Source organism: Cibotium barometz, chromosome 32 (genome assembly GCF_041138505.1).
Source record: "Cibotium barometz isolate CiBa-2024 chromosome 32, ASM4113850v1, whole genome shotgun sequence".
NCBI classification, from domain to species: domain Eukaryota; kingdom Viridiplantae; phylum Streptophyta; class Polypodiopsida; order Cyatheales; family Cibotiaceae; genus Cibotium; species Cibotium barometz.
The window spans coordinates 49546258-49672515 of NC_141077.1; the positions used below are offsets into that span (position 1 = coordinate 49546258).

At 44.7% G+C, this 126258-nt stretch overlaps 1 protein-coding gene across 4 annotated transcripts; it reads left to right on the forward strand.

Moving 5' to 3' along the window:
• The first annotated feature begins 7378 nt into the window (after positions 1-7378).
• Positions 7379-106112, forward strand: LOC147620300 (phosphatidate phosphatase PAH1-like). Of its 4 annotated transcripts, none has more exons than XM_086772495.1 (12): positions 7379-7801; positions 7905-9782; positions 9872-9945; positions 39045-39129; positions 58193-58279; positions 58372-58444; positions 104198-104241; positions 104353-104481; positions 104588-104686; positions 104896-104966; positions 105047-105079; positions 105576-106112. In XM_086772495.1, the coding sequence occupies exons 2-12, from the start codon at positions 8094-8096 to the stop codon at positions 105844-105846; spliced, it is 2655 nt and encodes an 884-aa protein (XP_086628621.1). In that variant the 5' UTR covers positions 7379-7801; positions 7905-8093; the 3' UTR covers positions 105847-106112. The 4 variants fall into 4 exon arrangements, with proteins under 4 accessions (XP_086628621.1, XP_086628620.1, XP_086628622.1 ...); XM_086772494.1 differs by having other exon boundaries at positions 105745-106112; XM_086772496.1 differs by lacking the exon at positions 105576-106112 and adding an exon at positions 105226-105430.
• The last annotated feature ends 20146 nt before the right edge of the window (positions 106113-126258 follow it).

Consider the following 126258-nt stretch of genomic DNA (forward strand, 5'->3'; position numbering starts at 1 on the left):
AAAAATCACAAAGTCCAGTGGCAAAACCATCTTTGATTGTTTGCCACCCCTCTAACGCTTCAACGCCAAGAGTGGAAACATTCAGGGTGGTCTCTAAAGCTCCGCTTACTATGCCAAAGAGTACATACAAATTGGTCCCAAAAGCTTTGTTAAACAGCTTCCCATGCTCAATCTCGTTCAGCCACCAAGAAGCCTCGTAGAAGGAAAGCGGCTACCCACCCGAGAAAGGGCAATGTAACATCATGATGGATTCCTAAAAAATTATTAGTAGCCCAAGGGTACTATGAGGGGAATGACCAGATTTGGGTCCCTAAGCATAAGCTGAATCCCTCTACATCACCTGTAAAACCTTGCAAACCAAATGTTGCCACCCCAACGACAATTCAAGACTGTGGTAAGGGAAAGGTAACAGACTGCCGCACCACTTCTTCCAAAGTTAGTCTGGATTCCCAAACGATATCGATCAATACCACCTAGCTCAGGAAGGGGGGAGCCACATGAAGCTTCTAGCTCCTCATGCCAGGTACACATTGATATAGAAGTGTCTGCATGCTATACACCTACTCTTGTCGACACCCAACAAGCCCAATGAGTCTATGTCTCCCTTTGTAAAAGTATCGTCGGAAACCATTTCCTCCATTCGTCAATGGGAGCATACACTACCATCTCTGCAATTTGATGTGGCCATAAGGATCATAAAAAGCTATTTGCCCACATCACCACCTATGACCCGCTAGACAAATTGGTTCCAAGAGGCTGCAACATCATTGCAGAAAATATGATCTATCCAAGGAAAGGGGGAGCATGTACTCACGCTCGACATTCTATTGCTTCCTCCTTAATTAAAGACTCGTTTAAGGAATCCAAACTAAAAAAAACTTGAAAATACTAACCTACCTACCAGTCACTACACTACTACTGAGGATACGGTAAGAGGATGTTGTAGAGTCCTGGCTCTAGCCCTAAGGCTAAGCCTCTATCCGCATCATCCAAATAAATAAAGTCAACCTCAGTAGTGCCATGAGTTTCATCCGTCCATTCATCATTGTCAGATATTTCCTTTTCATTTTCCCATCCACATAAACTCATCAAGAATGTAACCATGCGAGGATAGTCATCTTGTGGAAAAGGAAAGCATTGGGCTAATGGGGATATGTCCTCTACGGAGTAGGGGTCAGTCATGGTCAATAGGCGAATTAGCCATTCTAATTCCTCCACATTTTCCTCTCTGGCTAGTAAGGTCGGTCATCACACACATTTCGGATATCTTGGGCTCCTTGGCAATAGGTTTTACCATCATTAACTCGTACCCAGATACTTACGAACTAACGGATTTTGTCTCCGAAGACACCTGTTGTCTTCTAACTGGATTGCATTGGCAGTGTGACTGCTTCCCACGTTGTAAGACCTCTAATGACTAGGCCATTGTATATGTCCTCGTGGCGCAATCCTCGGATGAATCTATCGAGCAGTTGGTTATTATTGAAGCGCTCATCGCGAGTGCAACGAGAATTTAGATGCTTCAATCGACTTATAAAGTCTCTCACTGACTCCCCTTCCTCGCGTTCAGCTTTTTGGAGTTGAGATGCTACTCCCCAAAGCACACCCTCACGTATGTATTCTTTCAAGAACAATCTCTTGAGAGTGGGGTAGTGAGTGCGCTCTTCAATCCTTAAGGTTCGATACCAATCTCCGGCCTTCCCACTCAAGGTTAAGCCTAAGGCTTTACACTTATGCAGCTCATTGTGCTCTTCCAAGGAATCACACACGTGTTCGAAGACTTCAATGTGCTTCCTAACATTCTCATTACCACTGAAGTTCTGAGTGAGCTTAGCCACTTGTACTGCCTTGCTTCTAGGTTCTCTCTCAAGCATGCCCCGCATGTTTTCCACAATAGATCGTCTGATCGTCTGAGCAAACGCTGCGAGATCACCTAGGTGAGCAGGCATAGCTGGTGGAGGCACTTCTGGGATAGCCTGGCTGATAGGAGTTGGCGTTGGTCTGGGTATGTTGGCAAATGACGTAGGATATGATATATGACTAGGCCTAGCTCCTCTTGGATAAGGGTTGTGATAAGGCGGTCGTGGAGCATACGCCATTGGCATACTAAGTGGCGTAGGAGCTACATGAGCATGAGTAGCGATAGGTACATATGGTCGATAGGCACTGGCACGCACTGTTGTATGTACTGTTCCACTAGGTAGCGACGTCGTACTAACTACAGCGGTAACAGGTGCACTTTCCATTATGCTCATCATTGGGGTAGGCATTGTGGATTCCTTAATGGAAAGCTGAGCCAAGGTTGGAAAGCTAAAGTTACTGCTTGTGGGCTCAACCTGCATTGAGACTCCAGGCGAAACAACATATGAAGGGTCTATGGGACTCACCGAGGGAGTCTCCAATTGTGATAGGGTTGGTTGTTTGGCCTTGCCTGTATCCAAAAATCTCATAGGGCCAGTGGAACCTAAGTTCACTCCCCTATTTTGCCTCTCAATTTGGATAATTCTATGAATAACCTCACATATCATTTGTTGTTGCTCCTCTAGATTAGTAGCGCTAGATGTAGATCGTAGGACTTCTAACCAACCTACGTGGTATGTGTAGCCCGTGTATAGGTCAGTTAGAGTCTCTGTGTGTAGATCATATTCCCAATTTTCATTGAGAAATATCCTATCCAGACTTGGTGTGCCAAACGGTTCTCTTGAAGTGGACGCAATGTCACTTCTTATGGATTGGCTTCTAGGGACCTCTACTTTAGGAGGCGCGTCGGAAGGTGGTAGCTCAGTAAGGCCCTCATTAAACGAAGTGGGTAGAATATCCACATGGACACTCTTTGGGAGGGTAGGGTCTACATGAGATGTGAATGGCGAATCCACTACCCCTCCTTCTTCATTTACTTCGCTTGTCGCATGTTCAGAGCGTGTAGCTCTACTAAAGGTCTCTATTAGACGACTAAACATGCTAGATCCGGGTTGTGGGACCCAAACTGGCATGTTTTGGCTTGTCTCCTCAGGGTTCTTGGTGGTAGGGTGCCCTTCCATGCCTTCTGAGTCAGAGGACGAGTCACTATGCGCTATTCGTGGATCTTGGGTTGCACTTCCTTGGGTTCCAGTTGAAGGCCAAGATGCCAACGTGGAGGGATGGTGTAAGCCTGCGTAAACTGAAACGCTTTCTAGTGGCTTAGGCTCTAGTATTCGACTAGAGCGTAGATGCATGTGACGTGGGTACCCTACGGGCGTTGGTAACTACCCTTGAAGTCCACACAAGTGGTTTCTTAGGTGTTTCACACCCCGTTTTTACTTGTTTTTGTATGGTCAAACCTGAACTAGGACGTGTGATAGCTCAAAACGAGCGTATCGTTTAAAGGGTCCTAACGTGCTTTACAGCACCGTGTTCGCCTATCCAGAGCTCCTGTGGTCCTCAAAACAGTCTGTTTTCTTGTGGGAGAAAGGGGTGCAGGCCTATTTGCTTGTGGAGGAAAGGGTGAAGGCTTTATCCCACATGCTCACTTTACTCCTTGGGGGGTGAGCTACATATAGGGCTCAACTTTCCATAAGCTCTCACTTGAAAGAAAGCTATGGAGGCTCTCTCTCCTATATGTATATATATATATATATACATCAAAGACTGAGACTGAGGCGGCGGCCGGGGTCAATTGGGGGTTTTTCTTTTCAAAATTTTTTTCTCCAAATCAAAAATCTTTCCTCTCCACACGTTTGGTTTTTTTTTTAAGATAATTTTTTTTCTAAAATTAATTTATTCTTTTTTTTTTGGGGATAAGTTTTCTAGGGTTTCTTTCTAGGGTTCAGCCTTGGCCGTGTGCAGTTCGCACACAGCGCAGGCCTGGGGATTCAAAAATCCCCCCCTCACACGCAGAAAACCAGAGAGCAGAATGCTCACGGAGCGGAAAAATAACAAAAGAAATAGAATTGCAGAAGACAAATTGCAGAAACAGATTGCGAAACACGGAAACACCTCAACAACAAACACACAGTCGCCTTTCCTACAGTGTAAATTTCACTTCACGCAGCAGCCCGAGCTGCAAACTGGAGCTTGGTGCAGGGCATCTCCCCGGCAGCGACGCCAAAAATGTGCGCTTTTGCCGCACAGGTCGTAGCTGGGGACTTGTCGAGCACCGTATGCGAGCCACGAATGGCTGCAAGCATACAACCAGGAAAGCAAGCTCAAACAGAATGCAAAAGGTGTGTCACTCACCGCTAGAACCACCGCCGTGAAGGATTCTCGCGTCGCAGTGAAGAAGGAGCCGCCGTCGGCGCTCTACCGCCTCTCCGCCGTCGTGCCGCTACACAGTGCTTGATCTCTCTCTCTCTCTCTCTCTCTCTCTCTCTCTCTCACACGCAGGAGAAGGAAACCAAGGAGATAAGGCAAGAGCACTCTTGTATTCAACACATGAGAATGAGGGTTTTAGGGTTACATTTGACTCTTATAGGTGACTTGGCCGTTCACACATGGGCGTCCATACATGGCCGGTCAACCCTAACCCTTACCCTGCTGATATTCAAGGTGCGCCTCTCATCGGCGATCACCCAATCCCTTTATCCTTAACATATGGTGCCGACAAGCCCGGTCCATGACTTAGAATATTTAAATTAGTGACGTAAAACATAGTACGTCTCAATGTCCGTCATAGGTTAACAATGCTCAAGCAAATGGCCATGATTGCTCTTTGAGTCGATTGTACCTCACATCCGACCCTGCAGCTCTATAAGGGCTACTTGGGTGATCCTCGAGACCATGTTCCAGTCCCGTAATAATGAAGCACGAGTCATATACTTGATTCAGAAGCTGGACGACTTGACCATGAACGAAGGTGATTCCATTGCAGATCATCTTACCAAGGTTACATACCTAAAAGAACAATTGCTGAATATAGATGAGGTAGTTGATAACAGAAAATTGGTCACCACCACCATTCTTAACTCCTTACCAAGTCCTATCAGAGTTTCCATACTTCTTTGAATTTCTCTATGAGAGGAGGAGGCAATCCTATATTCTTCAAGGAGTTGGTTAGATTACTTCTCCAAGAGGAGGAGACAAGAAAGAACGGATCCATGGGTGATGCAAGCAAAGGAGACTGAGCATATGCAAAAAAAGAAAACCAAGCCTACTTCTCCGGGGGACAAAGGGAAAATGGACTCGTCTCACAAGGTGACACCAAGAAGAAGAAAGAAAAGTGTGAATTGCCACAAGCTAGGGCACTACATCGAAGAGTGTCAGAAGAGGCTTGTAAAGCTGAAAGTTGATGAAGACTTTGCAAACTTTGCTTCCTCTAGCATATGTGGTGGCATCACATCTAGCATATGCTTTAGAATATGTAATGAGGTCTCTCTTATAAAATGGACTTGCTTCTATAATGAATTTATGTTTTCCACTACATCTTATACTCCCACAATCCCTTTAATCTTTTGCTGATTCTCTTGTTGATTATCTATCATCTCTCTCTCTTCTCCCCACTATTGTGTGGCTGCACTCTAGGCACTAGCTAATAAGAGATAGAGAGAGACAGGGTTAGAAAGAGAGTTTAAGAGCGTGAGAGTTAGAGAAAGGTAAAGAGAGTTAGAGAGAGAAAGAGAGTGTGTCAGAGAGTTGGAGAGAGAGTTAGAGTAAGAGAGAGAAGGAGGGTTAGAGAAAGATAGGGAGAGTGAGTTAGAGAGAATGTGAGTGTTAGAGAGAGAGAGAGTGAGAAGGTTAGAGAGTTAGAGAGAGAGAGAGTTAGAGGGTTAGAGAGAGAGTTAGAGAAAGGTAAAGAGTGTGAGTTAGAGAGAAACAATGACTGTTAGAGAGAGAGCGAGCTAGAGAGAGAGAGAGAGTTAGACAAAGGTAAAGAAAGTGTGTGTGTGTGTGTGTGTGTGAGAGAGAGAGAGAGAGAGAGAGAGAGAGAGAGAGAGAGAGAGAGAGAGAGAGAGAGTTAAATAGAGTTAGAGGGAGAGAGAGGGGTAGGGAGAGTGAGTTAGAGAGAATGTGAGCGTTAGAGAGAGAGAGAGAGAGAGAGAGAGAGAGAGAGAGAGAGAGAGAGAGAGAGAGAGAGCGAGAAGGTTAGAGAGTTAGAGAGAGAGAGAAAGGTAAAGAGTGTGAGTTAGAGAGAAACAATGACTATTAGAGAGAGAGAGCAAGTTAGAGAGAGAGAGTTAGACAAAGGTAAAGAAAGTGTATGTGTGTGTGTGTGTGTGTGTGTGTGAGAGAGAGAGAGAGAGAGAGAGAGAGGGCTAGTTTGAGAGAAAGTGACAGTTAGAAAGAAGAAAGAAAGAAAGAAAGTATTAACGTCTCTCTTAGGCCAAAGAGAACCGGCCTCCTATGAGACAAAACCATGTACAATGCATGTGGTATCTTTGAGTATTAGATATGGTGCTCAGTGCACAATAAGAAAACTGAAAGAAAACTGCTATTGTGAGGTCGGGATGTATGTACTAGAGAGAGAGAGAGAGAGAGAGAGAGAGAGAGAGAGTTAGAGAGAGAGAGGGGTGTAGAGAAAGAGTTAGAGAGAGTGTGATTGAGAGAGAGAGGGAGAGAGGTGTAGAGAAAGAGTTAGAGAGAGTGTGATTGAGAGAGAGAGAGAGAGAGAGAGAGAGAGAGTATGAGTGAGTGTGAGGTAGAGAGAGAGAGTTAGAGAGAGAAAATTTAAAAAAAGGATATTTTGTTTTATTAATGAGTCTTTTTTAAGGGGGGAAGAAGAAGAAAAAGGGGGGAGAGAGAGTAGAATTAGTATAAAGAAAATGTTTTTTTTTGTTTTAGAGGGAAAAAAATAAAAAAGAGCAAGAGAGAAAGAGAGAGAGAAGGGCAATCAACCTGCCGAAAGAGTTAGAGAGAAGGGTCAACTCGGGCAATAAAAGAGAGAGAGAGAGAGAAAGAGAGAGAAAAGGGCCACTTGTTACCTTTATTGTGATTGTTTTGAAAAAAATGTTTTTTTTGGGTATTGATTAATGATCTTCTGAACAGGGTTTGATTGTATAAATTGATGTATAAACAGATGTAGGGCTCTGGATATTTTGATGCTAAAGGCTCTAGTTACTTTGATGTAAAGGATTTCAGTTAAGAAAAAAATGTTTTCTTAGAGTACTCATTGTCATTAGTTATAACTTATAGCTTATAACTTAAAGGACATATATAGTCATGACTTTTTCAAGCATTAATCATTACATACTAAAATGAAACCTTAGCAAAACATTTTTATTCTTTTTTATTCTTGAAAATCTCATAATATATTTAATGAAAATGCAAAAAACATTTTGGTGCCTCTATATAGTCATGATTGGGAGTAAAATCATGGCTATATTTAAAAATAAAAACAACCGACCTTGTACAACCACGTGTATATGAAACGTTTAAAACATTTGGTGAAAGCAGTACGAGATATGTGGCGAAAAGCGTGGGCACTGGTCTCCACCGTTCACACGCCGTAAAAGGATTGTGAATTTAGCTTTCCTCGCTTTTCTGTCTGATCGCCGCAGGGAGTGTCTTCCTCGCCGTTGCCATAGCCAGGTCAATTTCCCCCTACGCCCCCAACCTGCCATTTTCTTACCCTCACCTTTCCAAGATCGCAGTCCTGGTTTGAATTTTCGTTCTGCATCGCCTGCACAAACAAGCTTACCTCCTTGTTTTACCTCTAGATCTTGTTTTGATCCCCTCCCTTTTTCCCCCTTCTCATATCTTCGGTCGTTTTTGCTCCCGGTTTCCGTGTCTCTGAAAACCCTAGAAGGCAGTATCTGCGTAAACCCTAGCTGGTTTATCTGCTCGCAGTGCTCGTACATTCTACGGCCTGCAATCTTGCACGTACGACGAGGTACTCCGGATTGCTCTTATCTACCCTTTTCTGGATGCTTGTACATTCTTTACATTTGCTTGAATGTGTTAAAATACAGCATGGGGCCTTTCATTGCATGTAGGTTCACAAAGAGGGAACCACCCATTAGTTATGTGCTTGAAGACGCCACCAGAGCTTGCTGACCGTTTTCCATTCCTGCTCATGGATTGTGGGATTGCGGTCTACAGTAGAAGCAGCTCCACGTGAAGCTGAGCAGCTGCTATGAACATTGGTTGATAGTGCGTGTAAAAGGGCTTGATGTGGCGATAAAATGTATGGCTTTGCAATGCTGGGCAGCTATGTGTCGCAGGGTGTCTATGCAGTGGCTGGTCCTTTTCAGGGTGCTGTTGACATCATTGTGGTGCAGCAAGAGGATGGTGCCTTCAAAAGTTCACCGTGGTATGTGAAGTGTGGCAATATTCAGGGTGCCCTGAAAAGAAGGGAGAGGATTGTTGACATCTCAGTTAATGGCGTTCGAGCTGACTTTTATATGCTTCTGAACAACAAAGGTGAAGCCTATTTTGAAAAGGAAGCAGAGGATACTATACTGGCCTTACCTAGTGCGTCATCGACAGCAGATGACAAGAAAGAAATTGGCCAAACAATAGCAGATGACACAAAGGAAAATGACAAAACAAAAGACTCGTCTTGCTTGAAGAGAGTGGCAGCCGAAGAGAGATCTCGAGTGCAGGAAACATCCTGCACAGACTCTGTTTCAAGTACATGGGGGAATGGTGCGAATCAGATGAGAGGTCTACCAGATGACTTGGCATGGGAAGGTCCATCAGGAATGCAGGAACCATTAAGCACAATCTCTGGTGATAGCTGCAATTCAGGAGTGGCTGAAATGTTGGATTCGAGAACTGTTTCTTCTGTTCAGAGATCAAACCTGCCGGAGGTGGCCGAGGTAGACTTGGCAAGAAAAGATGTGATCATAAACAGAAACATTAGTGGCACGAATTCAATGGATTGTGCTAACTCAGTTCCTGTGACAGCAGAACGATTAGACCTGCGGGAGGCACCCAATATCAACTTAGAAGTGAAACCCCCAATCATAAGCATTGATGGTGATACTTCGAATATTTCTGAGGCAGATGGTATGTTTCTGGATCACTTGGATGAAGAAGAACAATCAGGATCGCAGCGGGTTTCCAGTATTGAGTCAAATGTGGAGACTGCAGGGGCATGCAACGAGGGAGATAGCCCACTTTTATTAGTAACAGGTGATGGAGTCTTGGATGTGGAGACTGAAGATGAATGTGATGAGGGTAATAGCCGAACTCTGTTAGTGACAGATGATGGAATGATGTGTAACTTGAAGACCGTGATAGCAGAAGATTGGTTTGGATTGCAGAAGGCACCGTGTTCAAAATCAAGTGTGGATGCAAAAGCTATGGATGAACTACTTTGGAATGATTACAAGATTGTAACAGCTGAAGAAGAAAAAGAGCTGCAGGATGCACTCAACACTGCCTCAGTGGTGGGTGTATGCCTTGATGGTGATAACTGGAAATCAGACGCGACGGATAAAAGAAATGCCAAACAGGGTGAATCATCTGTTTGGATATGTAATGGTCTGGTGAATGAAGACACAAGTAAGGTTGTCATAGAAGGCTCTCCTATAGAAGGAAGCAAAGCTGCAGAAATTTCAGCAATTGCTTTAGTTCCTCCTCCATCTAGGTGGACCATGTGGCCTCTCCCATTTAGGACGTCAAAAGCTGATAAGCCCCCCATATCTGAAGGCACTGTCACAAAGCAAGCAAAATTGGCAGCCTCAAGCATAGCTATTGGAAGTCCTTTATCTGAGGAAATCCTAAGGAAGAACAACTACTGTAAGGGGCCGCAAAAACCAAAAGTGCGTACCTATATTCCGACAGCGGCACAAATTGAATCTTTAAAACTTAAGGAGGGTCCAAACAAAGTGACTTTTACTTTCCCAAGAGTTCTTGGAAAAGCACAGGTATGCATTCCTTTTCTGAATAGTCTTGTATAGTGCTGATCCAAAGCATGGGAAATTTGACTGAAAATCTGTCATTGCTAAATGTGCAGGTGGATGCTCATATATATTTATGGAAATGGAACACCAGGATTGTGATCTCTGATGTTGATGGAACAATTACAAAGTAAGAACAATTCCACCATCAACAGAAAAGACATGGTCTAACAGAACACCAAGTGACATTGGCTAAGTCTTTGAAAGTGTGAATGTTCTGGAAACCATGATACTCTTGCACACCAAGGCTTGGCTTTTATTGTTTCTTTTGCTTGAATCATTCTTACCCTTTAAAAGAGATAACTTCTATATAGGCTCGAGATGGCCATCTTAAAGGAACTATCAATACTACATCTGGGTTGTGGTAGGAAAACACATCCGAAATCAACCGCATATTTAGCATATTCTGTTGTCTTGCTGTTTATCTGGTCTTTAAAGTGTTTAAGCACGACTCTCGTCCTATTTTAACCCCAGGGATAATTAGTTAGGCAATCTTAGCAGCTAACTTAAGCTAGGTTAGAGGGTGATATCTAGAGGACTCCTTGCTGCAGGCCTCCTGGCTTGTTTGAGTTGAACAATGCTCCATTTATGTCCTGTTGATGACATTCTGGCCTTCTTTCAAATCATATGCAGAGCATGTGAGTCACTTGGCACTATTCATGCAGTTTATCAAGGACAACAGATTTTTTTGATGCGACAAGTGGCACCATTTCGCTCCCTAAACAAGCTAATTGGGATGTGTGACATCCTTGGTTTCCAAAAACTATGTATGCAGGACATCATAGAGGGCTAGTATGACTAGCCCAGATGTGCATTGATGCCTGTATGCTTGGTAGATGGCACTCTAATATGACTAGAGTTGGGAGCTCTGCTGGTATGATCATGTACTTCTACGGAAGTTTGCTAGTACTCTCACATCTAGTGTGACTGGATGTAGAGCTAGTATGACTGCACATTCTCTACCTAGTATGACCAGATGCAGGGGTGTGGCACCGGTATGATTGGGAACACACTCCACTACCCTAGTATGACTAGAGCCCTATGAACAGGTACAAGCTCAGAGAACAGGAGATTTCCAATGTACACGTGCATATGCATTTCCAATGTACACGTGCATATGCATTACTCATGCATGTTTGTTTGAACTAGTGGATTTCATAGATGACTGTCTTGTTTTTTTGTGCTGCATGTGATGATATGATCAATCGTGGAGTGCCGGGGACGCCTTGTCACATGGAGGTGCAGTGTGACACACTGGCTCATCATCAGTGCCATACTTCTACAGAAGTAATACCTTTATTTAGGAACATTTGTCGTACAACATGACCCCATTGTGAGCCTGTCAGAATGCGCAGCGGAGATGATGACCAAATCTGGGAACAGAAGAGCAAACGCAATGCAGAAAACAACAGCACAAGAGAGAGAGAGATAGATAGTGGCGTGTAACTCTGCTCTATATACACAAAGAAGATCCTGAAGGGATACAAATGTGACAAGGGATTGGGGGGCCATTTTATATGGCCCCCAAAGTGTAGTCGGCCTGTTTCAGAGGCAGCCGACTGGCACTAAACCTCCACGACCAGCCAAAAACCAGTCGGCCAGCTGCAGGGGTGTCGGCCAGCTCATGTGGGAGGTCGTGGACCTGAAGCAACACAATCAGCCAGCACCAGCATGTACAAATGCAGTCGGCCAGCTTCAGAGGTCCTCCTTCCACCACAGGGTTGCCACCCAAGCCACAGAAAAATAGGGAAAAAATGGGGGCTAAATACGGAGTGGGGAAAATGAGAAAACACCTACAAGGGCGGGCACACCCACAACAAAGGCCCTGGTGTTTATAGAAAGAAAGGAGATGACTTCTAATGGAGCCTTAGTCCAAGGACATGTTAGGCATGAGCTGCATAGGTCATTCCAAGCCATAGGTGTCAAGAGTCTGTCACTTAACCCGCTTGGAGAACAGTCTTTCATGTACGTTACTCTAGCATTAGCCAGCATTTAAAGGCATTCAGCAAAGGTAGTAAGGCTCTAGGCCAGCCCTTGGAGCCAGCCTATGAGCCTTGGGCTTGTGGGCACCATGAGCCACACTTAAGAGACATATAGGAGGCCTAACATCCAGTCGGCCAGCATTGGCAGGTTAGGACAGCAGTCGGCCAGGTCTTCAGCAGGTGGCCAGCAGCTATTTATCCGGCACATCACACGTGTGAAGCCAGGATATCACCAATAGCATTTAATGCTATAATCAGCAAGTCATGAGCATTTATTAGCTCTCCAACAGGACTAGATCTCCACTGACTAGCAGCCCAGATGCATATATAAGCAGCCCCCTCAGTCCTTGATAAAATCATCTCATCATTCATAAGTCTTCAGCAGTTATTTAGTAGAAGTATGTGTGCCTAAAGACTAAAGTCTTTTGCATACATCATTCTCAGCCAAGCAAATTAGTGCTTCAGTCCCAAGGCAGCCCAAAGCTTTGCTTCAGCATTCAGCCTTCAGTAGTCCATCTCCCTCAGCAGTTTTGGGTGTGCATAACGCTCTCCGAAGTGGCTTCAAAGTTATCTTCAACCTGCTGGATGGTTCGGCAGACGGCCCGGGCCGTCTACAACGTCCTTGTGTTTGGCAATCTTTGTATGTGTGACATGTGATAGATTGACATGTGTTTGGCAATCTTTGTATGTGTGACATCGTAAACACAACCTTAGGCTGACTAAACTTCACTTAATGATGCTTAAGAGAGAGACAAATAGTGTCAATGCAATGCAATGCAGCTATATTAGATGAATGGGCTTAAAATGAGATCTAAATAGATCTATGATGCTATCCTAGATGAAGATCCTTCTCGGGACGAGATGGATGGGCTGAATGTTGAAGATGAGGACTGTTCCTTGCTCCAATGCTGAGGTCCACCCTTTGATGTCGGCTTCCCTCTATGTAGGAGGTAGGAATGATGACTTGAGTGCTGAATATGCTGATTTGATGACTATATGCTGGATGAACTGGTGTCCCATTGACTTTCCCTTGTCTCCTGGGAAGGAAACGCTGAAGGGAATGCTTGGAACTGATGCTCTCCTTGTTGCCTGGGAGGGAAACGCTGAGGAGATACCACTGCTGAACTGAGATATGCTGGACTGAATGGATGCGCTTCTATATATATGTGAACATGGCTGCTGGTCGGCCAGTTTGCTGCTGTCGGCCAGCCCCCCAGATGCTCACGACTTGTCATAAATGCCTAGAAGGCTGTCGGTTGCCCATACCATGCTGTTGGCTGGTGCTAATGTGCTGTTGGCTGGTGCTAATAACCCCGACCTGATGCAAATGAATGCCTTACATGGTCATGATGACTAAGGTGCTGATGTTGGTGCTGAAACACCCCCATATACATGCTTATGCTGATATATGCGTGAATAATACTTAAATGTCCTGATTAATGCTTGATGATGCCATGCCACTTGTACACCTGATGGGTGTGCACGTGACATTCCCCTTTGCTAAACTGTTGCTAGGTGGTATACCTGGCAACCTTTCGACTCCTCTGGTGATCCTTCTCCACTGAAACCACTGCCCCCTTCTGACTTCTTCTGTCGGGATTGAGGTCGACTGTCGGAGTTGAATCCTTTGAGCCAAAGACTTGTCTACTGCGGGAACTGAATGGCAAATGCTACTAAACTGTTTGGAAATACCTGAGTCACCCCTGACCTGTCAGTGGAATCCTTTCACCTACCATCTTCGTCGTTCTTGAAACTCTGAACTTCTTGAGGCGATGTTGGAGCAAACTTCCGTCTTCTTCTGTGGAAGAGAACCCCCTGTTGCTGCGAGTTGAAGCCCAAAACTTTATGTACTCCTTTGATGATGGATGTCATTATTCCCCAGAGAATTCATGGGTAAACATGTATGCCGTGCAGATGCAAGATTGACTGCTAAGATGTCTGCTATGCAGCCATGTGCAACCCTATATGCTGTGCAAGAATGCAGATGGATGGGTTACTAATGCATACCTAAGGGAAAATCCCTAAGGATGGCCTGCAAGATTTTGAGAACTGGGTTTAACTGTGCGGAAGCGATTAACATGATGTCTGACTGAATGACTGATGTAATGAAAATGATCTAAGGCTGGTTACCCTGTAACGCTTTGATACCAATGTGACATGTGAGAGATTGACCGTCGTAAACACAACCTTAGGCTGACTAAACTTCACTTAATGATGCTTAAGAGATAGACAAATAGTGTCAATGCAATGCAATGCAGCTATATTAGATGAATGGGTTTACAATGAGATCTAAATAGATCTATGATGCTGTCCTAGATGAAGATCCTTCTCGGGATGAGATGGATGGGCTGAATGCTGAAGATGAGGATTGTTCCTTGCTCCAATGCTGAGGTCCACCCTTCGATGCCGACTTCCCTCTATGTAGGAGGTAGGAATGATGACTTGAGTGCTGAATATGCTGCCTATGGTGCTGAATGCTGATTTGATGACTATATGCTGGATGAACTGGTGTCCTACTGACTTTCCCTTGTCTCCTGGGAAGGAAACGCTGAAGGGAATGCTTGGAACTGATGCTCTCCTTGTTGCCTGGGAGGGAAACGCTGAGGAGATACCGCTGCTGAACTGAGATATGCTGGACTGAATGGATGCGCTTCTATATATATGTGAACATGGCTGCTGGTCGGCTAGTTTGCTGCTGTTGGCCAGCCCCCCAGATGCTCACGACTTGTCATAAATGCCTAGAAGGCTGTCGGCTGCCCATACCATGCTGTCGGCTGGTGCTAACAACCCCACCTGATGCAAATGAATGCCTTACATGGTCATGAAGACTAAGGTGCTGATGTTGGTGCTGAAACACCCCCATATACATGCTTATGCTGATATATGCCTGAATAATACTTAAATGTCCTGATTAATGCTTGATGATGCCATGCCACTTGTACACTTGATGGGTGTGCACGTGACAGTATGTCATGTGCGAGACATGTGCATGCTCATTCCCAGAGCTAATCCTTGAAGGGCAGCAGATAAAGAACAGGTTTAGGGCTAGAGTTTGGAGCTACAATAGCTAGGCATGGGCAAGAAAGACAAAGGAAAAGCTAGGAGGCTGTTGGCCAGCATTTAAGGAGACTTTACTGTGTCGGCTGTAGCCAAAGGGTTTCTGTCTAGGGACCTGGGCGACAACAGGTCGGCCAATCCACTTGTGTTTTCCAAGGCCTATAAATAGCAATAGATAGATTCCTTGTTATTCATTCACTCCTACTATTGGGCACTGATGACGTAAGTGGGGATGTCGTAGTATCTAGTCCATACTATGCATGATGGAGTTGATGGTTTATTGTCTTGTGGATGACTACCATGAGGTTATAAATTGCACTTTCTTATAAGGTGAATTTGGGCATGTTCTTGGATTCATCGAGGTATATCTTTATGCTGTATTAACAGACATGCAAATTTCACATCGTGAAGTTTTCGTCCAAGTTGTAGCCAGTTGATATTGTGTTAATTCTTTCTATCTTTAGTGGTGCATATGCCCTATCAACTACCTTTTTGTTGTAATAATTCTTTCTATTTGTCGTGATCCTTAGTGCTAGGCTTCATTATGGCCGAGTTTGCCCTATATCTTTGGAGCTCTGACAGAAACTGAGTACACAGACCTTTGTATGAATATATGCTCGTGTGTGCGTGCGTGGGGTGTGTGTGTGTGTGGGAGCATATATTGATACCAAGTTCTACACCCACTATTAGGAACTAGATCATCTACAGGCTGAAGGTTTACAGCCAAGAGAAGATCTATAGATTTGAGTCTTTTTCTTATCATTCAATAAAGCAAATACACCATCCTTGGTGGAGGCCTTGCAGAGGGTATTTGGGACCCAATTAGGTGTACTGTCTTTATTGCGATTCTCCTCTCTCTCTCTCTCTCTCTCTCTCGCTCTCTCGCTCTATTACTTCCGCTACACTGTGCAAATCGTCAAGAACCAAGGTGCTGAATATTCGTTATCCGAAGTATAATCATGTCTGTAAGCTTTCGCAAGTTATAGCTGCGGCGCAGGGGGGGGGGTGAGACCAGGCCCGTTGCAGTCTTTGGAGGGTCAATGGTGATAGGATTTTTTGTGTCCAAGGAATATGTCCAATAGTTATGTCCACCCCAACCCCAGGGATAAGAAATAAATCGTCGAGCATGTGTAGAAACCTTATGAGTAAGTGTGGCTACCTTCCATTATGGAACTAGCCGTTGTCACCCCAGCCAAAAGAAGAAAGAGTACTTGCATGTACAGAAGAGGAGGAGAGATTGCGAAGGGAAGCGCAATAGTTGCGGGAAGCTTGGTGGGGAGAAGAATTGTATTGTCATGTGTAAGTTTTACCCATGGACATATCCTGAAGCTAGTCCAGAAGGGGCAGCCAGAAAAAGATGATTAGAACCAAGAATTGGAGCATGAAGTACAGATTTGGCAAGTGTTGGACTTGGAGAAGGACTAGGATGCTCTGTCGGCCTCACAAGAGGACTGTCGGCTGCACAAAGGGACTATTGACTGTACCAGAGGATTGTCGGCTACAGGCGCATCAACGCTTTATGATATATAGACCAGTGGCAGCCCATGGCTGCAGATTTAGGGGTACCTTTTTGTACCGTATCAAACCATCTCCGAATTGCAATATGAAGTTATAGGGATCTATATCAGATACCTAATGAATAATTTGCACTCTCAATTGCACCAAAATACAATGATTAGTGTTGATTAATCATTGATTAGCAAAATAATCCTCTATTTTGTGTGCAGAAAACAGAGTATGCGGGGAGTCCAGATCTGGGGCCTTAGAGTTCAAATGAGCTCAACTCCTTCCAAAGCCATCAATAGCAGTTAGTGTAGTAGAGGATTAAGCCAAGAAACACAAGATTTGACCAAAGATTGAATGCTTAATCTCTGTTTTACCAAAGTCACTTGCAGATTTGATGCAGAGCTTGGATCTCACTGTAGACTTGATGAAATCAAAAATTGTCTTCACTAGCTTGTAGAGCACTCTTGAAAACCCATAGGACCAAGAGGAATTAGAGCAATGTCTTCTGTGGAGGAGTAGATCTGCAGTTCTCTTCAAAAAAGTGGCGCTGGTGAATCCACGATTTCCTGAAGCATCCGGTGGCGGTTTGGCAGTTTGAGATGGCTGTCTGAAGCATGGGGAGTCTACTCAAGTGTGGCTAAGAGGGTTTGGGCTAATTTTATGTGTGAAGGGAGAGAGAGCTCCTCCACTAGCTGGGGGTACAGAGACTAATTGAAAAAGAGCTAAAAAAATGATTTTTTTCCTAATCTTAATTAACTAGGTGATTAGTAAGATAATGGGCTCATAAATTTGATGGATTCTAAGCTAGGCTCTGATACCATGTTAAATTTACAGCAATGTGATGAGCTATGGTGGATCAAATGCTAGAATCAACAAAATTAACAAAGAGATTAGACGATGATTAAGACGTGATTAGTGAGCAATTAATTGATAGCTTAATGTAGGCATGGATAACCAAAAACCAACAAATTCTCATTAGCCCAATGTCTCAAATTATAGAGTTTACATCCAAGCATCTAATCCCACTAATCTCTCCTTGATTCACTCCACCTCTTTTGCTTGATTCTCTCCACCTCTTCCTAGAATATCTCCATACATTCTAAATCTTCTCATGCTACCCTTTATTCTCTCCCAGTAGATACTTTTCACCTTTTCACAGCTTCTCTCTCATTTACAGATTCTCTTTTACAGCCTGCTAAGGACTTGTTCCTACACACACCCTATTCACTTGTATATTTCAACAGTTATGAGAGGCAGGGGAAGAGGAGGCCCAAACATGAATGTGTAGTGTTTTAATTAAATGGAGAGGGGTCATATATCTCCTCAGTGTCCTTATCTAGTTCCGACCGACTATTGTCAAGTAATCTCATCCTCCCCCAACTAGCTCATTCTCAAAGGCTGAGACGTTGGGATCCAAACAACCCTATAATCAACCAACCGTCCAGCTAGAAGACCACAACCTAATCTCCAAAAGATCTTCGCTAGGTCCAGAGAGATGGAAGCTTTCCCCATCTACGCACTTGCCCTCCCTCCCCTCTGCCTCCTCTCCCTCGTGTTGGCCTCCGCCTCCCTCTTCCTACACACAACCCCCCTCCCTCACCATCGCCACTGCCTCACTTGTTTCCTTGATACCTCCCCCTCACTGCCTATGCGTACCCCCCCCGTCTTCTATGCATAAAAAAACCCAGGCAACCAACAAAGTATGGATAAATGTTTAAAACAAAAACAGTATGATGTATCATCATCATGTATCCTGATTCTTGCAGCCTACTTAGTACTAAGTACTGCTTGCTGCGTGCAAGTTGCAAGTGAACATTGAGTGACCAATGATTGTTGAAACTTGAGAAGAGAGAAAATCAATTAAAAGGATAGAGGATAGATGATAGATGATAGATGATAGATGATAAGACCTGCCATGCAATTTTGGAAAAATGCTCTCAAAATCAAATGGCACTTAAGTCCAAAAGACTCCAATACAAATGTCTCATGAATCATGATAAACTATCAACAGTCAACAAAACTTGAAAAGACCAATACAAGAACCATGGAGTGTAAAAAGAGTCAAAAGACTGAAGTCTAGAGTCTAGACTAGAGTCAACAAATAGTAAAAAGCCTCAATAGTCAAGACTCATCATCATCATCAGCAATATCATCTCCCTTCTCTGATGATTGTGAATCTGTATCAAAAGGAGATGATGCCTCAATATCAGTCTCTAAAGCTGCAGTACTCGTAGAAGATTGAAGCTTCATCCACCGATGAATGTGTTCGTGTCACACGAGTTGGTGCCAACAACTCCTTGTAAAGCATGGCATAGATGTCGCGCTCCTCTGCAGGAATGTCTGGAATGCCTTTCACTTTCTCAATGTCGATCTTGTTGATATTCACTTGGCGCAGCTCGATGAGATTGCCTCGCTGCTCAAGTAGACGGAGGTTGCAATGGCAAAAGACCAAGCGTTCTAGGTGAGCAGTGGACAATGTTCTTCTTCTTTGTATGGAAGAGGGTCCATGTGCACCAATTTCTCTCACAAGGACCGGAGCTACAATCTTGTGAGAGAATCTGCAATGCAAGGCGTTTCTATCATGAGGAGGACATAAAACTTTGTAAGTTACCACGTAGTATTTAGAAACTTTCGATAGCCTACTTCAGAACTTCTGCTTTAGTGTTCACAAAGTAGTAAAGTACTTACAAGAGTAGGAGTATGTGTCCCATATTTCTCCCACCAGGAGACTCGCCGAAGCTATGTCTCTTGAAGTTTTGTAGTCTCTCTTCCAAATGTAAAACTCCCATTGCGAAATTCTAGAAGCTCGTCCTCAAGTTGCCTCAAGAGTGCAAGGTCATCTTCTGTCCATCTGTGAAACCAATCCCATCTACGGTTCAAAACCTCTCTAATGTCCTGGACCTTATCAAAGTCAATTATAAGTAGCAATGAGCACTACATGGTACCATGCACGAAATAAATTAAACAAAGCAAGCAACAGATCTATATCTGCAAGATTGCTCCCTCCAGCTTTTGAGATGTAAAGGTGTAAGAGCCTCCCCTTTAGTCTTTGTAATCATCTCCTAATTCAGAATATAAGAAAACATTGTTTTATCTTGTTTTGGTCTAGAGAGAAAATATTCTAAAGAGAGGTAATACAATTTTGAAATATTTTTGGATAAGTATTTTCTCCCAGTCATTAGGAAGAGATTCCCTGAAATAGAATCTTAAAAAGAGTTTTTCAATGTGCGTAGAAATTAATTGAATGTGTATTGAACATCTTGACCTAGGGGTATATAATTTTAAAATTTTTTTGATTAAGGTTCAAATAGTGTTCAAAAAGAGCCAATAAGGTTAATCCAAGTGTTGGAATAAGAAAAAGACAAAGAATAATTGTTTTTTTTCTTAAAAATGAGTAAATTCTCACATAAGATGAAGAGTTGACTAGTACTGGGTTTATTAGTTAAAAAATGAGATTTTGAGTAAATTCTCACATAAGATGAAGAGTTGACTAGTACTAGGTTTATTAGTTAAAAAATGAGATTTTTTAGTAAAAAAAATAAAATTGTTGACACCTCAAAATGGGAAGAAAGGCTTATGAAAGAGATGCCTAGAAATCACATCAAGGGAGCATTTTTAATTAAAAAAATGAGATTTTTATCTCTCCTCTCTCCTCTTTTAAACCAAATAAAAAAAGTGAGCCAAACTAGTCTAAAACTTATCCAAAATGGATTAAACTGGAGCTGGAAGCCTTTAGATTCTAGTTCGACTTAGTTGGTGGCCTCCCTCTCCTATAAATAGACTCTTATTCCTTTATATTTTCATATTGGAGTAACTTTATGCTAGTATAATTTTTAGTTTAGTATTTTTCTATTATCTCTCTACCTTGCCTCTCCATTGTGAAGCTTTGGGGCTTAACTAATCTTTTTCTTTTCTTGGAGATTACTCCCTTTTACTTGGTGGTCAAGCTTCTTCTTTGAGAGCTTCACATTTTCCTAAAGAATTAAGAGAAAAACTAAGAGTAAGCCTAAACAATGATGATTTTTTCTCTTCTAAATAGTAATCTTCTTTTCAACCCCTCTGATGCTTGGGAAGCATTTTAATCTATGGTTTTTTATTTAAAAACATGTTTTTTAAAATTATATTATTAAAATGGATTAATATTTAATGTTTTGATTTTTAAATCTCTCTTTTCGTAAGAATACTCATCTCGATATATTAATCATTCTTGGAACGATAGATCGTAGTCTTAATCTCATTTTCTTAACCAAATCTCTAGATCTAACAAGCTAGAGATAGAGATTAAGTATTTTTATGATTTTTAATCTAATTTAAATGAAAATTAGTTCATTTATGCTTGTTTTATTTTAAAAAAATTCTTATTTATTCTTTCTAAAGTGAAAGAGAGCTTGTCCTAATATTTTTATAATTATTTTAATTATGTTTATGTTTAAATTTAGGTTTATGCAACCTAAGTTTAAACATAAACATAATTATATTTATGTTTAAACTTAGTTTTATGCAACCTAAGTTTAAACATAAACATAATTACATTTAAGCACCTTATTTATTTAAGAAAAATATCAAAATATCGAAATAATTATAAGAATGTTAGTCTAAGCTCTTTCACTTTAGAAAGAATAAATAAGAATTTTCTTAAAGTAAAACAAGTATAAATGAACTAATCTTTATTTTAATTAGATTAAAAATCATAAAAATGCTTACTCTTTATCTCTAGCTTGTTAGATCTAGAGATTTAGTTAAGAAAATGAGATTAGGATTAAGATCTATCCTTCCAAGAAGGATTAATCCATCAAGATGAGTATTCTTATGAAAAGAGAGATTTAAAAATCAAAACAGTACTTTTAAGTATAAAAGATATCTATTTAAATAATATAATTAAAAAAAATATAGTTTTAAAGAAGAAACCATAAATTAAAATGCTTCCCAAGCATTAGAGGGCTTGGGAAGAAGATTACCATTTAGAAGAGAGAAAAACATCATTGTTTAGGCTTACTCTTGGTTTTTGCCTTGATTCTTTAGGGAAATGTGAAGCCTTCAAAGAAGAAGGTTGGTCACCAAGTAAAAGGGACTAATCTCCAAGAGAAGAGGATTAGTGAAGCCCCAAAGCTTCACAATGGAGAGGCAAGGTAGAGAGATAATAGAAAAATACTAAACTGAAAATTACACTAGCATAGAGTTACTTTAATATGAAAATACAAAGGAATGAGAGCCTATTTATAGGAGAGGGAGGCTACCAACTAAGTCCAACTAGAATCTAGAGGCTTTCAGCTCCAGTTTGATCCATTTTGGAGAAGTTTTAGACTAGTTTGGCTCACTTTTTTGATTTGGTTTGAAGGAGGAGAGAGGAGAGATGAAAATCTCTCATTTTTTTTGAATTAAAAATGTCTCCTTGATGTGATTTCTAGGCGCCTCATTCATGAGAGCTCCTCCCCATTCTGAGGTATCAAAAATTTTATTTTTTAACTAAAAAATCTCATTTTTTAACTAATAAATCTAGTATTAGTCAACTCTTCATCTTATGTGAGAATTTACTTTATTTTGAGAGATTTTTTTTAATTCTTTGTCTTTTCTTATTGCAACACTTCGATTAACCTTATTGGTTCTTTTTGAACACTATTTGAATCTTAATCAAATTTTTTTGAAATTATATACCCCTAGGCTAAGATGTCCAATACACATTCAATTAATTTCTAATGTACGTCGAAAAACTCTTTTTAAGATTCTGTTTCAAGGGATCTCTTCTTATTAACTAGGAGAAAATACTTATCCAAAAATATTTCAAAACTGTATTCTCTCTCTAGAATATTTTCTCTCTCTAGGTCAAAACAGAGTAAATCAATGTTTTCTTGCACTCTGAATTAGGGGATGATTACAGAGACTGAAGGGGAGGTTCTTACATCTTTATATCTCAAAAGCTAGAGGGAGGAATCTTACATCCTACCCCACTTAAAAAACGCCGCGAGATGTCCTCATCTCGAAGCTGGAGGATAATCTCTTACATCTCTTTCTTCTATTACTTCCAGCATTACTGCCTTAGAAGTAGATGACCGGTTTGGGAACTTCTCTCTTTGACTTCTCCAATTCTGAGACTGAGTTCTTGCATTACTTTGCATCGAAGCTGAGGGTTGGTTAGGGAGTCTACCTCTGGGGTTTTTCTGATTTTGATGGGAGGGACCCTAATTACTTTGGAAGAAAGGAGTTGGAATCTGGAATCTTGGTCCTTGACTTCCTTAATCCTGAAAATCTTGATCGAAAAGGAGTTGAGCAATCCATACTACGATGACCATATCCTTGGCAGTTAAAGCGTTTAATTCCTTTGTTTAAGGGTGGAACTTCTGAAGTTGAGTTCCAGGGAATTTTGTTCCGAGTAAAAGGCCTTCCTTCCATTCTGTAACTTTCCGTATCCTGGGTGACTAGGACCTTGTTGTCTCTTAGGAGGCGGAAAGTTGGAATCACCTTCCGGCTTTTGGAATCTTTTGAAGGACGAGAGAGCTAGCTTTGGCAGGACCTCGACAACAAAGGTCTTGGTGAAATCCTTCGCCATCTGCACTGCTTCGGCCATAGAAACTGGCTTAGCATTCTTCACCAGGGTATCCAAGGGTTCGTTCATTCCCCGAATGAACCTAGCCATCAGTTGTTCTTCATCCAGCGGTGGCGAGTATTTGAGGAGAGCGAATGCCTGGTGATATTCCTCCGTGGTTCGGCTTCCTTAGGTTAGTTCCAAGAACTCGTTCATCTTTGTTTCCAAGAAGTCTGGAGGATAGAATCTTTTTCTGAGGTATGCTTTAAGATCATCCCACGTCTGGGTGTTCCGATCCAAGCGGTTTGTCTCATAGTGGTTCCTTTACGCTACTCTGGCTGTTTCTACGATCTTCAGTCTGGCAAGAGCCACCTTACTCTTTTCGTTGTAACTAGTGACATCGAAGTACTTCTCCATAGCTTCGATCCACTTCTCTACGTTTTCTCCCAAGTGCTCCCCTTCACCTTTGAAAGGTTCAGGCTGAGATCTATGAAGAGCTTTGCGAAAATCTGGGTCGAGCTCTTCCTCATCGCGTGGGGGGCTAATATTTCTACCACGACGACCTCGATCCATGATCCTATCAATACAAAAATTCTTTGTTAAGTCCTTTTTTCCAACTTAACCAAGGCACTCAGGTGAAAAGATCACTTTATTTATAATTCAAATCTGAAAGGAGTTAAACTTTAGATCGAAGTGATTCTGGGGTTTCTTAAAGTTTAGTCAATTCTCATAGAATCCTGGGATAAAGATCGCTTCAATAAGAAGAACATACAGAACTCATTATCAGAAAATAGTTCATTCATATCCTTATGACAATAATGGTCCATCAGACCAGTAATTTCTAATTATCATCTGAACATTCTCTCACGGAAATTTCAGTTATAGAGGTTCTCGATTCGTGATTCCACAATTGGGTCCACTGGGCCAAAGGTCACGCTACGAACAATCTGTCAGTACGATCTACTAATTCCATAGTGATTTGCTGAAAGTCTTGATCGTCTATCACTGAAATTCTCTCCATTCATCATTATCATAACTTATTTAATCCATCTTCTTCAACTAGAATTAAAAAAAAATCATCATCCTTTAATCAGAATCCAAATCAATTCATCAATTTTTCAACTAGAATTCTAAAATCATATCAACCAACATTAAAATATCAAGCAAAAATCATCATTTAGGATAGCATTTTTGCTTATAATTTCAAGATCTTAGATTCACTCGTATATATTGTCAGTAAAGAGCTGCAGTATACCCATGGTATGTACGGGTAGTCACGGTCCTTGGGAGCTATAATGTAAATACCATCATATCTAGGCCTCAAGCAAGTGAGAGATTCCACATAGTTACTTCCATCTAAAAATCCAATTTTCAATTTTTGAATTTTCATTATGAATATCAATTTGTACGAATTTCAACACACAACTACAATCTTTCATTAGTAACTCATAAATTTTTATCATTTCTTGCTTCTTGGTTTATCAACTTTAACCAATTTGCTCTGATACTAGCTGTGAGATCCCTGTCCTCTCTATGCATCGAATTATGGAGTGCTAGCAACGGAAGTAGTAGCCTCTTGCGCAGGGCAGAGCTTTCCACTCAGGGCCTCGCCCACGAATGTTGGACAAGAGACTAATCCGATGGTTCTTCCAAAACCGAACTCGGAAAAAACTTACTCCGCCCAGAAAGCATAGGCGATTCCTCCAGGAAAAGAATCTTCTAACGTAGTCAAGGGCCTTAACTGACCTTTGTATTCTGACCGAACCCGCGGGTCACACGGCCGAATCAAAGGAGGAACTTACACTTGGTTCATAGAGACCAACGCTTTTTTTTCCATCAAAGAGGCACAGCGGTTGAGATTCCTTTCTATAGAACAAGGATTATCTTGTGACTTACTTCAACTATCGTCACTTGAACAGAATTGAATTTTATTATAGAAATCCATCAGTCCAGTCTAACTCTATCCAATCCCATGGTTTAGCCAACTGTCCAACCACTGTATTGATAGGATCCATTATAAATATTTGGTTATGTTTTGTCTCGGATACCAGGGAAAGAGTTCCCAGGCTCCCTAGTCGGCTCTCATGCAAGACTTAAATAGACACACCACTTACGCACCTAATATGAAATTGCCTTTTCTTAGACTCAACTATCTCCAAAACAACATTGCAATAAAACCACAGTGTTTCCATCATAGTCCTCAGTATTCCATTTCCAAGTTTCAATTCCAATCATTCTTTCCTCGGCGTACCTATGGCATCATTGGCAACCAGAACGCTCATCGCCTGCTCAATCAGGGGCCTTTTCAATAGTTCCTAGCCCATAGTATCTAGGAATATAATGAAGTATTCCATTCATTTCTTCCTCAGCGTACCTATGGCATCATTGGCAACCAGAACGCTCACCACCTGCTCACTCAGGGGCCTTTTCAATAGTTCCTAGCCCATAGTACCTAGGAATATATTCACATAAAATCCATATGGAGTCTCCGTTGAAGATCAGCTAGATCAACCAACAAGATTCATGTAAAAGAGCCATGAACTCTTCTTCCTCGACACACGCGTGGGTATCCTGGGCGACTTAGAGCCCGAGCACCGTATGGTCAGCACCCTCTAGGTTCGTTCGTAGGTGACCTAGCGCTTCACTCATCATAGGCCGTTTCCTTAGTCCCTCATCCACCGTACCGGAAGCTCACCATTTTAACCGGACCGAGATTGGTTAAGACCTCGGCCGATCTTGTCACGCGAGATGTCCTTCTTGAAAGAGTGCACAGAGCGGAAGCAGAGTGGCACTAGAATGTGCTGAACAGAGAGTGCAAGAGAGAGAAGAGATATGGAGCAAACTATGCTGAATATACTGAACCAAAACAGTCCCAAGCAAGAGACAGTGATAGTCTCATAAGTGAGGGAGCAAATAAGTACAAGACTGAATGAAACAAGAGAGGCCAGCACCCACTATTTATAGTGGGGAAGAGCTGGCCGACTGGAGCATAGAAACAGGCTGACTGGAGCTGTTGGACATGGCTCACTAGAAAAATGCCAGAATGGCTGGGAAAAATCCCAGAAAAATACTAAAAAAGGGGTGGCCAGCCCACAATCAAGGGCCATGCAAATGGGACCAAAAGGACACCATAAAGAGCAGAAACTGGGGATGAAAGTGCTAACACTTCTTTGACTCTCCGTTAGTTGTTGCACTATTTTTACTTAGGTCCGCACGACCTGATTTCACAAGATAGTCAAAATGCTTCCCTCAGCATACTTACGTAAAACAATCTTTAAACAAACAGGTTTCATATACAAAATACAAGTCCAAACATAATTCTTATCTTTCCACATCATTCCTCATCATGTCTTACCTCTCATCATTCTATATTTTTCTACATCAATTCACATCACATCATTCCTCATCATGTCTTACCTTTTAACTTCATTTCTCATCATTCCATATTTTTCTACATCGGTTTAAATAAATAAGATGCTTAAATATAATTATGATTATGTTTAAACTTAGGTTTATGCATAAACTAATTTTTATGTTAAAAGTGTTATTTTAACCTTTTAAATCATAGAAAATGCAGAGAAGTTATGGTAAAATTTTATCAGTAGAAAATGAAGGTTTAGACATAAATGTTTTTTATTCTAAAAGAGGAACTTTGAGCATTATTATTTTATAGAAAATGCGAAAAAACTATGGCAAAATTTTTATTATTTAAAAAATAAATTTTATGTATAATTAATTTTTATACTAAGAGTGAAATTTTAAGTATTCTTGTTTCATAGAAAATATGAAAAAGTTATGGTAAAATCTTTATCATTAGAGAATGGAATTTATGCATAAATAACTTTTATATTAAAAGTAAAAATTTGAGTATTATCATTTCTTAGAAAATGTGGAAAAGCTATGGAAAAATTTATATCATTAGAGAATGAATTTAGGCATAATAAATTTTATGATAAAAGTGGAGTTTTGAGCATTATTCATTTGCTTGAAAAATAAAAAAGCTTATACATAAATTTCTAGATTCATTCAATTTATGAGAATTATGAAAATGATTCATGTAGATAAAAATGAATGAGTGTTTAAGTTGAAAGAGGAAATATGGATATTATTGGTTTTGTAAATTCCATGAGATCGTATGTATAAATCCTTTATTGAAAAAGAAGAATATTGAGTATATTTTAATTTGAGAAAATTAGAATAAGAATGAGGAAATATTCATGGAAATGCATCGTGAAATCATGGATAAAATTTCAATCAGAAAGGGAAATCACAAACATAATTAACTTTTGGAATTATGAAGTACATGTCTAGATTCTCAAAAAATAGAATCTTGGGGTACATTCTGAACGGGAAAAGGATTTTCCAAAAAAAGACCAGAAACATGCTTAGTTGAATGAATGTGAATAATTGTGACTGATTTATTCCTAGATTTCTTGGGAAAGGAATCCGAAACTCTTGAAAGGATCGAGGATCCAAAAGAGAATGGAAATTTAGACTTAATTGAATTGAGTCGAGAAAAGTTGTCTTTAACTGAGCCAAGTAATGGTTGAGACTTAGAAAAGTCCTGTCAGTATAAAAGTATAAAAAGTAGAGTAACTGTACTTTTAATCTGGTTGATGTGAGGATTGATGTAGAGTGATGAGATGAAGTGAATGAATGTGGGAATGATGTAGGATGATGTGAATGGATGTTAAATGATGTGGGAATGATGTGAATGAATGTGGGAATGATGTGGGACGATGTGAATGAATGTGAGAATGATGTGGGACGATGTGAATGAATGTGGGAATGATGTAGGATGATGTGAATGAATGTGAATCAATGTGAGATGATGCGAGATATGAATGGATGTGAAATGATGTGAGATGAATATGGGAATGATGTGAGATGATGTGAATGAATGTGAGATGATGTGAATGAATGTAGGAATGATGTGAATGGATGTGAATTGATGTGAGATGATGAGAGTGGATGTGGATTGATGTGATGTGAATTGTTGTAGAAAAATGTAGGATACTGAGAAATGATATGGAATGATGAGAAATGAAGTGGAATGGTAAGAAATGATGAGGAACGATATGAAAGCAGGTGTAATGATGAGGAAAGATGAGAATTATTTTTGTAAGTGTGTATATGAAACTTGTTTTTTTAAAGATTGTTTTACGTCAAGTATGCTTGGGGAAGCATTTTGACTATCTTGTGAAATGAGGTCGCGGCGACCTAAGTTGAAATGTTGTAACAGCTGATGGAGAGTCAAAGGAGGACGTCTTGCGTGGCAAGATCGGTCGAGGTCTTGACCAATCTCGGTTCAGTTAAAATGGTGAGCTTTTGGTACGGTGGATGAGGGACCAAGGAAGCGGCCTATGAGTGAAGCGCTAGGTCACCTGCGAATGAACCTAGAGAGTGTTGATCATATGGTGCTCAGGCTCTGAGTCGCTTAGGATACCCATGCGTGCGTTGAGGAAGAAAAATGAGCTGGAGTTTGTTTTCTGAACACGGGCATGGATCTGGTTGATTGGTCTTGCTGGTCTTCAACAACGGATGAGTTCGTGGCCGGAACTATTGAAAAGACCCTTGAGTGAGCAGGTGTTGAGGGTTCTGGTTACCAATGATGCCATAGGTACGTTGAGGAAGGAATGAATGGAATACTTGATTATATTCTTAAGTACTATGGACTAGGAACTATTGAAAAGGCTTCTGAGTGAGCAGGCGGTGAGCGTTCTGGTTGCCAATGATGCCATAGGTACGCCGAGGAAAGAATGATTGGAATTGGAACTTGGAAATGGAATACTGAGGAATATGATGGAAACACTGTGGTTTTATTGCAATGATGTTTTGGAGATAGTTGAGTCTAAGAAAAGACAATTTTATATTAGGTGCGTAAGTGGTGTGTCTATTGAAGTTTTGCATGAGAGTCGGTTAGGGACCTGGGAACTCTTTTTCGTGGTACCCGAGACAAAACATAACCAAATATTTATAATGGATCCTATCAATACAGTGGTTGGGTGGTTGGCTAACCCATGGGATTGGGATGGGGTGCTGGACTGATGGATTCCTACACAATCTTTGGAAACTCACCTCCAACATTCTGTCCATTGTCTGTGATCACTTGTACTACATTTTGAGGGCCAATCTCTAATAAAGCTTGGCGCAAATGTCCCCAAATGAAAGTGCTTGTCACAACTGTCCCTGGAACCGAAGCATCAATGGCACGCAAGAACATTGTGCCTTTGCAAGAGGACACTATAAACCGACCTCGATCTTCAGACAAAACCAAAGGACGGTCCAAAAACAAACTTGCACACAAAACACTTCAACACCTTTGAGGACCAAGAAAAGGAAAACAAATAGGGGGAGCTAGAGTGCTTTTGTAAACAGGACACGGAGACCGATTGGCCCCAAAATGCATGGCGTCCCTTGCGGTATTTCTTTAATTGATTTTAAGAGAGCTTTGATTATAATAAGGCTAGAAACTCAGCCGTCACAGTAGAACTCCTGAAGCCTGCAAAGACCTTGCATCATGACTTCTTATCTACTCGGCATATATGTAACCTTTTCATGTACATAATATATATATATTGAAAACCAATCTTTTTTTCTCTCTATCTCTCTATCTCTCTCTCATGCATTTTGCATTAAAGGTTCCTATAGGGTGCTCAAGGGCTGTGATTAAGGCATGAAGGCTTCCGTTATGTCACATTAGTATCAGAGCATCAGGTGCGGCCACATCACAAGCGCTGCACGTCCCAGTAATATATATCAGAACAGTCGAAGTTCCCATGCCCCAGACTAGTAGACCTGCAAGGACTAGTAGCCACACCCACCCTACCTTCAACCTCCACCCTAGGGGTGGCATACTTGCACCACAAGGGCATTGTCATAAGGGGTGTACAGGTCCAAGCAAGGTAAATGCAAGCAGTTAAGAAGCATCAGGAAGGCCAGGCATGGATTAGGTGAATCCTCAGCATTTAGCCTATGGAAGTTAGGTCCTCAAAGGAGTACCTCTGTGGCTTCCTGAGAACAGGAGGTGCAGCCTCAGTAAGAAGTCATCAGTGCGTTAAGGGGCATGGGTATGCAAGCAAAAAAGACAACATTGGAACAAGATGCACCGTTCTTAACGAGACTTGGAGTGAATCTGAGAAGTGCAGGGTTTTCAATGTCACATGTGGAAGCTCTGGGAGTATTCTTTCAGCCCTAAACACCATCTTGGAACATGTTGATGCAAAACGCATACAAAAGAGAGAGAGAGAGAGCTGAGTATTCAGTATAAGGTGTACAAATCTTACAGTTATAGGCTGCTTTCATGAAAAGGTAGAAAACCCTATTCTATGCCTAAGTCTAAGACCCAACTCATAAAGAGTTGAATGAATAACCAAGAACTCAGTCCATGCTATTTATAGCCCAGAAAAATCCCAATTGGACTGGCCGACCTGCTGCTGGCCAGGTCCCTGGACAAACCCCAATCACATGCTGGAGCCGACTTTGATAAAGTTCCCTTAAAGCTTGCCGATAGCCTCCTGGGTCCCTCCAGTGCCTTCCATGACCACACCTAGTTGCTGCAGTTCTTGAATCAGGTCCAAAACTGGTTCTAATCTTGTTCTTTGTCATGTTTCCCCTTAAGGATTAGCTCTGGGTTAAGCGTATACATGTCTTGCACATGACATCCCCTATGCTAAACTTGATGACGGGATTACAACTTCTTCTTGGATGACTGTCATCATCCCATTCTCTATTTTACGGAGTCCCAACTTGTTAGCCTTCCTTTCCTGGCAACCTTTTCATTGAAAACCTGGACTGGTCTCCAAATCCACTCCAAGTCTGATGAAGTTCTATGCATTTGTTCCATCCTCTCCCCTTTCCATTTCTGCCTTGTCCTTGAACACTTTCTCTCTTCTTCTTTCCTGAGTATTGAGTTTGACACTCTCACTCAACCCCTTGGAGGATCGTCCTCCCCTGGAACCATTGCGTGAAAGCCTTTCCTGGTGTGCTCCAAGTGGCACCCGACTCATAGGATTGCCATTCCCTTTGGGACTTGTGGAACACCACCAACCAATCTCCTGGGAACTTCTTCCATGTCTTGTGTTCCTTTCCTTGGGCCTTGTACCTGTGCACTTTCCTGTACCTTGGACCTGCGCACCTTCATCTGGGACTGAATCAACGTTTAGTCTTGCTGAGCCTAATGCTAAAACAATGTTGTCTGTGAAAGAAAGAGAAAACACAGGTTGTAGGCCCAAGTACAAACAGTAGAAGGCTGTAGACAGACGTTTATTGTTGAAAATGAGCACGAGGGAAGCCCGTAAGTGCTTAAAGCATAAGAGACTGTGGCTACAGCCAACAACCTCCAGCAGATATGCAAAAGTGAGATGAGATATGAGATGGTGAGAGCCCGTATATACCTCTCATATGAGCAAGTTGGTCTGTTGCAGTAGGCCGACAGCAGTCGTGAGCCATAAATATGCCATAAATAGCCTAAAAGACTCATAAAAATGCTAGAAAAAACGTAAATGATGTCTACTAGTTATGCTAATTTCGGGCCTTATGGAAATGACCAATACAAGCATGCTAGGGTTCATGTAGACCATCTGGAGATGTTAAATATATATTTCCAACACCTCCTCTTTAGCGCCAGAGGGGCGGTTCAATACGAGCACATTGAAGTAGCACCTCCAAAGTAGCTCTCGGAAGTGGTTTGGTGAAGAAATCAGTCACATTGTCCTTGGTAGAACAGTAGGCCACCCGAAGAAGTCCCAGCTCGATCGAGTCGCGTACAAAATGATAATGCACCCCCTATATGCTTGGCTAGGATTCTGAGCTAGAGCAATAGCACTCTGAGAATCTGAGAAGATAGTAACCGGGGAAGTGTTGCCACAGCACAAATGCTCCAGAATCTGATGAATCCAAAGTGCCTCAGTGGAGGAGAGGAGATAGGATTTGTACACAGCCTCCATATCACAGGATTCTGAGCTAGAGCAATGGCACTCTGAGAATCCGAGAAGATCGTAACCGTGGAAGTGTCGGCACAACACAAATGCTCCAGAATATGATGAACCCAAAGTGCCTCAATGGAGGAAAGAAGGTAGGATTTGTACCCAGCCTCGGTGCAAGAAGTAGCAACAGTCCTCTGCTTCTAAGCCTTCCAAGAAACCAATCGTGTACCAAGCATGAAGGAATATCCATCTGTAGACCTCCGAGTATCGATACAGCTCGCCCAATCAAAATTTGTGAAACCAATCAAGTTAGCACCACTGGAATAGGTGACATGCACTCTGCACTGTAGTGCATGGTGACAGCATTATTACCATATTTATTAGCATTTATTCTGGCATTTTTTAACATATTATTTTAGTTTTGCATCATCAACTATCTCTTCATCAAATTGTGTAAAATCAAGTGCTTCACCAAAAACTTTTTCATCAATAAATATTTCAAACTTAAACACAAATTTAAAAAATGTGGTTCTACAAATTCTTGCAATTGCCCTCCTTGAGTGATTAATGCTCAAAAGGTTAATTTCCTTGGATGTTTCTTTTACACGTATAAGAAGTGCCTAGTGTCTCTTAGGCTAGATGGTTTGGCATGCCCTAGGTATTGGTGTGTGTGTGTAAGATGCAAGCAACAAGGGAAGTGCTATGGGACTCCTTTCTTTTAAGGTCATGGGTGAAATGAGTTTGAAATACCTACAAGTGATCATGATAGATCATGATAGTATAAACGTCAAAGGTAGTTAAAGCATGTAGCACAAACTTATTCTAATGTCCTCCAATTTGTCATCAAGGGGATCATTGAAATTTTGGGGGCACAAATAGTGCAAAATGTATGGTTACTTATAAGGTTTTATGAGTCGATGATTAAATTGTTTGGTGATTTTTTGTAATGGGTAAAGAACACTCTAGCAAGGGAAAGAAAGTGGGAATTTATATGGATAAAGAATGCATCCAACTTGTGTATGAAGATAAAGGTGATGTGGATAACATTTGGGACCGACATAGGTGGCATATAAGGTAGCAAGCTTATGTCAGAGAAAAGCCTCATCCGAGCTTATGGCTCTACCAAGGGCCGCGAGTTTGTAGTCCTATTCGACATGGGCAGTTTTGAGGATGCCATCTCTTCCTAGTTGGCTACCAAAATGAGCTGTACATTAGTGTCCTATCATTTGGATGTGGACGGATTCACACCTGGTCTCCGCACCCACATATCTCAAAAGGCACAACTGTTTTTCTTTGTAGTTCAAAAGGCCTCATTCTAACGAGATTTTATTCTCTCGTCTCTTTTGGGGTGTGACATGATCTTAGGAATCCAATGGTTTTGTTAGTATGAGCCTATTTTCAATTGGGAGAAGGACACTTTTACTATTTGTAAAGGTTTTCCTAAGCTCGTCATGATTCATGGGGATAGAAGCATTCTTGGCATCTCGTTGATTTCTCATCTCCAGACCCGACCTATCCACAAGGGAACGGAAGGACATCATTGGTTCCGTCGGGATTCGATTGGACTCCTCAAAGGTTCAAGGGATCTTGGATTGAGACATTTCGCCCAAGAGATCCGTTCATTCGTAGAACTTTGCCAGACTTGGCTTACAACACTCATGTTCACCAGTTTTCCAACCTTGCAGCACCTCTAACCGACTCGCTCAAGGGGGGTGAAAACTCGTAGATAAAAAGTCACAGTTACAGGTAAGGTGCTTGATGCATTCCGTGCACTCTAGAAAGCAGACTCATAAGCGCCTGTTTTGAAGTTACCATCTTGGGATGAACCTTTTGAGGTTATTACCGATGCCATAAATGTAGCCATATGTGCAGGTCTTCAGCAGGACAATAGACCCATAGCCTACTACAATAGAAAGTTATGTCGTCGAAAGGAATTATTCGGTTTATGACAGAGAGCTTTTGGGTGTGATCACAACGCTCTAACATTGGAAGTCTTTCCTTTATTGACATGTTTTCACAGGCAAAACAAACCACCAAGCACTTAAGTGGCGTCAGACCATGCCAAGTGTCCAATGAAGTGATTGGAAAGCGAGATGGAGTCAGATCTTCCAACAATTTGGAGGAATGATTGAGTACATCCCTGGTAAGCATAACCCAGTAGTAGATGCTCTTAGTCGAAAGACCAGCAGTCTACCATTCTCGAAATCACTTGAAAAGACTTCGATAGCATGAAAGATTAATATGTGGATTCCGCAGAGTTTGGGACTCAGTATACTTTGGCCCTGGCCATTACTCAGCGCAGAACGGTTGGTTGTTCTACAAGAATCGTCTCTGTGTCATTTGGGAAAAGCAAACAGCTCTTCTCCATGATGCCCATGACTCCTTAGTTGGAGGCCATAGAGGTATCAATAGTACCCTTGAGAAATTGGAACGGTCCTTTTATTGGCTAAAAATGAGGCGTGATGTTTATTCACATGTTCAAGTCTGTAAGATTTGTCCAAAAGTTAAGGTTCCACATACGAAAAAAGTTGGGTTACTTCAACCTTTGCCTATCCCCGACAGACCTTTCATTGACATTTATATGGACTTTGTAGGGCCTCTACCAGCATCCATTGGATCTCATAACACAATGTTTTATCAGTGGATCGCTTCAGTAAGTTCTGCATGCACTGTGGACATAAGCATCACTGTCACCAACCCATTTCACCGCTTCAGGTGTGTCACTGACCACTTCTGGAGAAGTCATCTCTGTGATCACGAGGAGTGAATCTTGTGAAGAAGTGGATGAATCTGTGACTGCCATGTATGCTACTTTGGTAAATCCCTCCTTTGAAACTTTGTCCTTACCCTTGTCTTTGGTGTTGTTTGTTAGACGCTTTGGAAGCATCTTGGGCTTTATACTTAGCTTTGGCTGCTCGAGAGCTATCATGACGAGCAAAGTAGTGAGTCTCAGTATGACTTGTCCTACTACAGTAATCACATTCATTGCTTTTGTCCTTGGACTCCTTTGAATTCTGTTTACCCTTGCCTTTGTTGTTGTTGTTGTTGGAGTTTCCTTTTCCACCTTTACCTTTGCCCTTGTCTTGGGCAACAAAAACAAACTCCAACTTGCCTTTTTCCGCGAAGCATACACTTGTCGTGGAGATAACTCACGACTTCCTCAAAGGGGGAGAGGATCACGGAAGTAAATATGATCCCTAACAGAATCAAAGGAAGCAAGCAATTTTCCAAGAAGCTTATGGATTGGATTGTTGATTGTGCTTCCGTACTCCTCAAGTTGCAGCTTGATACGGGTGATTTCTCCAATCTTCTCAACGATGTTATCTAACTCATTGATTGTAATCTTCTCCGGATCTGACTCCAATTTTGCAATCTTCATTGTCGAAACTCTCCCATACCTCCTCTGGATCTCCGCCCACATCTGATGAGATTACTCCGGGTAGAGACAAACTGTGCCTGCATAGATGGAGTCATGGAGTGGATGATGATAAGACAGGCCCGAGCATCCAATATGCTTCTTAAAGTAGGGTCCACCAAGTGAGGTGTGGAGATGGACATCCACACACCGCTCCTTCTAGCAATAAGGTGTGGACAACATCAGTGAAAGCACATCATTAAAAGGCGATTTCAGCATTTAATTTGTCCACCAAGCAAGCCGACGGCTGTTGATTCTGGCCGACTTGGTCCTCAATAAAGTATATAAGCATAAGATAGAATTCAGCTAAGCATCAAGTCATTTCACGAAGTCACCTTCATTATTCCACAATAGAAGCATGTAGAAAGGGACCAAGGTCACCCTTATGGGGCTAACCAAAGGCCTAAGTCATGTACAAGCATTAAGCAACCTTTTTGTACCATATGAATAAAAGAAAACCGTGACACCCAATCTCTCTCTTCTTCTCTCTCCTCTGTCTTAATCATCTTAATTCAACATCAATGTTCTTAATCAAGCTTAGGGCTATGGATCAATACAGCAAGGCTTTCGCGCATGCAACATTGGTATCAGAGCATTCAAGCTCAGCCACCAAGCAATGCCCCTAGGAAGGTGCTCAGTTTCCAGCAAGAATGCAGCAGGGTAGCAGACGGAGTGATACACCAAAGTCAAAACCCTGGTTGTTGTCGATAGTCTCCAAGAAATATGTACTGTCAAGATGCACCAACTTGCCTATCCTCCCATGACAAAGACAAATCTAATGACATGTCTTCTTGTGGTGCCTCCATGACATCAAACACTGAAGATACTCCAACCAATGCACATGGCAAGTGAGAAGAGTACTCCTAAATGACCCCAAAAACTCAAGCGACCGCCATTGAAGCCAAATAGGTGTGTGCTCAACCTGAGAAATGAAAAAAGCTGAGACGCACACACGTGCATCTCCTTCACAGTCATCCTCCAGTTCTAAAGAAGCCTCCTCCTCTGTTGCATGTGTGGAAGCCTTGCTGTACTGATCCACAGCCCTAAGCCTGATTAAGAACATTGATGCTAAATTAAGATGATTAAGATAGAGGAGAGAAAAAGAAGAGAGAGATTGGGTGTCAAGGTTTTCTTTTATTCATATGGTACAAAAAGGTTGCTTAATGCTTGTACATGACTTAGGCCATTGGTCAGCCCCATAGGGGTGACCTTGGTCCCTTTCTACCTGCTTCTACTGTGGAAAATTGAAGATGACGTGCTGAAATGACTTGATGCTTTGCTCAATTCTGTCTTATGCTTATATACTTTATTGAGGACCAAGTCGGCCAGAATCAACAGTCGTCAGCCTGCTTGGTGGACAAATTAAATGCTGAAATCACCTTTTAATGTTGCGCTTTCACTAATATTGCCCACACCTTATGCCATGCTTCTAGACCCTTGCTGCTTGTAGCCTAGACAACACTGTTGACAGCTGACAGAGCCTTGTTGGCTGCCGACAGGGTGCCACACTCCCTCATGCTCATGATGATGATGTGCTGATGCTACTAATGATGTTGATGCTGTAGATGCTACTACTACACTGATAAATGACTTTATTGATGATTAGTCAAGGATTATGTTGTTCATGCTAAAGATTAAGCCATGGCACGGGCATGCACGTGACATTCCCTTCTGCTAAACTTGATGACAAGGTGGACACTATGTCATCCTTCCTTTCTCAACTTCTACTGACTTTGACTTATTGCTCTACTCACTTTGACTTTTACTGACTGATATTTTTGTCTGAACACCTTCACTTCTTATCTCCACTTCCAAGTCTTGCTGAAGAACTGAGAATTTATTAAACTATTGTCCCCATGCCTCCTTTCCCTTACCCTTAACACTACGTCGAGTCACTTGCCGAAACTATTCATGCCTGTTGCTAGGCCTTTGGAACTAATCTGAGAGTTTAATGATGTACTGGTTATGCATACATACCCTCAGGGAATGCTTCCTTTGGCTTCGCCTGTTGCAAAGTAGGACGATTACTCGGAGTATGTTCCACGAGACATGGGTGGTTTAGACATACAATGATGAGCAATATTGATGGATATAGATCTGGTGCAACGTTTCTGAGGAGTATGGTTCTTAGTTCTGCTTTCTTCCTTCAGGGTGCATTGGAGATGGTGCAAGCAATTCTTGTGCTCCATTTGAGCCAATGCATTAGTGGCTGGAGTTTGGATAGCGGAGTTTTGCTCGGCCATTCTCTAGAGTGTTCTTCTTGTGGGCTACTGGAGGATACTCAGAGGTTTGCATTGTTTTTTCATGGACGGTTGGAGTGCTTGATCAGGTGGAAGTTGGTCATCCTCTAGTTTCTTTGCAAGTCTTATTGTTAATGTGGCGAGGACGGAATGTGAGCCTTTTGAGTGGATGCAAAGTGGTCTCGCATTGTTTGGAATCTTTGGTATCTTGGATGAGCTTTGCTTGGATCCTTTTCTTTTATGGAAGGGCACTTTATATGGACACCGTGCAGTTGCGGAAAGTTGCAATGCAAGTAGGGGAGAATGTGACACACCTACGAGTGTCCAGAGCAGCGCTAGGCACCAGATAGTAGTCGACGTCGGATAGCGCAAGTGACATGTGGCATTGCCAAGTAGCAGTGATGATGTGGCAGTTGGGTAGAGCTGGCCAACGGCCTACTAGGAGCATTGGCGTATATATGTACATGGGTTGCCAAATCATCATAATCATGTGCTTTCCTCATTGTTGTACTTCACAGAGCATTTCTCTATAGGCGAAGTGCTAGCTGGGAGTGAATAGTAGGTCACAGGGCTGTGATTTGATGTCTTCATTCTCAGCCACATCTTGTACATAATCCAAAGCAGTAGTTTAGGACTCTTGTGGGTGCTCTATGTGTGATTCCGCTGCACTCTTCTTTCTATCTTTGGAAACCCCTAGCACATAGGCACAAGTGTTCTACATGTGTGCCAATTAGGTGATAGACCAAGTGGTTTCATAGGACCAGGAGTTCTTGGGTTGAAAACCCCACAAGGTGCTTCCTTCGTGCCATTGCCTATGGGCGGATACAAAGCGCCTGCGGATGGTGAAAAAATGGTAACTACGAGAGGACCTTGGGCCTAAGGCTAGTCGGAGAAAAAGAAAAAAAGAAAAAAAAAGTGTTCTACCTGTGTATTAGGTGATCCTTGGGGGGTGCTGGTTGGGCTCTCTTAACAACTGCATGGGTAAGACCATGAGGGCTGGCCAACTAGCATGGTGGTGGGTTTTCTCTTCCACGATTTGCTACAAGGTAGCTCACTACCGTGTCCACACCAATTTGTCCAACTGCCCAAGACTATACACCACCCGAGACCTATTACAAGGCTCTAAACCACCTTACACACACCTGGTGCAATCCGAGACTGTCCCCCGTAGAGACTCAGAAACTGGAGATGCCTGGTATACTCCTAGAATCCAAAATGCTTTTATGACTTTATTTGTTAGGTGTGTAATTTGTGGCTGCTGAATTGGCATGTGACAGTTTTACTGTTCTGCCCTATGTATAAGGAAGGTTGTAGAGAAGCACCAACCCTAGGGAAAGGGCCTTGATGAAAGGTCAATTATTGAGTTGAAAGTCCAGTATAAGAGAATACTTGATGCTACTGGGAAAGCAAGCATACCCTGGAGTCTAAATCACTACCAAATATTCCAAATCATCGAACCGCTAATATAGAATATATGTCTGTATTATCTTTGGGGTAGACCTTACTTCTGATGAGCTAGCTGTCTATGTTATAAATGGATCGTATTTTTCTAAATAAAGGTGGTGTTCATAATGTGCAGGTCTGATGTTTTGGGCCAAGTAATGCCTCTTGTTGGGAGAGATTGGAGCCAGTCTGGAGTTACTCGCCTCTTTTCTGCCATCAAGGTAAGATAGATGGACTCTTATATTAACTAAAATTTTACATTGTAGTTGGAAACAACACATCAAAAGCATTTGGATTTTGTTTTGATAGAGGTTTTAGTACTATAGGTGTGAGTTTGTGATGATGTACAGACTGTATGGCATCAGTGACCAAAAAGGGATATATATCTGTTGCAGATCTGGATCTGCTACTTTGGAAGAGTGTGAGAACTCCTATCTAAGAAATGCAGTAAACAGGTTACTAAATGGATGGCATATATTACACCTTAACAAATTTTATAAGCTTATAGGGACAGAGATTGTTAGGTTTGTTTCATTATGTCCTCTTACAAGCTTCATGAGGTCTTGAAGCTTGTCTTGGACCTTGTCACTGTGGAAATGAGTGTGTGTGCATGCTAATGTATGAGCAAAACAATCATTAAGGTGGATCAAAGTGATTAAGCAAAAGACTTAATGCTAATGAGAATGATTAAACCTTGATTAGCACTAATGACCCACGAGTTGTTTCAGAGCATAATCCATTGTTTTTATTTATGAAATGCTACCTCTTATATAGGCAAGATACAAGCATAAGTAGCCAAGCTTGATCCCCCCAAATGTCTCCACTGTTCTCTCTAGTTTGACCCACTATTCTCTCTCTCTCGAGATTGCAGGCATCTGCTAGATTCGTGGTGGGCTGTTTTGTACCGTCTCCTACTTGCATTTGTAGAGATTCTCAGTTAGAATTCAAGGCTTTTACTTTGACACTTGCTTTTACAATGCATGATTGGCTCTAAGATCATTTGGGCTCTTACACCTTTGGCTAAATGGCTCCACCATTGAGCCTGCTTTTTGAAGAAACAATCCTTCTCTAAGTGATTGCTCATGCTGTAGTTGCACTTAAGCTTGCCCTTTGCTTTGAATGGACCTTTGTTGGGTTGAAATCTCCCCCTTCTTACTTACTCTGGAACTTTCTATCTTGTAATCATCCCGTCCAATGTTGGATCTGGAGTGTTCTTCAAAGTAGTAACAATGTTGCCATAGATGTCATCAGGCATGCTCTTGAGTAGCACGATTATGGCATCATCATCAGACACTGGTGCACCAATGGCTGATTATTGGTTCATGAGGCTTTGCATATGATTTTTTTTTTCCCGAGAAAAGATCCTTTCATTAGTTATAGAAAAAACGCCCGTAGGGCTACAAAAGATCTCTCCTGCTCATAAGAGAAACAGAGCAGTGAATACAGCATGGCAGCCCGGGAGACTCTCCCTAGGTGCTGCAAAATACAAGCATCAGTACAAAGGACTGAGAGGCTAAATCATACAATAGGGGGGGGGGGGGGGGAAGAGCCAAACAGGTGGCCTGTAGTGCCAACGGGGGGATCCCGTGTGTAAGGTGTAGAAGGGGCCACAACTCCAAGTGGTGTGAAAGGCCTGGCGCCGCAAGATCGCCTCATCCAAGTCTCCCCGGATGCGGTCGTACTGTCCTCGCAAGGTGTGGATCAACTCCTGCCAAATCCCATGTACAGTCTCTGCTGGTGGCTCCAATCTCCCCTCAAAGGCCGTAAAGCACCGGGCTCTCCAGGTGAACCAGATGGTGAGGCTGCTGAGGAGCTCCCATCGTAAATCCCGCTCTTGTGTCCAGCTGGCGGACGAGAAATCCGGTGCCGAAACCAGGCGAGGCTGGCCCCTAATAAATCTGATGGCCTGACTGCCTTGCTCCATCTCATAGCCCATAGCAGGCCCTGACGAAGTCGACCAAGCAACGGCACCCCACGTAAACATACCCTCTGGAGAGAGGGGAGCCAGAATACGCAGCATCCGCAGCCAAATCTGCTGTGCCTGAGGGCAATCCCAAAGGCAGTGTCTCTGTGTCTCCATAGGGTGGCCGCATCGGACGCAGGCCGCGGAAGACCGCTGTAAACAAGCCAAGTGCCAACTACTGAGCCCCTGTGGGCGACCAGCCACTGAAAAGTCGAGATCCTGCGGGCCTGTCGACTAGCCCAGAGCTGAGCCCAAAAATCCTCCAAGAACTCCTGTGAGAGTCCCTGTAGCCGCCAATGCCCCGCTGCCGCCGCTGGAGAGACCGTCCTCCTCGCCGTCAAAATATGCCGCCCCAGCCGAACAGTATACTGGAAAAAGGTAATCTCTGTGGCCTCAAGGGATGCATAAGGATCGTGCCACTCATACTCCCCGGGGTCCCACTGTAGCCGGGCCAAGGGGCGCGCTGCATATGCCCATATGCGCCAATCCGGGAGCACATCAGCAGGATCGGGGTCTATATGCCACTTCCGAGAAGCGGCGGCCACTACCCGAATCCTCTGAAAGGTGCACTCTGCAACCAAAGGCGACTCCTCCTCCACTCGCTGGAGTCTGCCCTCATCCTGAATCTCATAGTAGAGGCAACTGCCATCCTCAGTGCAAGCTCTGACAGCAATCAGGATCTCCAACTGTGTAAAGGCTCCCATCCACCGTGGGGTCACTGGCTCGAGAGGCGTGAACCACTCCTCTGTGAGTGCCTCCTGAATATCATCTCTCATAATCAACCCCCCTCTGAAGTGACTCAGCCTCTCCACCTGGATCTCCTCTGGGAGACTGCAGAAGGCCTGCCAGTCTCCAAAACTACGAGCTGGGCCTGCCGCTAAAGGCCCCCAGGCTAAACGAGGCCGAGAACCCAGCATATGACCCTGCTCTGTGCGAACCGCTGGGCTCCAGATGAGCGGCTGTCTGGCCCGCTCCTCAACACCAGAGGGAGGTCGCTGAGAGAGCCCCGGTCTCAGCAGCTCCCAAGCTCTCAGGATACTCAAAGCAAATCTGTCCTCCCATCCTCTACTGAGGCCTGTCCTCCTCATCTCTATGAAGATCCAGCGAATCTCTGGTGCCCAAGTGCCCCCTGCTGGGGGCGCCCGAGCCTGCAGCCGCTGCAAGAGGAGCTCTTTCCAAGGCTCACCGCCTGGAAGCAACCCCCGAACAATAAGCTTCCCTAATAAGGCTCTGCTCTGATCGACTGGATCTATAATGCCCAAACCTCCCTGAGCCAGCGGAAGTGTAATAACTGCCCATGCAACCTTTGCCCGAGCTGGCTGACCGTCCCGCCCAGACCACAGAGAGTTCGTGATCAGTCTCTGTACCTGGCTGATGCAAGAGCTCGAGAAGATCCAGCAAGACGTAATGTACCACATGGTCGCTAACAGCACCTGATTTGCCACCACCACCCTCCCAGCCAAGGATAGTCGAGCTGTACTCCAATACAAAAGCTTCTTCCGAATGCTCAGAAGAAGCGGGGCAATCTGCTGCTCAGGTGACAAATCTAGGCCAATCTGGCATCCCAAATACCGCACTGCTGTGCCTGGAGGAATCCATCTAAAACCGGGGTCCGGGCTCCATGCCGGAGTGGGAGCACTACTGATCCAAAAGGCCACTGTCTTGCGCCAATTGATCAATGCTCCCGAAGCTGCACTAAAAACCTGGAGCGACTGCTCTGCCCGAAGAAGATTGGCCTCTTGGCCATGCAAAAATAAGCCCGTGTCGTCTGCAAACTCAGCATCAAGCAAGTCCTCCCCCCGGACTGGGAGCTGAAGTCCTCTCAAACCAACCTCCTCTGCCGTCAAATACATGCTCATAGTCTCCGCAAAGAAGAGAAAAAGAAAGGGGGCGAGGGGACACCCCTGACGGACTGATCTGGTCAGCTCAAAACTCGGCCCCCGTCCTCCTGCAATCAACACTTGGCTGCGAGCTGTGGAATACAGAGCTGCCACCCCTCTGATCCATCCTGGCTCAAAGCCCAGGCGAAGCATAGTGCCCTCTAAGAAACCCCAATCAACTCTATCGTATGCCTTCTCAAAATCGAGAAGCATCACGACCAAGTCCTCGCCAAGAAATCTAGCTCTGGCCGTCGCCTCCCAGAAAGTAAAGATGTTGTCAAGGATATTGCGCTCCTTGACAAATCCTGTCTGAGTAGCATGAATCAACTCCCCCAGGAAGGGCTGGATCCTCAAACTCAAGGCCTTTGCTAAGACCTTGTAGGCAGTATTGAGGATCGTAATAGGCCTCCAATGCCGAATATCATCTGATACTCCCTCCCCCTTGGGGATAAGATAGATCAAGCCCTCTGAAAAGCTCTGCGGCATCACCCCAGTGTCCAAAACATGCTGAAAGCCCCTGCGGAGGCCTGGCCCCAAAAGGCCGGCGTCAGTCCGTCCTCCCCTGGGCAACTATGTCGCGGCAGGACCCTCAAGGCCTCGGCAAGCTCAATCTCTGAAAGCGGCGCACCAAGAACCGAACGCATACGATCTGTGACCCTCCTCTGCATGTGGGCCCACACAGTCTGTCTGCAAGCATCCCTGTCCTCAGTGGCTGGCTCCGCTGAAAGCAGGTCTCTATAAAATGCAGTGGCTATGGCTCTGATCTCCCTGGGCTCAATAGCTACCGAACCATCCGGTCTACCAAGCTGACGGACTCCTGCCTGAGCATGGCGGGGTCCAGTGATCTCAAAAAACTCACCAGTCACTCTATCACCAAGCTGCGTCCACTGAGAGGCCTAACGACGATAGTAAAACTCATGTCTCTGCTCCTCTGCCTCTCTAACCTCCTGGCGTGCTTGGCTCAGCTGGGACGCCAACCACTCACATGCCGGCTGCTGCTCCTGGAGGCGCTGTAACGAGGCAAGGCTGCGTCTCAGCCGATGCTCCTTCTCGCGAATCTCTCCCAGCCGTGTCAAAGCTGCAGCGTGCAGAAAAGAGCTAAGCTCGATGAGTCCTTGGGCACACTGGCCTGCTGCATCCTGGTCAGAGCACTGACTATCATGCCAGATCCTCTCAATGTCCTCAGCGAGACTGGGATCTGTAAGTACCCTCTCTGGGATCCTCAACTGCAAGCTGGGCTCCCGTGTCCTCTCCTCCCATGTCAGGATAACTGCCGCATGATCTGAAAATGAGGTGCCAGCGAGAATGCCAACGGAGCCCCCTCGCTCCCCTAACCAGTCGCCCACATAAAAGCGATCAATCCGTGATAGATTAGTTCCTCCCTGCCGACGATCCGACCGAGAGAAACTAAGACTGTCCTGAGAACGGGAGAAAGCCCCATGCTGCCATGCATCAGTGATCCTCAGTGTCATGCAAAACCGATCCCAAGCTGCAAGCTCCGTGCCGTGCATTGTAACATGACTGCCTCCCACCCTATCGGCCGGCTCCTCAAGCATGTTGAAGTCTCCCCCGACACACCAATGTGCGGCCTCTGGCAATGCATCCGTAACCTGGGTCCAGAACTCTGCTCTGGCACTAGCATGATTAGGCGCATAGACGTTGAGCACGCCCAATAGCTCATCATGCATCCTCAGAATGACATACTGTGCTCTACCAGGCACAATGATCCCTCGATCCACAATGGCCTGCCGCCATACATATGCAATGACCATGCAAACTCCTCCCTGTCCACCCAAAGGACCAAACCCTGCAGACCAAAAGGTATTCCATCTACCAGGCATCACCGAACCATATCTCCGGATCTTGCTCTCACCCAAGTGGTGCTCCTGCATCATCAAAATATCAATGCCGCCACCAACCAGGCATCTCTGAAGCTCCTGCCTCAAGCAACCTCGATAGCGTATAAAATGTGCTCCGCCCAGGCCCTGTACATTCCATGAGATGATCCTCATGGATGACCTGCTGAGGTAGATGCTGTCTCAGCCGTGCGGCGGGCCTTCGCAAGCGGCTTGGATGGAGAGTAGTCCCCATCCGAGCGGCTGCGAATCTGCCCACCCGGTGTACTGCAAGACTCCCGGATGAGGCGCCAGTGGCTGTGGCCCATGGCGACTGTCTCCCGCTCTGACAGAGCAACCTCGTGTATACATACATATCCAGGGTCGCGTGCTAAGTCTGCCACTATACGCACGACCAAATGACAAATCCCTGAGGCATCCACACTCCCGGGATCCAAGAAAAAATGAGCCAACTCCCAGAGCTGGCCTATCACATCTGTCACCTCCAGGTCGCTCACATGATGTGAAAACTCAACTGCCTGAGTCTTCAAAGTGCTAATAGCGAGCTCTAGAGTCCACTCCCGGTCGCAAGGGCCATAGAGAGGGAACGAGAAGGCCACTGCTGAATCAAGTGCCTCCTCCCCGCGGGCCGGAGGTATCACTACATGAACGCGGATGGGTGCTGGCTCATGGGGGCCCTCTGCTCCAAAAAGCCGAGTGAAGGCGTAACCGAAAGCCTCCGATCGCTGTCTAACACCGAGGCGACTCAGCCGACTGCGGATAGATGATATCCGTGAAGCCCGGATCGGCATGGCGGGTCTCCTCTGTGGTGCTCGAGCGAGATCGGTGCTCAGCGCCCTCCGGACTGCGGGCGAGCGCCAGGGGACTGCCACGGTCTCCCGGGAAGGCGAGGTGGGTGGGGGGGGAGGAGGGGGGGGGGGCGAGGGGGGCGGAGAGGGAGCCGCTGCCAAGACCGGAGCGGGGGCGGGAGGAGGTGAAGGTGGAAGCGAGGCAATGGGAGGGGATGGGGGTGGGGGTGGGGGTGGGGGGGGTGAAGGAGGGGGTGCTGGCATCTCCTGGTCCTCAGTCGCTGCAGGGGTCTCCTCCTGGAGGGGGGGAGCAAAGCTGTTCCTCACGGGAACCCAGTGAGGCTGAGCCTGTGGCTGCTGCTGCAGCGGTCTCTGCGCGTGCTGCTGTGACTGTCTCCCTCGGCGGCGCCCCTGTCCAGGCTGCCACTCCGAGGTCTCTGTGGCCTGAGCAGGTGTCCCGGAGGCAGCCTGCCGTGCCACATCTGTGGGCGGGCCATCAGGGGCCTGCTGCTGTGGTGAGGGTCGAGGTCTCCTGCGAGGGCAGGCCTTGGCCAGATGGCCGACCTGCCTGCATATGAAGCACTGGTTCGGGAGCCCCGAGAACTCCACTCTCTGATCAATCCATCCCCCCCCTATCCTAGGTAGCTGAATGACCTTAGGAAGGGAGGAGATGTCAGACACCAAAACTCTGACGGAGGGTAGCCCAGCTGCTCTGGCCACCACTGAAGCTGCTGTGGGGCCAGTCTCGAGTACCGACCCCACCAATGCTCCTAGCCGAGAGAGAAGCGGAAGGTACTCCCGGCGGAGTCCAGGGAAGCAAACTGTAACATGAAAAAGGCGCTCTCCCTGCTCAGCCCGCTGCTGGATCAAAGCCATGCTGCCAAGGTTTGAAGAAAGCTCGAGCACCCCTGATGTCAAGGGGACTCATGGCAATGACCTTGGCCACACTCTGGGCGGTCTCGAACTCGATCTGATAATGTCCGCGGCCCAGAAGCTGTACGTCCAGGATCTTGCCCACATCTGCAAGCAGGCGGGCCTGGAGAAGATCCCGGATCTCCCCTCTGCTGGGGCGAGTGCCGACTATACGGCAGATGGTGGAATGGGCCTGAAAGCCTGATGGGGGTGTCCTCGGGGGCGGGCGAGGGGGCTGCGGATGAGTCCCTCTGAGGCGAGGCGGGAGGAGTCTCCATCAGAGTCTGAAGCTCAGGCGTAGGCGAGGCGAAAGCGGAAATCTTGCAAGAAACGGGCTGCACACAGAGAGGCGGAAGACCGGAGGAAAAAAGAAACAAAACCCCCAGGGGGGCGGAAGACAGCACGAAAGGGGGGGGGGGGGGAACGGCGAAGGAAAAGCCCGGGGGGGGGGGGGGGGGGGGGCAGCTGCGCGAATGAGGGGCCGGGAGAGGAGAATGCTGGCGGAAGGGGGCGATGCAGAGGTGAGATGGGCGTGAAGAAGGGGATGAGGCGAGAAGGCGAGGAGGCGAGGGGGGGGCGAGGGGGCGAGGAGGGTACGCAGCAGCGAGGGAGGGGGGGCGCAGCAGCGAGCAGGCGAAGGGGTGGAAGAGAGAAGGGAGGCGGGCAGAGCAACGAAGGAAGGGGGCGCAGGAAAAACAGCAGGCGGGGGGGGGCAAGAGCAAGCGCAATGGCGGGGGGGTGCTGGTGTGCAGGTCGCGCAGGCAGGAGACGGGGCGCAGCTTCAGCGGCTTTGCATATGATTAATATGAGTAGCAAAAGAATCACGTGGTTTCATTTTAAGTTCAAAGAATTCAATTGTCATTGCAATCTTTGAATTCTTGCCCTTTGTTCCAAATAGCTTTTCAAGCTTCTCGCATGCATCAAAAGATGATTGAAGATCTGAAATATGATATATATAATTGTCACTCAAAGCTAATGCAATAATGGAGAATGCTTTGTCATTCCTTAGCCCATGCGGTCTCACCCTCTCTAGTACTTGGCTTTCTTTCCTTTCCATGTGCTATATTCCATATACTTGCTCTCATTAGATGATATTTTTGTTCATTTGCCATGTATTGAATCCATTCCCATCAAACTTATCTAATTGCATAGAATGAGATGCCATTATGAGAGTGAGGGAAGGTTTTACCACTTGGTTTGTGAACCCCAAGGCAAGGGCAGTGTCTAATCCCTAGTATAAGAATGCTTTAATTCCCCTCGCCATTTATATGCACGTTTGTACTCAACAAGTTTAAAAAAAACCTAAAGATTTTGCATAATGATAACAATAAGGTTTTGATTTAGGTTTAACAATCTTCTTCTTAGATTTAGAGATGGGCTTCACTTTCTCTTGTTCCTTTCGTGAAGGAGGCATCCTGCATCAAATAGCTCACTGGTTTGCAGAATTATACCTTGACTTGGAGTGGCTTGTTGAGGTTTAAAATGATGAAATAATATGAGAACAATCACATATAATGGTATAGCAACTGCCCAAAGTTATGCTTGAAGCTCTAAGGACCAAGGTTGAGCTGATTAATGAGTGCTAATTAGAGTAATTAGCAAAACACTTCTTTGGTTTTGGTGCAGAAAACTGACCAGCTTTGGAGTGAATGATTTGGCAACCAAATCAAGGAGAAACTTCGAAATGATGATGCATAGAGGTTTAGCCACACCTTAATGTGTAGATGGAACCATCAATTTTCCTAGTACCCAATGTAATTAGCACTAACTCTCTGCGAATCACTGTGAGCAGTAAACCGATAAAATGCTTGAATCTTGTGAAAGAATAAACCATTTACCATGAAACTTGGTGAGAGCCTTGTCCAAGCATGAATTGAAGACTCCCAAAAAGGAATTAGCCTGTGTCCTTCTGTCAGCAGCAGAAAAATCGTGATTCTCCCTAATTCAGACTGCACTAATTTGTCCCTAGTTTTGGTGGCGATTTCAAGTGAATGAAGCTGAGCCACTTGATATGGAGGAAGCTTAGGGTCTTAACAAGAGGGCTATATGCTTTTTTTGAAGTAGAAGCCCTCCATTTTGTTGCTCTTCAACAAGGGTTAAAAGAGGAGATGACTCAAGTGATTAGTGTCTAGGACCCTAAGAAGCTCAATAACATTGCCTTAGCTCTGATTAAACTTGTGGAAATGAGTGTGTGCATGCTAACCAATGCGCAAAACAATGCATTATATTGGATCAAAGTGATACATAGGCATTGTTAAGCAAAAGACTTAATGCTAATGAGAATGATTAAAGCTTGATTAGCACTAATGACCCACGAGTTATTTCAGAGCATAATCCATCATTTTTATTCATGAAATGGTGCCTCTTATATAGGCAAGATACAAGAATAAAGATCAAAGTTTGATTTGTTGGTCATGTCCGCCTGGCCTGTTTATGGTGTGAACCCGCTCTATCCTTGGGCACTTTTTACCTTGACTGGATAGGAGTTTTTTCCCTGTGGGAACACACTCTTGTGTGTGGGCACTTTGCCCTACAGTACTTTCGTACAATCGTTGGTACTTTTACATTATCATTATTGAGTACATCTTTTCCAGCACTCACGTTTTTCTGTGCTTGAGGTTATGTGTGTGTGTGTGTGTGCAAGCTAGCTGCCCTCTTCCCCAACATTGGTATCAGAGCTTGGTTAGGGTTAGGGTTTGCTTCTCTTGCGGTACAATTTCACATCTCGTCACTTTGTTGGCATTGGATCTTTGCTCGTCGTCATTCCCTCTACTGCATCCGTCGTCGCCTGTTTCCCGTTCGCAAGAGTCGAGTGCAAAAGGCTTACTAAAAAGCCTTTTAATAAGGCTTTCGTAAGGTTTTAAAAACCTTTAAAACGTGGACTTTGAAGCTGCCGCCGCCTTCATTGCATACAGATCGAGGGGGAAAATATTTGTCAAATGAGTTCACACCTTACATACAGTTACATGGTATTTCCCATCAGTGTACTATCCCCTATACTCCTCAGCAGAATGGCGTTGCAGAGAGACGTAATCGTATACTTATGGAGATGGCACGTTGCATGCTCAAGAGCAAGGATCTGCCCAGTAAGTTTTGGCTTGAGGCGGTTATATGTGCCAATAATGTGCTTAACCGTTGCCCCATTAAAGCCTTGAAATCTATGACTGCCTATGAGGCATGGAATGGATATAGAGCCAGTTTTGGTTCATTTATAGCCACCTATGCCTGCTGAAATCAGTAAAATCAGCAGCTGAACTTGCCCCAAATTGATCCTGAAATGCCTCAAATTGATCAGGATTCCTTGGGGCATTGGCAGAGGAAGATGCAGATACTAGGAAGTCAAAAGCTGCTCCTAGATGGCTTGTTGAGACTTTGCGTGATAGCAAACAGTCTACATTTATGCCAAGTTGTACACGTGTTGCTTCTCGCCATGCATCTTCACATTATGTGGATACAGCTCTTGTTGCCACCGCATGTAATGAGGATTCTATTTCTCATATTGATGCAGTGGAGGATAACAATTGAGTAGCAGCCTTGCGTTCGGAATTGGAATCCATTGACAAAAATGGTACTTGTGAATTATGTGACTCGCCTCTTGGCAAGTGTGCTATTGTCACAAAATGGGTTTTCAAGCTAAAGCGCAAGCCTAATGGTTCAGTTGATTGCCATAAGGCTCGCTTGGTCGCCAAAGGGTATGCCCAACGTGAGGGCATTGACTATGAAGAGGCCTTTGCTCCCACTTCACGTATGACTACCATACGTACTGTTATTGCATTGGCTGCATACAAACAATGGCATGTACATCAGTTGGATGTCAAAACTGCCTTCTTGAATGGCGATTTGCAGGAGGAAGTTTATGTATCTCAGCTCTTCTGGCTTTGTTCAAAAAGGTGCAAAAACAAAAGTATGCCATTTACATAAAGCACTATATGGTCTTAAACAGGCTCCTCGTGCTTGGTACCGCAAGATCCATGCATACTTGACTGCCAAAGGGTTTCGGAATAGTTCAGCTGAGAGTACACTTTATGTTTGCTACACTGGGAACAGTGTTCTCATCCTTATTCTTTATGTGGATGACATGCTCGTCCACTGGCCCTGAAGAGGGTGATATTTCAGCTTTTAAAGCTGATTTGCAGCATGCATTTGATGTCACAGACATGGGGCATTTACATTACTATTTGGGCATACAGTTTATACCTTTTGAGGGGCGTATCATGTTATCGTAGTGCAGATATGTTGAGTAGCTTCTTGAGCGTTTTCACATAACAGATTGTAAATCTGTCTCTACTCCTATGGAACCAGGTCTAAAATTGTCACTTGAGCATGCTGGTGAGCCTTTTGATGTTGCCACCTATCAACAGGTTGTGGGATGCCTTATCTATTTATGCTCTACTCGTATAGACATACAATATGTTGTTTCTTAGTTGAGTAGATTCATGCATTGTCCGAGCACTATGCATTGGCAAGCGTGTAAGCATGTCTTTCGCTATCTTAAAGGCATCGCAAACTTCGTCTTGTTCTATGGCAGTTCTTCTACATTATGCTTGCTTGCATTTACAGACAGTGATTTGGTAGGTTGCCATGACACGCAAGTGTCAACGAGTGGTAACTGTTTTCTTCTTGGTGACTCATGCATCTCATGGCTCAATAAGAAGCAGCCTACAGTGGCCACTTCTAGCTGTGAAGCTGAATACATGGCAGCCTTTACAGCTACTGTGGAATGTGTTTGGCTACGACGCCTATTAGCCGATCGTGGTGTTGGACAGCAGTCCCCTACCACTATTTACACTGACAGTCAGAGTGCTTTGGCAGTCGCACGAAACCCAGTTTTTCATGCCCACACAAAGCATATTGAGGTTCACTATCATTATGTCAGGGAAAGGCTCCATGCAAGAGAGATTGACTTGGCTTATGTGCCTACACATGCCAATATAGCAGATGGCTTTACAAAGCCTCTTCGAGGGGAAATTTTGAAGCTTTCCACAAAGCTTTGAGCTTACAGCCTCTACCAAGGTGTCTGCTCTACCCTGTCTCCGTTCACACCATTCACTTGAGGGGGGTTTGTTGGTCATGTCCGCCTGGCCCATTTATGGTGTGAACTTGCTCTATCCCCGGGCACTTTTTACCCTAATTGGACAGGGGGTTTTTCCCATGGGAACACACTTGTGTGTGGGCACTTTGCCCTATAGTACTTTAGTACTCATCCTTTGTACTTTTACATTAGCATTATTGAGTACATCTTTTCTAGCACTCATGTTTTTCTGTGCTTGAGGTTGTGTGTGTGTGTGTGTGTGTGTGTGTGTAGGTTAGCTGGTGTGGTGTCGCCGTGGGAGAGAGGAGGAGTATCTGCTCGGCTCTGAATTCTGACGCAATCTGACGCGCTCTGATGCGCTCTGACACACTCTGACGCGTTCTGACGCACTCTGACGCGCTGACACAATCTGACGCGCTCAGTATTTTTCAAGCTTTGCTGTGTGTGTGTGTGTGTGTGAGTGGGTGTGTGTGTGTGTGTGTGTGTGTGTCCAGGTGTGTGAGTGTTGCCATCCCGTTGCCCTTCTTTTCTGTATACAGTTGGTGGTTTTGTGTATACAGTCGCTGTTTCTTTCTCCTGCATCTTCAAGTTTCCCACAGGCTTCTCAATCCAGTTTACAGTACAGGTTTTCAAAGCTTTTTTCAAGTTCAATTTAGTTCGCAGTTCAGGCTTTCAAGATTTACAGGGTCCTTGCATAATCTACTTTCAGTTCTGTGACTATTTTGTGTGCATTAAATGGCTACGGAGCAGTTGACATATTCACGAAGGGATAATTCGGTTGATATTAACAAGAGGAGACATCTTGCAAAAGATATTTCTGATGTGCAGCAAGAATCACAGGATGCACAATTTGTCTTTGATGCATTATATGATGATTTTGTGGAAAGCAGGCAAAAATGGTCGGATCCCCCTCCTGTGTTTAATTTCAAAATTAAGCTTCCCTCGATTGTGTCCCCTCTTAAGAAATATTCTGAAAGGGGCATTATAATCTTTTTTCCGGGACGTATGCCGTCGGCTCAAGATGTAGCCCAATGGATTCAATCCATTGTGGGCGGTTCTTTTGTGGATGGGGTGCACTTTGCTGCTCGTGGATTTTATGATGTGTTGCTTGCAGATGCTAAATATAAGCAACTTATGCTGGAAGCTTCCCCCTTGATGTTTGGTCCGCAATTGGTACATGTGCTTCCTTGGTCCCCGACCAAGGATTATCAATCTTTGATAAAGCATCGATGTCCAGTTTGGGTTGAGGTGGTTGATTTCCCAGAATATCTTAGGGAACAACTGCCAGAAATTGCGGCTGCTTTGGGGAAAGTGGTATGCCCACCTCGACCTACAGGGAACAAGAACAGATTTTGTATTCTGTGGAACACTGATAAGGATCTTCCGTCTGCTTTGGCTATTGAGGTAGAGGATGTTAAAGGAATGGGGGCACGTTATTTTAAACTGAAATGGGGAGTTTTTGCAGGTGCCTGCTTTGCATGCCATAAATTTGGTCATATGGCCTCTGAATGCCCCACAGTTTTGCATCCTCCTCCGCCTGCGGCTGTAATGCCTACTATAGTAAAGGATGACGTGACTCAAAACAAGGAGGTTACTAGACAGGCTCCTCGCAATGGGCAGGCAGGTAAAGACAAGGGAAAGGCCAAAATGGTTGCTTCTACAAGTGTTATAGGGGTTTCCTCTTCTTCTCAGAAGGAAAAAGGAAAAGAGCAGCATGATTTGCAAACTTTAAAAAAGACTGTCGTACCTCGTCGTCAGTCTCTTTTAACAAGAAACTGGACAGTCACTAATCATGCTAGTACTTCAAATTCACCGTTTCTTTCTTCTTCGGTCTCAAAGTTGTGGTCGGACATTGTCAGAGGTGGTCCATCGGGCATGGACTCGGCCCCTAAATATGCGGATATTTTAATGCATGAGGGTCAGCCTTCGGGGTCTGATCCCACAGAAGACATGTCAGACACTTGATCTTATGTTTTTTCTGCATTGTACATAATCTGTATATATATCATGTTTAATGCTCCAATAAAATGTTTTTCTTACAATACTAGAGGCCTCTGTGATCATAATAAATGGAGGCAGTTTTGGCATTATGTATATAAGATGCATCCACATATAGTTTGCTTGCAAGAGCATAATCAGCATGCAATGACGGGTCAGGATGGTCATTTTGCTGGATATGACATTTTTTATGCCGGTTCTCGAAACTTCTCAGGGACTGCAATGCTAATTCGGCATGAGCTACAGCCTATAGTGGTACATAATGATATGAATGGACGATGGATGGTGGTTCAATGTTGTCTATATGGCCAAATTTTTGAATTTGCCACAGTTTATGCTCCTCAGCGCTCTTTACATCGTGCTCAAATTTGGAAAGAGATTGATGATTATCCTTGGTTACATAATGCTTTTATATGTGGTGACTTTAATAATGTTCCTTCTCCAGAGTATAGTTCCACTGGCCGCATACATATGCTTGGGACAGAAAGATCAGCATGGGAGGATCTTATATCTAATCATAGTCTTTTGGATTTATGGTGCCATGTATGTCCACATGATGCAGGGTTCACTTTTAATCATAATGCTTTTAAACATATTTGGACCCGATTGGATAGATGGTATTTACTCCATGCGGATCAATTTGATGATTATATCTGTAAAATGTGGATAGATCGGACACTTTGTCTTTCAGATCATGCCCCCTTATGGCTGGGACTATATTTTGATATGCCATGTGATGATTTTTTGGCTTCCCGGGCTCGACTGCTCATCTTAAATCATAGCTATTTGCAACATGATCATTTTAAAGAAATGGTTCTCCATGCTTTGGTACCACTTTACCATCAGATTTATGAGGACATTGATATTGCGTGGTTCCATTTTGTTCATCGCATGCAAGCTGTGATTATTGACTATGGGCGGTCTTATATGCATGATATTCGTGAAGCAGTCTTGCAGGCAAAACAAACATGTGAATGCCTCACTGCTACTGCTCAACAAAGGCTTCTCCTACAGTGTGAGCAAGATAATTTATTGCAGGCAAAGAATGTTATTATGCTAAACGAGCAGCGTAAATTACAAAAGTGGATGGTTCGCTCTCGTCAAAGGGCATTGCTGGATAAAGGTTGCTCTTCTAAACAATTTTTCAAAAGTTTGCATCAGTCCAGGGAGAAAGAGAATATTCGCAGAGTTAAAAAGTCAGATGGCCAATGGTCTGATTCTATGCAAGAGTTGGCTGACTTGGCTAAATGCTATTTCTCTTCTCTTTTTGCCTCGAACTCGGAAGTTTCTCCAGAGGTTTTAGAGGCCCGTTGTAAACTTTTGCAATATGTGCAACCTATTATCTCGCCCGCCGATGCAATGGTATTAGAGGAACCTTTTTCAGAAGAGGAATTAAAGGAAGCCTTGCGTTCGATGGGTAAATGCAAATCACCTGGCTGGGATGGTTTGACTTTTGAATTTTTTATTGCCTTCTGGCCTTTTCTGGAAGAGGTGATCTTATTCATGATCAATAAAGCATGGCAAGATGACTGTTTGCCAATGTCTTGGAAGCAAGGATTAGTCAAGCTTTTTCCTAAAAGACATCTTTGTGAATCCTTTTCGCATTGGCGTCCTATCACTCTTATGCCAGTTATTTATAAATTGGTTACTAAAATGCTGGCGAACAGAATTAAAGGTTTTCTGCATGATGGATTACATCCTGCTCAATATGGTTTCATTCCTCGTAGGCAGATTAATGACAATCTGGCTAATGCATATATTGGTATGGAATATGCCAAGTATACTAAACAGGATGTACTTGTGCTTCAGATTGATATTGAAAAAGCCTTTGATACAGTTTCCTGGGACTTTGTTGCCATGACTATGGCCCAGTTGGGCTTTGGTTTAAAGTTGCAACGTGTTGTGTACTTCCTCTACAGTGATAGTGATGCTTCTTTGATACTTGGCTCTCGGATTACCGACCCTTGGAAATTAGAAAGATCTGTAAGACAGGGTTGCCCTCTGAGTGCGTTGCTATATGCTATGGCTACTCATCCTTTGCTTACATATCTAGATCATTTGACAGCTTCCGATGTGCTTCATGGATTGCAATTGCCCAATGGCAAACAATTTTTAGCACAGGCGTATGCTGATGATTCTTTTTGTATGCCCCGCAATACGCAATCGGATGTGCAAAGATTAATGGAGGCACTAGAGCTGTTTGGGCAAGCTGCTGGCCTTTATGTTAACTTTCAGAAATCTAAACTTTTGGCTCTTGATGCTCGGTCTTGGCATAGTTTAATTTGGCCAGGTGAAATTCCTTCACAAATGCATGTAGTCAGACACTTGGGCTACCCATTGGGATGGCATATTTCTAATCAGCAAATGACTCAATGGGTGATGCAACGGTTGAATCAGAAACTTAATTACTGGAAGCTTTCTACATGGCCATTGCATGTTCGTTTAAGGATTGTACAGGCTATTGTCATGGCATATATTCAATTCTTTTTGCCACTAATAATGTGGAGAAAAGTGGACATTGATCGTTTTATGTCTTCAGCCATGAGCATTTTTTGGAAAACCAAACATGCTAAGAGGGGCCTTAACCTTCTCTCGCTCAAGAAGCTATGTAGTCCCAAACAGCATGGAGGCTTGAATATCCTTAATATACACTTTCATGCATTGGCACGAAAGTCCACCTTGCTGTTGGAATTTGTATCTCAGAGGCAGCCTTGGGCGATTATGTTGGCAGATATGTGTGTTGAGATGTCCACTAAATCGTTTGGCAACTGGACCATCACGCATTGGGATGCTGTGTTTGGCCATTTTGAAGGCAAGATTGCTGGTTGTCCTTTCTCCACAAAGTTAATTTTGGCATGGAAAAAGCTTACACAGTTTCTCGGCTGGACTCCTCGAGTGAATACTAACTGTAATTCACTGCGTTTGGAAAGCATTCATTGGAGTAGAGTTTTTGAGCGACCTTTGGCTGTGCAAGAGCCTAGAAAAGCTTATTTCCTTGCCAAAAAGGGTGTCTATTTCATTGCAGATGTGCTAGATGATAGTGGCCATGTTCTGTCTTTTATAGATGCTTGTCCTAAATTTGGCCTAAATCATCATTACCGTCCCCTATGGGAAAAGATTGAGAGTTTGTTGGCCCCTTTTGAGCCTCTTCCCGCTCTTGAAGAGTCGGATAGGTTGCACGATTGGAGCTTGCATAGGCCCATACTTACTCGTGGTCCTTTGTCTCTGCTACAGCTCTCGGTGCATACAGTCTATGGCTTTCTCCTTCCTGAAATTTGGGTTCATGATTATGCAAATGATGCTTGGAGAATGCATAAGCCTTTGGCTTGGTGGAAGAAAAGGCTCAGGATGATATGGAGCAGTAAGATGCCGTTAAAATGTCGGCTTTTTCTATGGCGATGTCTATTGGCTGTTCTGCCAGTTGGCTCTTTCCTGGCAAGGCACCATGTGACATCTTCAGATTGTTGTGTTTGTGGAGCGCATGATGAAACAATTCTCCATCTGATGTGGAATTGTAATGCAACTAAACTTTTGCTGGATCATATAACGGCTCTTCTTCGAGCTCGTTTCCCTTCTGCTTCTTTTGGGAAACATTTTTGGTTGTTTGGTATTTTTTCTCCTGCTCTCAGACAGTATAGGGCCTTTTTTGATTGGCTTCGTTACTGGGCCATGTGGACGATTTGGTACTCCAGGAATCGGGCTGTTTTTGGTGAGCCGCCCATTCAAGCCTTTCACTATTTCAAAGAATCTTTACATCAATCCCTTTATGATTGTCTCTCTCTACATGAGATTGACCCATCATTGTATAGCCTTTTCACGGATATATTTTGATCATGCCCCTGTTCACTATGAACTCTGGCATTTCTTGTATATGATGCTTTTTGTGGGTTTTCCTCATTCTGAGGTTTCCCACTAGTAATCGAAATAATCATTACAAAAAAAAAAAGTGTGTGTAGGTTAGCTGCCCTCCTACCCAACATGATTCCCCCAAATCTCTTCACTATTCCCTCTAGTTTGACCCACTATTCTCTGCCTAGATTGAAGGCATTTGCTATTCTTCTAGTTTGACCCACTATTCTCTGCCTAGATTGTAGGCGATTTCTAGATTCATGGTGGTATTTTTTGTACCATGTCCCACTTGCATTTGTAGAGATTCTCAAGTAGATTCCAAGGCTTTTACTGTGACACTTGCTTTTACAATGCATGATTGACTCTAAGGTCATTTGGGTTCTTATACCTTTGGCTAAATGCCTCCTCCATTTAATGGGTAGTCCAACAGTCACGGATATCTTTCGTTTTTCCATATTACTACGAAGTTGGAATTCTACTTGCCGAGTGTCTCTAGCTCCTACTGCCTTCCGACATTTCTATAATATGTTGGTCAGAATTGAGAATTTATTTCACATATGAATCTATGTCAAAAACTTCATAAGCATTAAAAAAAATAATCAGGAAGATATCTGAGCCTATTATTGGGCAAGTGCTATTCATGCTGGGACATGCTCTATCCCCAACCATCCTGTCCCCCTTGCCTAACAGAATTGTGACTGTCATGTGTCATTAGAAGAAGTGCTACCAAGCTGTTCTTGTTCATGCACAGTTTTGGAATAATTGATATAGCTGGTACCAGCACGATTGTTGAAATCATGGGGCCCCCATAACGTCGAACCTGGAAAGTGAATCACAAGGATCTGTTTGGAAAGGATTGACTATTGATTGGGTTGTAGCAAGTGTAATCTCTCTTTGAAGATGTTTTTGCTTATGGAAAACTCTGTACAGAGGAAGCTTATACTACTGTGGTGGTCTGAGCGACTCTGATGTATTGTCATCTCATGCTATTGATTTGGCATTTCAGGAAAATGGATATGAGGTGTTGTTTTTGAGTGCTCGTGCCATTTCACAGGCGTACCTTACTCGACAGTTCCTTGTTAATTTGAAACAGGTATGTATGAAGTCATTTTGCTTCGTTTTGAGCCTAGGTGTGGTTTAAATGCCATTTCACCAATGCGTGGCATAAATTTTTATGTTTTGAAGGATGGGGAAACTCTTCCAAAAGGGCCCGTTTTCATTTCTCCTGATGGTTTGATCCCATCCTTATATCGGGAAGGTGATATTACTTCATCATTTCTATGCTGCATCTGGCTTAGTTATATTAACTTCTGGCCATGGCTTGGTTTTTTTTGGAAGACTGCTCTTATGCTGACTTATACAAGTTCTTTTAAAGTGGAGTCATCATTTATAGCAAAGTAGGAGAGAGACATTTGTTTCATGTGTACTTTTTGGGCAATATCAAGGAGGCTGGTGCTATAAATTGTAAGGTTTCAGGTGTGATTACACTATGCTTGCATTTGTGCCTTCACATTGAGTATCGGCAAATCATCCAAGTGGCTTATCATCCATAACAGGTTTTGAATTTGAACATGGAGTTGTCATGAATCCTGAATTGTTCCTGTATCTCCTGATGGCTGGGCATCTCAGCATCACATGCTCCTCCTGCTCCTCCATGTAGTAGCCATCTCCACCATGGTTGGTGGTGTCCCCTCATCAGCTGCAATTCTTTGTAATTCTCATGCAGCAACCAGTATGAGAGTCTTGTCTAGAAATTCTAAGGCTATGTAACTAAGGGAACTTTTAGTCTTCCAGCATTACTAATAAATATTTGATACAAGCTTACTGGATGAAATTGTTGCTGGTTAAATGCACACCATTTGGATGCTTGGTTTGCCATATATCATCTTTGATGTTTTGATTTCTGTCCTGCGTGGTGAGCTTGATGTGTGAATGTCTTTAAGGATTGGAACGATGGTAACTCATGTCATAATAACCTATGCATTTAGTACTTGTTGTTTGTGACACAAATTGCATGGAAAAGGGTACGGTTATCCAAGGTAATGATTGCCAGCCTCCCTGTGCTCTCTCTCTCTCTGGGGTGGCCCCACTGGTTACAGATGCTGTTTTCAGACTGTCACTTATATTCAGCATGTATACACGTGTGCTTGACAGAGATCGCCTCCCACGACTAGCACTAGAATCCTCTATGCAATCATAGGGCGAGAGGGAGAGGGAGCAATTGAGACGAGCTGGACTGCCCTCCTCCTCAGCAACACGGCCACCACCATTACTGACACATGCATGGTACTCTGAGGTAGTCGAGTGGTTTCATGCACATGGCATACAGATGGACCGTCTCCCCCCTTTTCAGTATAGCTTGGATTCCCCATACGTTGATCTCTCGTGTCAGGAGATCAACAGGATCATCCGGTTAGATCTACTCGGGCTACACATACACTAGGCATGGGTGTCTCTGTCAGAGATTGGTAAGAAGTTTATAGAGATCACTTCTTGAGACTCTCTGAGGATGGATTCTTTGAGATCCCGGGATACATATAGATACACATGTCACATGCTATGTGTATCACGATTGCCTAGCTCAGGGTATCCTCCCACCGCCTTAGAGTAGAGACTGGCAGAGCTGAGGATATCCCACATGAGGAGAGGACATGCATAGTATGCATCGCAGGAGTAGTAGAGGATGGGGCCCATTATATGTTCAGTTGCCCGGCTTACTATGAGATACAGGGGGGGAGATTTCACTGCCTCTTCCGAGAGGGATTCGGACCACTCACACGGGTGATACAGTTTGAGGATCAGAGGTGCTTGGGCATGTACTTGATGGACCTCAGATGACACAGGGATGTAGTGTTGAGGCAGCATGTTGAGAGACAGCCTCGACTCTGACAGGACACCTCATAGAGAGCCATCACAGATTTCTTTGTGGTACACACATCCACATTTGAATCCACTGCCCACAACAGTTTCTCTACTACGACATCAGAGCTCACCACCTGTACCCATGCTCCAGCTCCACGCCCCAGAGGAGTTCTTAGCGAGAGAGCTTGATCCATTCTGCGAGCCAGACGTCCCCGACCTAGAGCACTAGGACCCTCCACCACACAGAGACAGATTCATGAGGTTCTTCACCGACATGACACACTCCCATCACAGAGGCTTGACATTCACACCACCATCAGATCGGTTTTGGCCGAGGTGGGTACCGTCATTAGCTGATCACAGCATATCTCACTCTACACAGGATCATCTGTTGATCACATGTACTGTCAAATGTTTTCATTTTACTTTTTCTTTCAGTTTTCCATGGCTCAAAAATCAGTATATCCATGGTACCATTGTATTACTTTTGGTCTCATAGACCCTTGGGGTCTTCCGTAGACGTTAATATAACTTTCTCTCACTATGGGTGCAGCTTGGACGACTGGAGCATGTTATGGTGGGGAGAGACATCATACTTCTGACAGAGACACATCAGAGCCCAGAGAGAGGGCTACCTCGAGTAGAGGTGGGAGTCAGCATATAGGAGGACCACACGCCAGGGTACCTCGAGAGGGTCGGGGGGAGTAGCAGTCCTATTCAGACGAGAGCTACAGGGGAGACTGAGAGTGGTAGCACAGGATCCAGAGGCCAGATACATGTGGATCAGCTTACAGCTCTCACAGGACAGGGTTATATACATAGCTCTATGTTACTTTTCTCCATCAGGATCCTCCTATGTCATTACAGAGGACATGCCACAGGAGGAGGAGATAGGAGCCTCGCCATACACTTGTCTGTCAGAGGAGATTATGCATTATTCTACACTAGGGGAAGTATTTCTTACGGGCGACTTCAATGCCCACACACAGAGCAGACAGTGTGAGGTGTATGACTATGATGACATGGAGATCCTCCACCCTGTGGATCCAGAGGAGATAGGGGCTAGTCGGGCATCAGAGGACACTGGACCAGACAGAGGACATTATGGGGACCACTTACTAGAGTTGGGAGCCAGGCATCGTCTCGTTATTTATAACGGGATGCTACAGTGGCCGGGATCAGGAGGGCTGACATGCTTCCCACATGGGGGTCATACACGGACCGGAGGCACGGTGGTAGACTACATTATGGGGTCTTTGGAGGCATCACAGCTTAGTTACGTCCCAAGGCTAACCAAGGTTAAGATCTTCAGGCTAGGTTAACCATAGCCTATGGGTAAGGCATCTTAAGTGGGGGTAAGTAGCTATTATGAGACGCGTGCTATATTTGGCTCCTAGTTTATAGGAGGCCTATATAAGTGACTTTATGAGTTAGTTTGAGGGGGAGCTTCTCAGACCTTGACTTCAGGCCTTGCGACTATTCCGCATTTACATTTGATGGGCGTGGTCTGGTGGTATGGGACACTTGGGTATGTTGGGATAAATCAGAGCTTATATATGTGTAACAAGTGTGTGAACTTGGATAAGCATACATTAAATAAGGGTCAAACAGTTTGGTGTGAGAAAGGCCTATATAACAAGGGCGTGTAGTTCATTTTAATAATTAATCAAGTCAGTATTTGAATCATGCAATCATCTCTCTCAAGCTTTGGCTCTCTCTCTCTCTCTCTCTCTCTCTCCCGTTCTCTCTCCCTCTGCACGTCATCTTCACCATGGTTTTCTACCACCCACCAGAACCTCTTCTCTGAGACCTTCAATTGGTATCAAAGCAAGGTCATGCTCCTGCTGCTTTGAACGATTGGCCGTCTTCTACTCCGAACGGGTACTTCCCCTTCACTTGCTCTGATGTCGCCCGTTTCCGCTGCCCAAAGCGAGAGAGTCCATGATAAGGTGTTGTCCGAGCTAAGCAGCAATCGGTTGCTCTGCCAGCTGGGCGGACTAGGGATGCAAGCACCCCAGAGCCACCCGGCCTCGTGGTGGCACTAGCGGTTGGAGGTCCTTACGTGGGATTGACCTTTTGCACCTTTGCCATCTACTCGCAACCACCCATCTCCCCGCCCCTTCTTCCGCCTCTCCTTCGTGTCTACTTAGCCCGTATCGCACCTTTTCTCTGGGTTTCACTGTTGCTTTGAAACGGCCGGACTTCATCATTGGTACGGACCACTGGCCGCCGTACCTGTTGTGAAGTTGTGTATCATCATCAATTCGCTGAGTAAAGTTTGGGGCTATTTTGAACCTTTTTATCTACTAATGGTAGCAGTAAAGCATAAATCAAAGAACTTAGCTCATCATGCAACATCATAAATTTGGGGATCTTATAAAAAATCTACATCATGGATCTATGAGTGCCAACAATAGACAAGTTCTTTGGCATCGGGTTCCCTACTTGGCATACCAAAATGTGGCTTTTCTTGATGCGTGAGACTCCACCCTCAGCAACCTCCGTGGTGGCACGGGCAGTCGGCCTCCCCTCGCTCTGAGTGATTGTTCCTTCACCGGAGGCCCTCCCGTCCCAGATCGAGCTCCCATTACTCTCAGTGGTGGCTCCGTCTTCCAGAGGGTGGAATACTCTGGCCTCCCAGGCCAATGTTTCATTTGTCAAGAGATGAGACATAGACAACCATCGGCCGTCGTACAACAGCAACGGCATCAGCGGCACGCACAGGCCCCCCGCGTGGGGCCCGAGGATCCTGTTTCTAGCCGTTTCGTCCCCGCTGGCGATAGGCAGCCAGTTGGGCCCTCACCGATGGAGGAGGACCCCCCACAGTACCTACTTCAGAGACTGGTGGGCACGACATCAATGCGGGTCCTACGGCAGCAGACCCCCCTTCTGATGTCCCCAAGGCAGGTCCCACCGTGGAAGCGGTGGCTCCCACTCCCCATGGGGTCGCTCGCTTGGAGCCTCCTCTACCCCGCCCTCCCCCTGCCCAGGCGTACCCCTCTCCTGAGTCCTCGTCGGAGCTCCCTTGCCCAGGTTCTCCGGTGCTGCCTGCTCCTCCCCCTCTCCCTCACCCTCCTCCTCCTTCCGCACCCCCTCCCCCTCCTGCCTTTCCCCCAGATAGCTCTCACACCTCCTCTCCCCCTTCCTCTCCTCATTACCGCTCCGCTCCCCCCCCCCTTTTTCGCAGCCCTACTCCTCCTGAGAGAGGCGTCGATGGCCGAAGGAGGACTCTATGAGACAGTTAGCCTACAGGTACTCCAGACAGGTTGAGATAGCCGTGTTTGCCTCCCCTGTCACCGCCTTTCCAGGAGATGAGGGTGGCAGCCCTGGACACAACATGGGCCTGCCAGTTGGTTATGGATTCTTTCTGTGTCTCCTCAGTGACCACCTCACCTTGGAGACTACGGTTTTGCCCCTCCGGATTTGCGTGGTATGCCATCCGTGTAAGACCCCGGCCCCTCAGAGGGAGGTGGCTCCTGGTGCAGTGGCTTTCTCCTTCCCGCTCAGCGTTGCACCAGACATGGAGTGGACTCCGGACTTGGTGGAGTCTGAGATCAAGGAGCAGACACTGGCCTATGCCACAGTTTTTTGAGACCAGGCTTGCCTCTGCCCTTCACTCCTCCTGGGCAAGCACATGGCTTTGACTGGCTACTCTGGGATCTGACGACGCTGATCAGGAGGCGGCAGTTCTTTTGATCTCGGTGCAGCCTACTTTTTGTTACATTTATGCAGAGGATATTCCCCATTCTCATGCGGTCGGGCTAGCCAAGCTCTAGTGGCAGACTCTACGGATAGATATTCGTGATGCTCTGGAGCACCTTCGCCCCACCATCTGCCCAATGAGACGTCTGAGTGCAGGAAGAATGGTCCGAAACTCTCTCTGAAGGTCGGGAAAGAAGACGGGGACCGGGAATCCAGCAAGAGGATTCGACGCCGGGTCGAAGCCATGAGTCTACCTCACCAGAAATGCACGAGCTGAGCGTAAGGCCAGGGGGCTACGGGCCAGGACGCACTTGGCCGCCTTAGTGGAGTCGAACTCCAATTGGTTGCAGTTGTGATTGAGTGGTTGGATGGATGCCAGTAATCTTTCCGGTCTCGCCAATGAGGCTGCCTTGGAGGAGATCCCGAAAAGTGCCACGCGCCGGGAGACTGCCGACTATCTTGCAGACCAAGGAAGAGGCCTCCAAAACAGCAAACTGAACTCACGAGAACCCATCTCTCCTCATCAGATAAGCAGAGGCGAAAGGAGGAGATGGTGGAGTGGCTTCCATGGAGTCCTCCTTAGGGAAGGTCCAGAGTTGCACCGAAAGCCTGAGAAGAACCTTGCAAAGAAAGTTGCGAACGTAGCGACGGACTGCCTCCTACGGGAAGCAGACCGTTCTGGGATAGCCGAGAAGATGGAGGAGAAGGCCCAAAATGCTCCAACACCATGAGGGGGGGGGAGGTAGAGTAGAGGAGGGGGGGGGGGGGGAGCGGGTGAGGCTGGGGGCGTAGGTAGTGGTAGGGGGAGGGGCAGGCTCACGAGCTCAGCTTTTCTTTTTTAAATCGATGTTGACTTAGGTTATCATTGTAATTGTAATTTATAACAATGGGGGTCTCAAATTCACTGCACAATTTTGGCAATCATTGTTTTCCAAACTGGAAACACGCTTGAGAATGTCATGTTCTCATCATCTCGAGTCGGATGGTCAGATGGAGAGGACGAACCAGACTATGGAGGATATATTGACGGCGTATGTCTCCAAGAGGCAGTCTGAGTGGGAAAGGTATCTTCCGTAGATTGAGTTTGCTTATAACAGTAGTAAGCATGTGGCTATTGGTTTTAGCCCATTTATGCTTATGTATGGTTATCAATCGAAGTCACTCGTTACCATAGGACTATGGGGGGTCAAGTTGCAATGAGGAGTAGATTTCTTGCATGATATGCAAGATATGCTGAAAGTTGCAAGGGAAAGCATAAAGAGTGCTCCATTGGCGGCAACAAGGGCTCTCCCCTGCCTTCCTTAGGGACTTCTGGCAGCGCCTTTGGGCCAGCTTCTGGCCTCGGAAGGTGACGCTTTTTCTCTGGCTTACAGCGCATAGAGGACTGGTGGTGGGGGCTTGGCTAGCTTTTGGCAGACACCCAGCGTCCTGCCCTCGGTGCGGCCATGCACAGGAGTCGCAGCGGCACTGCTTATGGGATTGCCCACAGGCACAGCAGGTCTAGCAGCGCGCTCTCAGGATGGTTTTTGCAGGCTTGCCAGGTGAGATGATGGTGACGTGGGGTGCGGTGGCTTGGGCCACGGACAGCGGCCCGGCCCTTGGATACGAGGACGTCCCTGGCAGTGTGACCATCCAGGTCTCTGACAGGGCGATGGCGGTGGTTCCGACGCCAGACTTCTCTTCGGCAGTCTCCCAGGAGGGGGACGGGCACAGATGGGAGATGATCAGCAGCATGACGGCTTGGCACATATGGAGAGCCCGATGCAGGGAGGCCATAGACCGCCAGGCGACTCCACCGGCGGAGGTCATACAGGCCCTCTGGGTGGACATCGTTCACACCTTGAGGACACTGGGGGAAACTTCAGGGCGACTCGGATCGCATGAGAGGTCGCCGCAAGGCGTTCCTCCGCACTTGGCAGCGTGGCCCTTTCCTCATTGTGAGGGGCGAGGATGTCACTTGGCACTACAGGCCTCTAGCTTGGCTCTTCTCACCTCCCGCATGTACTACTAGGTAGCGCCCCCCAGAGAGCGGCCTGCCACGGGGGTGGAGCTCCGGTGTTCACTGTCTTTATTATCCCTCCTTGTGAGGTGAGCTTGGTAGCCTTATGGCGTTTTCTCATTAACTAATAGAAGGATCGTTTTTCCAAAAAAAAAAGAAGAAGCATAAAGAGTGCTCAGGATCACGCTCAGTATTATGTCAACCAATAACGACCCCGAGAATCTTACATGAAAGCATCTGGGTATATTTCAAAGTCCTGAAAGACTCTAAGACGATGAAGATTGGCAAGCATTACAAGTTATATTCTCGATGTTGTGGTCCTTACAAGATCGCAAAGAAGATTAGTACTTCGAGGAATCAAGATTCACCTTGTGTTTCACATCAATCGTTTAAAGGAACGTCTTGGTGAAGGTGATGAGATTGTGTCAGTAGAGGAGATTCCTAATCTTGAGGACATGACGAGGTATATTTCAATGGAATTTGAGTTGGTTCTAGATCAACATACTAGACGGTCTCGGCTTTCCATCTATTTAGAGTACTTGATGGAATGGAAAGGACGGTTTGATGTTGAGGCTACATGGGAGTCAGTGCATAGTCTAAAGAGTCGCTTCCGTGGATTTATTGCTAAGGATATCAATGGTTCTTAAAGGGCGAAGTATGTTACGTCCCAAGGCTAACCAGGTTTAAGATCTTCAGGTTATTAGCCTATGGGTGAGGCATCTTAATTGGGGCTAAGTAGCTATTATGAGACATGTGCTATATTTGGCTCCTAGTTTATAGGAGGACTATATATGTGACTTTATGAGTTAGTTTGATGGAGAGCTCCTCAGACTCAGACTCTATGCCTCAAGACTACTCCGTGCTTATATCCGATGGGTGTGTTCTAGTGGTATGGGACGCCAGGGACTTTGCATGTTGAGCTATGCCACTGATGCTACTACCCCCTTGTGCTCGGGACTGAGCATGAATGGCTCTGTGGTTGGGAGGTGATCTAGATGGCCGAGTCTTTGGCTGAATCGTAGGGTCTACTAGCCTGGGGGCTTGATAGTCGTTGACTATACTGGTGCTTTGTGGACTTCGGAAAGCTTTTGATATAGTGTCTCGGGTCCATCTCCTACAGCGCTTACAGAATCTCAGAATCCCGTCTGACATGATTTGGGCTATCGTTGCCTTATATGAGTTAGTTATTGGTAGGGTGAGATGCCCGAGAGGACTCTAGCATGATCGGAGTGAAACAAGGACACCTGCTATATCTTCGACCCTCTTTGGACTCTAGAGTCTACATAGATGAGATCTCATACTTCATTGACAGAGCTGGAGGTGGAGGAGCTTCTGTAGGAAGTATTCTTGTTTCCATCCTTTTATGTGTTGATGGTATTGTACTCATTGCAAATTCTTAGGAGGGGCTACAGAAGCACATGGATACTTTACAGGATTCTCGCTGTAACATTCGGATGTTTATAGATAGGATTATAATTTGATACGAATATTCAGCTCCTTGGTTCTTGACGATTGCACAATCTAGCTGAGAGAGAGAGAGAGAAGAAAAAGAAGAAGAAAGAAGAAAGCTGTATTAATGTCTACTAGAGGCTGAACTCGTCTATAGAGAGAGAGAGAGAGAGAGAGAGAGAGAGAGAGAGAGAGAGAGAGAGAGAGTTGTATTAACATCTTCAAAAGGCCAAAATGACCTATGTGAGACCAAAACGTTACATCATATCCATGAGGTACATCATCTTGGGTACAAAATAGTAATAAAGAAAGATAACAAAAATCTAGAATTATAAAATCTGATCTAGGTACATGAGCAGAGAGCTCTCATATCACCCTAATACATCCCTCATGGGCTGCTGTGACATGTTGCTCAAGGTGGTAAAAGTGAGCTGGCGCGAGAAGGTCCTGCGATGATGGGACATGTTGGTCCGGATCCTCCTGTGGTGGCATGGCCGTGGGCGAGGGCCATGGGGTCTGGGTTGTCGAGCTCTGCATAACTCAGTGGCTCTGTTGAGTGTAACACCTCTCGGCCGAGCTCTTGCACTAGCCTGTGGTCTGGGTATGATGGGTGGATCGGCCCTCGGAGAGAGAGAGAGAGAGAGAGAGAGAGAGAGAGAGAGAGAAGTACAATAAAGACAAGGTACACCCGATTGGATCCCAAATACCGTCAAAGGGCCCCCACCAAGCTTTGTGTATTTGCTTTGTTGAATGATGAGAAAAAGGGTGAAATCTGTAGGCACACCTTGGCTGTAAATCTGCAGCCTGAGTTACCTGACTCTTGACCTTCAAGTTCACCTTTTGCTTGGGATTCCCTTGGCCTTGCCCTTGAATCACTTCAGGACTTTGTGAATATGAGATGGTCAAGACCTTTGACTAGCCCATGCTTATATACTTTTCTAATATGCTGGTCGCTGGGTTAGTAAGCTGTTGGTCTCTCTCACGACCTGTTTTATGTGCTATAAAACATGCCTTTTCACACATCACCACATATGCTGGCCAACTGCAGTGAAGGACCCTATTGGCTGGTCGCCTTGTTATGAATTCCTCACGGGTTGGCCAACTCGCTGCCGAGGCTCTCCAGGCCTGGCCGGCAGCACGCCCAACCATACCATGGCTGTTGGACTTGGCCATGGGGCCTCGGTCCCTAGGGTGGCCCACAAAGGCTACCCTCATGGCAGGTGTCACCATTCGTGTAACATGACTACTGTGCGGAACCGTGCTTAATGATGATTAACACAAAGCAATAAAGATTCCCATATGGTGTCTCCACCGCTATCTCCTCAAGAACTGTGGGCAATGGAAGTTGCCCCTTTGGAAGCGCTATTGGCATGGTAGACTCCCTGAACATCTCAACAACTGAAGTACTTATCTTCTCCTCGTTAATGGATTCGGAGATAATTGTGGGAACCTCGTGAACTGTCACCTCCTCGATGGCTATGATGATCGCGGGAACTTGCATGGAATTTGGAATTGTTTGTGGCTCTGCATGCTCAAACAGTTGTATCTCTTGGTTGACCTCAACTTGCGGATCCGACACGGTTTCTAGTGCCTCTTTGGTATCCCTTTGTCCTTGGTCTTCTACTATGGTACTCTTGTCAACTTCCTTGGTCTTTATCACACTTTCTTCCACTGGAGTACTTTGACTCACCATGGCGAAAAACTCTATTTCTTTCCAATACTTTTCTTCTCTTTGTCTTGCTTCTTCTTCACGTTGTTCCCTTCTTTGCCTCGCTTCTTCTTCATGTTGCTCCCTTAGGCAATCTAGGTCTTCATATGCTTGTTAGTAAATCTTTGCGCTTTCTTGGGATGCCCGTTCGAACCTTGCCCAATTAGCTTCACTTTGCCTTTTTATCAAAGCCAAAATATCCTCTATGGTTTCCATGAAGAAACACTTGTTGTTTTTTGTCGCTATAATTAGCCCCAAAACCCTAAAACTAGGCTTCTACATGCATCCTAGACACCCCTAGAACCATGCTAGACTGAAATATAGACTTTCTAGTTCTATACTATGTTGACAATGAGCAAAAAGCTGATACAAAAAGGTTGATTTAATGCAAAAAGACAAACCCTAATTAGTTGATTTACATGCAAACCTTAGCATTGATGCAAAACTTTTTCTAAGAACGACCTAGACATGCTTTGATACCAATGTAATATGACTACTGTGCGGAAGCATGCTAAATGATGATTAATGCAAAGCAATTAAGATTAATGCTAATCACGTACTCATGACATATAGAAGTACAAAGACTCTTTACCGAACCTACTCCTACTATATATTATTGAATGAATGAGTAATTACAAAGATTGTCATAGATTCAATATAGATCTAGACTATGAATGCTATGAATGAACTCATGCTTACTGTCCTCAACTGTGCGTTAGCGGAAAACGCTGATTTGGAGATGTACTTGGCTGATCCAAACTGTTAGACTGCATGCCCTTGGTCTTGGCTCTGCAATCTTTGTCTTTGGATGATTATGAATAACCCATGACCTGCCTTTATATAGGAAAGTGATAGCAAGTCGTAATCAGTTCGGTTTTCACATCAAAAATGCTATAAAATGTGTTCATATTGTGCCCATAATATGTCCCAACCATTGGTGCATGTCTTGGGCACCTCCAAGCATCTATAGGGCCACCAAATTGGCTCCAAACTGCCCATATACGACCTCTGACTTTGCCCTTAAGGCGGTTGTAAGGAATAATCATGTCTACATGGCACCAGATTAATGTGTGCACATGACAATTTGGCTCTTGAACAACTAGGTATCCTTAAATAAATGCAAAGATAGATTCTCACTGGATCTTTCTATGCGTTTGGACACCAGTTTGACTAGTGAATCACCCTCGGGATTTCCTGTGTCTGGGCTTTGCTAATATGATCAGTAGTCTTGTGACATGGACTAGTATTTCCAGAGGGATGGGAGCTTTCCTGATATGATCAGTAGCATTTCTGGCAGTGCTAGTGTAACTAGTAGGGTTGGAGGTGTGACCAGTATGACTGGGAACACTGGTGCTCGGGGTCACCTAGTATGACTAGACCCCTGGGTGAGATAGATGACTTGAGAACGGGGGATTTCCAATGTATATTTGCATATGCATTTCATTTTATGTATGTGCGGAGATTTTTTTAAAAAAATAGATGCATGACTTGTTTTTGTTTCTTGCATGCTTGCTTATGTCCAGTCTCGTAGCGCTGGGGACACCCATAACTACTGGCTATGAGGTTGTGTGGATGCCTTTGCTTGTTGACTAGTGATTGGGTTTTTGCAGGTGCCGAAACTGGCCATTGAAAGTCCCAAAACCCAAGTTTAAGAATTAGTTAAGTTTTATAAGGTGGACTGTTCACACCCACATTAAAAACGGCTGTGAACACCTCAATGGGCACACAAACACTTAAGTCATCTGTAAGAGGACTTCATGAACACAATATCATGTACGAGAGCTTGTGGTATTTTAAAATAAAATACATAAAGGGCATCAATGGCCACAGGGGTAACTTCTGGAGCCATCACATGCTTACATCAAGGTGGTCGACGTCGTGGAGGAAGGAGGACAGCCGGCTGGCTTTAGATTCGGGCTCTTTCTCTCTTCTAGCTGAGCAAGCAAAAGGGAATCTCTCTCACATGCAGTTGGGCTGAAGCATTTGAAGTTCTCCCTCTCTTACAGGTGGCCAAGAACCAATGATGCTTTCTCACAGGTGACGTGAAACCTTTGAAGTTCTTTTTCTCTCACGGGCGGCCAGAAGCCTTCAACGCTCTCTCTTTCTCATTGGTGAACTGAAGCGAAGGGATCCTATCTCTCTCATCCAATGGACTGAAGTGAAGCAATGCTCTTTCTCTATCTCATTGATGAACTGAAGCGAAGAGATCCTCTCTCTCTCTTTCTCTTTCTCACCCAGTGGACTGAAACGAATGGATTCTCTGTCTGTCTCCCACTGGTGGACTGAATTGGCTGCACCATAGAGAAAGGGGAACAGTTGGTCATAACCTGTGCTTTTCCCATAAGGCAGTTTTCTGCATACAGGCTGCATACAGAGTCTTCATCTGTCCATCAGTACCAGGATGCATACGGGATGATACAGCATGCCATCATCTTCAACTCCTTTCTCATACACACAGGGTCTGCATACAGGGAAGGGCAGCTATTAGTCACCAACATCTTCTCACAGACACACAAGTGGTTGGTAAATCCCTAAGTAACGTTAAGTGTGGGACCTGCTGAAGCTCTTCCAAATACCTTGAAGGAGTGTCCAAGACAAGGTATGTGCTAGAAAGGATGTTGCACACATATGTTTCAACTTGTGATAGAAGACTAGATGAGCAAGGCTCTCTAGGTGCATCTAGTCTAGTGTGAGACTAGGGGAGCTTGTGGGATCCACATAGCATACTATGTGAGACTGGGCTCCTCCTGCGATATCCACACTAGATTGGTGTGAAGCTGGAAACACCCCTTGCCTTGGTCTTGGGCGGTGGACTTGTTTTATTTTGTTTTCATCCTTGGTACTTGGAAATCCGATGCAAGAACACCCTCTACATATATCCGTAAATACTCCTTGTAATAAAGCTTTTTGGGGGGGGGGGGGGGGGGGGGGGGGGCGGGCGTCCCGGACCCATTGTGTTGTCAAGTTTTCCAAATCTTTTATACTCACTAATTTGAGTGTGGGTAAGTGTGGTTGTAACTGGTAAAACTATATGTACTTAGTGTCTTTAATGCGAGGTTTAATATTCCTAGGAATTTGGATTGTACTACCTACCTCGGTTTCAATAGGCCCACAAAGGCTCTACCCTCATGGTAGGTGTGAGGCAGCTCAGAAACACAAGAAGGCCACTATAGCTCGCCGACTCACCACCTTCAGAACACTCACAAGCATAAGGGGCACCACCAGCTTCTCTAGCTGGAAAGAAAAATTTCTCAAAACACCACACAGAAATACCTCAAAAACCTTGTATTCCACAAGATAATGAAAACCCACACACTTATCCTTAAATAATGCAGATCCCTTTTTTACAAATCAGCTGGCTCCACTCGGCTTGCCTCGCTGAAAGACCCTCTGTCTCCGCCTGCAGCTACCCTTCTCAATTGACCACCAGCAACTCATCCAAGGCCTCAACGGTGGCCTACCAGCCACCTCTGTGCACACCAAAGGAAACAAACCCGGCCGTTGTTCTTTACCTGCTGTCTGACCTTCCAGTCGGCCACCTTTGTATCTCACCAGGTTCTGCAGCTAGACTTTTTCGAAGCGGCCACTTCTTTATTCTCTGGTTCCGCCGTATCACCAGCCAGCAACTACATGGCAGGCTCACCCATACATGTCTCCGCCTGCAGCACCCTAGCAGCAGTCTCTTCGCCTCTTCACCAGTTTGTACAGGCAGCTCAGCTTCCTCCAGTCGCCCACCTCACTTTTTGGCGACCTCCCAGCAAGAGCACCTCGCTTCCTTTTCTCTTGGCCGCTCTCCCTAACTTTTTCACCGGCCTGTCCCGCTGCCCCAGTCACCTTTAAGGCCTTCACGTCGGCGTCTAGGCGGCTCCCCTTTGCGCACACCAGCAGCTGCGCTTCTCTACGCGAAGCGGTCAGCACCTTCACTCACTTGGTGCGGTGAGCGTGGACTATACTTGCCCCAGTCACCTTCGCCATGATGGCTTCACCAGCCTGTCGCTAGCCCTTTGACGCCTTCTGTCTATGACAAGGGCGCCTCCCCCGTCGCCAACCAGCAGCTCCACACGAGCCTGTTGCCTTTGAACGCCAGCAGCTCATACAGCATCACCTCTTCACGGCGACGAACCTCACAGCTCCCAGTCACCTGCGTTGTTGCGCCCAAGAGTCCTCCTCCTCTACGCGATGGCCACACACGTCTCTTTTCCTTTCTCAGACTTCCCACCTCCTCTGCACCTACAGGAACCTTCGACTCTTTTTCCCACCCTCTCCGCCAGGCTCTAAGAGGCCACCTTTTTTTTCCTTTCTCTCGGCCCTTACTCCTCGAAGCGGCCCCTTCTCTCACGCCTTCTAGAGGTTGAGGTGGCGGCCCATCAAGACTTCCAAGTGGCCATTGGTTTTATTGGCCACTTGTATTACATTTTAATTAATTTTTTTGAGCATTAAAATGATGGTTAGCCACGCTACTCCTCTCTTCTTTTCCTTGTACTTCGGGTTATCACACCCAACCCATAACCTTCCAAAATTATGCGAGAGTTGCCCATAGCCTCATGATCAGCATCATCATACCAAGACGGCCATTCCGAACCTGAAAGATTCTCAAAACTCAAGCATAAAAGCAATTTATATTTTGCTGGCGTTGCCTGAGGGATTTCAACATTTACAGTCTGAATTGAGCTCTCTCCACATAAACCAGCATATCAACATTATTTTCACCAGAAGCTCATCGAAACCCATCATTAATATCCTCATGTTCTTCCACCTCTTATTTACACACATCCCAGACACCTTCTTGACGACTAAAAAGCTCATACAAATAAAAACTCCAAGTCTCCAGCAGCTGTTCCGAAGAAAATTGCATGCACTAAATTACTCCAAAGCCATTCCGTCTGTACACTTGCCAGGGCATTCAGGGCAAAGTTTTATTGCACACCACGCATCCCATATGTACACGGACTCAAAACATCTTTACAGAAAAATGCCTGACATACTTTGCCCAACCCCCAGCCTGTTGAATCATTCATGATCAGCAGTAAAAAGCATTTCAAGACCTAAATCCATATCCATAAACTGCCCTTCATCTGAGATCACATCCTCAGACACTGCATCCTGCACAATCACCATTAAACGTGCATAATACTTCTTCAGCCTGTATCCATTTACCCTGGAAGCATGTAAAGTCCCATCTAAGTCTGCCAATTGATAGGTACCATTTGCAAATCCTTGCATCACCAAGAAAGGTCCTTCCCACTTAATTTGGAACTTCTTATGAAAGGCATTATCCAGCCTGCTATTATAACGTAATACCAGATCATCCTTCATAATTCCTTTGCTTTTAATCTTCTTGTTGAACTTCTCCAGCGTCCTTGCTTGCATATCTTCAGAATGCTTCAAAGCATTATCCCTGTTCAGCTGTGCTTCTTGTAAATATAATAGCCGCTCTTTAAAGACATCTTTAGGCTCTTCCAAAAGCTTTTCCAACATTTTAACAGCTGGTATCTCCACCTCAATAGGCAATAAGGCTTCTTTCCCATAAACAAGATGAAATGGAGTGAAACCCGTACCAGTCTTAATTGCTGTTCAGTATGTCCACAAGGCAGCAGGCAACTCCAGATCCCAATTCTTACCTTGTTGCTCTGTCACCTTGGATAAAATCTTGATCAATTCACCATTGAAACGCTCATTCAGGCCATTACACTGTGGATAGTAAGGTGTGGTAGAACTGCGACTGATCTTCATCTTCGTACACAAATAGTCCATAAGCTCTGCTCTGAAACCTGGACCCTGATCAGAAAGCAGTTCCAATGGCACACCAAACTTACAGCAAATATCTTGATATATAAACTTTGCCACCTCCTTAGCAGTAATTTGTTTCACTGTCTTTGCTTCCGCCCATCTAGAAAGGTAATCAACTGCAGTCAAGATGTAGCACTTCCCTCGGTTGGTAATAGGCAATGGTCCCACAGCATCAATTCCCCATTTTTCAAAAACATCATAAGCAAGAATTGTCTTCCTCATCTCAGGCTTTAATATCCGTCTACTGTGAGCTTGGCATTGTTTACATGACCTGTACCAATGATTAACATCCTTATGTACACTTGGCCATACATAACCTTCCTGCAATACCTTATGCAAGGTAATCTTCGAGGTAAAATGTCCACCGCATGCTCCTTCATGGTTTTCCTTAAGAATTTTTTAGATTTCTTCTTTCCAAGGTACCCGTCGCATTATCAAATCATTTCCCTTCAAATACAAAGCATCACCAACCATCACATACCTTGTAGCTTTCCTGATGAAACCATATTTTTTTGATTTTTCAATACCATTAGGAATCATCCTGTAATATGCGGAAGCTTCGGAGAAGGATCGGTACTTCAAAACTCAGAAAACAGCACTCTTTTCGCGACGGAATTAACGCACAAAACTGAAAGACGATGTGCAGAAAATAGAGAGAGAAGGGGGAGATGGAGAAGGACACAGTATTGGGTCCCAATTACCCTCTGTAGGGCCCCCACCACGGATGGTGTATTTGCTTTATTAGAATGATGTAAATCTGAACAAATACAAAGTACTTGACCTTTTCTTGGCTGGAAAACCTGCCCTTGACCTTCAGTCCTTCACCCCTTAGCTTTAGCAAACCCTTGGCTGTCCTGGCCCTTGAATGCTTGAGGCTCTTGGTGAATTGTGAGATGGATGAAATGAATTATGACTTGGGCTTTTATACCCCTCCTATCATCCAGTCGGCCTGCTCATAACAGCCCCACGACTGAGTCTTGTAATAAAATGTGTTCACACTTTAATAAAGTGTTTTTCACACCTGTCCAGCCTGCGCATGACTCTGGGACAGCCCCTGGCTGCTGGGCATGCTGCGCATAGGTGTGGGACTGCCCCCCACACCTGGCCGCCTTCTGTTCTAGGGTCTTTACCCTCTGTCGGCTGCCTGTCCAGAGGCTCTGGAGCTGGCCGACTGCCCCTCCAGCCCTTGCCTTGGCTGGTGGGCAAAGTCTTGGGCCCTCCTGGCCCCTTGGGGGTGGTTCTACACCTCCCCCATGCCCATCTAAGTATGCACATGCAAACCCTTGTCCTGGGGTAGCCCTATGGGCTGACCCCATCTCTACATGCAAACTACATGCCTACAGATGTCTGGCATCCAGTTGCAAACCAGATACACAGCACATCCGACATCATTCCAGAGGGAGACTCACAACGCGGACTGGCACTGCTTCATGTGCAGGACAATGCACACCTGACCTTGGACTCATGTGCAGGACAATGCACACCTGACCTCGGACGACTGAGATGGATCCCTGGCTGACTCGTCCCGGACTGGGCTCACATGGGACCAGTTCACCATCCCAGGTCCTGCACCTTCTGTACAGAATGTCTACGTGGCATCCAAGTGCGGGATGCACGTGACATCCCCTTCTGCTTAACTTGACGGAAGCTGCATAGCCTCCAAATAATCCGTCAATAAAGCCGGATAGTCTTCGAAGAATTCTTTGTCGAGCCATACCGCTTCATGAGTTCCTCGGTCCTGAAACTTCGTGAGGAACTGTCGTAGTCTTCGGCCTGAGCCATGCTTGAAACGGTGCAGAAGGATCTGTTCTGGAACCATTACCTCAGCTTCATCAATGATGTCTGGTTCCGCTTCGTCTTTGACCTGCATATGGCTTCAACCAACTGACATGAAATACATCGTGCATAGTCCAACTTGGAGGTAGCTTTAACTGCATAGACACCTCATTAATCTTTTTCCGGATGGGGAATGGTCCGAAGCTCCTGAAAGACAACTTTGGGCATCGCTTGCCCACCTGCTTCAATCTTTGCTTCATAATCCGAAGATATACCCAATCTCCTTCCGAAAACTTCATGTCCCTTCGGTCTTTATTGGCCTGTCGAGTGTAGGCCTCTTGCGCTTTAGCCAATCTGTCTTTGACGGACTCTAGGATCTCCTGGTAAGACTCCGTCACTCTGTTCGCCTCCGGTACTGAAGACGACGTCCTGGTTAACAACGACTGGAAAGGCCTTCCAAACGCTGCCTCATATGGAGTCCTACCAATAGCTGAAGAAAAAGAGTCGTTCAGAACAGCTTGAACTAAAGGCAAAAACGATTCCCACTTACCTTGCTGATCGTGGACATAACACTTCAGCACATCAAAGGCCAACTGGTTGTATATCTCTGTCTGGCCATCTGTCTGTGGGTGGAATGCACTGGAAAAATTCAACTTAGTACCAAAATTATCAAACAATGCCCTCCAAAAATGACTGGTAAACTTGGCATCTCGGTCTGACACTATGGTCCTAGGAATCCCACCAATCGGGTACCAATGCCGAATGAATAGCTGGGCAACATCCTCGGCGGTCACATTGGCCCTGCAAGGAATAAGCATCACAAATTTGCTGAACCTGTCAACAATAGTCAAACACTGTGTATTACGCTTACTCGGACTGGGAGGCAGATTTGTGACAAAGTCCATCGAAATGTCTTGGAAAGGACCCTCAGGAATTGGCAAAGGCTGTAACAACCCTATCTTCTTTCCACGAGGAGCTTTCACCTTTTGACAAATGTCACAGCGTTGTACATAAGTAAACACATCACGCCTCATCTTTGGCCAATAGTATTGCCGTTCTAACTTCTCCAGAGTCGAATTCATGCCCCTATGACCACCTGTAATGGCGTCATGGGCATCATGGAGAAGAGCTGCCCGGAATGATTTCATGACACACAATCGGCCTTTGTAGTAAAGCCAACCATCGCGTATCAGAAAATGGCATGGTCCTGTGGCATCCAATGCCTGTTCCCACTGAGTACCGAATTCCTCGGAATCCGCGTACGTGTGCTTCATGTCTTCTAGTCCTGTACCAACAAGGTCCAGTCTAGTGGTCTAAATCGCAGATACTTGTCCCTTCCTGCTCAAAGCATCGGCCACGGGATTGGCCTTTCCTGGAAGGTACTCAATCATACCACCGAACTGCTGGAATATCCGACTCCAGCGGTGCTGTCGATCACTCCACTGTGCACTGGGCATCGTCTGAATCCAGCGCAATGCCTGATGGTCAGTGCGAACCTCAAAGTCACGGCCATACAGGAAATGTTTCCAATGTTTCAAGGCCTGTATAACTGCTAGGAGTTCACGATCGTAGACTGAGTAGTTCTTTTCGGCGGGCAGTAACTTACGAGACATGTAAGCTACCGGATGACCATTCTGTTGCAATACACCTCCAATTGCGATGTTACTCGCATCGGTGATCACCTGAAATGGTTCGTCCCACGAGGCAAGGGCTAAACAAGGCGCTTCTGACAAAGCCACCTTGAGGTTCTGGAATGCCTCCAACGCTCGTGGAGTCATTCGAATCTTTTGCCTCCTTGTTTTCACTCCCTTTAGCAGATCGGTGAGGTCTGCCGAGAGATCAGAAAACTTGTCAATGTGGGTGGAATATGCCTGGCATATACCCACAAATGATCTAATGTCATAAGCAGTCTGAGGTACTTCCCAGTTAACAATCTCGGCCACTTTAGCCGGATCAAGTCGAATGCCTTCGGCACTGATTATATATCCCAAGTAATGCACCTGGAACAGATAAAATTCTGACTTCTTTTCATTGACATAGAGCTCGTTGCTTTCCAGCAACCTAAGGACTTTCTCCACATCAATGTCATGCTGCTCAACTGTAGCTGAAAATATGAGTATGTCGTCCAAAAATATGAACACACACACTCCAATCAACTCCCGGAAAATACGCATCATCATGCGGTTAAATGTAGCTGGGGCGTTCGTCAAACCAAATGGCATGACCACAAATTCATAGTGGGCCCGTTCTGTACGGAAAGCTGTCTTGGGGATGTCCCCCTCAACAATCCGAACCTGGTGGTACCCACTCTTTAAATCCAATTTAGAGAACACCTTAGCTCCATTCAGCCTCTCGAGAATATAATCAATTCGAGGCATCGGGAATCTGCTCTTGATAGTCAGCTTGTTGAGTGCACGATAATCGACACACAACCGAGAAGACCCATCTTTCTTCTTGACAAATAGGATCGGTGCTGCAAATGGCGACACGCTGGGGCGGATGAAGCCAGCTTGCAACAATTCTTGGAGTTGGCGGTCGAACTCCGATTCCATTGCCTTAGAAAGGCGATACAGAAACTTGCTCGGGGGTTCCGAGCCTGGGAGGAGGTCAATCTTGTGATCCTCCGGTCTGGACGGGGGAAGCTTGGGAGGGAGACTGTCCCGAAGAAAAATCTTCTGGAACTTTTCATGGAGAACCGAGTACTTCTCGGAAGCACTGGCCACCGTCTGGGCTGTCTGGACGTAAATCATCGCACACTGTGCGCCTTTCCTGACTGCTCGCTTAGCCTGCAAGTGGCTTATGAGCGGAAAGTTTGGAATACCTGGCTCACACTTAATGGTCACAGGGGTGTTTGACACATTCCGATCAATCTGGAACGTGTGCTTGTCCCACTTGACATCAGGGAGAAACTTGTGAAACCACTGGATCCCCAAAATTATGTCTGCTCCTACAAGAGGGGCAACCATAAAGTCACGCACAAACTCTATGCCCTGAATTACTAACTTAGCACCTAGAGCTTCATACTTGACGCTCGTTGTCATACCTGTGCTAAAACCCTCAACTTGTTTGTCCACCGGAGTGAGCTCGAAACGGGCACGCCTAGCGGCCTCTTCCGTGATCACATCCTCCGTGCTGCCGCTGTCAAACAAGACAACGACTCTCTGGCCACCTATGTAGCCAAAGGACTTGAGCAATTCGTTGCGCTCATACTCCTGGTCATGGGCGCCCTTCTGCTTATCTTCGAGCTCCCGGCTAATAATTGCTCCAACTGAAGCACCGGGGTTTGAAGAACTAGGGGTAGCCGCTGGGGTCTGTGTGGGAGCTGTGCTCACCACGGAAGCTGTGGAGGCGGCGGCGGGCTTTGGAGGCTTCTTCGGACAATCCCGAGAAGTATGTCCTTTTGTGTGACAAAAGTAACATCTACCCTCCTTCCTGTACTGAGCAAGCTCCTCAGCACTCAACTTGCCACCTGTCTTGCCTGCCTCCGCTTTCTGGTCTGGAGTAAGCTTAGACGCATTGTTCGAGTTCTTGGAGCCAGAGGCTCCCGGGCTCTGTCCTGGGGAAGACCCCGTCTGGTTCTGGCTTTTGCCCCCCGAGGTGTTAGCCTTGGGAGAAGCCGGCTGGGAAGTCTTGGGCTTGCCACCATTGTGTTTCATTTCTGCACTCTGCGCAAGCGAGAGTGCGTCCTCAAAGGTGGCTGGTCTAAACATACGCACCTCCCATTGGATGTGCGTGTCCAGGCCATACAAAAACTGCCCTTTCTTGTCCGCATCAGATAAGCCTAATTGTAGACACAAGGTCGAAATTCTATTGGCAAACTGAAGGACTGGTTGCGCATTCTGACGCGCACCCCTGAACTCGTCTTTGAGTCGCTCAAGGTAGTGGGGCGGTAAAAACCGCTGCTTAAGGTCACGGACGAACTCGTCCCACCCATAAGCTGCCATACCTGATCTGGTGTGGGCATGAGCCCACTGAGTCCACCAAGGAATGGCCTCACCTTCCAAATACCAACTGGCTAAGATCACTTTGTCAATATCTGATTTCCTAACTGCGGCAAAGTAAGCTTCAAATTGATGTAACCATGAATACAGAGTAGTGGGATCGAGTTTACCATTATACTTACTGAAGTTCATTTTCTCGGGAAAATGATTCGAGGGCGCCGCCGGTGTCAATCTGGCGTCCAAAGCTCGGAGGTAACGCTCGTGTTCCACTCGTCGCATGGCTTCGTCTTCTCGTTGTCGAATCTCCAATGCCCGTATCTGCATCTCAAGCAAGGAGCTTGACTGCGGCTCTGACCCCTCGAGAGGGTCCCTGTGACGAGGATCTGGTATCTGGGGTACGGAAGGAGAGGGAGGAGAAGATGGAAAACGCGACGCTGGAGAGCGAGAACGCTCCTCCAGAGCCAAAATCCGCGCCTTCTGCTCGTCCAACTTGGTTGTCTGGTCTGCGATTGCTCGCATCATCTGCTGGAACATGTCTTGTACACTCAAGCCGGGTGCCCTAGCTGGGCTGCCTGGTGCACTCTGGTCCCATGGTTCTGGTTCTCTCTCGTCGCCGAAGTTCGCCATAGCGGGAAAATGCAGTTCCTTTCCGGAACGCAATCTGACCATCCACTATCTGTGTGGGAGACTTCCGGAGGTTTCCGGAGGCTAAAAACCAACCGTCCTTCGAGGGACAGGAGTCACTCCGAAAGGGGTAGTCCACCGGCGTCTAAAAACCAACCACACGAGCGAAAAATTTTCTGGTTTTCTTTGCTGAATCTTCGTCCTTGAAGTAGGCTCTGATACCACTGTAATATGCGGAAGCTTCGGAGAAGGATCGGTACTTCAAAACTCAGAAAACAGCACTCTTTTCGCGACGGAATTAACGCACAAAACTGAAAGACGATGTGCAGAAAATAGAGAGAGAAGGGGGAGATGGAGAAGGACACAGTATTGGGTCCCAATTACCCTCTGTAGGGCCCCCACCACGGATGGTGTATTTGCTTTATTAGAATGATGTAAATCTGAACAAATACAAAGTACTTGACCTTTTCTTGGCTGGAAAACCTGCCCTTGACCTTCAGTCCTTCACTCCTTAGCTTTAGCAAACCCTTGGCTGTCCTGGCCCTTGAATGCTTGAGGCTCTTGGTGAATTGTGAGATGGATGAAATGAATTATGACTTGGGCTTTTATACCCCTCCTATCATCCAGTCGGCCTGCTCATAACAGCCCCACGACTGAGTCTTGTAATAAAATGTGTTCACACTTTAATAAAGTGTTTTTCACACCTGTCCAGCCTGCGCATGACTCTGGGACAGCCCCTGGCTGCTGGGCATGCTGCGCATAGGTGTGGGACTGCCCCCCACACCTGGCCGCCTTCTGTTCTAGGGTCTTTACCCTCTGTCGGCTGCCTGTCCAGAGGCTCTGGAGCTGGCCGACTGCCCCTCCAGCCCTTGCCTTGGCTGGTGGGCAAAGTCTTGGGCCCTCCTGGCCCCTTGGGGGTGGTTCTACACCTCCCCCATGCCCATCTAAGTATGCACATGCAAACCCTTGTCCTGGGGTAGCCCTATGGGCTGACCCCATCTCTACATGCAAACTACATGCCTACAGATGTCTGGCATCCAGTTGCAAACCAGATACACAGCACATCCGACATCATTCCAGAGGGAGACTCACAGCGCGGACTGGCACTGCTTCATGTGCAGGACAATGCACACCTGACCTTGGACTCATGTGCAGGACAATGCACACCTGACCTCGGACGACTGAGATGGATCCCTGGCTGACTTGCGGACTGGGCTCACATGGGACCAGTTCACCATCCCAGGTCCTGCACCTTCTGTACAGAATGTCTACGTGGCATCCAAGTGCGGGATGCACGTGACACATCCCTGTTAACAAAAACTCCTCAACATCCTGTAAATTCTCCCTGCTACAATAAAATGATGCATGTTCTTTAAGAACAAAAACTTCACCAATCATTCCCTGGGCTGCTTCATGAGCCTCCTCATTATGGCCTCGATCCACATGCTTAAGACTCCAAGCTTCAAATTCCTTCAACAGACCTTTAATCTTGAAACACATTTCTTTGAGTAACATATTCTTTGACTTCCAAACTCCCAATACCTGTTTTATCACGAGCAATGCATCTCCTCGAATGCGAATCCTGTGTACACCATGCTTCAAGCATATTTGCAATCCAACTTCTAAAGTCAGATACTCTGCTTCATTGTTGCTATGTGCATCCACCGTAACACCTTTCTTAAAAACAAGGCAACCTTGTGGATCATAAAGCACCAAACCTCCTGAGGCTGCATCATGGCTTTTCCTGTAAGAACCATCAAAATATAATAAATGTGCATTCATCAACTCAGCCGCATCCTCAACTGGCTTCTTGATGGTCTCCTCCTTTATAAGAAGTGGACTCTCCTTATATGTCAGTAGATCAGCTAAGGTAGCCCTGGTACTCTCTTCCACCAAGAATGAGAAAGTAAATTCCTGCAACTCAATCACCCACTTCATCATAGCCTTAGATAAATTTGTGCCATTTATCAACTGAGGCAAAAAAGTGTAGCTCGTCAAAAACACAAAGGGGCGAGGCAACAAGTAATGGCGGAACCGCCTACATGCATAAAGTACACTAACCATAACAAGTTCCACCTCTGATAACAACCTCTCTCTGGCAAGTTTTACCCTGCTAGCACAGTAGACTGGTTGCATATAATGTGATTCTTTCCCCTTCTGTAGCAACATAGCTCCAATAGCATCCTCACCTACTGAAAGATTGACATAAAATACCTGTTCCCAGTTAGGCGCCTGCATTGTAGGAATAGCTCTCAACACCTCTTTCACTTTCTGGAAAACCACCTCACACTCCTCCGTCCAATGCAAAGGATCATGCTTTGCTGCTTGCTGCAAAGGATATAACAACTGTGAAGATAGAGAGATGAATGGAGCCATATACTTCACCTTTTGCACAAAAGTAGCCAATTGCCTTGTATTCTTTGGTGTAGGAAGAAGAAGAAGAGACTTGACTTTATCAGGGTCTGGATCAATACCATTCTCTGAAATAACATGGCCCAAGAGCTTCACCCTCGGTTGAGCCAAAAAACACTTTTTTGGATTTAATTGACCACCACACTCATCATAACGCTGAAAAACTGTAGCCAGCTTATCACAATGCTCTTGCCTGGAGCTGTATATACAAAAATCATCAATAAAATCCTTCACAAACTTGTTCAAAAAAGGAGATAATACCCAATTGGTCCTTCTCTGATAGTAGGCTGGTCCATTCATCAATCCAAAAGGAAGAACTTTGTAGCAGAAACACCCCCACGGTGTAATGAAAGTTGTCTTGCGCTGATCTTCTTAGGGGGTAAGAATCCTTCTTTGTAGCAGCATTTAAAGGCTTGAAATCCACACATATACGCCACCTGCCGTCTTTCTTTGGACTCACCACTGTAGGACTTACCCACTCAGCTGTATCCACTGGTGTAATGAAACCTGCACTCAACACCTTATCAACTTCCTCTCTCAGGGCCTGCATTTGTTCTCGTCCCATCCTACGAAGCTTCTGCCTAACTGTTTTTACACCTTCTTTCAATTCAATCCTCAAATCTGGCCCTTTAAATCCTCGAATCTCTCTATAAGAAGTAATGAACAATTCTGGAAAATGAGACATCATATTAACATATCTAGCCTTTTCTCCACTCGAGAGATCCGGACTCAGCATTCCTTCAATCAACTCCTGCTTCTTCTTCACTTCTATCTTTGGCTGCAGTAATTCCTCGATCACTTCATATGACCCCATAGTATTTTCTCTCTCAGCACCCACTTCATGCACTTCTTTATCTTCATTACCTTCTTGCTCTGATATCAGAAAAGCCACATCTGCCTCTTCTCCACTAGAAGCAGTGGTCGATGAATCCATCTCTGATTCAGAAGTAGTGGTGGTAGTTTCCTCTTCACTTGAATCCTGTGGCCTCTCCCACACATGATTTAAAGATCTCCTACTATGCATCTCAAAAGATTTTTTATTACCCTGCTTATTATGCAAAGAAATGGTCCCATACCTCCAGTCTTGTATTGCACCCACCACTCGCAACCAAGGTCGTCCAAGAATAATTGGAAAAGCACCCAGACCCGCAGGCATCACATGAAAATCTACAGTAGCTTTGACATTAAAAGCTTCAATTTCCAATTCCTTTATCATACCAAGACATTTTACCTTTTGATGATTAGTCATCCTGATTCGAAAACCAGAAACCCCAGACACCCTCAAGCCTGACTGCTCCACACATGATTGGGTAACCACACAGATTTGAGCTCCTCCATCTATATAGGCCTGACCAAGGCTCCTACCTTTACTCCACACCTCCACAATAGGACAAATATCTGGAAGCTCTTCTAAAGATAGTACTTTGACTGACCTCTTCTCTGACTCCTTTTCCATTGGATTCACAAGTCTCTTCCATTGCCTTCTCAATTTTGGCACCATCTCCACCAACTGTCCAAAGGTGATGTTTGCCTTCCTATTCACCAAATCAGATTTCAAGTCATAGCTGGTTTGCCCATCCCCCACCAGTGGGAAGTCTGACACCTGGAACCTTCTACGAGGCTTCCGTTTCCTTTTGGCTTTCACATCTTCTCCTTCCTGCTGCTTCCCCTTCTTACGGCTGGGTCCAGCTGAAACCGATCCCGTGAAGTCGGAAGGACTCCGTTGGACACCCACACGCTTAATAGCACAACTTTAAAACCACAAATTTGAAATGGACAACTTAAAACAACTTGAAATTTAAATGAAATGAAATGGAAAGATGGACACCAGCACTGGGGCCGGAACGGGCCGACCCCCCCCCTCAATATATGATATATTTATTGGGAGTATTTAATGAATACAATGCTCCATGGGTTCCAAGAACCAGATAATGTCCATGTACATATGAAAACAGTACCAAACAAGTAGGCTCGAAGTTCGATGTAGAAGCTCGAAGCAGAACGACCACTAGTGTGGTCCAATCTCTACGGTCCTGTGCTTTCACTGGACTCCGCGGAGAGCGCCACACTCGTGTTCCGAGACCACGCACAAACAGGCGCTGTCGTACTAACGCCTGGCTCTCCCGATCTCAGCACCTTTGGACCGAGGGTCTCCAGTATAGCTTGGACAACCCGGCACCGAACGGGTGTGGCCGTAGAGGGATGAATCCTTTAACAGGTTTAAACATAAAATACTTTACTGGAATCTGAAATTCACTTACTTGTAGATGGTTGATAGAAAACCAATACTTGTGGTGTTTGTGCAAAAGATGAAACCACCCTTGTTGAAGAAATAGTTGCCTCGTGTAGAACTATCAAGACAAACACCACCACAAAGGGGTACAGCCGCCTGCTGTGAGAGAAGAACATCCACTTGCAAGGGAGGATAGAGACCTGGCTGCTGTGTGGAGGAGCAGCCTGTTATGAAGAGAGTGTACACCACCGTTGTTTGCAAGAGAAAAGGGTTCTGCTGACTGGAAACAGGCGCACAGCCACCACAGCCGTCAGTTGATGAAGCCGGTTGATGGATGATAGGCGCCTAACTGCAGCCTGCGCAGCCTGTGATGATGCAGCCGCCTGGAAGGGTGTATGCGCAGCAGTACAGTGAGATATGGCAACCGCCTGCAGTGCAGTTGCAGCCAGCCGCCTGGGGACAGAGTACGTGCAGTAATAAAGGGAGAGATGGCAGCCAAATAGAAGCAGTCGGCTGTGTATGATGTGAAGCAACCGCCTGCAGCAGGAAAGCTCACGCAGCCTGTAGATAGGAGGATACTGTAGAAGGTGGGCAGCCTGCAGGTAAAGTTGGCGCAGAGGTTAGGGCAGCGCACTGCTGGAATTTAGCCGCCTGTGGGTGCAAGTTCAGTCGCCAGCCGAAAGGGGAAGCGTCGCCGGTTGTCTCACGTAGGATGGAGGCGATTCATGAAGACGTTTGAAGAGAGAGCCCTTTTTTTTTAATAAAATTAATGTGGAGTTAACTTTGGTGATACCCACGCATGCATGTGGGGGGATTAGTGGGGGTAGGTGACCATGCCCACCCCCACACTCACTTAAAAGTGGGGCTCCCCACCTTGGCCCCAAAGTGGGTGCCCAAAGGGGGTGCCCACTTTTAAATAAGTGTGAACACCTAACCTTATAAAATAAACGGTTAGAATAAAAAACATTAAAACAACAAGTGCGACATACTTACCACCTGTTCACATGCACCAAAACTTGTCAGAATACAGAGCAGACTTCACGACTCACTGTGGCAGGCGTCCCCGCTCAGTAAGTAACACGTCAAGCAGGCAAACACACAAATACATGTCATGCGAAAACAGTTTCAAACATGCAAAATATGTGTGCATGTGCAAATAGTAACATGGATATATCTCCCGTTCATGGAACAAGTACAAAATATCTGTCGGCACAAAACTGGCACGACATAAAAACATAAAAACCTGGTCTTCCTATGGAGTGACAGTCCCATAGGTAAGACTCAGTTCCAGGCACGAGTCTCCCTATGGTGTGACAGTCCCATAGGCAAAACACGGCACGAATACTGGCTCTTCCATGGCGTGACAGTCCCATGGATCGAACACAGTCCAGGTCATACACGGGTGGCACTGATCTGGCTCCCGTCCATACGACACCATCCTGCTAACACACAGGTGGCACCAGTCTGGCTCCCGTCCATGTCAGCAAAATACTGGCCTCTTCACATGAGACACCGGCCTGGCCTCAAGTGAATGAGACGCAAAAACTGGAGATGGACCAAATGGTCGGCCAATTGGTGACACCAGCCACCTCTTTTCCTTCTCTTTCATCCGTTGTACGTTTGCCAATAGGCATCACATCCCCTTCTTCTCTCACCTGAACATTCTCCAGAGTGACAACATTCATAACCTTTGCCTTCCCCTTCTCCTCAGCTGTAATTCCACTGGGGCTGCTTGATCCCTGATATCAATACCATAATCATTTGACCTGTCTGGTAGCTGTGAAGGTAGTGGGTACATATCACCACCCATACGCTGAGGCTTATCACAATCTGTACTCAGATGACCAAGCTCACCACAGTTCCAGCATGTAGGAATGAAACGACGGCCCCTACCGCGACCACGTCCATACCCTGCTTGTCCATCTCCCCCCTCATGATTATTGCCACGGCCTCTACCACGTCCACCACCTGTACTTCCCATTAAATTTAAGCTCAAATTCTTCATAACATCAACCATCTGTTTCATATCCTGTCGCAATCCCTCATCAGAACCTGTAGGAACCATAGGTACTCCTTGACTAGCTTGTGGTACCATCTGCATAGCTTGGGCTTTAGTGGGCTTCATCCTCTCAATCACTGCATTCATGGGTGTAGCCTCCACTCTACGAATCTCCGGCTGTGCTACAACTGGAATCATCCCCAGCTGATTCATCTGCTGCTGCAGCTTCCAGTCTTTTGATTTAGCAATTTCTACCGCATCCTCAAAAGACCTGGGCTTCTTCAATTCCACTTTCCAGCGAATACTCCTCTTAAGCCCGGCTACAAACTTGTTTTTCTTCATCATGTCAGGGGGTACCTGGTCTTCCCCTAAAGCCCTGCATAAAGTTTCCCATAGCAAAGAAAATTTCTTCATATAATCATCTAATGATTCAAACTCACCTTGTGTCAGAGCTTGCACCTCATGCCAAACCTTGTCGAGGTCTTTTACCTTCTTGAACCTGTTGCTAAGTGCTGTCTTTAATCCATTCTCCATCATATCAAGACGTGGAACAGCAACCCTCAATGACTCCTCATAAGCCCTGTACCAGGTCCTTGCACCCCCTTTCAAGCAAATGCTCAGTAGCCGCAACACCTGTACCGACTCATTAATGTGGTTGCTTATACATGCAACCTCCATTCTTTCCAAGAAGTCTGCCACATCCTCATTAGGGCTACCATAAAACTCTGGATAAGACATCATTTTCACCCCCAAACTTCACCTCAGATCCCAAGAAAGCACCTTCCTTGAACTCTCAACTTCTAGGGCACACACCCTGATAACTGAAGGAAATAATAGAGCAATCCTCAGTGGGGGCACCAGAAAGATGTGAGGCAGCTCAGAAACACAAGAAGGCCACTATAGCTTGCCGACTCACCACCTTCAGAACACTCACAAGCATAAGGGGCACCACCAGCTTCTCTAGCTGGAAAGAAAAATTTCTCAAAACACCACACAGAAATACCTCAAAAACCCTGTATTCCACAAGATAATGAAAACCCGCACACTTATCCTTAAATAATGCAGATCCCTTTTTTACAAATCAGCTGGCTCCACTCGGCTTGCCTCTCTGAAAGACCCTCTGTCTCCGCCTGCAGCTACCCTTCTCAACTGACCACCAGCAACTCATCCAAGGCCTCAACGGTGGCCTACCAGCCACCTCTGTGCACACCAAAGGAAAAAAACCCGGCCACTGTTCTTTACCTGCTGTCTGACCTTCCAGTCGGCCACCTTCGTATCTCACCAGGTTTTGCAGCTTGACTTTTTCGAAGCGGCCACTTCTTTATTCTCTGGTTCCGCCGTATCACCAGCCAGCAACTACATGGCAGGCTCACCCATACACGTCTTCGCCTGCAGCACCCTAGCAGCAGTCTCTTCGCCTCTTCACCAGTTTGTACAGCCAGCTCAGCTTCCTCCAGTCGCCCACCTCACTTTTTGGCGACCTCCCAGCAAGAGCACCTCGCATCCTTTTCTCTTGGCCGCTCTCCCTAACTTTTTCACCGGCCTGTCCCGCTGCCCCAGTCACCTTTAAGGCCTTCACGTCGGCGTCTAGGCGGCTCCCCTTTGCGCACACCAGCAGCTGCGCTTCTCTACGCCAAGCGGTCAGCACCTTCACTCACTTGGTGCGGTGAGCGTGGACTATACTTGCCCCAGTCACCTTCGCCATGATGGCTTCACCAGCCTGTCGCCAGCCCTTTGACGCCTTCTGTCTATGACAAGGGCGCCTCCCCCATCGCCAACCAGCAGCTCCACACGAGCCTGTTGCCTTTGAACGCCAGCAGCTCATACAGCATCACCTCTTCACGGCGACGAACCTCACAGCTCCCAGTCACCTGCGTTGTTGCGCCCAAGAGTCCTCCTCCTCTACGCGATGGCCACACACGTCTCTTTTCCTTTCTCAGACTTCCCACCTCCTCTGCACCTACAGGAACCTTCGACTCTTTTTCCCACCCTCTCCGCCAGGCTCTAAGAGGCCACCTTTTTTTTCCTTTCTCTCGGCCCTTACTCCTCGAAGCGGCCCCTTCTCTCACGCCTTCTAGAGGTTGAGGTGGCGGCCCATCAAGACTTCCAAGTGGCCATTGGTTTTATTGGCCACTTGTATTACATTTTAATTAATTTTTTTGAGCATTAAAATGATGGTTAGCCACGCTACTCCTCTCTTCTTTTCCTTGTACTTCGGGTTATCACACCCAACCCATAACCTTCCAAAATTATGCGAGAGTTGCCCATAGCCTCATGATCAGCATCATCATACCAAGACGGCCATTCCGAACCTGAAAGATTCTCAAAACTCAAGCATAAAAGCAATTTATATTTTGCTGGCGTCGCCTGAGGGATTTCAACATTTACAGTCTGAATTGAGCTCTCTCCACATAAACCAGCATATCAACATTATTTTCACCAGAAGCTCATCGAAACCCATCATTAATATCCTCATGTTCTTCCACCTCTTATTTACACACATCCCAGACACCTTCTTGACGACTAAAAAGCTCATACAAATAAAAACTCGAAGTCTCCGGCAGCTGTTCCGAAGAAAATTGCATGCACTAAATTACTCCAAAGCCATTCCGTCTGTACACTTGCCAGGGCATTCAGGGCAAAGTTTTATTGCACACCACGCATCCCATATGTACACGGACTCAAAACATCTTTACAGAAAAATGCCTAACAGTAGGCAAGAGCTTTAACCCTTTTTGGGGTGGTCCACATGGCTGCCCCTTTTACCTACCTGCCCACATACCCTAAACTTGGTATGCTACAAGACCTAAACCTATGACTAGTGTCCTACTCTACATCATTCCACATGGCGACTCACAACTGATCAAGACCATGTACTAAGCTTAAACCTATGACTAGTGTCCTAGGTAGAGCCGGGTTCACCTCTACATCATTCCGGATGGTGACTCACACTTGACCAAGATCATGTACTAAGCTTACCACCCGTCTTGCTGGCTAGAGCCTTCTGGTCTAGAGTAAGGTGAGGTCCATTGTTTGAGTTCTTGGAGCTAGAGGCTCTTGGGGTGGACCTTGACTGGGTTTGGTTTCGGCCCTTGCCAGTGGCAGTGGTTGCCTTGGCTACTCCTGGCTGGGAGGTCTTTGGTTGTGCGTCGCCGTATTTCATCTCCGCACTTTGCACAAGAGAAAGTGTCTAATCAAAAGTTTGGGGCTTAAACATGCACATATCCCACTGGATTTGCGTGTCCAAACCATAGAGAAATTGACCTCGTTTGTCCTCATTTAAAGCGATGTTTCTCGAGTCGTTTAAGATAATGAGGCGGTGGAAATAACTTCTTGAGGTAAGTGACAAACTGGTCCCACTCGGATTTTCGTGGTGGTACCGTATGCAATAGTTATGACAAAAAACATATCAGACTGTCTTGCCGAAAACAAAAAAAATGCATCACACCGATGAGAGGTTTCAACCCACAAAATGATATTGATTCAATTTCAAGATGCGACAAGATTAAAAATTGGGATCACAAATGTGATGAGAGAAAGCTTATCGGTGTCCGAGGCATGGGATCCCTTGCCCACAAGCCGGCATGTATCTAGACTAGACGTAGGTAGGAGAGGTTGGGCTAGGCCACATTACTCCAGCTCAAGGTGCTCCCATATAGATGCAATATATTTGGAGCACCCAAGCTCATCTCAAGAGCACCATGTAGGCCGGATAGAAATCCGAAGCCTCACATACACTCCCCTTTTGGAGAGTTTGAAGCCTCTTTCAAGCAATTAATCCTGCACCAAATCATTCCCAACGGGGGTAGAATGTTATAGAACTGTAGAATAAGGTGGCGTGCCAGTTGAAGCATTTTCTCTTCTGGCACCCATGTATAATCCGTCATGGGGCGGTACTTCTGTTTAACATAGAATTCCGGCAAGACGCATTTGAAACTCGATTTCAGAATGAGTTCTGGCTTAAAAGGTGTAGCACCATCCCCAAGCATAGGCACATGGTGACCAAAAACGTGCATCTGGACAAAAACGTTTAGAGCAAATTGATATGGAAAGCATTGTGAATATGGACATTTGCTGGGAGTTCTATTTTGTAAGTCACTCCATTGAAAAATTTGAGGATCCGATATGGACCATAGAACCGGTGGTTGAACTTAGGCGTAAACTACTTAGATAGCTTAGAGTTCCATTACAATAATTCAGTTCATAGTGCTACTGGTTATACGCCTATGAGTTGGCTACCAGCAATGAAGTGATTTCACCATTAGCACTTGCAACTTCAGTGTTGTTTCCGTACGCCGTATGATTGCTTATCGTTCGGTACGATAGCGTACGGTGTCGTACGGTCCAGAATCCGACCATTGTCGCATGTGCACAGTTTTTCGAAGTAGCCGTTTGCGACCTATTTTTGACCATTTTCGACCGCTCGGATGCCCGTTTTGCTCATTTTGGGCCTTGTCATTTGTTGTGGCCCATATGCATAGCCTCTACTATATAAGGCTCAAGCCTTCAAGCCTTCAAGCTGCCTTCAGGCTACTTCTCTATGCTTGCAAGCCTTCAAGCTCTAAGGTTCAAGGCTTAAGAGTCTAACTCTAAGCTCTCAAGCTTCAAACTTCCAAGCTCTCTAGCCCGTCTCTCTCTCTCTCTCTCTCTCTCTCTCTCTCTCTCTCTCTTTGCCCCCCTCTCTATCCTCTATTCCTCTGTCTTCAAGGCTCCATAATCCATTGCCCAAGGGGTGGAGACGGAAGCGGAGGCACCGACGGAGGCGGTGGGAGAGGAAGTATCCTGTGGTGGGGAAATGACCTCATCATGAGCGCTTGAGTTCCTACTTGGGCGGTTGACACCCCTAGTGGCTATAAACATCTCATCGACGATGTTTTGAGGCAATTCCTTGCATGCTGCCACTTGCCCCCCTACCTTTGCAATGCTCTCCTGAAGCCTAGTGAGGCCGCTCACATAAGGCTTGCCATAATATTTGCAAGTCCACCTATAGCATGTTGATCTTTCGGTGGCTTGTGAGACATGGATGGCATGCAGTATGGATGGCATGCTTGCATGAGATTTTTGGGCCGAGGTGTGGAGCATTGTCATTGCCATAATCCCCTTCTATAGGGTTTTGTGCATGACCGACATGGAGGGCCTCTTGGTTCACTTCATGCGAGAGGCCACGGCTGAGTTGCGCGCTTGTTCTTCCGTCGATGAGGACGAGTGCGAATATCTTTTGCACATTGTGGATAGGAGATGGAGGTGGATGCGGTGACCTATCCATGGTCTTGCCGCCTTGCTACATCCGGCCTACAAATCACCCACCCTCTTCACCGACATTGAGTTGCTAGAGGGTCGTGATGCCTTCTTGCCTAAGGCATTGCCAGAGGAGGTATATGGGAAATTCTTGGAGGAGCTCATTAGCTACGATGACCAGAGGGGGGGAGCTGTTGCATATTTGGAAAAGGGAGTATCTTGTGAAACCCCTTTTTTGGTGGGAGACATTCATGCTCAACCGCACCCCCCCCCCCCCCCCCCGGGCGGGGCCGTCGACGGCCACCATCAGCTCTAGATCCAGGACACACTCCACCGCCATCGAGCTACCTTTCCACGTGACATAGCTGAGGGAGACCTCTCGGCCATACTCATTAGCCCTATGGTTGATATTTTGGAGAGTGGTACGGGGAGCTGATGCTGCTCTCGTGTTCCAATGCTCCTAGTACTCCATGGACAGTTTTGTATTACCCCAGCGAGATAGCTATGTTTATGTTTTATTTCTGTTTTATTTTCCATTCCATGATGAGATATGCCATGGACAATCCAAAGTGAACCTTCTCCGGCATCTTCTTTGCTCGCTGAAGTTTTCGCCCCCCCCCCCCCCCCCCCCCCCGCTCGAGCTGCCTTCGCCTTTCCCCGCCTGCTCGCACCCCCCCTCTCCGCCTTCAAGCCTTCACCTCTCCCCGCCTGCTCGCGCCCATCGTCGCCTGTCCCCCGTCTCCTTCGCGCCCCCCGCTCTCCCCTTCCTCCCCGTCCCCCCCCCCCCCCTTTTCGTGCTTTCCCCGCCCCCTTTTGCCCTACGCTGCCCGGTTTTCCGCCTCTGCCTACCGCCCCTTCCCCTTCTGTCTTCCGCCCCTCCCCCTCTGTCTTCCGCCCTTCCCCCTCTTCCCCTCCCCGCTCCGCTTTTTCGTGTAGCTTGGTTCTTGCAGGACCCTCCGTTTTTCGCTTCACCCTTGACTCAGCTTCAAACTCTGATGGAGGTTCCTCCCGTCCCACCTTAGAGGGACTCTTCCGCAGCCCCCTTGCCTGCCCCTGAGGATACCCCCATCGGGCTTTCTCTTTCGCCAGAAGAGGAAGCGAGCCTCGCCGCAGAGGTGGAACGCATTCAGGCACACTCCACCATCTGCCGTATAGTTGGCACTCGCCCCAGCAGAGGGGAGATCCGGGATCTTCTCCAGGCCCGCCTTCTTGCAGATGTGGGCAAGATCTTGGACGTTTAGTTACTAGGCCGCGGACACTACCAGATTGAGTTCGAGACAGCCCAGAGTGTGGCCCAGGTCCTAGCCATGAGTCCCCTTGACATTAGGGGTGCTCGGGCCTTCTTCAGACATTGGCAGCATGGTTTCGACCCAGCAGCGGCCGAGCAGGAAGAGCGCCTATTCCATGTCACAGTTTGCTTTCCTGGACTTCGCCACGAGTACCTTTCGCTCCTTTCTAGGATAGGATCATGGGCTCGGTGCTTGAGACTGGCCCCACAGCAGCTTCAGTGGTGGCTAGAGCAACTGGCCTGCCTTTGGTCAGAGTTTTGGTTCCTGACATCTCCTCCCTACAGGTTTTTGGTTTGGCTTCGGGAGCATTGATCAATTGGCGCAAGACAGTGGCTTTTTGGATTAGTAGCGCTCCCGCTCCGGCATGGAGCCCAGACTCGGGTTTTAGATGGATTCCTCCTGGCACAGCAGTGCGGTATCTGGGATGCCACATTGGACTTGATTTGTCACTTGAGCAGCAGATCGCCCCGCTTCTTCTGAGCATTCGGAAGAAGCTTTTATATTGGAGTACAGCTCGGCTATCCTTGGCTGGGAGGGTGGTGGTGACAAATCAGGTGCTTTTAGCGACTATGTGGTACATCACGTCTTGCTGGATCTTCTCGAGCTCTTGCATTAGCCAGGTACAGAAGCTGATCAGGAACTTTCTTTGGTCTGGGCGGGATGGTCAGCCGGCCCGGGCTAAGGTTGCTTGGGCAGTTATTACTCTTCCGCTGGCCCAGGGGGGCTTGGGCATTATAGATCCAGCTGATCAGAGTAGAGCCTTGTTGGGGAAGCTTATTGTTCGGGGGTTGCTTCCAGGCGCGCTGAGCCTTGGAAGGAGCTTCTTTTTTAGCAGCTGTAGGCTAGAGCTCCCCCAGCAGGGGGCACTTGGGCACCAGAGATACGGTGGATCTTCATAGAGATGAGGACACGCCTCAGTAGAGGATGGGAGGACAGATTTGCCTTGAGTATCCTGCGAGCTTGGGAGTTGCAGAGACCGGGGCTTTCTCAGAGACCTCCCACTTGTGATGAGGAGCGGGCCAAACAGCCGCTCATCTGGAGCCCCGTGGTATGCACAGAGCAGGGTCATATGCTGGGTTCTCGGCCTCGTCTAGCCTGGGGTTCATTGACGGCAGGCCTAGCATGCAGTTTTGGAGATTGGCTGGCCTTTTGTAGTCTCCGGCAGGAGATCCAGGCGGAGAGGCTGAGTCACTTTAGAGGGGGGCTGATTATGAGGGATGACATTTAGGAGGCACTCATTGAGGAGTGGTTCACGCCTTTCGAGCCAGCGGCCCCACGGTGGATGGGAGCCTTACAGAGTTGGAGATCCTGATTGCTGTCAGAGCTTGCACTGAGGATGGTAGATGCCTCTACTATGAGATACATGATGAGGGCAGACTTCAGAGAGTGGAGGCGGAGTCGCCTTTGGTTGCAGAGTGCATCTTTCAGAGGATACGGGTAGTGGCCGCCGCTTCTCGGAAGTGGCATATTGATCTAGACCCTGCAGATGTGGACTCTGATTGGCGCATATGGGCATATGTTGTGCGCCCCATGGCCCGGCGCTCCAGTGGGACCCTGGCGAGTACGAGTGGCATGATCCTTATGCGTCCCCCGAGGCCACAGAGATCACCTTTTTCTAGTATACTCTCTGGTTGGGGAGGCATATTTTGACTGCGAGGAGGATGGTCTCTCCAGCTGCATTGGAGCATTGGCGGCTATTGGGACTCTCACAGGAGTTCCTGGAGGATTTTTGGACGAGGCTCTGGGCTGGCCGACAGGCACGCAGGATCTCGGCTTTCCAGTGGCTGGTTGCCCACAGGGGCTCTGCAGTTGGCACTTGGCTTGTCTATAGTGGCCTTCCGCCGGCCTGCGTCCAATGCGGCCATCCATTGGAGACACAGAGGCATTGCCTATGGGATTGTCCATAGGCGCAGCAGATTTGGCTGAGGATGCTGCGCATTTTTGCCCCCCTCTCTACAGAGGGCATGTATACGTGGGGAGCCGCTGCTTGGTCGACTTCGTCAGGGCCAGCTATGGGATACGAGACGGAGCAGGACAGCCAGGCCATCAGATTCATTAGGGGCCAACCTCGCCTTGTTCCTTCACCGGATTTCTCGACAGCCGGCTGGACACAGGAGAGGGATTTACGATGGGAGCTCCTCAGCAGTCTCACCATATGGTTCACCTGGAGAGCCCGTTGTTTCAGGGCCTTTGAGGGGAGACTGGAGCCACCAGCAGAGACTGTTTGGGCTATCTGGCAGGAGTTGATTCACACCCTGCGAGGACAGTATGACCGCATCCGGGGCGGCTCGGATCGAGCTATCTTGCGGCGACAGGCTTTCCACACCACTTGGCGCAGCGGCCCTTTCTATACTCTACACGCGGGTACTCCCCGCTGGCACTACAGGTGACCGGTTTGGATTTCCGCCCCTCCTATTGTATGATATAGCCTCTCAGTTATTTGTACTTTTTTGCACCCAGGGAGAGTCTCCCTAGCTGCCTTGATTGGATCTCTGCTCTGCCTTCTTATGAGCAGGAGAGGATTTTGTAGCCCAATGGGCGTTTTTTTATAACTAATGAAAGGATCTTTTCTCGGAAAAAAAAGAAAAGAAAAGAGATATGCCATGGACATTATTGTATCGCTTTGGTCTCATAGGCCCATTGAGTCTTTAGTAGACGCTTAATATATCTCTTTATTTCTTTCTTTGTTTCTCCCCACATCTCTCCTGCACTCTTATCTCCGCTACATTGTGCAATCGTTAGTAACCAAGGTGCTGAATATTCGTTATCAAAGTATAATCATGTCTATAAGCTTTCGCATGTTACAGTGGTATCATAGCTTTGCCTTTTGGTAAAGAGATTCGGCCAAGAAAAAAAAGGGAAAAAAATCGCTTGTGTGGTTGGTTTTCAAACACTGGTTGCACTCCCATTCCGGTGTGACTCATGTCCCTCGGTTTATAGTCTCCGGCGTGAGGAAGTGATCTCTATAGAAGTTCTTCTTCGTTGGGAGCTCCGGAGGTATGATACATGTGCGATTGGTGTAAAGGCTGAAAAGATCTAACCGGATAACCCGGTTGGTATCCTCGTGAGAGAGCCAGAGAAAAGGGGAGTCCAAACTGTATTGAAGGTGTGGTAGGCGGTCCATGCGGAGCCCATATACTGAGAACCAAGTGGAAACTAATGCATACCATAATCAAGAGTGGCCCTCAAGTGCTAGCTCTCTCGAGGATTCTAGGGCAAGCCTTGAGTACCTGTGGGGATCTTTGTGACTAATGCGATGGAGGTATGTGACTGTCTGGAAGAGTGCATCCTCCACCATCGAGGTTGCAGCAAACTCTGCCTGGATAATTTGGTGTGGGACTAATGGTTTGCTGCAGATCATAGGGGAGAACATCATGACTTGGAGCCTCTCAACTCACTGCCAATTTTCATTGGATAAATCTGGCCCCCAGAAGGTTGCTCCATACATCAAGGCAAGCGAGGGTGTCAAAAAGCCAATCCTTCGACCTAGGCTCCTGGAAATGTGTTTGGAAGCACTGCTGCTCAAGTAAGCTCAAGGCTGCATATCCCCGTGTCACTGTGGTATGTGCTGCGGGAAGCATGGTGAAGCGTGGACCACTGAAAGTGACACCAAGGTAGACATAGGATGAGACAATCTTCATAGGATCCCCTCTATATGTGAAGCTCAATCTGGATGTGAAGGGGCGAGAAGTATTGAAGACCATTACCTTGGTTTTACCAAGGTTAAGAGAGAGGTCCCATTGAGTGCAAAAGTCTTGTAAGGCATCCGTCTGTCTTTGAAGCCCCTTGACTGAATTTGAGAGGAGGATGATGTCATCTGGATAAAGTAGTATGGGGATCGATATGCCTGCCAGTGTGGGACTAGCCCTGCCTAATCCATCAATGAAGCTCGAGCTCTCATGAATGTAGAGGCCAAAAAGAGTGGGTGATAGAGGGCAACCCTGATTCACCCCAATAGTGCTGGATCATGGGGCTCTCACTCGTCCAACGACGAACTCATAGAGGGCCATGATGCTTCAAACCATGTCAGATGGGACTCCGATCTCTTGTAGACGGTGTAGGAGGTGAGCTCAAGATACAGTATCAAAAGCTTTGCGGAAATACACAAAGTAGCAGTAAATCCTCTAATTTCGTGCTCTACCCTCCTCGATGATGGCACGGATGGTGAAGATGTGGTCAAGGGTAGAGTAGCTCCTCCAAAAGCCTGCCTCTCTTGAGGCTCTGCATCCTTGGCTCTTTGCAAATGAACTGAGATCCGCCTCTACCACCGATCCATATAGTTTGGCCAATGTGTGGCCAATCATGATCGTCCTGTAATTATTAGGATCAAGTGGATCTTCGGCTTTGAGGGTGGGGCCGGGGGGTGATGGTGTTCCTGGACCAAGAGGGTGGAAAACCTTCACAAAGGGTTCTATTGAACATGTAGGCTAGTAGGGGCACCAGGGTATCATCGGCATGCGAGATGTACTCGACAGTGAGTCCCTTGTGATCTTGGGCTCGTCCATTACGTAATCTACAAATGGCCTTGAGGACCGTGCCCTTTGTGGAGAAGGTGGAGGTGGTGGGGGTAGGGGTGGTTGATGGGGGATATGATAGAGGGAGCGTGCATAGGAGTGCCATGTGTTCGGGTAGGTGATAGGTGTGGGGGGGCGATGTTCTCGGAGTTTCCTCTAGGCCTCTTTGTAGTTCAGTCCTAAAAAAATAACTCCAGTTTCTTGCTTAGAACTCCAGTTTCTTGCCTCTTTCCTAGCGTAGAACTCTAGTTTCTCGCTTTGGGTGAGCCATTGAGAAATCAGTTGTGCTTGGCGCTTCGTGATTTGCCCAAGCCATACCTCATGCTTAAGACGGGAGCGTCATCATACCAACAGTTTTGGGGCATGGAACCGCAAGGTGGCTTGGTGGTAGACCGCCACGTGGTGCAGATGAAAGAAGTGGTGGTGGATGTGTAGAGGATGGTGGTGAGTTGTGATGTGAGGGTGGATAGGGAGACAATAGATTCCACATCTTGTAGTTGGTGGTAGATGTAGTTGGAGTAAACAAGGTCAAGCTCGGGATCAAAAAGGACATGGGTGTAATGTGAGATGGGGGGTGGTGGCGGAGGGACAGGTGGTGTGCAGGTAAGAGTGAAAGAGAGGTAGGCATGGTTAGCTTCAAAGGGGGGTGGCGGGATGGAGAAGTTGGGGAGAAGGTGTGCCCGGAGATCCCATAAGGTAGTCCACGGTGCTAGTATCTCCTGAGTGAGGGAAGGAGGTGAGGGCGTCGGAGGAGGGCCATCGGGACATTCCGTTATAGATGACGAGACCATGTGCAACTCCCAGCTCTAAGAAATATCTCCCATATACTATGACCTGCTCATGGTCCTGTGATGATCTGTGCAGCCCTGTGTTAGTGATGTCCAGCTTTGTTGTCCATATCGAGTAGTGGGACCTGCTGACTTCCCGTTCTGGCGTTAAAAGTCCGGGAGCAGGAGGACTTCCCCTAGTTGAGAAATGAAATGATATATTAACGTCTCTAAGAGGCCATGATGGCCTATGAGACCAAAACTGAGAGTACATCTGAAGTTGGTGCCTCATCAAAGAGAACAACCAAATGAAACTGAAAAGTACAATAAACTGACTATCTTATAGTTATAAGAACTGTAAGTAAGACTCCTAGATAATATTGAGTAGAAAATATTGGAAAATGTATATCAGTTGAAGTGCTGCCCTCTCCTCAGATCATATATTTCCGCCATGGGGCTGTCTAGAATGGAGAGGTTGTAGAAGTGAGGTAGGCGCCTCCGATGCCAAGCAATAATGGCTCTGATCTAGCGATGGTGGGGATGTCATGGTCGGGATCCTGGTGGGTGTGGCCGACGAGCAGGACATAAGACGACTGCTCTATCAATAGTGACTCCCTGGGAGCGTGGTTGGTGTCCTGATGGCTCGATGGAGGAGGTATCAGGAGGTGTGTGGGTTGGGCTTGCTGGTGCTAGTGCTGAAGAAATCTGTCATGATCCTCGTACCAAATTCCTTTGACGCCTCTAACAACCTTGCTCATGGTAGGCAAGAGCCTTAATCCTTTTTGGGCTGGCCCACAGGGCTGCCTCGTTTACCTACCTGCCCACATACCCTAAACCTGGTATGCTAAAAGACCTAAACCTACGACTGGTGTCCTAGTCAAAGCCCGGTTCACCTCTACATAATTCCAGAGGGTGACTCACAGTACGGACTGACACTACTTCATGTGTGGGACTTGCACACGTGACCAAGACCATGTATGGGTCTTGTACACTAGACCCTGGACACTTAAGAGTGGAACCGTGGATGACTCGTCCTAGACTGGGGCTCACTAAGGACCAATTACCACTCTAGGTTTTGCATCTGTTGTACAGACATGTCCATGTGGTATCCAAGTGCGGGATGCACGTGACATTTGCACACAAAGGGGGCTCTCAGTCAAGCTTGAGAAAACCAAGGTTATGGTATTACACACCTCCTACCTAGTTGCAAGCCGTAGTACGTACAGAGATTACTTACATGGGTAGCAGGGTTGAGGTGGTGCACTCATATGTCTATCTTGGAGTACCTTCACTAGTCGACGCTTCTCTATGAAATAAGTAGCAAAGGATAGACTCACTAGAGGATATGCAACTACACACTTTTTTTTGGGGGGTGAAATCCACTCTTTCATTATCATTAAAATGTACATGCATGGCTGTTCCGGAGTGGGACAACCAGTATCAAAAAGCTAAAAATAGTGATAAAACACTTCCAGCTGAGGCAAGGAAAGCTGTCCAAGGAAATAAGCACCTTGAAGAGTCTGAAGCAAAGAACGACGAAAATAAGCATAAACATCCATCGAGGTATGCTGAAATAACTGGGTGTTGTGTGTGTGATATATGGTCCACAGAGCCCAGTAGCGGCACTAGGAGAAAAACTGAGCATAATCAGAGAGGGAAGCAAATCTACCAAAGAGCCATAATTGCCTGCCAAAAGTGAGCCTGGGAAAACGAGCATGGAGCAGAGCCGTCAAACGAGCAAAAAAATCACGAACAGTAGGACAGGACCATAAAAGATGCAGCACATTCTCACGTGGATGCGAACAAGTCAGACAAACGGATGAAGCAATTCGCTTGACAGCCAACAGAGAACCCACTGGGAGTGCACCCACCAAACACCGCCAAAGGAAAACCAACTGCTTCAAAGGAAGTTTACTGTTCCAGATGCGATGAAGACAAGTCTTCCCATGCAAGAGACTTGTCCAAGCACCATAGTCAATTACCATGCTCGTGAATCCATGGCTGCAGGAGAAGAATGCGATAGGCATTTCTAGCTGTTAGATCCACAAAGGAAGAGGAGGAAGAACCTGGGAACCCATGATCAAACCTCCAATCTAGGAGTGGGAGAGTAGATAACAAAGGCGGAAAATTGTGGCGTATAAGACTTTGATAGTCCTTGGTAGGCAACCAAGGGTATACATGCACCAATTGCGTCCCAAAGAACAAAGGGGATTTTTCTAAAAGCTGTTGTTTGTATTGAGCATCTGTGAATATAACCTCATAGAAGCCTCTGACCGCCTTGTAGCATCCCGCAACAACACAACCTTTAAGCAAAGATTTCAACCATTGTGCAACATCTGCATTATCAGGCATGCGTCCGGGGAAGAATAATAGAACAGCTCACTGAGCCAAACTCATAATAGGTGCATACAACACTTGCCCTAGAACAGAAACACGAAACTCAGGCACATGCTCATCTCCCCATGCTTGATTGATCTCATAAAAACCCTCGTGAAAAGTATCAGCAAAGGACTGCAGCTTAGTATTAGCACAACAGTCCTGTCCTTCATCAATAACAACCTGATGACGCTTGAGATCACCTCTTATATTTCCGAATTTCCATGACTTGAAAAACCCACACACAGAAACGCTGCTATACAAAACACACACACACACACACACACACACACACACAGCCACAGCACACACAAACACAAGATGAGAGGCTGGGCAGAACCAGAAGCGAAGACCAATAAACCTGGCGAGGTAGGGGACTCTGTAGGAGAAGTATTTGACGGCCAGCAGATGCAGACAATTGCCAACAGGCAGGTATATGTCGGCTGCAGAGAAGAAGTGGGCGACGGCCAGGATGAACAAACAAATTGGCAGCTGCGGGCATGTAGGGTTTAGCACCAGCAAGCGTGTAGGGTTCAGGGTCAACAGGCAGGCAGGAAGAAGCGCCAGGAAGAGGACAATGTTCAGCAGCACGCAGGTAGGGTTCACGAGCAGATGAGCAGAGCAACGAGTGACCAGGCTTGACACACACACACACTTTTTTTTTTGGTAAAACTAGTTGAAATTGCATTATATCATAAATGTACAAAAGGGTTTGACATCAGGAGGATGTCTAAACCCTAGAACTTAAAAACAGCAGTAAAAAAGTTCTATGCAAGATCAGGGCAGTGCTCAAGAAAAGAGCCTATGCCCTATCCATCAGAAACAGTAAAAGAAAAGCTGAACACAAGAAACATCCAAATCTCCCTCATGCACGGCATCATATAAGGACTGCCGCAACGAGGCTCGGAAGAACTCATAAGGGTGCTGAAGGGGTGAATTCAGATATGTATGATTTCGCTGTAGCCAGAGGGTCCATAAGGCCCAGTATCTGATCCAATGGAAGAAAAGAGAATACTGTGACAAAGAAGCTGATAAGGTGCCAAACATCCAGAAAAACTTGTAGAACCTGTGTGCAGGAAATCTGAGAGATAAAAAATAGGAGATCTTGTCCAGAAGGTTTCTGGAATATGAACAAGACCACAATAAATGCGGAACACTCTCAGTAGTATGATGACATCTTGGACAAATAGGAGAGGCAATCCTTCTTTGAGCCAATTTCACTCCCACTGGAAAAATACCGACAATGCATCTCTAGAGAAAGAGTCTCTGTTTCAATGGCATTTTCAACTTCCATATCAATGTCAGTTTTGCTTTCCACCAAGCTAAAGACTTATCCAGATGCCAAAGAGAATTAGCATGTTGAGCAATCCATGGAGGAGGTAATATCAATCGATAAGCCTGTATAGAAGTCAATAGATGCAAAGATTTGACACACACACACACACACACACACACACACACGTGATCACACACTATGCAACTACACACACACACACACACACACACACAAAAAAATGCACACACGGCTAATGATTGATCCTGTGGCTTCTCTTGTTAAAGATGTGAAAAATCACAGCTATGCCTAAAGCTCTATAACCTTTAAATTATTCACTAAGTGTGTATAAATATATGCGTGTGTGTGTGCATTTCTATCAACTGCGCTCACAGCATAGTCAGGAGTCAGGACTTGGCCTCGTCTATGAATTCTCAAGGCTCATTTTTATATTGGCTACCATAGGGAGTCTTGGACCTGTCTGCAGGTGGATTATCACCCTCATATAAGGAGGCATCCATTGGCTGCAGCAAGTTGGGATCAAACCCAAGATCTCCTGCTCAAGGGTTCAATCAGCTACCATCTCACCTACAGGCTGTGGTCTCACTTCTACATATAATCAATGGGGCTTTGGACACATTCTGGGTAATCTGAAAAGTGTGCCTGCCCCAATCAATGTCAGGCTGGAACTTGTGAAACCATTGAATGCCCAAAATTATGTCTATTCCTATAAGAGGGGCAACCATAAAGTCTTGCACAAACTCTATGCCTTGAATCACTAGCTTGGAATTTTGAACTTCAAACTTGATGCTCGTCGTCATGCTTGTGCTAAAACCCTCAACCTTCTTGTCTACCGAAGTTAGTAGGAACTGGTCTCTTTTTTAGTATATGGATTACTTAATAATTTTCTCTGCCAGTGTTATATGAATGTTTTTGCATGCATATCTCTGCACTCGTATGTTGAATCATACTGTTTTGTTTTTTGAAAGTGTTATTTATCCGAGCTTTTCAATCAGAAATGTCTGCATGCTAACAGTTTCATCCTTTTTTTTTTCCCAGTTATAAGGAGAGCTCCTCATGAGTTCAAGATATCCTGTTTAGAGGTATTTGCTTGATGAGACTTGTGATCAGTGTAGAATGTGTCTTGAGAACTTTTATGGTTTGTTCAGAACGTGATTTTTTTTTTGTTTTGTTTTGTATGTGCATGGATCTAGGGGATCAGAAGACTTTTCCCAAACGATGTAAATCCATTTTATGCTGGTTTTGGAAATCGTCATACAGACGAAATAAGTTATCATAAAGTGGGGATTCCTAAGGGCAAGATTTTCATAATCAATCCAAAGGTACTATATCAGCCTATATGGCTGGTTTTAAGTTGATCATTTGATTTTGTTGCTTGTCTTGCAAAATTTTGTGGGACTTGAAGATTGCTCTGCACTGGTTATGCAGGGAGAGATCACAGTAAATCATCATGTTGATGTCAAGTCATACACAAGCATTCACACGTTGGTGGATGACATGTTTCCGCCTGTGTCCTCGTCTGAACAGGTACGTTAGAAGTAGTAATTGAGGGTAGTAGTGACTGAGGGTAGCTTCAGAAGGGGAGCACCCCATCCGAGCCTTCCAGTTAATCAGGTGGCTCCTAGAGGGCGCCCATCCTTGGATAGGTGCCATCCCCGCTGGATTGAGCAGGTGTTGTAAAAGCCTCCCTAAGATAACTTGATATCCTGTTAACAAACAAATTTGTTTTACTACAGGAGGATTTCAATTCTTGGAATTATTGGAAGCTTCCTCTTCCTAATTTTGTAGATGGGATCACTGCAAAGAGGTAATAGAGCTTGTCAGCACAAGTTCTCTCGTTGGTTTTTGTCACCTGTCGTCTCTGAATATTGCTAGCTCTGTATGCAGTTCGAAAACAAGAAAGGGTGGGAGCTCAAAGAGGTAATTCCTGTCACTAGTGTTGCGGTAATTTTTTTCCATATTGGATTATTCAAATGGATAGTCTGTAAGGGGTGTAAAAGCAATAGATGCCTGTACAATATGTGAACATTGTGAGAGATTCTAGAAGGTTCTCGTAATACATGGAGCTCATTTAAAGGAAGGATCTTATCGGAGCTTTGGGTAACGTCACAGTTACAGCAAGAAAATTGTGAGGACGTTATAAACAGTCTTGTAAAGTATTCAGCTCTGTAGATTCGCTCCACTATAAGTGGAAACATTGACAGACATATGCATGTGTAATGATATATAAATATATTGTGATATATAATACGTCAGCAAGCCTTCCTTAAACTGTTCCCAGGTTTTTATTCACCTAGTAAGGGCTGAGGAGGAAGGGAGAAAAGGAAGAGGTAGGACGGGTGTGTTTGTGTGTGTGTGTCTGTGATGGGTTGTATATGATTGAAAATGTAGTCTCATAAGACGAATATATAGCCAGATGCTTTGCTCGTGAGCTGAATCAACAACCAAGGGCAGCATTCAGGTGTTGTGTTGCTTCAAGAAGCAATCCAACTACATCAGGAGCACGCTCTGGCGGGTCTTTTAACTTGCAAATAGGCGGAAGAATTCATAACTACTTGTCATCATCAATTCAACTACTCCTGCAGATCTGTTTTGGAGGCGGATTTGGTTTCACGAGGCAATATTCTCCGTTTCTTACAAGAGAATCTTCCGGTCACTATATCACAGCCCTTTACCTCAGCCTGTAATGCCCCAGCGCAGCGCCACTCCTTGGAGCCAGTTCTGGCCCCAGGACACGTCCTTAGACTACTACGTTCCTTGATCTCCCCTCTCACCAAGGAGCACTACAACAAAGCTATCATGATCATACCTGTCCTCCAAAATCCATGCTCATCTTATGGCCACTGCTTCCAAACATTCATGAATGGCATGATTGTCTTAAAAGATTCACAGCTTTGAACTATGCCTCAGCGTTGCACAATCTCTCACAGCTAATAAAGAGAGTTATGATCCTCTTCCTTCGTCTCTATTAAGAATATTAGTTTTGCATCCTTGCCATCAACAAGCGTCAGTTTTGTGGGCCTGTCTAGCTGCCATGAATGGCCTCTAACCTCCACATTGCCTGAATTATTAATCTTATCCTCGATTAATACTATGTACCCAAAACGTTTTTTCCGGTAAGTAATTTCTGCTCGTGCTATTTCTTGACCTTCCTTTGCTGGACACGTGTTCTTCATGTCTACGAATTAGCCCCCTTGCATGGTGGACACGTGTCCGTTCTCTATCCGAATCCAATGTTCTGCAGGAGTGCACGCGTGTCCGTTTTGCATGTTGTAAAATCATTTCTCATCGTGCTTGCTGGAATCGTTGTTCGTGTCATCGCATCATTGTTCGTCATCGTGCTTTCACTCCGCTCGTGGATGGCACCTCTTGCATGTTGTTTTCTCATTGGCTTTCTTGGTGGAGTCACAACCTCCTCGTCGTTGTGCTTTCACTTTGCTCCGCTCAGCGTTGCATTGTTTGGATGTTGTGCCTTGCTCGTACTTGCGGATGGCACCTCTTTCATGTTGTTTTTTGATTGGTTTTCTCGCTCTGGTGGACTCACAATGTCTGTGCTAGTGTGCTTCTAGAATTCTTTTGCACGACCTACAGCGACTTGCTTCTGCCCACGTTCTTCTTCTCAATGGTTTCCGATCTTGTTGGTTGTGCTTGTGCATGTGCTTGTGTTGTTGTCACGTATCCTTCCTCCACATCCTGGATAATACCAAAGACGGGAAATGGGATTAGTGTAGCTCAGTTGTTAAGGTGATTCGTTGTCAAAACCCAGGTTATGGGTTCGATCCCTGTTGGCTACTCGATTGATGTGCCTTGCCCCTGATTTGTGGGATAAGGGGGGTCCCATGGGTACTAAGCCCGTCTCTTCTCTAACGCCAAACTTTAAAAAAAGAAGAAGAAAAAAGACGGGAAATGGGATTAGTAGAAGAAGGCCTTGTGCAATTTGGAAAGTGATGAGCCTTACACAATGCATAGATATTGATGAAATTGTTTTCATGGACACTCCTTGCAAGGTATTTTGATCCACACTGTGGACAATCAAGGATTCATGAAGATGACAGTGGGAGAAGTGAAATGCAAGTGATGATGGCTACAATGAACGTGATACACAACTAGGAAGCCATAGCAATCCTATCATCATTGATGATGATGATGAAAGATGTGATGCCTAGTAAGATCACTGCATCATATGTATTTTGTGTGGGAGAAAACAACGAAGTTCAAAACAGCCATTGTGGACGGGGATGTCGCTCTCATTGTATGTCTATAAATTCGTTGGTCTTACAGAGAAAGAAGCATGCTTGGTGTAGAGTGTTTACAATGTTTTGTTTACAAGTGTGTTGTACTTTCATTCTTGTTTTTGTCCCTGCATGGTTTTTTGCATGGCAGCTATTTGTCGTAACCTATTTTTCGGTGGCACTCATAAAAATATGGCATATTAAAGAGCTTTCATGTCATCAACTTCTTGTGCTCTTAATTTTATATGTCCCTTGAATTATGCTTAAGCTTAGTGATTTATTTTTGACGGTCTGTCGACGAAAAGTTCAAATTAATGCACACTAGACGAAAAGTTCTCAATATGCACATTGAATTTGGAATCAAACTTGCTTACCTCTTTTCTTTGCAAATATGAAGACAATTGAGGTCTTGAGGAGAGGATTAGTAAAAAATTACTTTAGCTTGGTAAGCTTTTCGTATAGAGGATATATTGGCACCTAAGAGGCAAACTCGCTTATCTCTTTTCTTTGCAAAAATGAAGATAATTGAGATCTTGAGAGGATTAGTAAAAAATTTACTTTAGCTTGGCAAACTTTTCGTATAGAGGATATATTGGCACCTAAGAGGATACATATTGAGAACTTTCGTTTGGTGTGCATATTGAGAACTTTTCGTCTGGTGTGCATTAATTTGAACTTTTCATCTCAGCAAAGATCCTTAGAAAGTAAATCACTAAGCTTAAGCATGATTTAAGGGGCTTATAAAATTAAGAGCATAAGAAATTGAAAAGTGGAAGAAGCACTTTATTATGGCATATTTTTATAAGTGCCATCGGAAAACATGTCACGACAAACAGTTGTCGTGTGGAAAACCTTGCAGGAACAAAAACAAGGTTGAAAGTACAACACACTTTTGAACATAACACTATACACATGATACACGAAGCATGCTTCTTTCTCTGTAAGATTAACGAATTTACAGATTGACGGTGGAAGCGGCACAGTCATCACCATCCACGATGGCTTTTTTGAACTTCTCTGTTTTCTCCCACGTTGATAGATATGATGCGGTGTATGATAACTTTCAATGATGATAGGATTGCTATGGCTTCTTGGTTGTGTATCACGTTTATTGTAGTTATCATTGCATGTTCATTTCTCCCACTGTCATCTTCATGAATCCTTGATTGTCCACGTAGCAGATAACAAAACCTTGCAGAGCACGAGTGTTCGTGAAAAAAATTCATCAATGTCTATGCATTGTGTAAGGTGAGGGAGCTTCAACACTTTTCAAATTGCAGAAGACCTTCTACTTGTTACATTTCCCGTCTTCAGTATTATCCACGATGCGGCTGGATAATATTTGCAACTCGAGACCATTCTTAGAAGTGTGCTTTGGAGTGAGGCACCAAGCTTGTTAGCAATGTAGTTGTCTATGAAAACATAAGCTCGTTCAAAAAGATTAATAGGCGATGAGCAAGTCTTGGTTTTCAAACCAACCTGTCCATATAGAGCGTAAAGTTGTCGCCCTCTTATCTCTTAAGCGGAGATGTGATGCGAGAAGAATTTGAAATGCGGTTTGTGCAAGTCTTTCATGTAATAGTCAATCATATCTTTGAATTTTTCGTAAAGCTCTCTACATGACTATACCGCTTTCCGATTCGAAGAAGTCTCAACCCATGTATCGTTTGATGACCTTGCCGGTGCTTATGAGTAACGAAGCCATGAGAGTGACCACGATTTAAAGTGTAATGATTCCCTTTCTCAAGAGCAAACCAACCCTTCAAGCACTCCATTCTGACGAACTCTTCAAGTGGTTTCCAGCAATAGACATTGACGTCTGCGTTTTTGATAGCAACAGTGAGATAGACACTTCAAACAGTTTGGTCCTTTTGTCTGGCAGAAAACGAGGTATCTTCTATACAGATGGCTCTGAGTCAGTTTTTTTTTTTCATTTGCTAAAGGCTCCACATACGAGTTTGATGCTAGTTGATTACCTCTATTGGTAGGTTCTCATGAGCTTGTGAATACAAAACATAAACAAGGTAAAAAACAAAGCGCAGAAAGAGACGATTGAAAAGAACATGCGATGAGCGTTGTAGAAGAAGAAGTATCAATCAGGAGAACTTGAACGAAGACACATAGACTAGAGGACCACGCTTTCAACTTCATTGCACGAAGGTTTCGAACAGTGAACGGGTCTTCTGGAGGCGTGACTATTCGGGAGGACAGCCGATGTGCAGCGAGCTCTTGGTACAGTGGAAGTCGGTGGTTCGCCCTCATCATAGAGCAAGGATGCAGAAGAAAGACGACGATCTGTCTCACGACATAGAAGGATGACGATCGACACTCATGAGATTGCTAATGTCATGAATCGGTTTTCTTCTAGGAGGCATGATGAGGAGAACAAACGAGCACTACAGGTCGTTAAAGGAACAACAGATACGCAGTGAAGGTGATTAAATAAGTAATAGAAAGTCCAGAAAAAGAAGGGCACACCACAGTATGGCAGAAAAGAAGAGATACAATAATACATAGACATGCATGTGTATATAGAACATGGCATGTGAAGGAAGCATATGAACCAACAAGAGAGTACAATATGGATAAGAGCATTCAACAATGATAGAATGACATGCAGGTTGATATACTACCTGGCATGTGAAGACAGCTTCTCAACTGGAGATGTGTTGTTTTCGAAGCTACTGAGGGGGTGTTATACCTAAACCAAGAAGGATACGTGCAGGTCGATGTACAACTTGGCATGCAAAGAAAGGATATGTGATAGCAGCGCAAGCACAACCAGCACGATTGGAAACCATCGAGGAGGACGACGTGGGTAGAAGAAGTTCATAAGCAAGTTGCCGAAAGAAGCAAAAGCACACTGGCGCGGATGTTGTGAGTCCATCAACATGGAAACCAATTAGAAAACATGCAGGAGGTGCCATCCGCGAGCACGAGCAAGGCACAACATCCAAACAAAAAGCAACGTCGAGCAGAGCAGAGTGAAAGCATGAGGACGAGGAGGTTGTGACTCCGTTCACTAGGAAAGCCAATGAGAAAAAAACATACATGAGGTGCCATCCGTGATCAGAGTGAAAGCACGACGAAGAACAATGATGCGACGACACGCACAACGATGCCAACAAGCATAACGACGAGAGCTGATTTTACGGCATGTAGAACGGACACACGTGCACTCATGCAAAACATCATATTCGGATATAGAATTGACACGTGTCTAGTCATGTGACATCGGATTCGGATAGAAAACGGACACGTGTCCAACCATGCAGGGAGACATGAAGAACACGTGTCTAGCAAAGGAAGGTCAGGAAATAGTGAGAGCACAACAACAGTTGGAAAAAACGTTTTGGGTGCATATTTACAAAGAAAAGAGGTAAGTGAGTTTGATTCCAAATTCAATGTGTGGAAGATAATGATAGGAATATGCACCCCAAACGTTTTCTTGGGGCGCATTTAATTTTTTATGACACGTGGAAGATTTTTCCTTTAAAGCTTGTTTTTTTTTTTTTTTTGCATGCCTCCTTTCTGCATGGCGCCTTCATCTCCTAGGTGTTTGGTTCTGGTGCCGATCGTACGAATTCTTCTCCTCTTTGTTTGTGCATGGCGCTTTTGTCTCTGGAGTGTTCGTTTTTGCGGTGATCTGAAGGTGCCGGTTGCATATGCGTGTTCTTGATCGCTCGTCTGCAGCTGCACGTTGTGTATTGTAGTTGTTGTTGTGGCGGATCGCTTTGACGAATTGCTGGTGTCAGTCATTTTGCATGTGGTGTTCTGCAACCTTCGTTTCTTTTCCAATTTTATGTTCATATTGTCTTTGCAGTCCCATTCTCTGTTCACATTCTACTGCATGCTTGTGTTCTACAAGCTTTGATTCCTTGCCATGTTCTCTGTTTGGTCTCTGCTTCCTGGACGTTTTAGGTGCATGTCTGAGATTTGCAATGTGCCATGTTCACCATGCATGTCGAGATGCGTGTCACTGGTATTTTTACTTCTTGAATCTGTTGCGTGTCTGGATATAATTCGGTGTGTGTAGTATTTAATGACCACTCCTCGTTGTTTTCAATTTCATCCAATATATTTTCAATCTTCGTTTCCTCTGCTTGCCATGCCACTGAGGAGGAAACCTCTTCATGATATCAGTAATATCATGAAGTTTGATCGGCGTCCATCTTCATCCTTGTTGCTTGCTTCTCATGAACATGTTGGTCCATCTACTTCAGCATTGCTTTGTGGTGAAGCAGAACCTTCCGCATCCACTGTTCTCCCAGAGGAAAGCTTCGAACTTCTCTCGAGGCAGCACCTTCGTAAATAGATCTGCAACATTGTTCTATGTAGAGCAGTAAGATAATGAGATCTCCCCTACATGAATCCTCTCCCTGACATGGCGATAATGAATCTCTATGTGCTTAGTACGTAGTACGTGCATGAAACACTAGGTTTCATGCCACAGCCTGTCCTCGAATTGAGATGCCTCCAGAAGGCGCCTATACTGTTCGTACCCTACGTGCAGTGAAGAATAGCGCACGCTCTTCTGGTATTCTCCTTTGTGTTTTCTTTCTGATGATTATGCTCAGTTCATGCAAAATAATAAACATCTCAAATTTCTGTTGTACATAGACTTGCTCTTTATTCTTGTGAAGTTCACTAATCGAACTACTTTTTTGGGGGTTACATCAATTATTATTTTGTTGGCATACTGCTTTTCTGTCCATAATCAATTGCTTATTTCAGAGCAATTGTTTAGTACGCTTGCTGCTTTTTCGGAGTCCTTGAACAGCTACATACATACATATATTAACACTATTTCACTTCAATGTTCCTTTTCCTGTTGAATATCCCTTTCTATTATTATGATAACAAACTCTTAACCTTAGTTGTGTGTATTTCGCTTTATTTATTTTTTGCAATAGTTAAACGCATTCATACCACTTTTCGGTCTCTGAATCTTTTATTTTTTCCTTTTGAAAAGAATTAATTATTTTCTTATATAATTCTTTGTTTAATAAGCACTAAGAAGCATCATTTGTAAAGTTTATGCATCCTTCTTTGATATGTTCATATTTTTAATTTATGCACTATTCATTAATAAATTATTATTTATTTCACTTTTTTGGTATTTTGCATTGCTTCAATATATACATTTCTGAAGTCAAGCTTGAAATTGATTAAAATAATCCTTTTAATTTATTATTATTGTTTTTTATTCTTTCACTAAACAAGCACTATTGAGTAAGTCATTTCTTTCGCTAAACGTTTGTAAATATTATGCGTCCTATTTCTTTGATATGTTGATTTTTGTGAAGCATTCAGAGAGCATGAAAAAGCACCTTATTTTCTTTGATATGTTGATTTTCGTGATGCTTAAAGATTTAAATTTCAAAAAAGAGAACTATTTAACTTCAAGAAAACCACTTAAGCTATCTTTTTGATTCTATAGAAATGTTAAAACATTGAATATGTAATAAAATAAATGTTGATAGGTAAATTTATTGCGTAAGATCTTGTCAAAGAACCAAAAGGCAAGCAATCTATGACAACTGAAAAGAATGCAGAGTTAGAGCTCTGTACACAAAATTTCACAATTTCTAATAGATAAGAAAAAAAATTTCACTACGGGTACTCGTCCCTCCTCTCATCTTACTTCACTCACACACACTCACTAGCATGCATTAGAGAGAGAGCTTAGCAAGAGGATTTGCAAGAGCAAGACTCTATTGCACAATGGGAGAGTATATTGTATTATGAGAGAAATTGACTTATATACATGGCCATAATTGTTCACAAGCACTTAAACTATGGCCGATCGGGCACTTTAGGCTCATAAGAGGCCTAACGCTATTACAATGACTACTCGTAATATATCCATGAAGTATATCACTTGGGACTTCATTCTAACTTACTACCACATGTTCTTGAAGCGAGAATTGCCTTAAGTATTCCATCTAACCATTATAGGCGTTCGTCCAAGTTGTAGCTTTGGATATCATTTCTTTAGATCTTGAATATATGACCTTTTGGTGTATCTACCTTGACTCCTTGGTATAAGATAATGGTGGTAGCTCTTGTTAACCCTAGGAATGGGTTAACATTCTCCCCTTTTTGATGTGGTGATCGCGTCCTCATGATCGCATTGAAGACCTTTGTGTGGGGAGAATGGACAAACTTTGTCGATGGCTTTGATATTGAGTGACGTTCAATGATCGTTGTTCCTCCGGAAGGAATGAGAAGAGATAGTTAGTAAATGAAAAGGTTAGGGATTTTTGGGAATTCCTAATTGGGTGGGAGAGGAGTTTTTGCAAATGATTGCATTTGTATATTTGTGTGAGTATTTTTTTGAGGTTTTTCTTTTCTTTGTTTTTGGCATTCATAAGAAAAGTTACATGTGATTTGTGTTAGTGGGGACGCTAAGAGATGTTAATAATGAGAGAGACGAGGGAATTATCCAGAGAAACGTAGACATAATCATCAGAATGAGAAGGTGATTCTCAGTTCCTCATTTGATTCATTGAAACGACATTCATCATTTGAAGAAATTGGCTTTCGATGAAGTCCCTTTGTGTGGCAGGATTCTTATCAAATGTTGTTGAGTAGGACATGTTTCTACATGCTTCTTCCCATGTGCTTTTTATGCTTTTATGTATACTCAAGTACTCTTAGGAGGCAGATAGACTCTTATTGAATTGCTCTGTGTTGAAGTAGACATTCACTAGTGAAACTTGAAAGAATTACATCGACTTGCAAGGCTAAGATATATCTACTAAGGATTAGAGGTCATTGTGTTGTTATGAAGATTTTTGTTTGGAGAGATTTATAATTTAAAAGAAAGTTCCACGCGATGGGTTGTATCATTGACTAGGCTTTTGCCAACCATGGTTCCTCCATTTAGAGATGTACTTGGAAGTTAATGATGGTGAGGCTTTGGTGCAAATGTCTTCCATTGCATGAGTATGGGTATGTACTCATGGAGCAGCTGCTACATTAACATAGCCAAAATAATAGTAAGTGATAAGCTTAACAAAATATAATGGCTTTTTGTGAGATCTGCTGGATTCGGGGTGCTAGCAGCGGAAGTAGCACTTCTTGCACGGGGCAGGGTCCCACACTCGGGGCCGCGTCCACGGAATATCCGGACAGGTGACTTAGAGCCCGAGCACCGTATGGTCAGCACCCTCTAGGATCCTTCGCAGGTCACCTAGCGCTTCACTCATAGGCCTCTTCCTTGGTCCCTCATCCACTGTACCGGAAGCTCACCATTTAAATCAAACCAAGGCTGATCAAGACCTCGGTCGACCTTGCTACGTGAGACTTCCTCTGTTGACTCTTCGTCAGCTGTTGCAACTTTATCAGTTAGGTCTCCACGACCTTAATCACAAGACGATCAAAATGCTTCCCCAGCATTCTTGACATAAACAGTCATTTACAAACAGGTCACAATTACAGTTTCTATAATGAACTCTCATCTTTCCACATTATCCCTCATCAGTCCACATTACTTATTCCACATTCAATTCATATGTGTACTCATTCTTATCCAATCACATCATTTTTCATCTCATCACATCAGATTTATTCACATCACATATCATTTATTCACATACCAATTCACATGTCATCACATCTCATCCATTCACTCATATCGACGTCTCATCATTTCACACATTCGTATTTATTATTCCACATACACATCCACATTCGTATATCCACATCCATACATCCAATTCCACATCCGCATTCATACATACATATCCATATCCACATCCATACATCCACATCCACATCCATACATCCACATCTACATCTACATCCACATTTATACATCCATATCCACATCCACATCCACATTCATACATCCATATCCACATCCACATCCACATCCATACATCCATTTTCACATCCACATCCACATCCATACATCCATTTTTTCACATCCACATTCATACATCCATATCCACATCCACATTCATACATCCACATCCACATTCCATATCTACATGCATACATCCACATCCATATCCACATCCATATATCCATATCCACATCCATATATCCATATCCACATCCACATCCATACATCCATTTTCACATCCACATCCACATCTACATTCATACATCCACATCCACATCCACATCCATACATCCATATCCACATTTCACATTCATACATCCACATCCACATTCACATTCATACATCCATATTCACATTCCACATTCATACATCCACATCCACATTCACATTCATACATCCACATCCACATCTACATTCATACATCCATACATCCATTTTCACATCCACATTCATACATCCACATCCCATTCCACATTCATACATCCACATCCACATCCACATCCACATCCACATCTACATTCATACATCCACATCCACATCCACATCCACATTCATATATCCACATCTACATTCATACATCCACATCCACATCCACATCCATACATCCATATCCACAGTTCACATTCACATTCACATTCACATTCACATTCACAAACATCCTCATCCATTAATCGATTTACATTTATCTGATTCATATCACTTCCATCCATCCATTTACATCTATCTGATTCATATCACATCTCATCACATCTATTTAAAGAATGTAAGAGAATTTTAATTTTTTGATATAAAGATTCTTTACGCATCTAATTAAGCATAAAGACAACTTTAGTAGGAATAACACTCTTATAAAAATCTTTTTATACATTTATTTATGCATAAATTTAATTTTAAGAAAAATAACACTTTTGAATTAAAAATAAACCTTTTATTTACATCTATTTGATTCCTATCACATCTCATCACATCTATTTATAGAATGTAAGAGAATTTTAATTTTTTGATATAAAGATTCTTTACGTATCTAATTAGACATAAAGACAAGGAATAACACTTTTATAAAAATCTTCTTATACATCTATTTATGCATAAATTTAATTTTAAGAAAAATAACACTTTCGAATAAAAAATAAACCTTTTATGTATTTTACTATGCATAAATTTTATTTTAATGAGAATAACACTTTCAAAATAAAAATAAATCTTTTATGCATCTATCTATGCATAAATTCAATTTCAATGAAAATAATACTTTCGAAATAAAAATAAATCTTTTATGCATCTTTTTATGTATAAAATCAAATTGATATAAGAATAACTCTTTTGGATTAAAAGTAATTTTATGCATCTATTTATGCATAAAATCAAAATTGATAAGAACAACTCTTTTGGAATAAAAATAAAATTCTTTATGCATCTATTTATGCATAAAATCAAAATTGATTAAAGTAACTCTTTTGAATTAAAAATAAAATTCTTTATGCATCTTTCTATGCATAAAATCAAAATTAATAAGAATAACTCTTTTGAAACAAAAATAAAATTCTTTATGTATCTATTTATGCATAAAATAAAAATTGATTAAAAATAACTAAATAAAATTCTTTATGCATCTTTCTATGCTTAAATTTAAAGATAATAAGAATAACTCTTTTGGAATAAAAATAAAATTCTTTATGTAACTATTTATGCATAAAATTAAAATTATAAAAATAACTCTTTTGAATTAAAAATAAAATTCTTTATGTATCTTTCTATGCATAAAATCAAAATTGATAAGAATAACTCTTTTGAAATAAAAATAAAATTCTTTATGCATCTATTTATACATTAAATAAAAATTAATGAAAATAATTCTTTTGAATTAAAAATAAAATTCTTTATGCATCTTTCTATGCATAAAATTAAAATTGATAAAGAATAACTCTTTTAAAATAAAAATAAATTTTTTATGCATCTATTTATGTATAAAATTAAAATTGATAAGAATAACTCTTTTGGAATAAAAATAAAATTCTTAATGTATCTATTTATGCATAAAATCAAAATTGATGAAAATAACTCTTTTGAATTAAAAATAAAATTCTTTATGCATCTTTCTGCGCATAAAATCTAATTTTGATGAAAGTCACACTTTTTATAAAAAGAAAATTCTTTTATGTATCTAATTATACATAAAAATTTAATTATGATAAAAGTAACACTTTTATTGATCAAAATAAAAATTTCTATATGCATCCTTCTATGCATAGAAATTAATTCTAAAGAAAATAACACGTTTATAATAAAATAGTTCTAGTATGTATTTTTCTATACTTAGAATGAAAAAGAACACTTTAAGAATACATATACGAGGAGAATTACTCTTTTTTTAGAAAATTTCACCATAACCTCCTTTGTATGGCTGATCATTTTTTAAATTTTAACTCTCTAAAATCAACTAGAAAAAGTATTTAAATCATTCTAATGTAAACATTTTTTACTTATTTAAGAAAAATATTATGAAAAACTTGATTCTATCTATTAATCATCTAGGATAAAGAAGAGTTGGATTTACTAAAGAAGAGAGGGGAATGCCTTTTCAATGAGGCATAACATCATTATTCACTTTAAAGAAGACAAAAATCATAAAAACCATAAAATAAAATAGAAAAGAGAAGAATCTCTAACTTACAAGGAGAATTTGAGAGCTTTCCTTTGTCTTGATGGTTTGAGGGACCTACTCTTGTCTGAAACAAGAAAGGCCACCAATCTTTACAAGAGGGAAAGGTCAAAAACTAATAAATTATGAATAAATTTACAGTTTTTGGCTCTAGGGAGAAGTAGAGTAACAATGCAAAAACACTATTAAGCTTCAACAAAGGGAAAGGCTTCTATTTATAGGAAAAAGTGAGCCTCTAACCAAGCAAACTGATTCTAGAATTTTTCAGATCAATTTGGTCAATTTTTGATCATTTTTTGGTCAGTTTAGCTCACTTTTTGGATCTAGTTGAAACAAGAGAGAGGAGAGATAAAAATATCTCATTATTTGGGAGTTTAAAACTCTCCCATACATGTGAAATAAGCGTCTCCTTCATGAGGAAAATTTTCCCACATATGATCGGTCAACACATGCTGTGTCCCCTTTCTCACTGTAACTGTGAAGTCAAATTCCAATAGTAATAGTAACTAGCGTGTGATTGTTCCCGTGGTGCAAGGCTTGTTCACCAAATATAATAAGGCTTGATGGTCTACGAAGAACACAAATTTTTTGGCCAATAGGTAATGTCGATACTTCTTGACTGCATAAACCATGGCCAATAGGTAATGTCGATACTTCTTGACTGCATAAACCATGGCCAACCCTTCTCGCTCTGTGGTAGTGTAATTCACCTCTGCATCATTCAATTGGCGACTAGCAAAGCAGACTGGTGGGTAGTCCAATTTGAATTGACCACCAGGCTGTGCCAATACGTATCCAATAGCAAAGTTTGATGCATCGATATGCACATGAATTATAAGGTCCCAATTAGGTGGTCTTAGAATTGGCATGCTAGTTAGCCAATGCCTACTTCAATCGATCATATACTTCCTAGCATTCCTTAGTCCATTCAAAGATAATGAGTAGCTTGTATAATGGCCTGGCGATTTCAGCATAGAAGATTATGAAGTGGTGGTAATACCCAACGTGGCCCATAAATCTTTGCACACCTTTGTAATTAGTGGGTGGTGGTGGTAGTTCGAAGATCAACTTGACCTTGTTGTCAAGTTCCAATCTCTTGGTGACTCAAAACACGCGAAGTCGTTGTGCTGAAGATATTTTGACATCTTTTAGTTGTGGCAGTTCCAGCATATTTTCTTCATATTCAATCGCCAGTTTACAACATGCATCTAGAGTAGCCGGTCGGGCTAATACCAGATAATCATGCATCTTATGGTCTCTAACTCCTCTCTGGAAGCAAGGCAATAACTGATCATTAGTTAGCCTTTTTCGTAGTTTGCACCTTAAATTTAAGTGCTTTAGTCGAGACACATAGTCTCACATCGACTCCATTTCCTTTTGTTTGATGTTGTGCAGCTGTGCCACAGGACTCTATCTGTCGCCACGTCTGGCAAAGCTGGGCACAAACACATTCTTGAGCCATGTGAAATTAACCTTATCCTTGGGTTTGAGGGTTTGAAACCATTGATGCGCTTTTCCTTCTAGGGTTAGTGAGAAAGCATGAATCATTGTTACATCACTGACTGGCCCCGCAGGTTTTGTATGTGGACTCAAAGATCTTTATATGTTGAATAGAATCCCCATCCCCAAAGAATTTTTGAACGAGCTTTGAAATGATGTGTGGCTTCATTTGAGAGGGTCGGGATTCTAGAGCAGTGCCTAGTTCCCTGACCATTCCTCGGCCCATTTCTGCATAGCCATATTCAATAAATATGTCCTTGTGGCTGCATTAAGATCTGTGGTTGGATCCGCCCTTGGTCTTTGAGGAATTGCTCCCCCCTACCTAGACCTCGTCCTCTTCCTATGTTGGCTTTTGTAGGCATTTTCGATCTATGGGATTGTCCGGCCACTTCATTTTGGAATGGCTCATCATTAGTCAGCTCTGTACGCCTTTGTAGAATTAAGAGTTTCATGTCCTGTAGGAACGTGGGATGATTGATCATCTGCTCTTGATCATCTGCTCAATGTCCTTTTTGGTGTACAGGCGGTCTTCCACTTCACCCACTTCTCTTGGTAGATTATCCCCTTCATCTAGGGTTACAAACCCACTTCTCTTGGTAGATTATCCCCTTCATCTAGGGTTACAAACCCTTCCTCCGCTCTGGCCTTAGTCTGCCTTCTACCCATAATGTTAGTGAACTGTGTAGTAGTTGTCCCAATGGCATTTGCACAGAAGTGGATAGTATGGCTGCGAGGCCGCTTATATCTCTGGGTTCTCTGGCAATTGAGGGTTCCTTCCATGTGTGTGTCTCATATCCATCCCTAGGGAATGAATGGATAGACTCATCCTGCGCATCTTCCTCAAACATTCTTGACATCGTGTTTCCTAGAGATCCCTCTTCCGTCTCTTTTGGAATTGGAGTAGGTATGTCCAATTCCCTTTCCCTTGTTGGTTCGTTTCTTGGATACATTGTATCCCTAACCCGGTTAGCCCTTAACTTGGCTTCGTGAAGTCGTTGAAACTCTTCTACTAGGGCCCTGGCTTCTTTGAGCTTCCTTATCTCTTCTTCGACATTTGGGTATTCACCAACTTCTTTAGGAGTTGATGGTCTTTCTCCTTGCATCTCTAGGTTGTCAGGCTCTTTTTGTTTGATCGCTTGATCCCCTTCTTCTCTTGATTAGGTGGATCCGGTGTCAATCTTATCTTCTTCGGATCCATCTTGGATTGTTACCTTGGTGTCACCCTTACCCACTTTTTTCACCCTCCTTCTCCAGCCAGTTCTAGAAGTGGTTGAATCTGCTGGGTTCTTCCCTTTGTCCCCCAATTGGCCTTGGACTCATGTTAGGACATTGAATGGTGTGATATTTCTAGGCTACACATTAATGGTCCGGACGGTGGCGTGGTTATTAGAAGTGGAAGTCTAACCACTTGCGCGGTATGGACAATCTTTGATCAAATGATCAATCCCACATTTAGTACAAGTAAGTACTAGCGTCATTGGGTGGAGCAAGCAATTGTCGGTGTTGGTGCGTATGAACCACATTCTTGTTTGGACACTCAGCGATTTGATGCAGTCCAGTGCCAACCAAAACATTGTAGTGGTCCTCTCATCATGTTTGAGTTTATGTCCTTACCCTTCCACTATACCTTGGTTTGAAACACAAGTACTGGCGTGTTATTCTATAGGACAAAGAATTTTGGTGCAATCTCTACAGCTTCCTCATAGTACTCTCCATTGAGTTCTACTTCACGCACCATATCCATATCTTCTGATGGCTCTTCAATCAATACTTGGTTGATTTTAGCCTGTGGTGGTGGTGGTGGTAGAACGGGTGGCGGCGGGCAGAGGTGAAGTGTCATGTACCCGAAACATCCCCCTTTGTAAATAGGAAGAGTTTGGCTATCTTGCAGCTATAGTGATTTGAATAGGTGGTGCTGGTAAGGCCAATGGAGCTCTAGGTGCCGACAATTGTGCTACTGTTTGGAACCTTGGATATCTGCACACAGAGGTGTCATGATTCTCTAATTTTACACAGAGTGTGCACAATAGAGTAGTGGCCTTGCTCTTAACTGTGGGCATTCGGTGTGGTAGTGTGATTCAATCTGCACATAGAGCACCACACCAATTCTCTACGGAGGTAAAGATGGGTATGCCCATGCCTAGATGTTTCTCTTCCCTCCTTTACCTTCAATTTTTCTAGTATTGTATTACTGAGTTCATCCACAGTCATGTTTTCGACTTGCTTACTCCAAGTTCCAATCTCTTGGTGACTCAAAACACGCGAAGTCGCTCTGTTGAAGATATTTTGACGTCTTTCAGTTGTGGCAGTTCTAGCATATTTTCTTCATATTCAATTGCCAGTTTACAACGTGCATCTAGAGTAGCCGGTCGGGCTAATACCAGAGCTAATACCAGATAATCATGCATCTTGTGGTGTCTAACTCCTCTCTGGAAGCAAGGCAATAACTGTTCATTAGTTAGCCTTTCCCGTAGTTTGCACCTTGAATTTAAGTGCTTTAGCTGAGACACATAGTCTCGCATCGATTCCATTTCCTTTTGTTTGATGTTGTGCAGCTGTGCCATAGGACTCCATCTGTCGCCACGTCTAGCAAAGCTAGGCACAAACACATTCTTGAGCCATGTGAAATTTTACTTATCCTTGGGTTTGAGGGTTTGAAACCATTGATGCGCTTTCTACGGTTAGTGAGAAAGCATGAATCATTGTTACATCATTGAACTGGCTGCCATGTGGACTCAAAGATCTCTACATGTTGAATAGAATCCCCATCCCCAGAGAATTTTTGAACGAGCTTTGAAATGATGTGTGGCTTCATTTGAGAGGGTCAGGATTCTAGAGCAGTGCCTAGCTCCCTGACCATTCCTTGGCCCATTTCCGCGCAGCCATATTTAATAAATATGTCCTTGTGGCTGCATTAAGATCTGTGGTTGGATCCACCCTAGGTCTTTGAGGAATTGCTCCCCCCACCTAGACCTCGTCCTCTTCCTATGTTGGCTCTTGTAGGCATTTCCGATCTATGGGATTGTTCGGCCACTTCATTCTGGAATGGCTCATCATTAGTCACCTCTGTACGCCTTTGTAGAATTAAGAGTTTCATGTCCTGTAGGAACGTGGGATGATTGATCATCTGCTCGATGTCCTTTTTGGTGTACAGGCGGTCTTCCACTTCACCCACTTCTCTTGGTGGATTATCCCCTTCATCTAGGGTTACAAACCCTTCCTCTGCTCTGGGCTCTTCATTAATGGGTTTTAAGTTTGGAATTTCTCCCTCACTCCTGCCCATGACTATTTCCAACTCTTTACCCTATGAGATTGAAGTAAGTTTACACTTCCCATCTCCTTTTGTTTGGCTCTAGCCCTTCGAGTATCAAGCTCTTGTTTCCTTAAGCTCAATTCTCGTAGCTGCCATTCTACCTCAATCCTTTTCAGATCTAATTCTACTTCCTCTGAGGTTGGGAAGAATACTTGTCCAGTCCTGGCTGCGCTTTCCATGTCTCTTCTCATTCGGGGGTGCCAGTGATTGGACAACCTCGAATTTGAAGTTTGGATAGGTACTTCTTGCTTTGGACCAAGTCCAATGCTTGTTGACACACCCATGCGTGCAGATTGTGCTTCTTCATCATTGCTGGTTTTTGGAGACCAACAAATCCCTGGGCTATATCAATGATACCACTGGATCTGGTAGGGGGAGGGTAGTTTCTTCTCTTCCCCAAACCCAGAGTATCGCAACTCTTCTTCCATGGATTCTTCACTACTAGTTTCGATGGTGGTCAGATTCCTTAAGACTGTCAACTGAGTGCTTTTTACTGAGTGGCTTGAACCCACACTCTTTTAAAAGGAAGATCCTGGGTGATTTGATGCACTATCGTCAGGAGTGAGGTCATCTCCGATGAGCTTTCCAGACCTCAAGCGCATGTGAATATGATTTGATAAGCTATTTTATTGTCCCAATTAAATTTTGGTTGGATTTTGTCGACTCGTTTCTGAGGCTGTGAGATGGCAGAGACGTTACCTTATTATGATTTTCAATGTTCTCAAGAACTTACTTAGCCTAATCCGACAATATCAGGTCCATGAGTTGGATTTGATAAAGGCACGAAATTGTAGAAACAGTTCACGCCATTAAGGGAAAAGATTTCAGGACGTGAAAGGTTCTAAAATGGTTCACATTGTAAACTGAAAATGGTTCATGCCGTGAAATGCAATCAGTTCACGTCGTGAACTTCTCTGAAATAGTTCACGTTATGAACATTTTTTGCTAATTCACGTTTCTTAATTTTGTAATATCCATGGTGTCAGGAGGATAAGGCTACCTATTTTTGGCAAGGGAATCCTGTGAGTTGTGGCGCTAATCGTGGCGTTGATGTCGAGAGCGTTTCATGACCTGAAGTTAGAGAAGACGGTTCACGTCGTGAACGATTTTCTTGCAATTTCACATGGGAACTTCCCGCATCGAATGAGGTGATTTTGGGTGTAAAATCCTTATCCAACTGCTTCCAAGATGATTGTGCCACACTTAAGGAATGTAATACGAATTTAAGGCACAATCAATGGCTCCTTATTTTTACGATTTTTATAAATTTTTGAAAAGAAAGAAAAACAGAACACCACCCTGCTGGTTTACGTTGACGATTCCGGTGATGCAAACATCAAAATTGACTAGAAAAAATAGTGGAGCCCTCTTCCAAGACCACTCCACCACACAAAATTACAAAAAACACAACCAATTTCTCACAATTTTTCACTTCCACTCAAATATTATCCATTCATTTCCTACACAATGCACTACCAGAATGCAAAGGTAATGATGAATATTATGTAATGGGAGCTGAAACTCAAAGAGGATGGAAGAAACAAAGGTGTTTCCCTGGGAGTGGCGCCAAAAATATTATGGCTATCCCATCTCCAAGAGGGAACTCAATGCATTCAACTTAGGGAAGAGCAATAGAATACAACTTAGGGAAGAGCAATAGAACACAACTGTCGTAGGGCACTTACCAATACTTCGAACTTGTGTCCCTTGAGGTCTCCAAGCTCACTTAAGAAGCTTCAATGCTCCAAGCTCTATCTCCACGCTATCATCGTAGAGTCGCTCGCACCACCACATAAGGCAATCACTCTCTCTCTCACTCCTCAACACAAGCATGCAACATACAAGTATAGAAGAGGCACAAGTGCTAAAATTCTCTCTTTCAATCTCTCTGAAGACATAAACAAGAGCTCTCAATAGCACAAAGGGGGATTGTGTCCATTCATTGAGAAAATGCCTTATATACAATTGGCCCTTATTCACACTTGGGCGCCTAAAACTTACTTAACTAAGGCCTTGGGTGGCCAATATCTCATAATGTACAACTTTTATAGTGCTTTTGTATGACACTGATTAATGTCCTCAAATGGAGGAGCATATTTGTTAATCTAAAATGGGATTAATAGTAGAAGAAAGGTGGTGGTGGCGCTAGCTGTAGTGGCTTTGCCCAGTTGTGCGCTGGGCACTAGCGTCGCCTGACTGGCCGACGAGCCGTGGGCTTTGGAATGGTGGCAGTGGCTCTGAGACATTGGCAGCTTGCTCTCGAGTGGCAGCACATAACGACAGTGGGCATTGAGACGGGCGGGATCTCTGCGCAAAACTCCACGGGCTGTAGCAGCACTGTGCTCGAATACCACATGTTGGCTCTAGTGCCTAGAGTGCAGCCACACAATAGTGGGGAGAAGAGGGAGAGATGATAATCAACAAGAGAATCAGCACAAGATTAAAGGGATTGTGGGAGTACAAGATGTAGTGGAAAGCATAGATTCATTATAGACATAGGTCCTTTTTATAGGAGAGACCTCATTACATATTCTAAAGCATATGCTAGACGTGATGCCACCAAATATGCTAAATATGATTCCATAGTATGATGCCACCATATATGCCTTTTAAGAGGTTGTTCCCACACAAGAGACAAATACATACTAGCAGTTGTTCACACACATTGGAATCGCTTTATTTAAGGTCTACATTTACTCAACCACCTAGCACTTGCTTATTCCCACATTAATCACTATTATTTAACATCTCTCTCTCTCTCTCTCTCTCTCTCTCTCTCTCACACACACACACACACACACACACACACACACACACTCACTCACTCACTCACTGTCTTACTCTTTTTACCTTTCTCTAACGCTCTCTAACTCTCTTTCATTGTCTTTCTAACCCTCTCTCTATCACTCTAACACTCAGTGTTTCTCTCCTCACTCTCTTTACCTTTCTCTAACGCTCTCTAACTCTCTTTCATTCTCTTTCTAACCCTCTTTCTCTCACTCTAACACTCAGTGTTTCTCTCCTCACTCTCTTTACCTTTCTCTAACTCTCTCTAACACTCTAACCCTTAAACTCTCTCTCTCTCCCTCTAACTTTCTAACCTTCCCCCCCTCTCTCTGTCTCTAACTTTCTAACCCCCTCTCTCTCTCTCTCTAATAAGATATTACCTTTCTTTAATTCTCCTTATTTCTCTTTCTAACCCCCTCACTCTCTCTCTAACTCTCTTTGTATCTTTGTCTCTAGCCCTCTCTTTTTCTTTTTAACACTCTCTCTAACCCTCTCTAACCTCCTCTCTCGCTCTAACACACACACACACTCTCTCTAACTCGCTCTAGCACTCTCTCTTTCTCTAACCTCCTCTCTCTCTCTAACTCTCTCTTTCTCTCTAACACTCTCTAACTCTTTTTCTAACCCCCTCTCTCTCTAGCCCTCTAACTCTCTCTCTCTAAGACTCACTCTCTCTCTAACTCTCTTTATCTCTCTCTCTAACCCCTCCCTCTCTCCAAGTCTCTAACCCTCCATCTCTCTCCCCCTTTAACTCCC

What these genes read in the sequence shown, in the direction of transcription:
- LOC147620300 (XM_086772494.1), top strand. Translation starts at nt 8,094, where the DNA reads ATGTATGGCTTTGCAATGCTGGGCAGCTATGTGTCGCAGGGTGTCTAT. An exon ending in CTGTGTCCTCGTCTGAACAG is followed by an intron (nt 104,687 to 104,895) that starts GTACGTTAGAAG and finishes GTTTTACTACAG; the next exon opens with GAGGATTTCAATTCTTGGAA. An exon ending in GATGGGATCACTGCAAAGAG is followed by an intron (nt 104,967 to 105,046) that starts GTAATAGAGCTT and finishes CTCTGTATGCAG; the next exon opens with TTCGAAAACAAGAAAGGGTG.